The following is a 116,061-nucleotide window of genomic DNA, read 5'->3' as shown; positions in this document are numbered from 1 at the left end:
TCAGAGATGTGGTGCTAGCTGAACCAACACCAACCAACCCAGTGGTGCTGCCTTGCGGGGGAAGTTGGCTCCCGAGCCTGGGGAGGGGCTCTGGAGATGGGGGGACCCGGGACACCCATGGACATTTTCGAGGAGGTGCTGGCAGACCTTCTGGGTTCACCTTTCACCCACACTTGATGGAGAGGGAGCATGGGCTTTATCATAAGTAATGTTTGACTTCTTATTTGAGGCCTTTTTTTTGATAGTAGAGGTTATCCCGGATAAGGGTGCTCCTGTGTACTGTATAGAGCACTTTTGATACTTTACCAGATTTTTTAAAGAATTATTATTTTCCATGAAGTGTAAAAATATCTGTTTAATACCATCCCGTTAACATCTACTCAGTGTCTAATTATAACATTTAGTGTCAACCTGTGAGTCGGTCTTCATTCTAGATGCGAATGAGACAGAGGAGAAGGGGACCTGCCAACTCTTGCCAAATGTCGTGCCAAATAAAGGTCCTCAAAGCTGCCTTAATTCTCAGAGGGGTTCCGGCCCAGGTGGGAGCCAGTCTCTTGCCAAATGATCCCGTTAATGTGAGACCGAACATTCTTACCAAAGATGTCATTTCTTAGTAAGAAGCCCACTGAGCTCATTTCATTTCTTTATTTCCTTTGAAAGCCATGGAAGGGAGAAGAACAGAGAGGGAGTGTGGCGTGGGGGAAACAGTACAGCATTTAGAGTTGCACAGACCTGGGTCTGCGGCTGTCTTACTGGGTCACCTGGGGAGAGGGGCTCCACCTCCATGGGCTTCAGAGTTCTCTGTCTGTAAAAGCAAGGGTTGGATCAGAGATCAAAGGTCCCATCCAGTAAAAAAAATTTCCTGTCTCCGTAACAATGTTATTGTTGTAAATTTACAATGAAGGAAGCACATGGTTTACTGTAGGACTTTCCAGAATGATCTAGTGACCAATAACCTACTACTGAGCAGAGACATATCAGAACTATGATTTTTCAGGACATTCAGTAGTTCCTCTTTCGACAACATTTCTTCAACTGATGTCAGAAACACTTGGTATTTTAAACAATAAATCCAACCCTTTTGTTTTGTGGAATTTGAGGGTAAGTTTTCATGCTCTTATGAGTCCCAAAATCCACAGCTCTGCGATGTGCAGCATGGCTATAGCTGCGATCATAGAAGTCACCAAAATTCTGGTGAATGTGAAGTTGCTTTTGGGGTTCCCGCCCTCATCCCTCTGTTTCTCCACTTCTATGTAAATAAGGACTCTTTCAGTGGCGCCCTGTGTCATGGACTGTTCCAATGTCATGCAGATTTCTATATCTGGTGTGCGTTTATTTTAGAAGCTGTTCTCTTCATGGAAAATTAAGTGTACAGAATAATAAAGGATATTTCCTGTGCCATGTATCTGGTAGTGGAATTCTTTCTGGCGTGAAGGTAAAATGCTACAAATTAAGTCCAATGGGTCTTCTGTGATCAGCCTCCAGCTAGTAAAGTAGAGCTTCTGGTCACAGTGGCCCACCTTTCACCCAAACAACTCGTTTGATAACCCATGGAACGGAAGACTGGGGGGGAGTTAAATCCGTAATCCTAGCTCTGAGATTGACACATTTTTATTTAAGTAGAAAGTGGATACCAAGTTAGTAGTTTTGCTTTTTCGTTTCTAGGGCTGAATTTCAAGGGCATCAGAACTTCCAGTTGGATGGAAATGAATGTGCAATTTAGCACTTGTGTGCAGTTTTCTAGGAAGAGGGATACACTAACACTTAGGGCCTTAGTGCTATATTGTATTGTTTGGGGAAGGTGTGACCTTACATTGTTATTTTTAACGCAAGTATGCAGATAGACAGTGACACCAATATAAGGGAGGTATTGACAAGCAACAATTCAGTCTATGTCTTCAAGTATGTAAAGGCTGTCAGGGAGTGGGTGGTGGGCCCCAGGGCTGAATTGAGGCCAAACAGAGCATGGGATGGTGCCGGAAGTAGTGAGCACCCCAGTGATGTCTCTTAGGGAGGTTGTAGAGGGAACTCAGTGTCAGGTAGGGCTGTGAGAGGGGGTTGCATACCTCTAAGGTCCCTTCCATTTGGAGCTTATGGAATTTTTTTTTTTTTTTTTGGATAGCCATGAACCCAACCTTGCACAGCAGCATTGGGAAAGTCAAATACATTTATGCCAAAGATGTCAGGGTGGGTTTGGCTTGTTGAATTGGAGTTGGGCAGACATCCCAGAGGGGGTATTATCATCTGATCATTTAAATTTTACCTCCAGAATTGGAGTTAGGGTTTATTATAATGAATCAAACAAAAGGCAGCCACATTGCTTCCAGCCCTCCCCTCACGCCTGCAGACATTTAATAAGGGGCCCTGCAGGAGTAGAGGAGGGAGCCTGGGGCAGAGGGGGAAAGGGCAGCTCTTCTGGGGGGCTGTCTGCCACTCTGTCCCCTAGGCTGACAAATGTAGTTGGAGAAGCCTCACAGGTGGGCTTCACTTTAAGAAACTGGTGGGCTTTTGAAATGTCCCAATTTTAATCGCACTCCTGTCCTATGTTTGGAGAGATAGAGGTTCATTTTTATCTCCTTCCAAAAGGCCCTGATATGTGGAGTCTCTCCCTAGGCCTCAATTTGTTCATCTGTGCAATGGGTCAGGGGTTATTAACACTAAGTGTTCATGGATAGGCTTCAGAAATATCAGAACCTTCTGAAATGAATCGCAAATTTTTGTGTGCATGAGTTTGTGTCTACCTTTCTGGGAGAGAGAATTGATACATTCATCAGATTCTCAAATGTTGAAGACTCACAGGTATATATTACCTTTGGGGGCCTCTTTCTTCCGATAGTACATGGCATCTCTCTGTGTCCTCACCCCAAATGAAATTAGTATGACAACAGAGTTCATTTCTAAATCTCCATCGCCCTGCATTATGTTGACTTTTCATTTTAATCCACCCCAGATCCAATATCTCATCTGTTTTCCTGGCAACTGTTATTAAACCTTAGCTTTCCAATCGGTAAAATGAAAAGGTTGAATTAGGTGATTCTGTAAAGTCCCTTCTGTTTTTTGTTTGTTTGTTTGGGGGGTTTTTTGGCCGCACTGCGTGGCATACAGGATCTTATTTCCCTGACTTGGGATGGAACCCCATGCCCCCTGCAGTGGAAGGGTGGAGTCTTAACCACTGGACCACCAGGGAAGTCCCCCCTTCTGTTTTTGACTCTGTGATATACTCTCAGGGAGCGACCACAGATGTGATTGGTGAATTCACACTAAAATGTGAATGACTACCTTTCCAGGCAGCTGCTGATAGACAGGAGTGGGAGTTGCTACTTTTCACCCATTCTACGTTTTTAGTGTAGGTTTCAGCAAACATTTTCTGTAAAGGTCTCTGTCAGAAGTACTCAACTCTCCTGTTGTAGCATAGAAGTAGCTTTATTTACAAGACAGGTGGTGGGCTGGATTTGGCCTGAGGTCTGTGGTTTGCCCTGGATTAGTGAAAAGAACAAAGGTTTTGAGTCAGGTTAGACCTGGGTTTGAATACCAGCTCTACTACTTACTCCTGTGGAATCTTGGACAAGTTATGTAAAATCTGAGTCTCTCTAGCTTCTGAAGAGTGGGAATAAGACTGCCAAGAGGATCGGCAGGATCAAATAAGATGATGAACACTTAAGAGCAACCTCTCTGGGGCCACAGTGCCTGGATCCAAATCCTGGTTCCATCACTCAACTGTGTGAAGACTTGGGCAAGTTACTTAACCTCCCTTTGCCTCAGTTTATCATCGATCCATGGGAATGACAATGACCCCACCACCTCATGGGATCATAGATAGGATTAAATATTAATATTGGATTCAGAATAGTGCTAGCTTACACAGCTCGTTGTTATATGTTTAGTACCTGTCAGTTACATAATGATGATCTATTTCTTCTCCTTCTCACCCATCTTTGCCCATTTCAAAGGCAGCCCAGCTACTGCTGTGTTTTCATGTAGCCGAAACAATGTCTCTGTTCCCTTGTCCCCTCCTTAGGAAACTGCCCCAGAGGTTTGAACTGGGGTCTGAGTAGCCAAATCTGAGTCTCCTTGGGCCTGAGTGCACGTGACCACTGGGCAGGAAGTTCCAGCTTCGGAAATACCAGCCTCCACAGGCCTTGCCAGGCAGCAGCCAACCTCCTGCAGGACCTGGCTGCCTCACAAGCCCTCCGCTGTCAGTCCCCATTAGGCTGCTGGCAAGGGAGATGTTCCCTCAGCTGGGCCATGTCTCAGGGAGGCCCTGACCTCAGCTATGACCCAGAAGAGCTGGAGACAGAAGTGTGGTAACCAGAGGCTCCTGAAAGAGCTGGCAAGTGATTGGCTTCTGATGTCTTTCTTATTAGCTACTGGCTTGTCATCAGGCCTAGGAGGGGCTGAGCTGGGCCCCTAGCAGGGCATGAAGGTAAGGGGTTGGGCTGCAGGAAATCAAGGGAAACCATCTCTGTCCCCAGAGAAGGCCCAGCAGGGGTCGTGGCCAGAACATACCCTTGAGCCACGGTTGATTGTTTCTACAGCAAAGAATATAGAGGGAGCAGCTACCCCACCTACTGCAGCTTCAGGCTCCAGTCCGGAGTCTCAGCCTAGGACCGGAAGATGTGGAGTCAGAAGAGGAGAGGCCTGAAGCAAAAACCCAGCTTCTGGCAACGGTGAGCCTGGGGCAGACGTGAAGGCCATGGTCAGGCCAACAACAGGGCACCTGCCTACTGCCCACCCTGAGTCCATTCCCAGGTTCTTGCTACATTTCTGTTCTTGCACCACAGCGCCCCAGACTTCCCTGGTAGTTGCCATTGACCCCTGACTCCCATCTCCAGTCACTTGATGGTAACAATAACCTATCAATGGAGAGGAGTGAGAGGGCAGGGCCGATAAATGAGGCAAACTCACTTCACAGATAAGGAAGGACATTGCCACTCTGACATTTCAAGTGAGCTGCAGAATCAAATCAGGGAGTGTCAGAGCCAAGACTAGAATTTTTAGGTAAGCAATTGAATGTATAGAGCTCCCCACCGGAGTTTTGGGATTGGAAGGGAACACGGCACAAGCAGGACCTGGCTTTGTTAAAATAGAAAATGGGGCCATCCAGGTCTCACAGGCCATGGTTCCCAGGAGGACTGAGACCTTAGGAGCATCAGGACCTTGGACAAGGCCAATGCACTGGGCTGACATTCAATTAACAAGCACATTAGCCTATCCCGCCGCAGTTACTATTCCCAGTGCTTTACAAATTGCAACTCTCTGAATCCTCTTAATGAGTCGATGAGGTAGTATTATTATCCCCATTTGTAAGTGGGGAAAGTGGAGACACAAAGAGAAGAGACAACTCACTAGCTGGTGGGGCTGGGATTTGAAGCCAGGAAGTCTGGCTGCAGTCTGTGCTTCTAACCACTCAGATGTGCCATATTCCTTGGTCCCCAGCCATCCAGGCATACCATGGTCCAGCTGGTAGGGGCATGGGTCCTCAAATAGTTCCAACACCCTCTTCAATTACAAATAAGTACTAGATATGAAAATAAATATGAAAATAAATTCATATATATACACATTTGTAATTTGTACACATATACATACTTTATATACACGTTATATATGCATATATGCATGCACTTAAATCTATATACATTTATATATAAATATAATTTGCCTACATGATGCTAGGAAGTAAATGACTTGCCCTAGATCACAAAGTAAGAGATTTCATCTTGAACAGAACTTTCCTGTATCTCAAGGAAAATATCTTTGCTGGCTTTCTCCATACACACCCCAATGCCATGCCGTCTGGTTCTTATGTCCATCTGGACTCACTATCAAGAAGCAAAAACGTTATATGCGTTAGGATAAGTGGCTGCATGTAACTGAAATCTAACCATGGTCTCTTAACAATGAGTTTTTCTCATTTTCTTGTAACAAATAGGCAATGAGTCAGAGAGATGATTGTTCTTCAGCAGGAAGAAAAGGGAGAGGTGTCCCCGGTTCTGGAGAAGGACTTTAGTGAGGATCTCCTCCTGGACATGCCCAGAAGCCCAGGATGCCTCTGGTGATGCTTAAGAAAGTCATCAAGGATTTGGACTCCTTCTGGCTTCCTGTTCTACCATCTACAGCATGCGGTTCTCACAGTCATGGAGAAAAATGGTTAATCCACCTGCTGACATCTTGCCCAACTTTCAGGCAGGAAGAAGGGAAATAAAGAGAAAGAGCAAAGGGCAGAGGCCTGCTGAATCTGTGCCTCTTGACTCTGAAGAAGAGTAGATTTCCTAGAAACCTACCTGGATGTTCATCTACATCTCATTGGCCAGATTCATGTAACCTGGCAACTTTAGCTGTAAGAGAGTCTGGGGTGGGAGAAAGACTGTGTAACTGGATACATTGCTTCTCTGGACAGAATCAGGAAGAGGATCTTAGGAAGAGGATGAGGATATTGGGAGGACACTGGTCATTACCTCCCTTTCGTGGCTTCCTCACCTGAATTCCATCATCTGCTGACAATGGCAGGGGCCCTTGTGGAAAGCACCATGGTCTGAGTGGCCATAGATAAAGGGTTTCTCTGTCCTATGGGGTGAGATCAATGACTCCCTTGGCCTCAAGTTATGGGGATTCGGGACGCAGATCTTGCAGGTGAGGACAGACTGACCTGGGTTGGCATTTACAGAGGCACCTCTAACTGGCTGAGCAGGCAGATACGTCTGCTTGTAGCCAAATATAGAGTTAAAATTCTAACAACTGACCTCTTTTAACTCATGTATTAATTCAAATAATGTACACATGCTGCTTCTCTCTGCTAACTATGCTGATAGGCTCTAGCCTGTTTGGCTATTTCTTTTTATCCTGAATCACAGGTGTGTAGGATCAAGCAGTCAGCAGAAACACAGTCAGTCTGGTCTGCCTTGACCAGAGGCAGATCACCATAATGTCCATGAATCACGGAAGTATCAAAAGAAGCGGCTCCAGCCCAGCGAGGTCTCAGTCACATAGTCTTGCGATCCCTACCCTCAAAATTCTCCTTAAATAGACCTGCCCTCTTTCAGAGAGTAGGACGGTAGTTGTCAAGATGTTAGTCTGTTACCCTCCTCATTTGCTGGCACATTAAGAAATTCTTCTTTCCTTTATCCTCAAAACCTTGCCCTCGTTATTCTCATTTGGCATCGGGGACAGGGACCAAATTTTCGGTTACAAATTGGCTGAGCCAGCCAGAGGCACCTCGACTCCCCAGTGGGGTGTTCATCCCCTACCCAAGTCCAATGGAACACTGTCGGAGCGGGGAGGGGAGGGGAGGGGAGGGGAGGGGAGGGGAGGGGAGGGCCCGCCCCGCCCCCGCCCCCGCCCCCCCCAGGTTGCACTTGGAGCCCATGCCGGCAAGAGGGCCCCCTTCCGGGAAGAGAGTGAAGGATTGTCTAAGCAGCTGCCGGAGCCCCATTTAACTCTGGGGGACTCCGGTCTCTCTCCCCAGATAGGACGTGGTCTCCTGCAACCTGAACCTACTTGGAGGAAAAGGAAACAGATTTTGGAAGAGTCGAGACACCTGGGCCATTTGGGTAAGTCCCCTGGTGTGCACACCGAGATCCTTGATTCCGTACTTTTAAGGAAGGTTGTGAAACTTCCAGGCCTTTGTGGGGTGTTTGTGGCACCGTTGGTATGGAGGTCACGGTTGAGTGGGACCAGAGAACCCGGGGAAGTTGTTCCCTTTTGTTCTCTTTTGAGTTTTGAAAGGTTCCTGTTTGTTTAGCTGGCCTTGTTGGGTTTGGTTCCTTTGTTGTTCCTTTGTCGTTTGTCTGCTTTTAAACATGGGAGGTGCCGTTTCAATTCCGTCCGAAAGTCCCTTGGGAAGGTTTATGGCCGAATGACCAGCTTACAGCTATAAGCCTATGTCTAAAAGGAAAATGGGTAATGAGAGCGCTATTCCATCTTGTAGTTGTTCCCTAGGGTGTATTTTACAAAACTGGGTGATTTTTAGTATGCTCCTAGAAAGAGAAGTTTGTTTTTTTTTTAACACTGCATGACCACAATGTTCTTTAGACTGGAGAAAAATTGCCAAGATGAAGTTTTTTTATGCCAAAACTTTCTTTTTGCATATGCAGTTAGAGAAAGCTGGTTTGATACAATACTTTTTTCCAGAATTCTGACCCTGTGGGAACAAAAATATGCCTAGCAGAAAGCTCGAGGTGAACTCTTACATGTCCTTGAAATATAAACGCAGCCCACTTTGCCTGAGACTTCAGCCTTGGGTTAATAAGCAGAACTGTTGCCGAAATCTCGGCTCCTCTGTGCACCGATGCCGAACAGAAAGTCGGAGCCAGAGATTTTGGAGGAAGATAGAGATGGCTTGATTTTTCTGCCAGGCACAAGGGAAGACACAGCAGGCTAGGGCCTCAAGGACTGTGCCCCCCACCTCCTTCGGGAATCGGAGAAGATTTTTTTATGTGGGGCTGCAGTCCGGGGTAGATGATAAGGATCAAAGTAGTGAAGGTCTTGCATTCTTCTTCTTCCCGAATTATTTCAAAACAGTCACAGCTGGCGTCAGGCAGTCGGGTAATTGGGTCCGTTTGTCTCTGGGTTATCCGCCTGCGACCTTTTTTCTGAAATGCAAATGCTACAAGGGGTGATTTACTACAAGGGAGTGCAGGATGTAATTCACATAGTGTTAAAGAGTGATAGGTTAGCTTTGTGAAGTACAAATCTAGTTACAGAAACTACAGATTAGTAACAGTTAAAAAAAACAAAAAACTAGGAGTGATTAACTCTTTCAGGCCAGATTATGTTTCTTCTCTAGCCTGTTCAGTGTTCCCTTGTTCTCAGGAGAGGGAAAACTTCTTCTATTTTTGCTGCAACAATTTCCCCACTGCTAGTTCATTCCCTCCATATCAATGGAGGGAGGGAAACAGGCGACAGGCGTCATTCTTGTCTGGCTGAGGACAAAACTTCAGTTTTGCTCCACTTGAGAAACACCAGCTATCCAGCCCAGGGGCCCATCTATCTCCTATTTTATATCCCCACTGAGAGGTGTGAACCCCAAGAAATCTTCATTGGGAGGATAAGGGACGACGGGGACGATGGTATGTCTTCTGTAGCTTCTTTAGGCTGGCAAGGGGCTCGTAGACCCTACCTAGTTGGGGTCACGGAGCTCTCACCCTGTCTTATTAAGGGCCCCGGGGTGACTTCTGTTGTTGTTTTGGCAGGATCTGTTCTGAGAAATGGCTGGAATCTTTGCATCATCATTATCTTGATGTGAACCTATTGTAATCTGGAAGAGACAGAACTTAACAAGTAGTTAAAAAAAAACAGAGGCCAAAGATTAGTAAAAGAATTATTGTAGCCGGGCGCCCAAGCAGGACTAAGAGGCATGTTACATTTGGTAGTAATTTTGATCCTGGTCTAGATAGAGTCAGCATTTGGGTTACCCTGTCTAAAGGAATGGAGCCATTTGGTGTAGTCATATATATAATTTTATGTCCTCTTCTATTAGCCCAGTGTGATTGATGTAGGTGTAACAGACCCTGTTAGAAGTATTTGGAGGAGTGACAACCTAAACGTTAATAGACAAAATAGATCTCATTTTTTTTAGGAGACTAAGCCTGAAACCCAATCTAGGCCTGGCGCTTTGGGGAGACTTGTAGCTAGGTAGCCGGTTATCTAGTTTCATCAAAGTAGGTTTTAACCTTTGATGTGGTATTAACATATAAATAACAGGAGCTACTGGTCACTACATATGTGTTTTCTCTTTTTGTTAACATATGATCTAAAGCAAGTTTTTCATCTAAAAGTGTAATAGTTACCAGAGGAGACGTTTAAGAAGTCAGGTTGCAGTTACCAGCTGCCAGCAGATGTTCTTTTGAGAATGGCTGGTAACATCCCAAATCTAACACAGCTCAGAAAACTCAAGTTCTTAGCAATTAAAGGACTTGCCTAAAATAACACCTTAGTGTCACTGTTAATCATGTCAGTGTTTCTCTAGGTATGAGAAGATGCAAGAATTTGGGCTCATAAAATCTTCTCCTGAAAGTATTTAACTATCTGAAGGCCTTTCCTGTCTGTTTTTCCCAGAGCAGAGTGTCTCATTTAAGATCTCCACCCTGAACTCCTTGTAGAGGGTGTTGAAGGTCACCAGCTACAGAAGCTCATGATTTAATCCTTGTAGAAGTAGATGGCAAGTGTCAGTTTTCAGTCGGCAGGGCCCCTTTATGGTCATAATTTCAACCATGGTTTGGGGCATTTCATGACCATTTTGTCCCACAGTACTAGGAATGCTCTTTCCCAGGTCTGGCGAAGATTTTGCTGATAGGCCACTCCATGTGCTATTACTGGACTAGGCCTTTACTCGTATCCAGAAGTCTCTGGACCACCTGTCTTCCTAGTCTCTTATGGCCCAGGATATTCCCTCTTGTTGCTTCTTCTCATATCTAGAGTTAGGTTATGGTAATCATTTGATCTCCTATAGAACTATATATCCTCATTTTATCAGAGGCTCAGTCACACATTTGGTAACGTAAGAAACAATAATTTTTTTGAAGTAGGCAAAATACAAATAGCATAGCTGGTAGTAATGAAGTCATAAGTAAGAATTAAGCCAAGAACTTCCATTAGGTGCAGCCCAGTATATCCCAGGTTGTCTTGACTTAGTCTGTTCTATACCAATCCCTATTCTTCAGGGAAATATATTGGCATTGTCCATAAGGTACTCAGCCCAGTTTCCTAGTGTTACTAGAATGATTATCCTTAGTATGATTTAATTGTTCCCAACATAGAGAAGCCTTTAACCTTAAATTACCATAGCCTGGTGTTAATTACATAAATCCATCCCGTAATTGTGGGAGGTTTTATTCCTTGGCTGAAATTTTGCTTGTTGCTCTGATTGAACTTTGAGTAATAGAGGAAAATTCATATTTATGGTCAGGGTCAGAGCAGGTATTATTAATTGGTCAGGTGAGGGGATCTTATCTAGTAATATCAGTAGTGGCCTGAACATGATTATAATTTTCCTTTTAAGATTAATTTCTTAAGAGTCAACCAATTAGAGCCTTGGAGTGGAGAAATCCACTCAGTTGATCCAGAAGTACTAGACATAGGTAATTGGCCACAAACCCAACAACTGGATTGATTTTTAAAGCTAGCATAGGATCGTGCCTGTGATGGAAAAACATTTGATTCATATGCGAAGGTCCAAGAAGTCAAGAGAACATTATAAATGGGCATATGAGTCAGGTCCAGGATCTTGGGTAAGCTGTCTACTTCTGATGTTGTCTTTTTCTCATCCTGGTGTGAGTGTAGTTTCTCCTCTGTTTGAGCATTGTTTTAAGGTGATTTTGAGGTCAGCTGCCCTCTCTATAGGCCAGTCCAGTGCAGGGGCCCTTTGTGAGTGGAAATTAATCCAAGAATTAATTCCCTTTAGTTTTACTGTGTATGAGCTAGTTAAGAGTACCTGATAAGGGTCCTTCCATCCAGTTTGGAGATAGCCTTTTAAATTATGTCTTTTCCAGTATGTATAATCCTCTGGTTGTAGGGAGTGGGGCATCTGATCTTCATCCAAAGATAGATTACTGAGATAAGCTTTAGAAACAAACTTAGAGTGGCCTTTAATAATTCAATTAAACTTTTTAGCAATATAAAATAACAGCAAGGAACTATCTGGGAAGTGAGTCTTGGTAAACACAGACCTCAATTAACAAAACTAGAATTTAATATTCAGTAAAACATAATTTTTTTCCTTCACTGTGAGGGCATTAACCTTGCAGCCAGGGAAGGCTTTATCCCGTCAAATAAAAAATGAGGTTTGTTAGGGAGCCGGAAAAAGCCAATCAGCCGTCTTGGATTTTCCATAGCCCTGACTGTTTGATTGACAGCTATTGTTTACCCATTTTTAATTTCCTGATTTAGGAGTAGACATGTTGTCATGTTTTCAGGACATCAGGATGGCAAAAGTCTGACAATGAGGGGTTAATTTTTGTAGAAGCAGAGTGAGCTTTATCTACGTGTACCATCATAATCTTTACAGATCATTGTGAAATAATACTTATTTACTTTACCAAAGTAACAAAAGATTTTAAAAGCAAATGTAAATCACTTAAAGGCAAAGAAATTTACATAGTCTGTTATTAAAGCAGCATTCCAAGAAAACTTTGTTCTCTTAACAGAGAGAGAGAACCAAATTTTAGTCTGGTATCAATAAACTTGGCCTGATGATTTATATAACTGTAATTGATCATATAGGCTTTTTGCTTGCTGAAACTTTTATAGGAGTCTCAGACTGAACTTTTAAAAGACCTCTCAGGGAAGTCACACCAAGGGCTTGTCACAGATTTCGCTTACCAGATGTAGGTGAATTCCTCCCTTTTCAAGGTCCCGAAAGTACCATGAGATTTCTATACCTGTTAGTGAGGTAGCCTTCCTAATTTATCTTATAAAGCTGCTGGGGACCTAAGAGTTTCCAGTTTCTGGAGGGAGCAGATAGAGAAGATAAATGTTTTAATTTTACCCATAAGTGTAAATCACCAAATTGTTGTAAACCATAAGTAGCTTGAGGAGAAGAGCTTCTTTATATCCAATGTAGCATTATGGTCTGAAAGTCAGAAACTTGTATTTATCCAAAAGTCCTTTTTATAAATCTTCTTGAAGAGGAAGCATTTTTGCAAAGGCATTGGAGTGAAACTGTGTCTGGAGTGAAACTGTGTCTATAAAGACAAAAGACTTAAGGCAAATTTAAAATCTGATTACAATGTAATTAACAAGGTAACTTGGTTACTGTTGTGACATATGACACTTAAGATAATAACTAGAATTATGACTGATAACATTTTACCAGGACGTATCAGAATTTTTTTGAAACTCCATATAATTTCTAGAATATCTATATTAGTAACAATTACCATACAATATAACCTAAGGAGATATATTACACATTTGACAATACTTCCCACATACTTTTAACATACCAAATGAACCTAATTAGTGTAATCTCTCTCTTTGGGATGTTTCAGGAGCCATTTGAAGCACCCCAAAGTTACCTAGAGGTCAAAGAAACTTCATTACATTTGATTTGGGAAGTTTTATCAAAAAAATCAGAAGTGTTTAGAACACTCAGTCAGATAAGATCATATGTCACTGGGAAACAGTAGTTATTCACTTAGCCAAAGTAACGATAAAAGATTTTAAAGGCAAATATCAAACGGATCACTTAAAAGGTAAAGAAGCATGGGACTTACCCGTTGGCACAGTGGTTGGGAGTCCGCCTGCCAATGCAGGGGACACGGGTTCGAGCCCTGGTCCGGGAAGATCCCACATGCCGCGGAGCAGCTAAGCTCGTGCGCCACAACTACTGAAGCCTGCATGCCTGGAGCCCGCGAGCCACAACTACTGAAGCCTGCACGCCTGGAGCCCGTGCTCCGCAACAGGAGAGGTCACTGCAACGAGAAGCCCACGTACTGCAACAAAAAGTGGCCCCCGCTGGCCCCAACTAGAGAGGGCCCGCGCGCAGCAACGGAGACCCAATGCAGCCAAAAATGAATGAATGAATAAATAAATAAGCAAGCAAGCAAGCTTTAAATCTGTCATCCAAGGCAGTTCAACATCTTAAGAAAACTTGTACCATGTATAAAACTCTTTCCTAAGGGTCCGCATTCTGCAAACAATTTTTATCACTTTCTGTATCCATCACTTTATTTTCCCATTCAGAAACAGCCACCTGTAAGTCAGACCTACTTCCTTTTCCCTTAATAAAAAATGCAATTCCATTCCTCATACCTTCCTTACTAAAAACACACATTCTACTTTCCTTAAGCAACCATGAACTGTCCTTTATATTCAGCACTCTGTAGATTGGTAAACATACATCCAAATAATAATTTTTGAAGAATGTGCTTTCTTATAGAAAATATCTCAGTGTGGCACCAAACACATTTTTTAATAGTTCTAAACCTTTTGTTTCTCTGTAAAAGGAAGCCAATGTTCAGTAATTACTGTTCCAGTATCTTATTTGGAAATGGCCTAGTTATTTAATAAACTTCCATCCTTTAACTTAATTTAGCACAACTCTAAATTTTCAAGTTGTCCAATATCTGGAGAGATCATGCTTAAGTAAATATTCCTAAAACATAATTATTCCTAAAACTTCACCCAAAGTTCTTATCTCATTTGCAATTTTTCTCCTTAAAAGTTTCTTCACATCGAGTTATTTTCATTGCTGACAAATTTGTGGCAGATATAATAAGATCTTATTTAGTTTATATTAAACCTAGGCACAATAAAAGTATTATACTTAATGTTGATGGCTCTAAAGACATGTCTAGATTAATTAGATCAACAAACTTAAACATTAATACCAGGTATTAATTTAATATTGAATATTTCCCAGTTCACATGAACCTGAAATTTATTTAACTTTTCTTGTATTTAGAATTGTTTGATTTGTAAGCGCTTACTTTTCTTTAAAGCCAATTAAATAGAGCTCCTTTACAAATTAACCTCAGCAATATTATCCAAAGACAAAAACACATACTGAGACATACACATATATCCAGACAGACAGCGATCTCATAGTTTCCACTTGAGATTTAAAATGTCTCTTTGCCTCCTTTTTTTTTTTTTTTTTTGGCTTGAAGTTCTACTAATTAACCCAAGGCTGAACTCTCAAGCAAAGTGGGCTGTGTTTGTAACTCAAGGACAGGATAAGAGTTAACTTCAAGCTTCCTCCTAGGCATATTTTTGTTCTCTCAGGGTCAGAATTTTGAAGAAAAGTATTTTAACAAGCTAGCCTTTTCTAATTGCACATGCAAAAAGAAATGGCTTTGCAATTTTAAGAAAAGTTTTATTTTAACCAGTTTTCTCCAGAGTCTAAAGAATACTGTGGCCATACTGTCAAAAATGATCTTTCTCTTTTTGTGGTCATGCTTTCACAGCTAAAATTTAAACCAGATAGTGCTCAGATTGGCTCTGATAACCGGGGCAGACTGGCTGATAAAATGTCCCAGCAGGGACTGTCCCTCTGGGGAGGTGGGGTTAGTTTGATCAAAAGAATCTGAGGAAGTAAGGGAACTTGCAGGACTGGGAAGCTTGGTTCCCCACCGGCCCTGAGAGTTGGGAGAAGTTAGAAGAGGATCATTTAGAATGTCAGGGGAGTTTTTTGGGGTTTGTTTTTTTATTGATTCCTCCGGCTTTTGATTATGGAGCCACCTAGAGCAGGATTATAATAAAAGGGGCACAAAGTCCTGAACATAAGGGAACCTCAGTCCATTTTCCCCATCCTGTGGCAAAAAAGATCTAATTGTAGGAGACCCATTTTCAGGCCATTTTTCTTTGTCATTGGATCATAGCTACAGGTCGACCAGTCATTTAAGATTTTCCCTAAAAGTTCCCAGATGCGGGTGGAACCTTAGAGGAAGCGCTTCCCATTTTGGCTAGAGCAGTTGGTAACAGACAGTTAGATGTTAGCGCGCTCAAATCAAAACATAAACCTTCACCTCGTCAGCTGGAAGTCACACATAAACATAAACCATAGAAGGAAACAGCAAAGGGATGCTCAGAAAGAAAAAAGAGAAACATATGGCAGAGACCTGCCCAAACGTGACTTCCGAGTCCCACTCAACCTGGACGGTTGCCCCAAAGCGGCGCCTTACATCAGAATCTCCCTTTGCAGGGAGAATTCCACATCAGGATTTCCCTTTGCAGGAAAATCCCCCAAATTGGAACCGAAGTTCCCCTACGGGGACGGTCAAAGGTCACGGAGTGCACTCCCGAAGACTCACCGTAGGCGCTGACGGGGTGTGTCGCGACCTCCGTATGCCCTCTTTCTGATCCTCCAATATTTAGTGTTTTCTCAGAGTGGAAGTCCAGGCCGGCACGGGCAAGAGAAGAGAAGGTATCCTTGAGGCAAAAGAAGCCTGGCAGCTGCTGGGTCAGCCTCTCCCGCGTTCTCTGCCGCAGCCTCGGAGTTCCGCAGCCGAGTCGGTGGGCCGGGTGTGACGGGGCACAGCCCTGGGGCAGGGAGTCCCTGGCGATCTGGACTCAGGGATATCCTCGAACCCTCCGCTCTCCTGAAGGGCGTGGAGAGAGATCCGCAAGCTTCCGATCAAGCCGAGGGGCACGGCGGAGCCGCCTGCCTGCGAGCAGATCCCGGAGGAGCTCCATTTTGTGGACGAAATCTCGGCTTCTCTGTGCACCGATGCCGAACAGAAATTCGGACACAGATTTTGGAGGAAGAGAGAGATGGCTTGATTTTTCTGCCAGGCACAAGGGAAGACACAGCAGGCTAGCGCCTCAAGGACTGTGCCCCCCACCTCCTTCGGGAATCGGAGAAGATTTTATATGTAGGGCTGCGGTCCGGGGTAGATGATAAGGATCAAAGTAGTGAAGGTCTTGCATTCTTCTTCTTCCCGCATTATTTCAAAACAGTCACAGCTGGCGTCAGGCAGTCGGGTAATTGGGTCCGTTTGTCTCTGGGTTATCCGCCTGCGACCTTTTTTCTGAAATGCAAATGCTACAGGGGTGATTTACTACAAGGGAGTGTAGAATGTAATTCACATAGTGTTAAAGAGTGATAGGTTAGCTTTGTGAAGTACAAATCTAGTTACAGAAACTACAGATGCTAGTAACAGTTGGAACAAAAAACAAAAAACTAGGAGTGACTAACTCTTTCAGGCCAGGTTAGGTTTCTTCTCTAGCCTGTTCACTGTTCCCTTTATTTTCCTTGTTCTTAGGAGAAGGGAAACTTCATTTCTATTTTTGCTGCAACAGAACCTCAAGCCAAGGGGGAAAAAAAGGCAAAGAGGCATTTTTAACCTCAAGCAGAAACTATGAGATCTCTGTGGTCTGTCTGGATATATGTATGTCTCATTATGTGTCTTTGTCTTTGGATAATATTGCTGAGGTTAATTTGTAAATGAGCTCTATTTAATTGGTTTAAAGTAAGCGCTTACAAATCAAACATTTCTAAATACAAGAGAAATTAAGCTAAATAAATTTCAAGTTCATGTGATCTGAGGAATATTCAGTATTAAATTAATATCTAGTATTAAAGTCAGTTTAAGTTCATTGTTTAAGTATGTTAATTAGCAAGGCACATCTTTAGAATCATCAACATTAAGTATAGTACTTTTATTGTACTTGGGCTTACTGAGAGTCAAAAAGTTCATACTATTGGGATGGCCAAAAAGTGCCTTCGGTTTTTAAGTGAAAATAAGACACATTTTTCATTTTCATCAAGAACTTTATTGAACAACGTATTCACCCTTTTGTTCCACTACCTTCTGCCATTTTTCAGGCAACTTCATAATTCCATCTTCCCAAAACTTATTTTTTTGAGCAAAGAACCGTTCCAGGTGCCTTTTACAGTCTTCCAGGGAACTGAAATTTTTTCCGTTAAGAGAATTTTGTAAAGACCGAAATAAATGGAAATCCGATGGTGCAATGTCTGGTGAATACGGCGGATGAATCAGAACTTCCCAGCCAAGCTGTAACAGTTTTTGCCTGGTCATCAAAAAAACATGCAGTCTTGCACTATCCTGATGGAAGATTTTGCGTTTTCTATTGACTAATTCCGGACGCTTTTCGTCGAGTGCTGCTTTCAGTGGGTCTAAATGGGAGCAGTACTTGTTGGAATTAATCGTTTGGTTTTCTGGAAGGAGCTCATAATAGAGGACTTCCCTTCCAGTCCCACCATATATACATCACCTTGTTTGGATGAAGACCGGCCTTTGGTGTGGTTGGTGGTGGTTCATTTCGCTTGCCCCACAGTCTCTTCCGTTCCACATTATTGTACAGTATCTACTTTTTATCACCCGTCACAATTTGTTTTAAAAACGGAACGTTTTCCTTACGTTTAAGTAGAGAATCACGTGCAGAAATACGGTCAAGAAGGTTTTTTTCGCTTAGCTTACGTGGAACCCAAACATCAAAGCAATGAACGCAACCAAGAGGGTGCAAATGATTTCCAAGGCTTGATTTGGATATTTTGAATATGTTGGCTATCTCCCACATGGTATGTTGACTGTTCTCAATTAATGTCTCGATTTGATCGCTGTCAAGTTCAACTGGTCTACCCGACCGTGGCGCATCGTCCAGCGAGAAATCTCCAGCACAAAACTTTGCAAACCACTTCTGACCCGTTCGATCAGTCACAGCACCTTCTCCTTACACTGCACAAATCTGTTTTGCATTTCAGTTGCGTTTTGACCTTTCTTGAAATGATAAACCATAATATGCCAAAAATGTTGCTTTTCTTCTTCCATCTTCAATATTAAAATGGCTACACAAAAATTCACCAATTTTGATGTCTTTTTTTAAATGCACGCTGATATGACAGCTGTCACATACAGTCTAACAAAATTGTTTCCAATGAAGTTAGAGAAAACTAAGTGCTACTAGAGACATCTTATGAAAAAAACTGAACGAACCTTTTGGCCAGCCCAGTATATCTACTGCAAAATCTGTCAGCAAGAAAATTAACTTGGTATGGGATAAAAGCTTTTGAGTGAACACTTTGGGAATAATTATGTTCTAGAAATGTCTACTTAAAAATAGTTTTTCCAGATTCCTGGTAACTTGAAATTTTAGAGTTTTGCTAAATTAAATTAAATGATAACATTAAATGTCGAAATCATTTTTAAGGTAAAATACTGGAACATTGATTGCTGAACAAATCTAAGTTTACCTACTTTTGTCTTCTTACGAGAGGGAAACTAAAGACGTTTGGGTTTATTAGACATGCATCTTGCACCACATGCCAGAGAAATCATACTATGAGGAAACTATGTTTTTGGAGGTTATGAAATAAATTCTTAAGTTTGCTAATCAAGGAATGCTGATATCACAACCAGTTAAATTACTTGTTTCTTGGTTTTGTTAAGGTTTCTAAGAGTTAAAAAATTATTATATATAACTAAAGCTACTAAAATAATAAGGGAAACATTTCAATATGTAAAGATAGTAGGATATATGTTGTCAGTGACAGAAGACATGAAGACTGGAAATATATTCATGGGGAAAAAAAAGGAGAATAATTTTGTCCTAGAGCTGGTTGTTTATAGTTTTAAAAAAGGGGACAAATTAATATGGACACATAAAGTTATGGAAGGTTTACAGAAAAAGAACCTTGAAAAAAGGAGGGTTTTTTAATGATCAGGATTGATTAAGATTAGATTGAATTTAATTAAATAAATGGATTTTGTTATTAACAGTAAGGTGGTACCAAAAAAAAAAAAAAAAGAATTTGTTTTTCTCTCTCTGTTAAAAGAACAAAGGTTTCTTGAAATGCTGCTTTTGAGAACAGATTGTGTGAATCTCTTTGCCTTTAAGTGACTTGTATTTGCTTTTGAAATCTTTTATTACTTTGGTTGAGTGAATAAGTATTGTTTCAAAATGATATGTAATTCTGTTCACCAAGTGTTTTGAAACTTTTTGATATTTTTGACAAACTTCCCAAATGTCAAATTCTAGTTAAGGTTCTTCTGACCTCCAGCTAACTTTGAGGTGCTTCAGAGGGCCCCTGAGGCATCTCAGAAAAAATATTAAACTAACTAGGATTATTTGGTAGATTAAATTAGAGGGGAAGCATTGTCAAATAAAAGGTAACATTAAGCCTTCTTTTTGTTATGTCTATATAAATATATTGTGGGTGTTACAGAAATTATATGAAATTCCTTAAAATCTTATATGACCTGACATAAAATGTTATCCATCATCAAAACTGAGGCTCACACCAAAGGGACTGAACCTGAGTATTAGGGAAATGCCCTAACTGACTTTCATGCAAAGGCAACGACAGAATCTATAAAGATTATAGCACATGTAGATAAAGTCCATTCTGCTTCTACAAAGAAAATTAACTCCTCATTGCCATCCTGATGTCTTTATAACATGGCAACAGTCTGCTCCTAAATCAGAGAAATTAAGATAGGTAAACAATAGCTGTGAGTTAAACAGTCAGGGCTATGGGAAACCCAAGACAGCCACTTGGATCCTCCCAGCTCCCTGGCAAACCCCATTTTTTATTTGATGGGTTAAAGCCTTCCCTGACTGCAAGACTGATGCCCTCACAATGAAAAAAGAAATGGTTAGAAAATGTGTTTTCCACTTGGGATATTCTTTCTACAATCATAATTTGGCTATATTTGGTAAAAATGAGGGTACTTTTAGAGAGAAAAGATTACATTTCAATAGGTGTTAAATTCTAGTTTTGTTAATTGAGGTCAGTATTTACCATCTAAAACTCTCTTCCCAAATAGCTCTTTGTTACTATGTTATGTTATTGTTAAGTTTAACTGAGTTATTAAGAAGATATTGTAAGCTTGTTTCTGAAGCTCATCACTGTAATCTGTCTTTGGATGAAGATCAGGTGCCCCATGATCTATAACCAAGGGGTTATGCATACTGGAAAAAGCATCATTTAAAGGACTGTCTCCAACCTAGATGAAAGGCTTCTTATCAGGTATTCTCAAGTACCTCATGCACAAGGAAACTGAAGGGAATCAACTCTTAAATTCATATTTCCCAATTAAGAAGGGCCTCTGCGTTGAACTGTCTATAGAAAAGACTGCTGACCCCAAATGACAACCACACCAGGTTAAGAAGACAACAGCAGTGGTAGGCAGCTGACCCAAGAATCTGTATCAGCCCTGAAGAACCATCCAACTAATTTAATTGAACTGTTTACCAAATGTTTGTCTTCCTATCAAAATGGAAAGTTATTGTTTTACTTCTGACCATACTTTTAACCCCGATGTTCAGGATGGAAAGAAAATTCTCTAGTGAAGTTGTCTAACTATTCATGACGTGTATCACTGCTTGCTTTGAGTGTACTGCTAAAAGCACATATACAATGTTTGAATGACAATTTGGTATAATTGATTAAATGCATAGCCTATAAAGTGTTTCCCTGTCAGCATACCTCACTGTATTTGTTTGTCCTATCTGATTAGTTTTCCCCCAACGTGGAGAAGTAGGCAAAGGTATAAACGATGAGTAAGCCTAGCACTGAGAGACATGAACGGACCTGGAGCAGGCAACTAAACCACTCCAGCAACAATGGAAAAATGTATTGATTATCAATGCTTTCTATGGAGAGATTTGAAACTAAAAGGGGAAAATTATGGAGGAAATTTTCACATATTGAGGTATGGGAAAGTCATTCTGGCTTATACATTATTTTGAACTTTAGGCTAACCAGAACAGCCTGTTTGTGGCCTATTACATATACTTGTACATCTGCTTTAACCATTAAGAAAAAGTATACATTTAAAAATCAAAGTAGAGTAACTGTGGTTCAGGCATTGAATACAGAGCTGGATGGCTGTTATGGATGTGGTTTCAGACACGTTTCTGTACTACTGAGAACCTGGCGGCCGACTGCAACCTTATGCCCTCCAAGGTGTTAATATAACAAAAGGTGACTTCAGGCCAGAAAGAAAGAAAAAGCCTCTCTGCTTATCTTGCAGGATTTTAGAGCACCTTTTGGGACAAGCGAATCCTTTAAAATGAAAGTCCAGAACTTTCTCTCTTCTAATCCTCCCCAATTTTAACATTGCCCCCTTCAGCAGGAAGTAGCCAGATGACTTTTTAGTCCTCACTCCCATAGATATGGAAGGTTATAACTGACAGTGGGGAATATGTAGCTGAATATAGAGTTAAAAATTTAACAACTGACCTTCTCTTTTAACTCATGCATTAAATCAAATAATGTACACATGCTGTTTCTGTCTGCTAACTATGCTGATAAGTTCTAGCCTGTTTGGCTAGTTCGTCTTAATTTGAGTCACAGGTGTGTAGGATCAAGCAGCAGAAAAACAGAACATCTTGACCAGAGGCAGACCACTGCAATGGCCATGAATCACAGATATATCGAAAGAAACAGCACCAGCCCAGCGAGGTCTCGGTCACATAGTCCTGTGACCCCTACCCTCAAAATTCTCCTTAAATAGACCTGCCCTCTTTCAGAGAGTAGGACAGTAGTTTTCAAGATGTTAGTCTCCTACCCTCCTCATTTGCTGGCAAAATAATATTTCTCATGGGACTTCCCTGGCAGTCCAATGGTTAGGACCCTGTGCTTTTACTGCAGAGGGCACAGGTTCAATCCCTGGTCAGGGAACTAAGATCTCACAAGCCATGTGGGGCAACCAAAAAATAAATAAAAATAAATAAATAAATAAATATCTCAAGGACTCCAAAATGGCCCTGGCCAGCACCAGTGTGCTTGTGGTAGAATGAACTACCAAAAAATGGCTACTGCCGGCAACTGTGTCCCCAGGGTGAGCTCCAATTGCTTCCCGTCTCTCCAGGAGACTCTTCTAGAACAGCAGAGGTGACTCAGGAGGCCCTGGAAGATCTCAGCATCACAAGATGGAGAAGCCAGATACCAAATCACAAGGGAAGGCCAGTTGCAGTTGGCAAAACTCATTTGGACTGTGATATGAGTGAAACACATATGCTTGTTGAATGAAGGAATAATCAAAGAGCTGAAAGACTGGAATGCTTCTAAGTGCCAAGAGCAGAAGAGTACAAGGTTCTCTGTGAAACTCTGGAAAGGATGATGAACTACTTGACAAGAAATTTTTCTTACTCCAAACAATTGGGTTGGATCAACTGGCACTTTGGTGAAGCTATCCTGAGAAGCCACTATTCTTTTCCATTTTCTCCTGCTGCCCCCACATCTAAAGAGCACAAAGTGTTTCTAAGGCTATATATAGCCATGTGGGATGGTATTGTAATTAATACTGAGTTCTGAAGACCCTGGTTTTGCTAGTGAAACGATAGGAGAATGATGTGTGTACATTAAAAGAAGTGTTGTTATATTAAAATTTTTTTTCTCTTTCCTTTATTCTCAAAACCTTGTCCTCATTATCATTTGGCATTGGGAACAGGGACCAAAATTTTGGTTACATGCTGAGCAGAGCATTTCTGCCCACTCCAGGCTCCTGCTTCCCTTCTCTGGCCTGACGGGGCCCCTTGGCAATGGAGGAAGACAGTCAAAATAGAACATGAGCACTGTGGCCACCAGGTGGCACCAGCACACACTCCTGCTGCCAAGCAAAGGCTGAGGGAAGCCCAGAGGACTAGGGGTCTTTGCTCACTGGACCTGTCTCAGAGCCTATCTGAACCCTCAACACCTCCCTGACCAGGAGAGTAAAAAGTGGTTCTTGTTTGGATGAAAAGACCCATTGGGTTTTGTATTGTTATATCTTGGGTGGCATTATTCACTCATTCATTCATTGATCAAAATCATACCCAGCGGGCTTCCCTGGTGGCGCAGTGGTTGAGAATCTGCCTGCCAATGCAGGGGACACGGGTTCGATCCCTGGTCCGGGAGGATCCCACATGCCGCAGAGCAGCTGGGCCCATGAGCCGCAACTACTGAGCCTGCGCGCCTGGAGCCTGTGTTCCGCAACAAGAGAGGCCGTGAAAGTGAGAGGCCCGTGCACCGCGATGAAGTGTGGCCCCTGCTTGCCGCAACTAGAGAAAGCCCTCGCACAGAAACGAAGACCCAACACAACCAAAAATTAATTAATTAATTAATTAATTATTTTTAAAAATTAAAAAAATTTTAAAAAAAGAAGAAGAAAATCATACCCAGCCATCCCAGGAAGGAAATAGAGAATACAAAGAAGGAATAACCCTGTCCTCGGGAACTCTCAGTCTAATGGAGAAGACAGACGGTGTGCTAATAAGGAAACATTTATTGAGCACCTATTGCATGCTTCTTTAAAGCCCTCTAGTGGCTCCCATTGCCTTCAAGGTAAATCCAAACTCCCCCTCCTCAGCCCACCCTACCTCTCTGCTCCAGTCATCCTGCACTACCTGCAGGTGTGTCCCCAAGCACACCCAGCCCCCCGGGCCTCATACCTGTGTATTTCTCTGAAACTGACTAATTCCTATTCGTCCCTCAAGATGTCACCTCTAAAAAAAGCCAGGTTCTAGAGCCAAACTGGCAAGGGTCATATCCCAGCTCTGTCACCAGCTCTGTCATGGGTGTGAGACCTGTGCTGTCACACAGTACCCACTCAGAAGCCTCCAGGCTCCGTGGTAGCTTTAGTACTCTGCTGTTGCTATCTTGAAATTCTTAATAATTTTTAAATTATTGCATGTGCAGTCCAGTTCCTTTAAACTAATCTTCACAAAAGCCTTGCTAGGTAGACATTAATATGCCCATTTTACAGATGAGGTAACTGAGGAAATGGAGGCAGCCAGTATGGACTTTCTAAAGGTGGAACTGGCGTGGCCCTGCCAGGGAGTAAACAGCAGTAAGGGAATAACCTGCCCCTAATTTGGTTCTTACTCTGCTCTTACCCTCAGTTCCAGGCCTCTCACAGTGTCATAGGCCCAGGAAGAAGATAAAACCCAGTGGAGCCTGGGCTGTCAGTGCACTGACAGCCAGAGCACTGGCTCTGGACTCAGGAGATAGAGATAGAATTCAGAGCATGATTTTCCGGTTGACCTTGGGCATGTACATGTCCCTCTCTGAGTCTCAGTTTCCCCATCTATAAAATGGCACAGATGCATTCTGAGGTCCCTTGCTGCACCCTTGTATTAACCAGGTGTTTCATGTTCTGTATTCTGATGCCTTGACATCTGGGGCCTTGCCGATTCTGGAGGGACTGCCCCTCCCAGAGTTCACCAATCCCTAATGATAGGAATGAACTTCCCCTTCAAGCGTGCCAGAGCCTGTACCCCAACTACCTTCTTTATCAGGCCCTCCACATCTGGCCACTATCATCCTGCCCTAATCACTCCAGGCCAAGTACCTGACAACTGTGGGAACTCCCTAAGCCCCAGAGCCCATTGCAATTGGCTAGTTTGCCAATCCCAAACCTGCTTATTCTGCTTCACCTCTACCTTCCCCCCAGCAACCAAGATAAAGGTTCTTGCGCCCCATTCCTCCTTCCTTCCTCTGCCTCCTGATGCACCCGGTGCCTCACCTTGTGGCCCACCATGGTGGTGTCACGCCCCCTCCTCTGGGGAACTGTGAATAACAAACTCTCTTTTCAGTGGCAGTTGGCTCCTGATCCATGGCCTTACCACACCTCAGATTGTCTATAATACACTATATCTTAAAGCAACCCGTTTATTTATGAATTACTTTTTTGCACTGTCTCCATTCCAGACACATTTTAGAAACAGCAACCCATGTCAACCTCACAATAGCCCAATGAGGTAGATACAGTTGTCACCCCCATTTTAGAAATACAAAACCGAGGCACAGAAAAGGGAAGGTTCTTGCCTCAGGACACACAGCTAGTAAGTGCTGAGCTGGGATGCAAACACATGCACTATGGCTCCAGAGTCGGTATTAATATTCTGGTATTAATGTGAGTGTGCCACTCTCCATGATTTGGCCTCATCCATACTAATAATCAAGAGGAAAATAGTAGACACTCTCCAAAGTTCTCAACAGCAAGGCGGGAGGTCAGCTGATTTCCCTCCTGCACATGGCCTGTGCAGCTGTGTCTCATGGTGTTTACCCTCCCCTGTGTCTCCTGCCACCAGATTGGCTGGGCTCAAAGCTCCAAGTCCAGAGGGTGAGCCATTGCTAGGGAACTTTTGCCCTGTATGCATCTCTGGCACCTCGTCCCAGACAAAGATTTCGAAATGTCACCCCGCTATTTGCATTTCAGGAGGACTCATGCCAGGCTGTGGAAGTGGAGAGGGAGGTCAGGACCAGAGCAGAGAGCCACAGTACGGAAGAGCAGCTCCCATGCCTACAGGTCTCTAGGAGTTTGGAGGGGCAGTGCGGTCCCACCTCTCAGCTCTGCCCTCCTCCAGTCCCGCCCTCTCCAGCTCTGGCTGCAAGCTCCTACCCCCCCGAACCCCCTGGCCACCTCTAAGACACACCCTCCCCTCCCCAGAGTTTGCCCTCTTTTATACTGACAGCCAGGACTAAACCCTCCAATTACAGGTAGCCACCTCCAGGTTCAACGATTTGTTTCATAAGTGTTTCTCCCTTCCCGGACTCTAGCCTTAGTGTGCTGTGAGCTACCCAAGGCAGACACCAGCACACAGAGGCCTTTGGACAAGGGGAGGCTGTGGTCTGGGGTCCTCAGAACAACTTGAAAACTTTCAGAGCAACTCCCAGACCCACAGCTGCCCAGCTGGGGAATTAAGGGCAAATCTTTTCATTTCCCTGGGCTTCTATTTCATAGAGTTCCATGCTCTTATTTTGGAAGCATCTTAAATTTCATTCAGTCTCCCATCTGATGCCTAAATTAACTTTACAATATTCCTGCTAAGTGACTCAGCCTCCTGTTGCACATCTGCAGGGTCAGGGAACTCATTCCCTCTCCAGGCAGGGGTCTTTGGACAGAATGTTCTTACAATAAAGGGACTCCATCTCTCCATAGTCTTTGGCTCTATTCTTTCATCCCTCCCTCCATCTTTCCTTCCATTTATTCATTATTTCATTTATTCATTCATTCTCCAAACATTTACCAAATGCCTGGCACTATGCTAAGTGTAATGGATACAAAGATAAATCCAAGACATGTTGCTGTAAACTGGACTGGATCCTGAATTTTTCTAGTTTCCTCAAATATCTGGCTACGACTCTCCAAACTAAAGTTTCAAGTTTTTTCTCACCCTTCTGATTTGGAATCACTAAGCACAAAGACTGTCCTTGAATCTCCTTGGAAGGGAACCCATTATAACAGGTCCTCCTCACTACCCAGATGACAGCCAAATATCAGGGACTTAAACCTTGGGTCCTCATTTCCTTTTTTTTTTTTTTTAATTAATTAATTAATTTATTTATTTTTGGCTACGTTGGGTCTTTGTTGCTGCACGCGGGCTTTCTCTAGTTGCGGCGAGCAGGGGCTACTGTTCGTTGCGGTGCGTGGGCTTCTCATTGCGGTGGCTTCTCTTGTTGCGGAGCACGGGCTCTAGGCACGCGGGCTTCAGTAGTTGTGACACACGGGCTCAGTAGTTGTGGTGCACGGGCTTAGTTGCTCCACGGCATGTGGGATCTTCCCGGACCAGGGCTCGAACCCGTGTCCCCTGCATTGGCAGGCAGATTCTTTTTTTTTAATATATAAATTTATTTGTTTTATTTATTTATTTTTGGCTGCATTGGGTCTTCGTTGCTACGCGTGGGCTTTTCTCTAGTTGCAGAGAGCAGGGGCACCTCTTCGTTGCGGTGCGTGGGCTTCTCATTGCAGGGGCTTCTCTTGCTGTGGAGCACAGGCTCTAGGCACGCGAACTTCAGTAGTTGTGGCACATGGGCTCAGTAGTTGTGGCTTGTAGGCTCTAGAGCGCAGGCTCAGTAGTTGTGGCGCATGGGCTTATTGGCTCCGCGGCATGTGGGATCTTCCCAGACCGAGGATCGAACCCATGTCACCTGCATTGGCAGGCGGATTTTTAAGCACTGCACCACCAGGAAAGTCCTTTGGGTCCTCATTTCTCAACTTAAAAGGATTCCTCTAGACGCTAGGAACTGCACACCTGCTGGAGACCTCAAAATCAAATTGACTAGGAAAAGAAGTAGCCAACATTGAGGTAGACTACTTTCTACCAAGACATTGGATCCAGAAAGTTTCATTCCATTTCTCCTTTGCTATTTGACCATTCTTTTCGTAATTCTTACACCATGAAAATATTTTATGATTCTTTTGTCCACCTTTTGCTTTGCTCTGGCCTGGAAAGATAATGCCATTGCGCAAATACCTCAGGACATTGCAAATAATGGTAATCCAACCTCCAAATGACTGATAGATTTGCCACGATGGTGGTGATTCTGTAGTTTTTCCTGTCACAAACTTACCCTGATTACCAATGCCTGTTTCCCTGGAACAAACTCAGTCCCCTCTGTACTGTGTCAGACAACGTGACCCTGGGGGTCCATTTCCCTGTCTCTGATTCCCTGCCTGTGATCCCAAACTGTGTACAAAAAGACAGACACAAGGCAAGGATAACTGGAATAAATATGCCTGTGTGGTCTGTCAACCCTCAAATTTTATTGACCTCCATGGCTGATGCCTTTCCAGCCCTGAGACACAGACTCAAGTGGGAATTATCGGAAGGCATTCATTATTCAAAATTAGCTTCCTTTGGCAGATTACTCTCCCGGGTAGGAGTAAGTGCAAATGAGGCTATGATCTGAAACCTCTCCTCAACTGTTTAAAAAAAAAAAAAAAAAAGTATTGCAGGATCTTCTGCTAACATAATGGTTGCCCAACAAAAATCCTTAGACTCTCTGGACAGGTTGTTTTTTGTTTGTTTGTTTTGTTTTTTTAACATCTTTATTGGAGTATAATTGTTTTACAATGGTGTGTTAGTTTCTGCTGTATAACAAAGTGAATCAGCTATACGTATACATATATCCCCATATCCCCTCCCTCTTGCATCTCCCTCCCACCCTCCCTATCCACCCCTCTGGGTGGTCACAAAGCACCAAGCTGATCTCCCTGTGCTCTGCGGCTGCTTCCCACTAGCTAACTGTTTTACATTTGGTAGTGTATATATTGGACAGGTTGTTTTTGATAATAAAACTGCCATTGATTATCTTTTAGCTGAACAAGTAGGTGTCTTTGCTGCGGACCACGACACTTGAGGCACCTGGATTAACACTTCTGGGGAAGTTGAACATCAGTTGAGCATGAGATCACTGAGCAAGCCACATGCCTTAAGCAAGTGACTCTTTCAATGGGGTCTTTCCTTGACTTATTTGATTTTGATTGATTTAGGTCTTGGGGACCACAGCTTTAAAGTACACTCTAGACATTGGGAATTATCCTGCTTCTAATAATCATAGTAATCTCCCTGGTGTGTTGTAGCCTCTCAAAATCTTTAAATACATATTCGTAGCTAATCTCCCAAAGACTGGGACATCAGAAAAGGAACAAAGAGAATAACCAACTAAACAAATGTGAATCGAAAATCATGACCTCTGAATACAACAGAGTTTCAGCAAAGAACATCATGACCTGTGAATACCACACAGAGGATCATCAGAAACTTCAGAGTGGTAGCTGGGCGTGGCACTGATGCCTTAAACTTTTATCACGTCTCTCAGTTAAGCTGAGACTCTGACCAAAAGCGGAAAATTGTCAAAAGAGACAACGGTACCAAAATGGAATCACTTGCACTAAGCACACGTCACCAAACAGGTTTAATATCTAACTTAATTATAGTTCAGCTTCTCCCAGGAGTGAAATGTTAAACCAGTCAATCTGGAATTGCCTGGTCAGCACCAGTGAGGTCATTGGCCTGATAGACCCCTGCCATCCCCCCGTTTTTAAATTTTTTTTTATTGTGGTAAAAGTCACATAATATAAAACATACTGTTTTAATCATATTTAACTGTACAGTTCAGTGGCACTAAGTACATTCACATTGCTGTGCAACTCTCACCGTCATCCATCTACTGCATTTTTCACCCTCCTGAACTGAAACTCTGTCCCCATTAAACACTAACTACCATTCCCCCTCCCCATCCCCCCAACTCCCCAGCCCCTGGCATCTACAAATGTACTTTTGTACTCCATGAATTTGACTATTCAAGGTACCTTGTATAAGTGGAACCAAACAGTATTTGTCTGCACCTACTGTATATTGGAATGCATTTTTAAGGTTAACTTAATATATGTCCTACAAACGGATTGTACCTTCTTTTTCTTCCCCCTGTGCTAAACAATAACCTATTGTTTAGTTAACTAGTTCTCACTAGTTATCTATTTTATACATAGTAGGGTATATATGCCAATTCCAATCTCCCAATTTATCCCACCCCCTTTTTGCCCTTGGTGTCCTTTGTTCTCTACGTCTGTGTCTCTATTTCTGCTTTGCGAATAGGTTCATCTGTATTATTTTTCTAGATTGCACATATATGCGTTAATATATGATATTTGTTTTTCTCTTTCTGACTGACTTCACTCTGTATGACAGTCTCTAGATCCATCCACATCTCTGCAAATGGCACAATTTCATTCCTTTTTATGGCTGAGTAATATTCCATTGTGTATATGTACCACATCTTCTTTATCCATTCGTCTACTGATGGGCATTCCATGAACTGGCTATTGTAAATAGTGCTGCAATGAACATTGCGGTGCATGTATCTTTTCAAATTATGGTTTTCTCCGAGTATATGCCCAGGAGTGGGATTGCTGGGTCATATGGTAATTCTATTTTAGTTTTTAAGGAACCTCCATACTGTTCTCCATAGTGGCTGTATTAATTTACATTCCCACCAACAGTGTAAGACGGTTCCCTTTTCTCCACACCCTCTCCAGCATTTATTGTTTGTAGATGTTTTGATGATGGCCATTCTGACGGGTGTGAGGTGGTACCTCATTGTAGTTTTGATTTGCATTTATCTAATAATTAATGATGTTGAGCATCTTTTCATGTGCCTCTTGGCCATCTGTATGTCTTCTTTGGAGAAGTGTCTCTTTAGGTCTTCCACCCTTTTTTTGATTGGGTCATTTATTTTTTTTGGTATTGAGCTTCATGAGCTGTTGTTATATTTTGGAGATTAATCCCTTGTCAGTTGCTTCATTTGCAAATATTTTCTCCCATTCTGAAGGTTGTCTTTTCGTCTTGTTTATGGTTTCCTTTGCTGTGCAAAAGCTTTCAAGTTTAATTAGGTCCCATTTGTTTATTTTTGTTTTTTGTTTTTTAATTTATTTATTATTTTTATTTTTGGCTGTGTTGGGTCTTCGTTTCTGTGCGAGGGCTTTCTCTAGTTGTGGCGAGCAGGGGCCACTCTTCATCGCGATGCGCGGGCTTCTCACTATCGCGGCCTCTCTTGTTGTGGAGCGCAGGCTCCAGATGCGCAGGCTCAGTAGTTGTGGCTCACGGGCCTAGTCGCTCCGCGGCATGTGGGATCTTCCCAGACCAGGGCTCGAACCCGTGTCCCCTGCATTGGCAGGCAGATTCTCAACCACTGCGCCACCAGGGAAGCCCTATTTTTGTTTTTATTTCATTACTCTAGGAGATGGGTCAAAAAAGATCTTGCTGAGATTTATGTCAATCCGGAATTGCCTGGTCAGAACCAGTGAGGTCATTGGCCTGATAGACCCCTGCCACCCCTTAATGTAAGGTGACCATGCCACAAAAAATCCACTCTTAATTTAGTAACTTCCTTGTCCCACCTCCTTCTGCCTATAAGAGTCTTTCATTTTGTATAGCTCTCTGAACATCTTTCTTTTTGCTATTATGGGATACTGCCCGATTCATGAATCATTGAATAGAGCCAATAGGATCTTTAAATTTTACTCAGTTGAATTTTTACTTTTTTAACACCTTTAATTTATGACAATTTATAATCTTCCATTTATGGAAATGGGTAAAATTTTCTTTTTGAACAGCTGCATTAAAACAAAAAGAATTAATTCATTTAAGAAAACTGCTCATAGGAACTTCCCTGGTGGCGCAGTGGTTAAGAATCCGCCTGCCAGTGCAGGGGACATGGGTTCAAGCCCTGGTCCGGGAAGATCCCACATGCTGCGGAGCAACTAAGCCCATGCACCACAACTACTGAACCTGCACTCTAGAGCTCATGAGCCACAACTACTGAGCCCGTGAGCCACAACTACTGAGCCCGTGCGCCACAACTACTGAAGCCCGCACGCCCAGAGCCCATGCTCCACAACAAGAGAAGCCACCGCAGTGAGAAGCCCATGCACCGCAACGAAGAGTAGCCTCCGCTTGCCACAACTAGAGAAAGCCTGCGTGCGGCAACAAAGACCCAACACAGCCAAAAATAAGTAAATTTAAAAAAATAAAAGAAAACTGCTCATAATAGTACAGACAGTATGCTGATATGGCTAAAAATGTGATGTTAGCATGAGAATAACAGATTCCAGAAACACTGTATATGTCTAGGCTGCACTGAAAAATTTCATAGAATTCCGGGTGCATAGAATGTTGATCCAAGGTGGATGGTGCATGAGGGATCACCTCAGCCATCGCCACCCCTGCCTCTCACCACTCCCTTTCCAAAAAGGACATCTGAAGTCACCCTGTGGGTTTCCAGACCTCTGGTCCCCCAGTGCAGCGTTCTCCGCCATGAAGACTCTGCCTGATTAATCCCATGATTAATGGACAGAGTCCAGCTGAATGGTCCAGCAGGACATGGGTTCAGACTTGTCCAGTGATTGTTCTAGTATGTGCTCTCCATGTATCTGTTGAGTGAATTGATGAAGATGGCGGGGGTCTGATTTGGAGCTTAGAGGTGTCTTCTGTCCCAAGACCTGCCCAGCTACTTAGGCATTAAGGCCAGTATAGGATTTTCCTCTTCAGACTAGTTCCATATGGCAGTTTCCCAAGTTAAAAGCTGTAATCTCTATCAAATGCCACTGAAACAAGAGCTGTATCACTTACAGCTGGTGCGACCCAGGGAGCGGGCACAGGTTAAGCAAATTGAGGTCTGGCTTGATGCCACACCCATTTCTGCAGAGTCATCATGAGCCAGGAGTGGGCATGCAGGCTGCAGACACTTCAAGGTCTGGGCATAGCTGCGTGTGTTTGCGGAACTGTGGGTGTCACAAGAGGGCATGCGATGGAACAGTGGGGCTGGGAGAATGATTCATCCTTACCTTTTATATTTTGCTAAGACAGCATCCTACAGTCTTCATAGTCTAAGAGCCAGGTCTGTGTCTCAAGTTGCAAAGGCCAGCTGGCCAGGGCAAAAGGCAGGATGGTTTTGCCTTAACAGCTCTCTGTGTGTGTGTGTGTGTGTGTGTGTGTGTGTGTGTGTGTGTGTTTGTACGCACATAAGTGTGAGTGTATGAGTGCAAAGTGATTAGAAACAGCTTTGTTTTCTACTTAGGAAGACAACCTGGGTTGTCCAGTGTGGATAGAGATAGGGGTGTTCTTTATTAGGGTGTTCTTTAGGACCCATGTTTCTTTCCTGGTAAAAGGGAGGAGCCCAGCCCAGGTCAATCTTTGTAGAAGCAGTCGCCTCTGGGGCCTGACTCTGCTGCTGTCCCAAACCCTCACCCCTCACCGGCCTGCCACAGTGGCTAGAATGGGTACACACGAGCATCACTCTTAGAACTTGGGTCTCCAGAAGCTTCATTTCAGCCACAACCTATGACGTTGGCCAAGAACCCATGAGCTTTTCTAAGATTGTCATGTGCTTTATGGTTGCCCAATTCTTCCTAATGTTAATATTGGCCTGGCCTGGACAAGGTCAGTTTTGACAAATGACAGTTGGAAAACAGTGCAAGCATGGAGAAGGCACAGCTGCCTCTTCAGTCTGCTGCCCTAGAGACAACCCCTTCACATCTGCTCCCTCTCCACGGACAAGAACAAATTTCACATCTCACGACTCCGGTTAACACCATGTTCAGAGTAAGGTCTATAACACTGTGCAGCTTTTGTACAATTCTCAGCTCTTCCTCTTACTTGCTGTGTGACTGTGGGCCATTTCCTTGTCCTCACTGAGCACGGGGAGATCATAGTATCAATTCACAGGTTTATTTTGAGAACTAAGTGAGATCCTACATACAAAACCCTCAGCACGGTCATTCCCACACTGTGAGTGCTCGGTAAATATTTGTCAAATGAATGTCTGAGTGAATAAAAGTGAAAAATACTAATAAAAACACTCGCAATATTATAGCCAGGAAATGGCTGTTGCAACACAAATTAGAGGTATAACCTTCCAAAATTTTTCCTCCCCAAAGAAAGATATTTTTTATATTATATTGGGATATTGTACATGACTAGATTTTTTATTTCTATTTATTTAAAAAAATTTTTTTATAAATTTATTTATTGACTTATTTATTTTTGGCTGTGTTGGGTCTTTGTTGCTGCGCGCAGGCTTTCTCTAGTTGCAGCGAGCGGGGGCTACTCTTGGTTGCGGTGGGCAGGTTTCTCATTGCAGTGGCTTCTCTTGTTGCGGAGCATGGGCTCTAGGCTCACAGGCTTCAGTAGTTGTGGCGTGCAGGCTCAGTAGTTGTGGCTCACGGGCTCTAGAGCGCAGGCTCAGTAGTTGTGGCACACGGGCCCAGTTGCTCTGCGGCATGTGGGATCTTCCCAGACCAGGGCTCGAACCCGTGTCCCCTGCATTGGCAGGCGGACTCCCAACCACTGCACCACCAGGGAAGCCCTAGATTTTTAAAAATATTTATTTATTAAAAGATTATCCACACACCATAAAATTCACCTTTCTAAGGCGTACACTTCAGTGGTTTTCAGTATATTCACAGAGTTGTGCAAGCGTCACCACTATGTAATCCCAGAACATTTTCATCACCTCAAAGAGAAACCTCTACCCATTAGCAGCCGCACATCATTCCCCCACCCCAGGCCTGCAGCAGCCACTAAACTACTTTCTGCCTCTATGGGTTTGCTTAATCTGGACATTTCATACAAATGGAATCATACAGTATATGTCCTTTCATGTCTGGCTTCTTTCATAGTATTTTCAAGGTTCATCCATGTTTAGCACGTACCAGTACTTCATTTCTTTTTATGGCTGAATAATATTCCATTGTATAGATAGATATTATTTTATTTGTCCATTCATCTGTTCCTGGATATTTGGGTTCTTTCCACTTCGGTCCATTGTGACTAATGCAGCTATTTGTGTACAAGTTTTTGTATAGTTATGTTTTCAGCTGTTGTGGGTATATACCTAGGAGTGGAATTGCTGGGAAATCTGGTAACTTTGTGTTTGTTTTTTTTTAATTTTTAAATTTTTTTGGCCTCATCACGTGGCATGCAGGATCCTCAGGGATCGAACCCACACCCCCTGCAGCGGAAGCATGGAGTCTTAATCGCTGGACCACCAGGGAAGTCCCTGTGTTTGATTTTTGAGGAATTGCCAAACTGTTTCCTAAAGCAGCCATAACTATATTATAATCTGGTTTTTTCCCCTTCACAATAGATCATGACTGCCTTTCCTTGTCAATAAATAGAGGTGTGTATGACTTCCCTGGTGGCTCAGTGGTTAAGAATCCGCCTGCCAATGCAAGGGACACGGATTCGAGCCCTGGTCCGAGAAGATCCCACAGGCCACAGAGCAACTAAGCACATGCGCTACAACTACTGAGCCTGCGTGCCACAACTACTGAAGCCCCCGTGCCTAGAGCCCATGCTCTGCAACAAGAAGCCACCCCAGTGAGAAGCTTGCGCACCGCAACAAAGAGCAGCCCCCGCTCGCCACAACTAGAGAAAGCCCACGCACAGCAACGAAGACCCAACGCAGCCAAAAATAAATAAATAAATAAATAGAGGTGTGCATCACTAGTTTGAGTGAAAGCATAGTATTTCCTTAGGCAGCTGTACCAGAATGTATTTAGAGAATGTCCTGTTGTTCAACATTTAATAATTCTATAAAACAGGCTTTGAGCATTTTCCTTGTGTCCCTAGTGGGTAAGTGGCACTTTCACAGGTGTACTCAGAGCACTTTGTATCCCTTTACTTTGGTGCTTTCAGATTGCATTGCAATCTACCTATCACCTCTCCCTGCATCTGTCTTATTTATTACATGGTGAGCTCCTCCAGGAGATGGAACATGTCTTGAATTTATCTTTGTATCCATTGCACTTAGCATAGTGCCAAGTATTTGGTAAATGTTTGGAGGATGAATGAATAAGTGAAATAATGAATAAATGGAAGGAAGAATGGAGGGATGGATGAATGAATAATTAGAGGCAAAGACTGTAGAGAGATGGAGTCCCTTTATTGTAAGAACATTCTGTCCAAAGATCCCTGCCTGGAGAGGGAATGAGTTCCCTGACCCTGCAGGTGTGCAACAGGAGGCTGAGTCACTTAGCAGGAATGTTGTAAAGTTAATTTAGGCATCAGAAGGGAGACTGAATGAAATTTAAGATGTTTCCAGAATAAGAGCGTGGAACTCTATGAAATAGAAGCCCAGGGAAATGAAAAGATTTGCCCTTAATTCCCCAGCTGGGCAGCTGTGGGTCTGGGAGTTGCTCTGAAAGTTTTCAAGTTGTTCTGAGGACCCCAGACCACAGCCTCCCCTTGTCCAAAGGCCTCTGTGTGCTGGTGTCTGCCTTGGGTAGCTCACAGCACACTAAGGCTAGAGTCCAGGAAGGGAAAAACACTTATGAAACAAATCGTTGAACCTGTAGGTGGCTACCTGTAATTGGAGAGTAAAGTCCGGGCTCTTGATTTAAAAGAAGGTAAATTCTGGGTGGGCATGGCTTACAGCCCTAAACAGCAGCCCACAGGGAAGGGTGGGAGAGCTTTTCTGTTATTTCCAGATTAGGCTACTGAGCAACTGGGGCGGGAGCCTGTGCAGAGAGCTGGGGGCGGGAGCTGGGGGCGGGGACTGGAACAGCCCCCTGAGCAGTGCCGAGACCTGCGGGCACAGGAGCTGCTGTCCTTCCACGATGTGGCTCTTCGCTCTGGTCTTGTCCTCCCTCACCACTTTCACGGCTTGGGGTGAGTCCTCCTAAATTCAAATAGCGGGGGACCTTTGGAAATCCTTGTGGGGGACAAGGGGAAGGAGTGACAGGCCAGGTTCTGCAGCAGCGCGCGCTCTGTGGACTTGGACCGTCTAGCCCAGCTGGTCCCCCGCGGCAGGAGACACAGTGGACGATAAACATCCTAGGCTCGGCTGCACGCTGCCACACCAGAGGGGGACCACCAGCTAACCTCCTGCATCCCAGTTGAGGACTTTGGAGAGCTCCATATCTTTTCCTCTTGATTACTAATACGGACGTGGCCAAATCCTGGAGCTTAGCTTACCAGAATATTAATACCGCCTCTGGAGGCAGAGTGTGTGGGTTTGCATGCCAGCTCAGCACTTACTAGCACTGTGAGCTTAGGCAAAGGACTTCCTTTTTCTGTGCCTCAGTTTCCCCCTCTATAAAATGGGGGTGACAGCTGTATCTACATCATTAGGCTGTCGTGAGGTTGAAATGCGCTGTTGTTTCTGAGAGAGTGCCTGGAATGGAGAGAGTGCAAAAAAGGGATAAAGAAGTTGTTTTAAAAGACGGTGTATCGGAACTTCCCTGGCGGTCCAGTGGTTAAAGACTCTGCGCTTCTACTGCAGGGGGCGCAGGTTTGATCCCTGGTCGGGGAACTAAGATCCCGCATGCCTCGCGGGGCAGCCAGAAAAAAAAAGACAGTGTATTAATAGACAATTTGGGGTATTCTAAGCCCACAGATCAGGAGCCAACTGTCATTGAAAAGATGGTTCATGACTCAATTTCCCCAGAGGAAGGAGTATGGAACTGCCATGGTGGGCCTGGAGGTGAAGCCCTGGGTGGGTCATGAGGCACAGGGAAGAAGGAGGAGCTAGGGGTAAGGGGCTTTATCTTGGTTGCTGGGGGGAAGGAAGAGGTGAAGCAGAATAAGCAAAGTAGCCAATTTCAACAGGTTCTGGGGCTTAGGGACTGCACAGTTGTCAGGTACTTGGCCTGGAGTGATTAGGGCAGGATGATAGTGGCCAGATGTGGAGGGCCTGATGGAGGTAGTTGGGGTACAGGCTCTGGCACGCTTGAAGGGGAAGTTCATTCCTATCATTAGGGATTGGCGAACTCTGGGAGGGGCAGTCCCTCCAGAATCAGCAAGGCCCCAGATGTCAAGGCATCAGAATACAGAACATAAAAGACCTGGTTAATACAAGGGTGCCGCAAGGGACCTCAGAATGCATCTGTGCCATTTTATAGATGGGGAAACTGAGACTCAGAGAGGGACATGTACATGCCCAAGGTCAACCGGAAAATCATGCTCTGAATTCTATCTCTATCTCCTGAGTTCACTGACAGCCCAGGCTCCACTGGGTTTTATCTTCCTCCTGGTGCTATGACACTGTGAGAGGCCTGGAACTGAGGGTAAGAGCAGAGTAAGAACCAAATTAGGGGCAGGTTATTCCCTTACTGCTGTTTACCCCCTGGCAGGGCCACGCCAGTTCCACCTTTAGAAAGTCCATACTGGGAACTTCCCTGGTGGCACAGTGGTTAAGAATATGCCTGCCAATGCCGGGGACACGGGTTTGAGCCCTGGTCCAGGAAGATCCCACATGCTGTGGAGCAACTAAGCCCGTGCACCCCAACTGCTGAGCCTGCGCTCTAGAGCCCGCGTGCCACAACTACTGAGCCCACACGCTGCAACTACTGAAGCCACATGCCTTGAGCCTGTGGTCTGCAACAAGAGAAGCCACCGCAATGAGAAGCCCACGCACCGCAACGAAGAGTAGCCCCCACTCGCCGCAACTAGAGAAAGCCCGCGTGCAGAAACCAAGACCCAACACAGACAAAAATAAATAAAATTTAAAAAAAAAGAAAGTCCATACTGGCTGCCTCCATTTCCTCAGTTACTTCATCTGAAAAATGGGCATATTGATGTCTACCTAGCAAGGCTTTTGTGAAGCTTAGTTTAAAGGAACTGGAATGCCCATGTGGCACATAATAAGTGCTCAATATACAAACATTACATGTAACACAAGTGGTAACTGCTGCTGTTACCAGGATTGCCTATACCTCTCAGCCAATCACCCACTTTTTCACCCTTGCCAGTTGGACGTCTCTCCACTTCATCTCTCTTGAAGGTTATCATCGGACTTGTCTGTAAGACCAAATCTGGGTTATTCTTTTCTGTTCTGGCCATATACTTTGAGGGAGAGGTTGACCTTTTGTCTATATCTAAAGGGGAACAATTGGGAGCATGAGAGGCTGGAAATCGTTTCCTGTTAGGATGCTTCAACAAGCTGAAGCTGTTGAGGACGGACAAGAGAAGACTTGAGGGATGGGTATGAGCATGGGTCACTAAGGCTGCCTGTCACATGAAGTTGCAGGATGTCCCAGAGCAGGTAGGACCAGGACTGATGTGGCAGCTTCAGGGAGACGCATTTCAGCTCAGTGAGAAAGAACTGTCTGCCCCGTGAGAAGGGGACAGACGGAATCTGAGCCCCAGTCTCTCTGCCTCTGGATGACCCTGCTCAGAGCCAGCAGAAGGGGCCTCTTCAAGCTGATTGTGTCACTCTCTGTTACTCCAGGACGGTTCACTGCTGCTCATTTACCCACTAAATAAAGCCCGAATCACTGGCCTGGCGTTTGAGACCCTCCCAGACATGAACCTGTCTCATCCAGGATTATGTTCCACCCCCATTACTCTTCCTGACCCAAATGGGCCCATCGCTCTTCCTCAAGCAGGTCTTGCACTTTGCTGTCGCAGAGCCTCACCTCTGCACAACCTCATCTCTGTTTATACCTTTAAACACCCTCTTCCACCTCCCCTTGTCACTCCTTCCACTACTGCAAGTCCCAGCTCCAAGGTCACTGCCTCCATGAAGCCACCAGTCAGAAGGCCTCGCTCCCTCTTCTGTCTCCTATGGCACCCTACTTGGTACCTCTCTCAGGACACGGACCACTTTCCTCCCAGCAGTAGGGTCAGGTATATGTGGCTCATCCCCCACATAAGGTCAGATTTCTGAGGAGAGCAGCCGGCTCTTGTTCATCCTCTCATCCAGCGTGCAGCTCGGCACCAGCATCCGGTGATTGTTCCCACATGCTCCTAAGTGTGGAAACCGAATGCCGTCTTCATTCCCAGTGGCTCTTCTTTTTGCATTTATGTCTTATTTGATGCTGTTATACCTCCAATTGCAATTCGCTCCTTCGGATAGAGCTGTGAGTTAGGAAGGACAGTTAGCTTCATTCTCTCTTACATAAGAAGAAACTGAGGCTTAGAGAGTTGAGGGGACATTCAAGATCACGTGGCAAAAGTAACAAAATTCACCCAGAATCCAGTTCACACCTTCACCACTGACATGTCCTCATTTCCTCTCAATGTCCAGCAGGGCAACCACCCTCTCCGCCTGTTGTGGACACCGCGCAGGGCAGAGTCCTGGGGAAATACGTCAGCTTAGAAGGTTTTGCACAGCCTGTGGCCGTTTTCCTGGGAGTCCCTTTTGCCAAGCCCCCTCTTGGATCCTTGAGGTTTGCTCCGCCGCAGCCTGCAGAACCATGGATCTTCGTGAAGAATACCACCTCTTACCCTCCCATGTAAGTCAGGGTGTGACTTTGGCATCTTCCAGTGGGGATGTTAGCCTCAAAGGGATGCAGGAAGGAGCCAAGGCAATCCTCTGAGTGGTTCATACTTCATCCTGGAATCCTCAAGATATTGTAGATCGTTAAAAACATTCCAGAACTCTCATAGCATTCTAGAGCCCTTTATTCAACTAATATTTATTGAGCAAATTTGCCAGGCATTTTCTAGTTTCCTGGAATCGATTAGTGAACAGAACAAAGATCCCACCTTCATGGAGCTTGCATTCTAGCAGGGGCAGATAGATAGTAAACAATATGCAAACTAATAAATAGACTATACAATATGTTAGAATATGATAAGTGCTGTGGAAAAAAATAGAAAGTTGAGCAGGTGAGGGGTTTCAAAAGTAATGATTCTGTTAACCTAAAACAATAAAACAACCAGATATTTTACCAGCAAAAACAGAAATTTATTTGGGAGCAGCAAAGAATTGCAGTTGGGGACATGCAACTATGGCAAACCACATGCAAGTCTGGTAAAAGGAAAGGAAACTCTTTTATAGAGCCGAAGGGGAAATTAGGAGGCACTGTTATAAACAAAAAGTCCATTGGAGGAAACTGGGAGTTTGTTATGTAGTGGCTTTTAATTGGCTGAGTAATGACAGTCTCTGATTGGCTGAGCTGTTGCCAGGCAAGGAGGAAATCTTTCTTGTAGTAAAGTGTCACTTCTGGTCAGAGGTGCACAGTATGTCTCTTCCTAGGGGTATCTGTATTGAGGTGGAGTGATATCTTCCTGAGATCTCCCCCTCCTGACCTCCAGATTCCATTTTAGTGAGGGTTCTCTTTATTAATTTTCACAGTTCTATTCATTTTCCTTCTTGAACTTTACCATAGTGGGAAGTGAGGTGGGCCAGGAGATGTGTGGGTGGGTAGTGCTTTGGGGTGTTGACTGGGCAAGTTCTCAACTCCCAAGTGTGTCTAGCTACCTAGCCACAAGCAGAACAATGGTTGATGTGTTCTAGTTAGCTGGTCAAGTTGGGCAAGAAGACTCACAACTGTACCCCAAGGCACCTTAGATGTCTACAAGCATTGATTCAGACCTTATTTATCTCAGCAAGAGATTTCTAATAATTTCCAGGGTCCTGCCTCTTGCTGAATTTTCTTCTCTTCTCTCCTTACTCCCTTCCTTCCTTACTTCTTCCATTCTTTTAAAATAATATTCATTCTTTTTATTTCCTGATTGCAATTAATATGTTTTATTTATTTTTATTGCAAGTATACATTTTATTTCCTGATTGTAAGTAATAAGTAATACATACTTATTACATAAAAGTGAGAAAGTATAGATAAGTAGAGGTAAGAAAATGAAAATCATACACAACTCCACCACCTAGCAAGAACTGCTGTTCATATTTTAGATTCTATGTTTCCAGTCTTTTATCTGTTGCATAATTTCTCCCTTAAAATGTAATCACATAATTTTCTGTACCCAATTCTAATGTGTGTGGTTTTTCCCCCGCACCAAAAAGCAGTTCTCACACACCATATGTGTGTCCAACAGTTTAGCTAATTCTGATGCTCTCTTCCCAGAGATAGCATCAGATTCCACAGATTAAGGGCTCAGCTCCACAGTAACACCCTCTGCTTCAGATGCCAGTTCCAAGTCCAAGTTGTCACCTATGCTTCTGACCAACTGGCTATAAATTAGAGGTTCCTGTGACCCCCTCCTTAGGTTCTATTAATTTGCCATTGCAGCTCGCAGAACTCAGGAAATTAGTTTTCTCACTAGATTACCAGTTTATTATGAAGGGTATTAAAGGATACAAGCCAGTAGCCAGATGAAGAGATCCATAAGGTGAGGTCCCTAACAAAGGAGCATCCATCCATCCTTCTGGAGTTTGGGACCCAGCACGGTGGCCCTTAGAAGAGTTCTGGTTCACCAACCAGGACACTCGCTGAACCCTGTCCTTTTGGGTTTTATGGAGCCTTCATTACATGGGCAGGATGATTGAAAGCATTGGTCACTGGTGATTGATTCCTCTCCAGCCCATCTCCCCTTTCCAGAGGTCAGGGGGCTGTGACGCAAAGTTCCAACCCTCTAATCACGTGGTTGTTCCTCTGGCAACCAGTTCCTGCCCTTAGATGAGAACCAAAAGTCACCTCATTAACCCAACAGTATACACCACTCAGGAGATTTCAAGGGTTTTAAGAGCTCTTCAGCAGAAACTGGACAAAGATCAAATACATATTTCTTCTTATATCACAATATCATATTACACGATACAGATACTTTATTTTTTTTAATTTATTTATTTTAATTTATTTATTTTTGGCTGCATTGGGTCTTTGTTGCTGCATACGGGCTTTCTCTAGTTGTGGCCAGCGGGGGCGACTCTTCGTTGTGGTGCTCAGGCTTCTCATGGCAGTGGCTTTTGCTGTTGTGGAGCACAGGCTCTAGGCACACGGGCTTCAGTAGTTGTGGCGCATGGGCTCAGTAGTTGTGGCTCACAGGCTTAGGTGCTCCGCGGCATGTGGGAACTTCCCAGACCAGGGCTCGAACCCATGTCCCCTGCATTGGCAGGCGGATTCTTAACCACTGCGCCACCAGGGAAACCCCAAGACAGATACTTTAGATGCCTGTTTTGCTCATGAAAGTATATCATGAACATCATTCTATGTCATTAAATATCACACCCTGACATTTAATAGCTGCATTACATTGCATATTGAATCATGATTTATTTACCGCATCTCTTATTTGGGATTATTAATTGTTCTTGATGATTTTGATAATATAAGTAGCACTATGATGAATATCCTGTAGCTAGATCTTCATGCATGTTCATAAATATTTTTGGATAAGTTCTAAGAAATAACATTTCCGAGTAAGAGTATTTTAAAAATTTCCCTTCAGAAATATTCCAACTGCATCCCTTTAATTAATATATGAAAACCTCCATTAACTGAATTTTTAGCAATGTTTTGGGTTATTAAAAATGATTTGGGCTATTGAATAGGCAAAATAATGATAATTTTTATTATCATCGTCATTATATATATGATTATTCTCTTTATTCTACATTTATCTGAATACTAGTGACATTGACTTATTTTCTCTTTTTAAACTTTTGATTGTCTTCTTTTATGAATATTATGCCCCTTGCCTTGGTGATCTGGAGAAAGTTCCCCCGGGATGGAAATCAAGAGTTTATCTTTGGGGCTCTGACTCTGCCACTTGACAGCTGTGTCATCCAAGCACCTCAGTGCTTCAGTTACCTCATCAACATACTGGAGGCAGTCATGCGGTTTTGTGGGGACACTGAGATCTGGAAATGTGGCTTATAATGTCCTTGGAAACATAAACACTACATAGTATGGTTCTTTCTGGCTGTGTGACCTTGGGCAGATTCTCTAACCTCTCTGTGCCTCAGTTTCTCAACTGTAAAATGGGGATAATAATAGAACCTAAATCATGGGGCTGATGTGAAGATTAAATGAGTTAATATATAAGCAGTGTTTAAAGCAACAGTTGGTGAGAGAGCACCAGAATCACAACTAACTGCTGAACAATCATTGACAGGAAGACACTGGAACTCACCAAAAAGATACCCCACATCCAAAGACAAAGGAGAAGCCACAATGAGACTGTAGGAGGGGTGCAATCACAATAAAATCAAATCCCATAACCACTGGGTGGGTGACTCACAAACTGGAGAACACTTATACCACAGAAGTCCACCCACTGGAGTGAAGGTTCTGAGCCCCACTTCAGGCTTCCCAACCTGGGGACCCGGCAATGGGAGGAGGAATTCTCAGAAAATCAGACTGTGAAGGCTAGCGGGATTTGATTGCAGGACTTCGACAGGACTGGGGGAAACAGAGACTCCACTCTTGGAGGGCACACACAAAGTAGTGTGCGTATGAGAACCCAGGGGGAAGGAGCAGTGACCCCATAGGAGACTGAACCAGACCTAACTGCTAGTATTGGAGGGTCTCCTGCAGAGGTGGGGGGCGGCTGTGGCTCACTGCAGGGACAAGGACACTGGCAGCAGAAGTTCTGGGAAGTACTCTTTGGTGTGAGCCCTCCAGAGTCCACCATTAGCCCCACCAAATAGCCTGCAGGGTCCAGTGTTGGGTTGCCTCAGGCCAAACAACCAACAGGGAGGGAACTCAGCCCCACCCATCAGCAGACAAGCAGATTAAAGTTGTACTGAGCTCTGCCCACCAGAGCAACACCCAGCTCTACCCACCACCAGTCCCTCCCATCAGGAAGCTTGTACAAGACTCTTAGGTAGCCTCATCCACCAGAGGGCAGACAGCAGAAGCAAAAAGAACTACAATCCTGCAGCCTATGGATCGAAAACCACATTCACAGAAAGACAAAATGAAAAGGCAGAGGAATATGTACCAGATGAAGGAACAAGATAAAACACCAGAAAAACAACTAAATGAAGTGCAGATAGGCAACCTTCCAGGAAAAGAATTCAGAATAATGATAGTGAAGATGATCCAGGACCTAAGAAAAAGAATGGAGGCAAAGATTGAGAAGATGCAAGAAATGTTTAACAAAGACCTAGAAGAATTAAAGAAAAAACAGAGATGAACAATACAATGACTGAAATGAAAAATACACTGGAAGGAATCAATAGCAAAATAACTGAGGCAGAAGAACAGATAAGTGACCCGGAAGACAGAATGGTGGAAATCACTGCCACGGAACAGAATAAAGAAAATAGAATGAAAAGAAACGAAGACAGCCTAAGAGACCTCTGGGACAACATTAAACGCACCAACATTCGCATTATAGGGGTCCCAGAAGGAGAAGAGAGAGAAAAAGGACCCGAGAAAATACTTGAAAAAATTATAGTCGAAAACTTCCCTAACATGGGAGAGGAAATAGCCACCCAAGTCCAGGAAACGCAGAGAGTCCCAGACAGGATAAACCCAAGGAGAAACACGCTGAGACACATAGTAATCAAATTGACAAATATTAAAGACAAAGAAAAACTATTAAAAGCAACAAGGGAAAAATGACAAATAACATACAAGGGAACCCCCATAAGGTTAAGAGCTGATTTCTCAGCAGAAACTCTACAAGCCAGAAGGGAGTGACACAATATATTTACAGTGATGAAAGGGAAGAACTTACAACCAAGATTACTCTACCCGACAAGGATCTCACTCAGATTTGACGGAGAAATCAAAAGCTTTACAGGGAAGCAAAAGCAAAGAGAATTCAGCACCACCAAACCAGCTCTACAACAAATGCTAAAGGAACTTCTCTAAGTGGGAAACACAAGAGAAGGAAAGGACCTACAAAAACAAACCCTAAACAATTAAGAAAATGGTAATAGGAACATACATATCAATAATTACCTTAAATGTGAATGGATTAAATGCTCCAGCCAAAAGACACAGGCTCACTGAATGGATACAAAAACAAGAACTGTATATATGCTGTCTACAGGAGACCCACTTCAGACCTACGGACACATACAGACTGAAAGTGAGGGGATGGAAAAAGATATTCCATGCAAATGGAAATCAAAAGAAAGCTGGAGTAGCAATACTCATATCAGATAAAATAGACTTTAAAATAAAGAATATTACAAGGGAGAAGGAAGGACACTACATAATGATCAAGGGATCAATCCAAGAAGAAGATACAACAATTATAAATATATATGCACCCAACATAGGAAGACCTCAATACGTAAAGCAAATGCTAACAGCTATAAAAGAGGAAATCGACAGTAACACAATAATAGTGGGGGACTTTAACACCTGACTTACACCAATGGACAGATCATCCAGACAGAAAATTAATAAGGAAACAAAAGCTTTAAATGACACAATAAACCAGATAGATTTAATTGATATTTATAGGACATTCCATCCAAAAACGGCAGATTTACACTTTCTTCTCAAGTGCACATGGAACATTCTCTAGGATAGATCACATCTTGGGTCACAAATCCAGCCTCAGTAAACTTAATAAAATTGAAATCATATCAAGCATCTTTTCCAACCACAATGCTATGAGATTAGAAATCAATTACAGGGAAAAAAACATAAAAAACACGTGGAGGATAAACAATACGTTACTAAATAACCAAGAGATCACTGAAGAAATCAAAGAGGAAATCAAAAAACACCTAGAGACAAATGACAACGAAATCATGATGATCCAAAACCCATGGGATGTAGCAAAAGGAGTTCTAAGAGGGAAGCTTGTAGCAATACAATGCTACCTCAAGAAACAAGAAAAATCTCAAATAAACAATCTAAACTTTCACCTAAAGGAACTAGAGAAAGAAGAACAAACAAAACCCAGAGTTAGTAGAAGTAAAGAAACCATAAAGACCAGAGCAGAAGTAAATGAAATAGAAACAAAGAAAACAGTAGCAAAGATCAATAAAACTAAAAGCTGCTTCTTTGAGAAGATAAACAAAATTGATAAACCTTTAGCCAGACTTATCAAGAAAAAGAGGGAAAGGACTCAATAAAATTAGATGAAAAAGGAGAAGTTACAACAGACACCGCAGAAATGCAAAGCATCATAAGAGACTACTACAAGCAACTCTATGCCAATAAAATGGACAACCTGGAAGAAAGGGACAAATTCTTAGAAAGGTATAACCTTCCAAGAGTGAACCAGGAAGAAATAGAAAATATGAACAGACCAATCACAAGTAATGAAATTGAAACTGTAATTAAAAATCTTCCAACAAACAAAAGCCCAGGACCAGATGGCTTCACAGGTGAATTCTATCAAACATTTAGAGAAGAGCTAACACCCATCCTTCTCAAACTCTTCCAAAAAATTGCAGAGGAAGAAACACTCCCAAACTCATTCTACGAGGCCACCATCATGCTGATACCAAAACCAAATAAAGATACTACAAAAAAAGAAAATTACAGACCAATATCACTGATGAATATAGATGCAAAAATCCTCAACAAAATACTAGCAATCAGAATCCAACAACACATTAAAAGGATCATACAGCATGACCAACTGGGATCTATCCCAGAGACGCAAGGATTCTTCAGTATACGCAAATTAATCAATGTGATACACCATATTAACAAACTGAAGGATAAAAACCATATGATCATCTCAATAGATGCAGAAAAAGCTTTTGGCAAAATTCAACACCGATTTATGATAAAAACTCTCCAGAAAGTGGGCATAGAGGGAACCTACCTCAACATAATAAAGGCCATATATGACAAACCCATAGCCAACATCATTCTCAATGGTGAAAAACTGAAAGCATTTCCTCTAAGATCAGGAACAAGACAAGGATGTCCACTCTCACCACTATTATTCCACAAAGTTTTGGAAGTCCTAGCCACAGCAATCAGAGAAGAAAAAGAAATAAAAGGAATACAAATTGGAAAAGAAGAAGTAAAACTGTCACTGTTTGCAGATGACATGATAGTATACAGAGATAATCCTAAAGATGCTACCAGAAAACTACTAGAGCTAATCAATGAATTCGTAAAGTTGCAGGATACAAAATTAATGCACAGAAATCTCTTGCATTCCTATACACTAACAATGAAAGATCAAAAAGAGAAATTAAGGAAAAAATTCCATTCTCCACTGCAACAAAAAGAACAAAATACCTAGAAATAAACCACCTAAGGAGGTAAAAGCCATGTACTCAGAAAACTATAAGACACTGATGAAAGAAATCAAAGATGACACAATCAGATGGAGAGATATACCATGTTCTTGGATTGGAAGAATCAATATTGTGAAAATGACCCTACTATTCAAAGCAATCTCCAGATTCAATGCAATCCCTATCAAATTACCAGTGGCATTTTTTACAGAACTAGAACAAAAAATCTTAAAATGTGTATGGAGACACAAAAGACCCCGAATAGCCAAAGCAATCTTGAGGGGAAAAAAACGGAGCTGGAGGAAGCAGACTCCCTGACTTCAGACTATACTAGAAAGCTACAGTAATCAAGACAATATGGTCCTGGCACAAAAACAGAAATATAGATCAATGGAACAGGATAGAAAGCCCAGAGATAAACCCACGCACATATGGTCACCTTATCTTTGATAAAGGAGGCAAGCATATACAGTGGAGAAAAGACAGTCTCTTCAATAAGTGGTGCTGGGAAAACTGGACAGCTACATGTAAAAGAATGAAATTAGAACACTCCGTAACACCATACACAAAAATAAACTCAAAATGGATTAAAGACCTAAATGTAAGACCGGACACTATAAAACTCTTAGAGGAAAACATAGGAAGAACACTCTTTGACAAAAATCACAGCAAGATCTTTTTTGACCTACCTCCTAGAGTAATGGAAATAAAAACAAAAATCAACAAATGGGACCTAATTAAACTTAAAAGCTTTTGCACAGCAAAGGAAACCATAAACAAGACGAAAAGACAAACCTCATAATGGGAGAAAATATTTGCAAATGAAGCAACTGACAAAGGATTAATCTCCAAAATTTACAAGCAGCTCATGCAGCTCAATATCAAAAAAACAAAAAACCCAATCCAAAAATGGGCAGAAGACCTAAATAGACATTTCTCCAAAGAAGATATACAGATTGCCAACAAACACATGAAAGGATGTTCAACATCACTAATCATTAGAGAAATGCAAATCAAAACTACAATGAGGTATCACCTCACACCAGTAAGAATGGCCATCATCAAAAAATCTAGAAACAATAAATGCTGGAGAGGGTGTGGAGAAAAGGGAACCCTCTTGCACTGTTGGTGGGAATGTAAATTGATACAGCCACTATGGAGAACAGTATGGAGGTTCCTTAAAAGACTAAAAATAGAACTACCATACGACCCAGCAATCCCACTACTGGGCATATACCCTGAGAAAACCATAATTCCAAAAGAGTCATGTACCCCAATGTTCATTGCAGCTCTATTTACAATAGCCAGGACATGGAAGCAACCTAAGTGTCCATCGACAGATGAATGGATAAAGAAGATGTGGCACATATATACAATGGAATATTACTCAGCCATAAAAAGCTACAAAGTTATTTGTAGTGAGGTGGATGGACCTAGAGTCTGTCATACAGAGTGAAGTAAGTCAGAAAGAGAAAAACAAATACCGTATGCTAACACATATATATGGAATCTAAGAAAAAAAAAATGGTCATGAAGAACCTAGGGGCAGGACGGGAATAAAGACGCAGACCTACTAGAGAATGGACTTGAGGACACAGGGAGGGGGAAGGGTGAGCTGGGACAAAGTGAGAGAGTGACATGTACATATATACACTACCAAATGTAAAACAGATAGCTAGTGGGAAGCAGCTGCATAGCACAGGGAGATCAGCTCGGTGCTTTGTGACCACCTAGAGGGGTGGGATAGGGAGGGTGGGAGGGAGGGAGATGCAAGAGGGAAGAGATATGGGGATATATGTATATGTATGGCTGATTCACTTTGTTATATAGCAGAAACTAACACACCATTGTGAAACAATTATACTCCAGTAAAGATGTTAAAAAAATTAATTAATTAAATTAAATAAATAAAAAAACAAACAACCCAATCAAAAAATGGGCAGAAGACCTAAGCAGACATTTCTCCAAAGAAGAATACAGATGGCCAAGAGGCACATGAAAGGATGCTCAACATCACTAATTATTAGAGAAATGCAAATCAAAACTACAATGAGGTATCACCTCACACCAGTTAGAATGGGCATCATCAGAAAATCTGCAAACAACAAATGCTGGAAAGGGTGTGGAGAAAAGGGAACCCTCTTGCACTGTTTGGTGGGAATGTAAATTGATACAGCCACTATGGAGAACAGTATGGAGGTTCCTTAAAAAACTAAAAATAGAATTACCATATGACCCAGCAATCCCACTACTGGGCATATACCCTGAGAAAACCATAATTCAAAAAGACACATGCACCCCAATGTTCATTGCAGCACTATTTACAATAGCCAGCTCATGGAAGCAACCTAAATGCCCATCAACAGACAAATGGATAAAGAAGAAGTGGTACATATATACAATGGAATATTACTCAGCCATAAAAAGGAACGAAATTGGATCATTTGTAGAGACGTGGGTGGACCTAGAGACTGTCATACAGAGTGAAATAAGTCAGAAAGAGAAAAACAAATATCATATATTAACGCATATATGTGGAATCTAGAAAAATGGTACAGATGAACTGGTTTGGAGGGCAGAAATAGAGACAAAGATATAGAGAACAAACATATGGATACCAAGCAGGGAAAGCACAGTGGGGAGTGGTGGTGGTGGTGTGATGAATTGGGAGATTGGGATTGACATATATACACTAATATGTATAAAATAGATAACTAATAAGAACCTGCTGTATAAAAAAATAAATTATTAAATTTAAATGATAAAAAAAAAATTTCCTATTAGGGCAACCAATAGTTCTTGCCTGTGATGGGTTGATGATAGAATTTTAGCATGTCAGTGCTGCAGGACCCTTATGGAAATCACTCCCCTCATTTACACAGAGGAGCAGACTGGGGCCCAGAGCAGGCAAAGAATTCACCCAAGGAAACCCAGCAAATTAGGCTGAGGCAGGACTAGAACGTAGTTCTCCTAAAGCTGCCCCACAAATATTTCACCCCTGCCCTGTTGTAGGCGCTAAATAACTGCCATTTGAGTGATTTCTCCTGGTTTGTGGAAGTCTCCCGTGGACTAGAACATGTTTCCCTGTGGGCAGAATATGGTCACCCTATAGCGGGCATCATACAGCGCCCAGCGGAGAGCTGGTCTGGACCCAGGGCATGCAGGAAATGGTCCTTTCCCAGGCCCATCAGCATATAGGCAGCCTCCTTCCTTGACTCAGGGCCTCCCAAAGGCCCCAGGAAGGGAAGAGGGTCAAGCCTCACCATACCTGGTCCTGGGAGACCTTGGTGAGCCTGAGAAGCTCCTACCTAACCCAGTGGATGCCCCTGGTAGCCTCCTACCAAACCCAGTGTCTTGAGTCTGGTGAGAATACTGCCCTAAACCTGCCAGTGCAAGACCTGGCCTGACCGCAGGAGACATCTCCTTGGTCAGCTCTGATTGAACTTCAAGAATTCTTCTCTCTCCTTGCCCCTCCCAGGTGCTCCCAAGACCCAGTGGCGGGGCAGAGGCTCTCAGAGCTCTTTACCAACAGAAAGGAGAACATTAATCTCAAGTTTTCTGAAGACTGTCTTTACCTAAATATTTACACTCCTGCTGACTTGAGGAAGAGAAGCAGGCTGCCGGTAAGCAGTGGGAACAAATGGGCAAGGCTGGTGTAGACTGGAAGGGGATGAAGGCAGTGTTGGGTTGGGGCGTCTTGGACCAAGGCTGTTCCAGGGGCCCCAGGGCTTTCTTTATCACCACAGCCAAACCTGGCATCGGGGAACACAGGTTTTCCACACCTCAGTTTCCCATAGTGACAGACATAGGGCCTCTGGGGGAGTTTGCTGTACATCTGTAATGCACATTTTAATTTTTCTAAGGTCTCTCATGCTAATAGATGGACAAGAAGGATTACTCTTAATTGTTAGATTAGGAATGTGATACCCAGGGTGGCTAAGACATAATTTCCAATAAAGTCAGAGCTGGAAGGAATCTTAGAGGTAAGCCAACAACCCAACCCTTCCGTTACAGATAGAGAAACTGAAGCCCAGTGAGGGGAAGGCGAGGTCACAGAGTAGGGTTGGCAGGACTAGAGCACGGGTCTCCTGATCTTCAAGTCACGCTCACACACTAGCAAGTGGAGCCTGTGTGTGGCCTTTCCTCAGCACACAAAGACCTTCTCTGACAAACTTTCAGTGTCTCAGTGTCACAGGTAGAGGATGCAGAGCCTGGAGCAACAGAGAAGCACTTTCCTTTGCCTTTGCCAACTATCAAGATTTTATTGTAGATAATTTCACTTCCTAATTGTCTTTGACACAAGCTGATGACCCACTGAGTCAGCATTTCCAGAATAAATGGAAGCCCAGAGATGGGGCAGCCTTCCAGACTCAGGCTGGAGGATGACACTGGTCTGCTGGGAAAGGAGGGGTCAGTGGGGTAGAGACAGGAAGGATGTGAGCACCCAGCCATCTCCCAGGAACACCCCTGGCATGGTGCCCAGATGTGGAAGAGGGCATCTGTGAACTTGTGACTAGAAGGTGGCCCTGCACATGCTTGGCTCAAAGAGGTGGGGACAATTGTTCATTCATTCATTCATGCATTCATTCTTTCCCCTAGTACATACTCAGCGCCCCCATATGCATAGCTAGAATTGGGGGTTAAGAGAAAGGAGGAACATAAAACCATGACCACACAGCCCCTGCCATGGAGGATCTTAGCATCTGGGTTGCACAGAGCTGGACTAGCTTCTTCAGCAAATCACTGCTGACCAGCCCTTGGCTCAGCCTGGACTCAGAGATGACTGCACACTCAGTCCCTCTGCCCAGAGGTAGGCAGGGATCAGAGGTGTAGGAGGAGCAGGGGCTCCAGGAACCTGAAGCTGGAGAACCTCTACTATGGACACAGGCTCTGGAACCGCAGGGTCTGGGTGTAAATCCTGGTTCTGCCTTTTACTAGCTGAGAGACCTGGCTCTGTTTCCTCAAATCAGGGATAATCACACACAAGTGTTCAATGATGAATATCAAGATTTATGTCAGTGTCTGACACAGCACACGAGGCAAGTCTTGCTGATGCATTAGTTAGAGTTGAAGGGAAGAAATTCCTCCTGCCCCAACAGCCAGCCTACTGCACCGTGGCCATTGGTTGCCGTGTGCTGGGCAGCTCAACATGTGGACTCTGGAGCCAGACTGCCTGGGTTCAAGTCCTGCCTCCACCGCCTATTAGCTGTGTGACCTCAGGGTGGTTAAGTGCCTCAGTTTTCCTGTCTGTGAAATGGGACAATGGTAGTCCCTATCTCATGGATGGTTTATTTTTAAATGCTTAGAGCAGTACTTGACACATAGATCATGTGTGAGTTCTTTGATTTTTTTTTAATTAACAAAATCATTTTTTTTAATTTATTTATTTTATTTATTTATTATTTTTGGCTGCGTTGGGTCTTCATTGTTGCGCGCGGGCTTCCTCTAGTTGTGGCGAGCGGGGGGCTACTCTTTGTTGTGGTACACGGGCTTCTCATTGCAGTGGCCTCTCTTGTTACGGAGCACGGGCTCTAGGCGCCTGGGCTTCAGTAGTTGTGGCACACGGGCTTAGTTGCTCCGCGGCATGTGGGATCTTCCCGGACCAGGGCTCGAACCTGTGTCCCCTGCATTGGCAGGCGGATTCTTAACCACTGCACCACGAGGGAAGCCCTAACAAAATCGTTATACTATTATTTTAGCCATTCTCACTTCTTTGCTATGTGAACTCTTTAAATTCAGGGCCGTGCATTATGAATTGTCATGTCCACTCTCAGCCTCAATTCTTAGCACAGTCCCTGGTACCTAGTAGGTTTTCAGATCATATTCATCAAATGATTGAAGACTTCTTAGAGGAGGTGGCTTTTAGGCTGGGCTTTGGAGGATGGGTGAGATCTGGGGAGCAGAGGAGGCAGCGGGAAGGCCTATTAAGAAGAGGTACCACCCGGGGCGTGTGCTTCTTGACATGATCATCATTCATGTGAGAAGTTTATTTCACCACAGAAAAGGTAACTAAGGTGAAGCTGAAATAAGCTTCTAACCAAGGGCCGTTGCATGCAGAGTGTGCTGAGCTGCGTGAGGGGTCCAGGAGTGAGGGCGGTGGGAGTGCTGGGGAGAAGATGACGCTCTTAGCCTTGGCTGTTCCCATGATGATGTTCTCAGCATGAAGAGCCCTGGCAGGAGGTGGCATTGAGGCAGGGGAGACAGGCAGGGGCAGCCAGGGCGCACTGAGTGGGGTGGTGGCCTGGGCCACAGCTGGGAGAACGGGTAGATGACCAAATCAGACTGCCTCTTGAGGTCTTTCCGGGCTCTGCTTCCTGTGACCTGTATGGTTGCTTCCTCCCCGTCCAGGTGATGGTGTGGATCCACGGAGGAGGTCTGATGTTGGGCGGGGCATCAACCTATGATGGGCTGGCCCTCTCTGCCCATGAAAACGTGGTGGTGGTAACCATTCAGTACCGCCTGGGCATCTGGGGATTCTTCAGGTAAGACACTGGCCTCTCCTCATGGCACACTGACCCTCAGTGTGGGAGTGCTAGGACCCCACTCTGGTCATGCAAGCCCTCAAAGGGATCTTTGCTAGGTTCCCTACTAAGACGTGCAAGTCCCCTCATAATTGGGCTCTACCTACCTTCTCCTTCCCCAGCCACCCTGGTCCACTTACTTGCATGTAAAATGCCTAATCTGCCTGACAAACTCCTATTATTCCTGCAAAGCCCAACCCAAATGTTACCTCGTCTGAAATACTCATCTCTTTTTCACCTGTGCTGCCCAGCATGTTGCATGCCTCTAAGATGACAGTTAACATGCAGCGCAGCAGTTAGAGGCTTATACATCTTACCTCATGGGGAAGTAAAGAAGGAGCAGACTCATGTGGGAGCTCCGTAAAGTCTTGTAGGTGGGGGAACGGGTGGCTGGAACTGGGAGGTTGTAACGAGCACCTGACTCCAGTGGACACATCTACTGGGAGGAGCGTAGGGCCCACTCACCCCATTTCCTTCGTGGAGCTTGGCACATGCGTGAGCGAAGGCTCGAGTCGCCTCCATGGAGTCTCCGTGGGGACAGGAACCGGACTTCCTGCAAGCACAGTTACTGAGCCTTTTCTGAATGCACCAGCCCCAGGACCTCTTACCCTCAGATGGCTGGTGGGTGGGCTGGGGGAGGGGTGGTCATCTCACTGGAAAGACCTGTGGGCTGGAGGAGGGTTGTCCCAGGCGAGTCATGTCCCGGGATGTGTCACCTTCACCGAGACTCCTCATCTCCTTCCCCCACGGCCCATGGCTGCTCCCAGTTACAGTATAACTGCATACACTCTCCCCACTTCCTCTCCCCCAGGCTCTCCTCTGCCACGTCAGTCAGGGTTTCAACTCGACCAGACACCAGACTGCTCTGGTCCAGGTCACCAGTGGCCCAGCCTTGGCAGCAACCGCACGTCATCCCTCAAATCTTCTTGAAAAATTTCCTTCTCTTGGCTCCTGGCCACCTCCTCCCTCATGGCTGCTCCTTCTCGGCCCCTCCCGGGCCTCCCCCTCCCCCTCCCCGTCTCAGCCTCTGTGTGCATCTTCTTCTCTGTCCCACTGGTTCCCTGAGTGACCTTGGGGGCACTTCCAAGCTCCCTATTTTTAGCCCATTTCTCCTTTGAAACCCACAGGTACATCATTAACTACCTCCTGCCATCCCCACGGGACATCTGAGGGCACCTCTCCCTTCCACGGGCAAACTTAACCCTTGACTCCCGATGCCCCTCCCCCCAAACACTCCTCCTTTCCCCACAGGGCCTCCTGCTCAGCTGCAGGCAGCTCCACCCTTCCAGTTACTCAGGATAAAAGCCTGTGGGCACTTGGATTCTTTTCTTTTTCTCACACCCCACATCCAGTCACCAGCAAATCCTCTTGGCTCCACCTTTACAATGTATTCAGGATCCAACCACTTCTCACCTCCTCCCTTGTGGTCACCCTGTTCAAAGCACTCTGTGTCTCTCCCCTGGATTGTTGTAATAACACCTACTTTGTTTAAAAATATTTTATTTCTTTATTTGGTCGTGCTGGTTCTTAGTTGTGGCAGGTGTGCTCCTTAGTTGTGGCTCGCAGGCTCCTTAGTTGCTGCATGTGAACTCTTGGTTGCAGCATGCATGTGGGATCTAGTTCCCTGACCAGGGATCGAACCCAGGCCCCCTGCAATGGGCGCGTGAGTCTTAACCACTGTACCACCAGGGAAGTCCCATAACACCTACTTTTATAACCCTGCTATTTTACACCATGTCTGATCCACACAGTAGCCAAAGTGATCATTTAAGACATAAATGGAATCATGTCATCCCTGCAATGGCTTCCTAACTTACTCAAGATGACATTGACATCCTTACCAAGGCCCTCAGGGCCCTCTGTAGCTGTATGTCCTAGACTCACTCTTTTGTTCACTGGACCCCGGGGCCTTTGCCTGTGCTGTTTCTTCTGCCTGGAATTCCCTTTGGAACTGTAGAATAGTAGATGCTCAATAAATAGATGTGGGATGGATGTGTACAGCGCTACAGCAGAACAATGCTGCAGGATGGGAGGCAGGTGAAGACCCCAGTGTCAGTGCTGTGGAAGCCCAGCCTTTTCCAGAAGGCTCACCCAGACCCCCAGCCCCATCTGTGGTCCTGAGGGCCCTGCTGTGACATCTCTGCTCTCAACCCCACCCTGTTCTCTTACTCACAGCACAGGGGATGAACACAGCCGGGGGAACTGGGGTCACTTGGACCAGTTGGCCGCACTGCACTGGGTCCAGGAGAACATTGCCAACTTCGGAGGGGATCCAGGCTCTGTGACCATCTTTGGAGAGTCGGCAGGAGGGGAAAGTGTCTCTATTCTTGTAAGTGTTCCTGGCCTTGATGTGGCTACCGATGGGACCCCTTGCAGACCGGCCAGTCTAGTCATGGGACCTTTACTTATAAGACCTGGATTCAAGGCTGACCCTAGTCTGTGCAGCGTTAGATGGTGGAAAGTTACGGCCAAACTCTCCTTGGCCCTCCAGAGCTCAGCTTAGCATCCTGGGGCCATATCTCCAGCCACGGCTGCAACTGAGACATTCCTCCTGTCCTGTGTTGGTTGAGCTCTTACTCTCCTTCCTAATCATTTTACCATTAGTACTCATCTCACTCCTCTTGGGAAGTAGGGGTGGGTGTAAATTCTGAATAAAAAGAGGCAACCATGAAGTTGGGTGCAATGTCATTATTTGCCTTGAAGCCAGATCTACGGTTCAAGGGGACGCGAGCACTAAGAACAGGTCAGAGGCCTCCTCTGAGGAGGTCTGATGGCTTGTTCATGCTCAGGAAGGAGGGCAGCAGTCTCTGGGACTGAGGATGGAGCTGGGCTGGGGGAGGAGGGGTAGAGAGAGGAAGGAGGATGGAAGGGGGGATGGGACCGGGGATATATGGAACACAGACACAACCTGGGAGCCTGATGTGGGGAATGGGAATAAGGAGACACTGAGGGAAGCAAAGATGGAAAAGCAGACTAGAAGGCGCTGGGAGCTGTTAGAAACCCTCCAGCTGCCTCACAGTTGAGCAGAAGGTCAGTGCTGTTACTGCATTTTTAAAAAGTATGTTGGATTCATAGTTGAATATTCAGAGGAAAATGTTTTTATTTTATAAAATGGAGAAAAAAGAAAAGCATAGATAACTCCCCCAAAATAAAAATTCATCCACAATCCCATTAGCCAGGGATTGTCACCATGGACAGTTTTATTTTTCTAGTCTTTTTTCCATGAATCTATCTATCTATCTATCTATCTATCTATCTATCATCTGTCATCTATCTACCTATCTATCTGTATCTATGAATTTTTAAACAAAAAAACTTCCTTAATATTATAACACAAATATTTCCCTAACCATTAGTTATTCTTTTATATTTTTTGTGTGTATAGTCGAGTATAGTATTTCATTGTAAGAATGAAAAATACCTTATTTACCCAATGTCATATATTAGAACCTTGTGTTATTTCCAATTTTTACTGTTATAAATAACACGAACATTTTAGAGATTTTTGTGTGCCTCCATGATCATTTTCCTTAAAATAAATCCTAAGTAATGGAAATGGGGAATCAGAACTGTGCCTTTAAAGTGTTGCTAGGAATTGCTGAGCTGCCTTTCAGATACTTTGATTGTTATAATCAGTGTGTGCCACACACTTCCTGTTTTGTCCTTCACTCTGCTCCTGGCTCCTTCCAGCTGAGGTTTTCTTGCAGAAGCCGGGCCCCAAGGTCTCCAGGGGAACAGCCCAGGACAGGGCTGTGGATGGGGGTGGCTCTTGAAGACCCCTTCCTGTGAGCATAAACTCCCTTTCTCGCCACCCTCCTCCCAGGTGTTATCTCCCCTGGCCAAGAACCTCTTCCACCGGGCCATCTCTGAGAGTGGTGTGGCCCTCACTTCTATCCTGGTCCAGACGGACATGAAGGCTGCAGCTAAGGTAGGTCTCACACTGGCCTGTCCCCACACCCTTTGCTCTGCTCTCCTGGAGTTGTCAGGGTCTTTCTTGCTGTGGGAGCCGGCTGACATCCTCAAAGAATCACAGAAGTGAGGGTGGCTGAGCAGGGAGGACAAGGGCACACCTCAGCCCACCTCCACCTTCTACCGCTGAGCAAACTGGGGCAGAGAGTGGAAGCACTTGCCAAGGTCAGCGAGTGATCAGGGCAGAGCCGGACTCAAGCTCATGACTCTGGGCTGCCAGCCCCATGCACGGTCCACTGACCATATTTCCTAAAGGAGGGGTGCTGGGCTGGATGTGTCTGGTGGACTGTCATTGTGTCTTGCCTCTCTCAGGATCTGAGGTCTGGTGAACTCATTTGTACCATGTGGGCCTGGAGTGTATTCTCCTTGGGGGCTTGTGACTGGGGTGGGTTCCTGAAGAATTCATTCATTGATTCATTCATTCACTCAACAAATAGTTTTGATATAATCTGACATCTCGCAACCTCATGAAGCTTCTGTTATAATTGAGGAGACAGATTAATAATTATATAATTGCACAACTTACAAAATGTCAACTGTGACTAGAGCAATAGAGGAGAGATACCTGATGTTATAACAGAATCCAAAAGGAGCACTTAGTCCAGTGGATAGGGGGAGGTTTTCAGGAAAGGCTTCATGAAAAAAAGTGATCAATGAGTTGAGATGAGAAAGATGAACAGTAAATTACTTGGTAAGAAAAGAATATCCAGGAAGAGGGAACAACCTGTGCAAATGTCCTGTGGCAGGAGCAGGTATCTCAAGTGAGAGAGAGTGAGAAAGGCTGCTGTGGCCAGAGCAGAAAGAGCATACGGAACCTGGAGTGAAGTGAGGATGGGGCCATCGGCAGGGCCATGCTGCATAGGACCTGGTGAGGACTTTGTCTTTATTTGGAGAGTGTTAGGAAGCCAAGGAAGGGTGAGCCGCAGGGAGGCTCTGCTGAGGAGTGTGCTCTGGAGTCATTGATGTGGAGCGTTTTCGTCGGGCTGTGAGCGCTGGTTAGGTGGCCGGGTGGGGGCAGCAGGCAGACGTAAAGGGACTGCCTGGTGAGCAGGAGGGGAGGAGATAAGACACCAAGAATTTAAACAATTGTTGAGACTGGTTTTCAGAATTCTTTGGCTATTAACAGCAGAAGCCCCTTGATCAGGCTTAAGTCAAGAAGGGGGAGTTTATTTAAAGGAAACAAAGGTGGCAGAAATGGTGCTGGATTTTGCTATCAAACAGGACCAGAAATTGGCAGAATGAAGAATCCAAGACTCTTGTTCTTGCTCTCTCTCTCTCTCTCTCTCTCCCCTCTACTTCTTCATGTGCCTTTTTATTTAATTTTTCACCAAATACATACTGAGCATTGCTTGTATGTCAGACACTGGACCAGGCTCTGGGCAGCCCATGTGTACTCTACACGGTCCCGCCATCATGGAGCCTGACTTCTCTCCTTCTGCATCTTCCCCTCTGGCTGCACTTTGCAAGTGTCTAGCCTGAGGCCAAAAGGCTATTAATTGGGTGAGCCGAGATTTGAAATTAGACAGTGGATTCTGGATTCCATGCTCTTAAGCCCCACTCCATGCTGCCTGTCTTTAGATGTTCAGCTTTGAGATCATTATGGCCACTTGAACAGAGATAAGGCAGCAGAGGCTGAGGAATATAATTGGCACGTCTGGGATCCAGGACATACTCGTCGAGAGTATCTTCTGCTACCGTGTGTTGACTTTAGAAATTGAGGTTGGAGCAGAACACTTCGTTATTGATGGAGGGAAGAGACAGGGCTCTTGAATTCTGCTGTCACCTGTGATCTCTGCAGAAAATTGCTGTCTTTGCTGGGTGTAAAACCACCACCTCAGCTGTCCTTGTTCACTGCCTGCGCCAGAAGACAGAGGACGAGCTCTTGGAGATAACGCTGAAGATGGTAAGTACATCCACTCTCGTGGCCACACAAGCTCCCCGTCCTGTAAACATGGCCCCAGGCTTCATCATTTCAGCTGTCCCCTTGCCCTGGAAAAACTACCTGGGACAGTTTCTCACCTCTCAAGAGCAGTGTCAGAGCTCTGGATCTGAATGGGGAATTTCCTTCTTTCTTTTTTATTATGAAATATCTCAGATGTTAACAAAGACAAAAAATAACATAATGAACAACTGTGTAATAACTCCTCATATCTATCAAAACTTACTTTTTCCAATCTTGTTTTTCTGATAGATTTTTTTATATGTGACTGTTTTCTTTACTGTAAATATATATATATGTCACATACAATTTACCATTTTAATCATTTTAAGTGTACAATTCAATGGCATTAATTATACTCATAGTACCGTGCAACCATCACCACTATTTCCAAAAATTTTCATCATCCCAAACAAAAAATCCCTACCTCTTTAAACAGTAACTCTACATTCTCCCCTTCCCCCCTGTCTCTGGAAACCTCTAATCTACTTTCTGTCTATGAATTTGCCCATCCTAGATTCATTCTCATAAGTGGAATCTGATAGATTTTTAAGAAATTAAACATTACATATTCTCAGAGGTGATTACCATCCTGAATTTGGGGAATGGGATTATTTAGAACAAAGATTTTCAGAAAGGTTGTCACAATTGTCTTGGTTAATTTAGAAACCACCTCAATTATAACCCAGTGATGGCCCGATTTTCTGCATGTCTGCCTCTAGTGATTCTCACATAATCGTATATCTACCCATTCATCCATCCAACCATCCATCCATCTATTCATCCATCCATTCATTCATCATCTTATTATACATCTGTCCATCCACCAATGAATCCAATTCATCAATATCTTTTCATCAATCTAATATCAATTCATCTATAGCATTCATTCATCTGTTATCAATCATTCATATATCTGTATTTCATCATCCATCTCTCTAAAATCAATGATCCATCCATCACCTAATCTGCTAGCTATCGTCCATCTATCCACTTATCCCCCCAGTTCACCCATACTCCAAGTATGTCACAGAGAAGGTGACATTTCAGGATTGGTGGATGGTTATGGTAGTGGGTCATCACAGGAAGCTACAGCACAACAGATACCCAGAGAATACCACATTTAGAGCCAGTGGGAGCTATTGGAGTAGCCCGAGTGCCTGGCCTCTCTGCCTGGACCCTGGACCCCTGTGGATGCTCCTGGACCCCCAGCGGCCAGCCTCCAGCACTGGACTCTGCTCTGTTTCCATGGGTTAAGTCCAACGTAGCCTTGGATCCTGGTTTCTCAGGCTGAAATAAGGTGACCAATGTGTTCAAAGACAAAAACACAACTGTTTCCTGATGCCTGGAAAGAGGTAAATTTATTTCTCCATGTGGCACAAGAGATCCGCTTATAAGGGGAGAGTCGGTGACTTTGGGAGAATCCAGAGAACCTAAGAGCCCATGTTATCCTTCTGAGATCTTCTGAGATCACGTGGAGGTGTTTCCATGATTATCCTCTCTCCCCAATAACACACGCGGGCACGCGTGCGCACACACACACACACACACACACCTGGATTGCGGGGTTACAACCCATAACGGAGGGACCCTTACTGGGACTTCCTGCATACTGGTCAGGCCTGTTAGCTACAGTGTCACAATAAAATCAGCACAATCTTGGTGAACTCACAACAAAGAGAAGCGTGGGGTGGGGTGAATTTCAGTGAGCTTGTATGAGTCAGGATTTTCTAATGCAAGACGAGAAAACTAGAAAGGGGTATGTTGTAACAGAATCTTCAGCTTACTAACTGAAAAGTCCAGGAGTTGATGGCTTCAGGCATGTCCTGATCCAGATGCACATATGATATTATTAAGACTCTGTCTCTATCCCTCAGCTTTTTACCTCTCTGTGTTGGCTTCATTCTCAGGCAGATTTGTCCCCTGGGGAGGTTAGACAACAACAGTATTCTAGACTTACATCCTATCTGCTTAGAAACCCTCTTTCCCAATAATTCCAGCAAAAGTTTTGGGGAAACTCTTGAACTGACATGGGCACATGTCCATCCCTGAAGTAATCCCTGTCTTCAGGGAGATGGTGAACCTCAGGTCTCATATAGATGCCTGGAATCGTGGAGTGAGAGTGGGGAAGAGGAGGTCCCTCAAAGGAAAATTGGGGTGTTTTTGCCTGGAGGAACAAGAAGGGGAGATGGATAGAGGGCAGGGCAGGCACAAGCAACAGTCCTCTCCAGAGCTCCCCTCCCCCGTCCCATACCTCCGCCCTGTGCTCATGCCCAGGGGAGCTGGTGCCCTGCCCACTTCCTTTCAGCCCAGCCAGGGTGGCACCAGGAGGGAGGACTTGATACCTTTGACGCACAGCTCACAAGGATCAGGTTTTCTCCCAGGAAGCCTTCTCACCCACAACCTCTGCCTTTGTCTTCACAGAAATTTTTCACTCTTGATTTACATGGAGACCCCAGAGAGGTAAGATGCTTACAAGAACTGACTACAGATGGAGAGATGCATGTAGATATACATACCCTTCAAATTAAATACACGTTATGTTATATAGTTTATACCAACTTGAGTGAAGATTTGCCCGCATCACCTAAGCACTGCCGGCCCTGGTCAGAGTTCTGCCCTCTGGGGTCCACAGACTTAGCCCCCTTTGTTAGGACCCTGAATATGTGGCCACCGCCCATGGGCACGCAGGTCTGCGATGCCGGCCGTGAGCTCAGGCAGGTGGAGAGGGGGACGCCGGTGTGACCTCGAAGGGGAAGCACAGACACGACGCTGCCCTCTTCCCCAGAGCTTTCCTTTCCTGCCCACCGTGCTTGACGGAGTGCTGCTGCCAAAGACGCCTGAAGAGATTCTGGCTGAAAAGAATTTCTACCCCGTTCCCTACATCGTGGGAATCAACAAGCAGGAGTGTGGCTGGATTCTGCCGATGGTGAGAAAGTGCAGGCCTCTTAGACTCGCCTCTCCTGCCCGTCACATCACCCCTCCCATCTCTGGTCACAGGACCCCTCCTTCTACGCACCCCCCTCTGGGGCCTTCATACACCTTGACGTTTCCGTGGAAACCTTCTCCACGATGGCCCAGCTGTCACCTGGGTGGTGCGGCCCTGGGGACCCACATCCCCACACACTCTCTGCTTGTCCTTGTATCCAAGAATCCTGAAATGTCAGTGCCAGGAGGGCTGGTAGAGATAATCATTGGGCAGATGAGAAACCCAAGGCCTGGAAAGGGGAAGGGGCTTGGGAGTTAAGGAGAGTGAGGCGTGGGACCTGCAGCCTCTCCCCTGGCCTTGGTGCTTTCATAGTTTCTCCATAAATTCCACCCACCCACACCCCACACTCTCAGTCGTCTAACTGGAAAGATTCAAAGGAGCCTGCTTCCTCCTGAGTTAAAATTGACTTCTAAAAGTTAGGAAGAGCTTTCCCTTCTGCCAAAGATAAACAAAGCCAGACACTAGTTGAAGTGGTAATGAGTTTGATTCAGTGACACTCTTGCTATAGGGAAAAGATCAGTGTAAACTGAACCCAAATCTCTGAAACAAAAGGCTGGAGCCTGTTTAAGGCTGTGGGCACGGGGAGGGGGATTTGTCCATGAAACTGGGCCACCTGGATTTGTTAGCTGGCATTTGTCTGGAGAAGAAACAAACTTCTGTCTTTCTGACAGGAGACCATGGTGTAAGTAGAAGCAAGTCTCCCACTGAAGTTAGGCATTATCTTTCCACAGGGACTGAGGGAGAGAGCAAGAATTATCCCCTGAATGTTTGCTTCTCATAAAAGTTTGCTCTCAGGCCCTTGAGAAAACAGGTTTGAGCAGTGGTTTTACATCCCAAAGGGCAGAAAAGGGATTTATAATTACAAGGTTTCTAAAGTAACTGCACTAAGAAAGGGTTCAGGGACATACCTGCCTATCACCAGGTTTTGGCTAGAACAAACAGTAAAATCTCCTGACAGCGCAGAGCTTTTTAAGGGGGCCTGGGGTCATCCTGGGGACATGGCCTTAAGCTGCTTGTAGCCGTGCTAGAGTTTGGTCAAGTCACTTAGTGCAGAGGTTTTTTTTTTTTTAATTTTATTTATTTATTTATTTATTTATTTATGGCTGTGTTGGGTCTTCGTTTCTGTGCGAGGGCTTTCTCTAGTTGCGGCAAGTGGGGGCCACTCTTCATCGCGGTGCGCGGGCCTCTCACTATCGCGGCCTCTCTTGTTGCGGAGCCCAGGCTCCAGACGCGCATGCTCAGTAATTGTGGCTCGCGGGCCCAGTTGCTCCACGGCATGTGGGATCTTCCCAGACCAGGGCTCGAACCCGTGTCCCCTGCATTGGCAGGCAGATTCTCAACCACTGCGCCACCAGGGAAGCCCAGTGCAGAGTTTTGATGGAGTCATTATGTGCAGGGTTCTGCAGTTCTTCGGAATGATTTCAGAGGTTATACCAAAGGACCAAAACCATAATGGCAGAATTTGGGGCTTTCTCTGCTATCTAACACAGGCGGGGTATTTGTGAGGTCTGTGTCATCTGCCCCAGAGCCCTCCACTTCAACACCTGGCTGGCTGAAACCTTCCCTCTCTGTCTTGATGACCACTGTGGAGACTCTAGCTTAAATATATATATATATATGCACGCATACACACACACACACATATATATATACATATACATACATACATACACACACACACACACACACGAAGACTGGGACAGCTTCCCTTAACAATTACTTTATCTTCTTTGCATTCCTTGATTTCTAGATATAGAAGTCCATTTGATTCATTGATCTTGCCCAACTCATCAAAGACCCCTGCCCGGGCTTCCCTGGTGGCGCAGTGGTTGAGAATCTGCCCACCAATGCAGGGGACACGGGTTCGAGCCCTGGTCTGGGAAGATCCCACATGCCGCGGAGCAGCTGGGCCCGTGAGCCACAATTACTGAGCCTGCGCGTCTGGAGCCTGTGCTCCACAACAAGAGAGGCCGCGATAGTGAGAGGCCCGCGCACCGCGATGAAGAGTGGCCCCCGCTTGCCACAACTAGAGAAAGCCCTTGCACAGAAACGAAGACCCAACACAGCCATAAAAATAAATAAATTAAAAAAAAAAAAAAAAAAAAAGACCCCTGCCCTACAGAGTGAAGTAAGTCAGAAAGAGAAAAACAAATACCGTATGCTAACACATATATATGGAATCTAAAAAACAAACAAAAAAATGGTCATGAAGAACCTAGGGGCAAGATGGGAACAAAGACACAGACCTACTAGAGAATGGACTTGAGGATATGGGGAGGGGGAAGGGTAAGCTGGGACGAAGTGAGAGAGTGCCATGGACATATATACACTACCAAATGTAAAATATATAGCTAGTGGGAAGCAGCTGCATAGCACAGGGAGATCAGCTCGGTGCTTTGTGACCACCTAGAGGGGTGGGATAGGGAGGGTGGGAGGGAGACGCAAGCGGGAAGAGATATGGGGGTATATGTATATGTATAACTGATTCACTTTGTTATAAAGCAGAAACTAACACACCATTGTAAAGCAATTATACTCCAATAAAGATGTTAAATAAATAAATAAATAAATAAACAATAAAAGACTCAAAAAAAAAGACCCATGCCCATCAAGATATGACAGTGACCTTCAGCCTGCATTGGTTTGGTTTGTTGGTCACTTCGGTTTTTCTTGCCATTACCGGATGATTCACAATTGCTTAACCTTTGTTTTAACAGTTCATGGGCTACTCATTCTCTGAAGGCAAGCTGGACCAGAAGACGGCCACATCATTTACGTGGAAGTCCTACCCCATCCTTGTAAGAGTCTAGGAATCACAGGAACTGGCTGAGCCCTAAAGAGAGGAAGAAGCTTGTCCCCAATTGCAAAGCAACTAATGGCAGAATGAAGACTGGGGCTGGGGGGTTCTGCCCCACTTTTTCTGCTTTTCTTTTTTTTTTTTTTTTTTCTCTGCTTTTCTTAATCACTACCCAGGGTTGAGGGAGGGGGAAAGTTTGCACTGGGCTCAAAAAGTTCACCATTAACACAAGAAGAGAAACTGTGTCACTCACCAGGGTTGGTGAAGTCAAAAATCCAGAAATAGCAAAATTAAAACCACCAAATGAATGAAGAGTATTTGGTAAGAGTTTATGGTACGTAAAAAATAGTTCACGCCCTGGGGTTCACGCCCTGGGGGCTTCCACCTTCAAAGACTGGTGGGCAGCTCGGGGGCCTGAAGTTACAGGATGGCTTATAAAGTGAAACTGAGGAAGTTGTTAACATTTTCAGTGATTGCTTATTACAATAGATGTTTTCAGGTGGCAAGGGATTGGTTAAAAGTGATTAGCTCATACTATTTTAGGGAGATGACTTAAGTTTATTTTGTGATTGTCAGAGGGATTTACAAAAAATAACCTAAGTTAGGTTTTGCTTATGTGCATGAAATGAGCTAGAGTTAGTTTTGCTTACATGGCTTAAATGGTTTTGTCTGCACAGATAATTCATAAGTCTGGTCTCCACTTTATACTTAACAGTGGTCACTTTCACTCGATCTATTTCAGAGCATCCCTGAGGAACTGACCGCGGTGGCCGCTGACAAGTATTTAGGAGGAACAGATGACCCTGCCAGAAAGAAAGACCTGTTCCTGGACTTGATTGCAGATGCGATGTTTGGTGTCCCATCTGTGAATATGGCCCGTCACCACAGAGGTGAGTCCCAGACATTGGACGGGAGAGGGACACTGACCGCTCCAGCTTCACTGACTGTCCTGCCCAGCCCTCAGCACAAACACATGTGGAAATTGCTGAGGGTCGTACATCCAAGGCTGATTGCATTTGGCCTGGGGTGGGGCACTGTCCTATTTTGGTTTCCACCAGAAGCAGACTCCGAGAAAAGGATCCTAATGCAAAGAGTTTATTTGGGGGGTGATCCCAGAAAACACCAGTAGAAGAGTGGAGAAGTGACATGAATGGAGAGGAAGCCAGTCCACACTGCACTGTCAAGAAAGCATCCACTGTGGACACCTGGACCTGGGGAGCTCTGGGAAACCAGCAGAACACATGTCTCAGGGTTATCCCTAGTGAGTGGCAAGAGAGCTGGGATATTTATCCTCCAACTTTGACGAGTCATTGGTTGAAGGCTGTTCCCAAGGGCAGTTAATTCCCTGGTGCTTTGACCTGTTGCACACATGGGCAGAGTGGTCTCTGGCTGCCAGAGACCTCAGGCAAAGAGCTACGGATGCAGGAGGTGGAACTCAGGCTGGCATGCCCGGAAGCAGGGGATATGGGGAGGCACCAACAGCATCTGCCACAGGGCTCCTCACCTGAATTGCGGTGGTCTGTGGGGCTAGAGGGAAAATCTTGGAAGATAGGTCTTGGAAAGTTTCCAAGGTCAGAGCTACCTGCAAACTAGTTTGTTAACCAGTGGAGGTGGGGGTAGAGTGAGGCCAAGCATAGGATCAGAAGTGTTGTCTGGGACCAAGAAAGCTGAAAGGAGTGAGTATTGGAAGAGTGGGGCCACGTGGTCTAAAGAACGTCAATGTCTGTGGCTGGCTGTTGTTTCTCCCAGTGTGTGCTGTGTCTACCACAGGACCTTCCAACATTGACCCAAGACTGTGTGTAGGGTGTGAGGTCAGGGATGGATGAGCTCACCTGGAGAGGAGGTGTCCCTTTTGGGTACCTTTTGAGTTACTCACAGGGCCCTTCATTTCTTGGAGACCTCATTCACCTAGTCTGCAAGCCAGGAGATGGTTCTGTGGTCCAGACCTCTCTGCCTAACGGTGCTAGAAGGGTTTTAAACTTTGAGACTTTATAAGCATGATAAAACGTAGCTGTGGCTGACTCACTCTGTCCCCAAGCACTCAGTACAGTAATTTGGAGGCGCTAGTTACCATTTCTTCCTCCCTAGGGTCCTGATGACCAGCGAGGGGCTGCCTGGGGTCAAATCTGTTCTTTCATAAATTTGGTCTTGCCTCTTGCTACATGTCTGACTTGTAGTATCCCCTTCAGCATCCATGCTGCTCCCAGCCATACTGGACTTGAGTTTTTTATCTGACATCCCGTGACTTTGAATTCAGTGTCTTATTGCCAGCACTTCCCAGAGTTTATCAATGTCATTTTTTCATTGTTGTATTTCTCTCAATTTCTTTTTGATAGAGTAGTTTTCTGAGTATAAAATTAATCTTACCATTGTAGAAAGTTTTGAAAATATGGGAACATGTTAAAGAAGCAACTATATATTACTCATAATTCCTTCACCTAGAAGTATCAGCTATAAAGTTTTGACATTTTTTTCTATTAGCCTTTCCATGTCTTACACATAGTTTTAAAATTAGTTTTATGTTCATAGACAACTATATTATAGGCATTTCCTCAATGTCAATAAAAATTCATGGAAAATATCAATTATTTCATGGTATGATGGATTAAAACTTACTTTAGTATTCCTGTCCTATTGGGTATTTAGCCTGGCTGCTCATTTTGATGCTACAGAAAACATCATACTCAGCCTTATGTGCGTAAATCTTTAACCAAGTCTCAAGTAATTTTCTTAGAGTTGGTTTTTAGAAGTGAAATTATTAAGCTGAGCTGTAGGAGAATTTTAAAGTTCTTGATACATTTTGTGAAATTGCTTTCTGGTGTATGAGAGTGTGGATTTCTTAGTTCTCTCACTTGGGATAGTCAGATTAAAAGACTAAAAATAATGCTGCCAATTTTATATAAGTCCTTCCTCACCAAAAAAAAGAACATCACACTGTTTTAATTTGCATATTTTTTATTACTAGCTCTCTCCTTCCCTCTGCTTCTCTTGTTGCTCCTAACTGTTATTATTGAAATCTCTGCCCTACTTTCCTTTGAAGACGTGTGTTGTGATTGTAGGAATTTTAAAAAAATATTTATTTATTTGGCTAAGCTGGGTCTTAGTTGTGGCACACAGGATCTTCACTTATGGCATGCGGGATCTTTAGTTATGGCATGTGGGATCTTTAGTTGCGGCATGTGGGATCTAGTTCCCTGATCAGGGATTGAACCCGGGCCCCCTGCACTGGGAGCATGGAGTCTTAACCACCGGACCACCAGAAAAGTCCCCCCATAGGAATTTTTTTATAAATCTCAGTGGTTTAAGGCAAAACACTGAAAAAAAAAAGAAGAGGAATGAAAAGAAGAATATCTTTTGGGCAGCATGCTGCCATAATTAAGTTCTCTCACTCACACTAGGTCTTTCTTTGTATGGTTGGGTTCTGAGTTCCTTTCTAACACTTCTGAGTAGCAGAGGCAAGGGTAAACACCCTCCTTTCAGTGAGTTCTGCTTGACCCTGAAGCAGTTGTTTAGCAAGTGGATTATGGAACCACAGACGGATTGCTTCTTCCAAACAACGCCTCTTGCTAAACCAAGAGTGCAGTGAGCGGGGGGAAGGGAGGCAATTAAATAAATTATTCTACATCCTCCTGTGAGGATGGCATATATTGTTACACTATGTAGTGGACAAACATTTAATGATATGAAGAAATTATTATAGTCATTACAAAACTACACATCCAATAGTATCCTTATTTTATATACATAAGTGGGGTAAGTGCTAAAATATTAACAGAGGTTCCTCTGAGCGGTGGGATTAGATATGATCTTTTTGTTCTTATTCCTTTTTTCTGCATTTTCCAAATGTGATTCTGTCCCCAGGAAGGGAAAAAGTGTGATATTTCCCCGCCAGTCTGACTTGGGGCCTGACCCTTCCCCGGTAGAGTCACTCGCTCTGGGCATAATGATCAATGCAAAGCACAGAGCTCCCCAGGCGGGTGGCCCATGAGTTAGCCCTGAAGGAGCAAGATGGACAACTCTGCTGAAGCATCAGCAGGAAAACTGACATCTTCTTGGGGCTTAGAGAGGGGGTGGTGAGAGCAGGGGCAGGGGAGAGGGGGAAGGAGGAACTTTACCCTTCCTCGGCCCCTTCTTCCTTCTGCCACCACCTTAGCACTCCCTGGGCCAAGCAGGAAGCAAGACCTGTGAGATGACAGAGAACAAGGAAATGCTGAATTGTGGTTTCCTGAGACACAAGGAATAGACTATCCACTTTCTGCATAGGCTTGTATTTAAATATCTGCACTTTCAGACCAGCAACTTGGATTTACTTCACTCTTCTTGGAATACGTGTGAAAAACACCAGAAATGCTCAAAAATGGGCATAATAGAAGGCACCTGTCAGGCTGCAGGTATTCTCCAAGGGAATGAAGACTAACCTGTCAGCAATGAAATGTCGTGGTATTTCTGTGTACATAAACTATGTATCTAGACGTTCTGGTGTGTGAATGCATCAGTAGGCAAAGAGGTTGATATGTATTGACCCAATGCCTCTATAACGATAGTTATTTTGAATCAATTTCCCCAAAGTTTCAACATTCATTCATTCATTCATTCAATAACCGGCTGAAATCCAGTTCCACTTCCACCACCAGTACACCCTTAAGCAAGTCATAGAACTTTTCCCAAGCTGTTTTTCTCTGTTATGCTGATAACCAGGGGCTTCCTGCAGGAACACACAGGGTCTGGCACACAGTTGGTTCTCACAATGGGCAGCTGCTGTTAATATTGTTGTTCACTCAGGACCAGGCATGCCCCCAATTTCCTGATTGCTCACAGCGCCCCTCCCACCCACCTCTGGAGCCCTTGATACCATCCAGGGGTGCGTCTGCTGAAGTGAACTGTGCATGAATCCATGTCTTCCAGATGCCGGAGGCCCCACTTACATGTATGAGTTCCAGTATCGCCCAAGCTTCTCATCAGAGATGAAACCCAAGACGGTGATAGGGGACCACGGGGATGAGCTCTTCTCGGTCTTCGGGGCTCCATTTTTGAAAGGTGATGGCCCTTTGGTGACTACAGACTTGGAGTTAGGAGATCTGGGTTCAAGTCTTGGTTTGGTGGCCTTGGGCAAGTTCCTCCTTCTCTCCAGGTCTTAGTTTCCTGAATTCACCATAACAGAGTTGAAGGACAAAGAGTCCCAACCTTTCTCTTGCTCTAATGTGCATGATGGATAATGTGTATCCTTGTGCCCTCATCCATGGTCACTCTAAGAATCCAGACCTGGGCATCAGTAAGACAGGAGGTGGGTCACCTGCAGGGCCCTGCTCAGGGCTAGAATGCCACCACTCACTTCGCACTCACAAGAGCATATCAGAATGTACGTGAGAGTAAGGTTAGAATTGCTCTTAACCTTGAATCAGGACTAATATGTGTCTGTCTGTCCAACCATCTATCTATCTAAAACTCATATCTTTTAAAATTAAATATGTTTAGGATTATACTATTTTAAAGAATACCTCTCACAGATGTCTCTCATGTCTTAACCCTCAGCAGTTACAGACAACTTGTGTGTGACACAACCCAGGGCTGTTCATGACACCCAGTGCCTCTGGGCATTTTCTGGATGGATGACTATTTGGGGACCTTGCAGCTTGGTTATTTTTCAGATTCTGTGAAAATGTGTGTGGGTGAAGGAGATTGAGAAGAGACCCAAAGGAGAGCATCCTGGGAGGTGGGGTTACTGTAGCAGAAACCCTGGGGTGTGGCCCTGCGACCCTGAGGCTGCAGGGGCAGGAGGGTGGGCACAGAAGACCAAGGCAGCCAGTTTATGGATTGACTACAGCCCTTCACTGAGCCCGACCTAGGTCAGTAACTGTCAAGCTTAAAGTGCACTTGAATTACCCAAGATCTTCTTAAAATGCAGTTTTGACTCAGTAGGTCTGGAGTAAGGGCTCCGTTTCTGAATTTCTAACAAGTTCTCAAGGGCTGCTGCTGCCCCTGAACCACACTTTGAGTAGCAATGGCTTTGTCTCCTCCCCACAGATGGTGCCTCAGAAGAGGAGACCAATCTCAGCAAGATGGTGATGAAATTTTGGGCCAACTTTGCTCGGAACGGGTGAGCTGGTGGCAAAGACGGAGCAGGGTTGGGAAGGGGCAGGGCGTGTCTGCTGGGTGGGAGGAGCTTCCAGTGTGTGATGGTCAAACTCCCCGCCCTGTGACCTCTGACGTGAGAGCTCCCTCAGTGGACAGGCTGCCCAGGAGATGGTCAGCCTCCTGTCTCTGGAGGCATATGAGCCTTTGGCAAAGATGAAGCCGGGGGGTCCCTGACAATCTCTGAGGGTTGTTGGGATCACACAGTAGCTTTGGGGAATTTCTATGTGATTCTGTTCCCAGGAATCCCAACGGGGAGGGGCTTCCCCATTGGCCAGTATATGACCAGAAAGAAGGGTACCTTCAGATTGGCGTCACCACCCAGGCAGCCAAGAAGCTGAAAGACAAGGAAGTGGCTTTCTGGAACGAGCTCCTGCCCAAGGAGGAGACAAAGAAGCCACCTCAGTTAAAACATGCTGAGCTGTGAACGGGAGGCTCAGCTGGCCTTGGGGGCTTGTGGGACCCCAGACACAGGTATTCTGTAGAAGGTGTTTGTGGGCCAAAGAGACATCTTATTGTGCAGGCTGGGAAATTATCTGATGGGAGTAGCAGAGGTCAGGGAGGGGGAATTTCTGTTTCTGTGGCCTCAATTTTGGAAATAAATGTTCTTTTGGAGACCAAGTCAGTGTCTTTGTCTTGGGCTGGAATTAAGTCATCCTCATTAGCGAGAGAAGGATGAGAGAGGGCACCACTGGCAGGAAGGTGACTCGGGCAGCTCTGGCTTGGCCTCTGGACAGGAAGAGTCCAGTAGGCTGGGCCCTGGGAGGGGCTGAGGGGGACACTGCATCTGCTCTATGTCTCTGGCCGTCAACAGCTGCAGTAAGTGGATGTGAGGGAACCAGAGTGCAGTGTCCCTCTCCTCCATGCGGAGCCGCCTGTAGACATGGAGGGGGCACAGACCGAGGATGTACCTGGAGTAGGAAAGAGGGGGACTTGCCATGATGACACTGTGGCACTGTTGTGTGGCCCTTACTGACCCTCCCACAGGTCTACAATTCTTTCTTCAACTTACACAGTATCCTCCCAGGCCCCTCCCTGAGGCCGTCTCTTCCAGCAATTCCTCTGAACCCTTTCTGCAGCCTGGACCACATCAGGTCCAAGCAGTGACCACCTTGAAGTGAGTCCCTGAAGTGTCACCTGAAAACTGACTCTTTCAGAATCCCTGGGGTGACTTCTGGCTCCTGGGATATAGAAAGCTCTAAGGAATGCCAATCCCACCTTAACAGAAAGAAAAAAGTGGATTATCCTCAAAATCATGACTTTTTCTGACTCATTCAAAGAGGTTGCAAGGCAAACAATTACCCTGAAATCTCGGGGAAGACGGGCACTTTGGAGGAAAGATGGGAAGTGAACACTGGCTTACCGTCTGGCCACAGGTAGAAGATGGAATCACCATATGTGTGAGTACAATTACTCTAAAAATTCGAATCAAAGGCTAAAGGCCAAATGTGGGTGAGTATGAGAGTGTGAAATCCTAAAAACCACACACCCACAGGGAATTTACACTTGTTACAGGCCCTTCTCCATGGACCTCTATCAGGGACCCGTGAGAAATACTGGGAACAGGTAGTAAGACGAGAGAAAACTTGCCTCAAGGGTGCATGCTTCAAGCTCTGCTCAGGCACTTCTCCCTTAAAAATAAAATCCCCAAACCACTGAAGAAAGGTCAGCAAACCCACTTCCCTTGGGGCCCAGGGAAAGACCTATTGTGGCTGAGGAAAAGGAAAATTTTAGAACTTTATATATCTATACAAAATTTTGGGCTTCTCTGGTGGCACAGTGGTTAAGAATCCGCCTGCCAGTGCAGGAGACAAGGGTTCGAGCCCTGGTCCAGGAAGATCCCACATGCTGCGGAGCAACTAAGCCCGTGTGCCACAACTACTGAGCCCACAAGCCACAGCTACTGAAGGCCAAGTGCCTAGTGGCCGTGCTCCTCAACTAGAGAAGCCACCACAGTGAGAAGCCCGAGCACCACAACGAAGAGTAGCCCCCGCTTGCCGCAACTAAAGAAAGCCCGCGTGCAGCAACAAAGACCCAATGCAGTCAAAAATAAATAAATAAAACTAAGTAAATTTATTTTAAAAAGGAGAAGAAAATATTAAGTAAAATATTAGTGCAGGTGACAGCAGAAATGGTAGGCATCCTCCTGCAACTTTTTGAAGGACAGGGACAGTCTTGATCCTGGCTTTATATCTCAAGTGCCAACTCCTCTTTTCTGGGAAAGATGATAACCCTCTCTGGGAATTGGCACATGCTCACATGATTGATGAGGACGACACGGGACACACAGCTATTCACAACAGCACTGTCTTATTGGTTTGTAAGTAGGAAAATATCGCCTAAAATATGACTGATAATAATAAAGTAATAGCTAATATTTTGGTTACTTACTGTGTGCCAGGCTTACAACTAATATTGTTGCATCTATTAAATTCTTAAATCCTTTTAACTTCTAACATCCTAATTTGTTGCATGGATAAATTCGTAAATCACCAGGCGCTATTATTTTACATTTTTACACCAGTGGAGAATGACCAGACAGGTTATGTCGCCTGGCAGTAACTGACACATGTGGAACTGGCCCTCCTGCAGGCCGGCTGCAGCCCCCCGCCCAACCGGACAGCATGTCATCCCATGAAAGGTGAGGACACTGAACACCTGGCCCAGAGGCAGCAGTGGGAAAGCACTGAGCAGCTGGCAGTCAGAACCCTCTGCACAGCTCTGTGACCTCTCTGGGCTTCAGCCTCCCACCTCTGCAGCCAGGAGCACAGCTGGACTGTCTCCGAAGACCCTTGCGGCCCTGAAAAAGGAGAGGCCGGATTCAGCCTCCAGTGATGTCATAACCGGCACCATGTGGCCGGGAGGTGAGACAGCTGTAGTGTAGGTTTAGTCCTTTGAGTCTAGGCTGTGTGCCCTTGGGTAAGTTGCTTAACCTCTCTGGAATTGGCACCGTCGCTCCAGACCATGCAGGTTCACTGAGTGTGTCCAAATGCTGTGGCGGTGACTCGTTCCATGGGGCTTGTTGGAGGAGATCCCCACGCCCTCTGGCACTGGATAAGCAAGGTTCCTATCCATCTCTGCCCTCACCATGAGCTTGCTTGCGAACCAGGGAGCCTTTCTCCAGGAGCTTGTTGGGAGCTAAAGGATTCTCTGTGCACAAATGTCAGCGTGGAGGTAGCGATCATAAAGGACACCGTTCGGGAAGCCCGAGCTAGGAGCCGGGCCACTGTCTCGCTTATTCCCCCTCTTGGAAATTAATCTTTTCTATAGAAAGGAGGAAATGAAATCTCAGAGAGTATCAGTGACTTGCCAGGTCAGGAAGTGGCACGGTGGCTGTGAACCCGGGTGCCTGACACCAGCACCCACGCACGCAGCACGGGCCGGCTCCCGAAATGCCCTCTTCACACAGGGCACCCGTGGCCGAGCTTGGTCCTGACTTCTGAGCCTCTTGTCTCCTCTTTCTCTTGGAGTGCCCATCAAATAGGAATTCCCTCCCCAGACCGCCAGGGGGCCCAGCACCTGAAATACATCACCTGTTCCCTCAGCACACACGTCTTGCTAATAAACACCACCAGGCCCTCCGCACTGCAGCACCACCATCGCTCTGCAGAGGAACACGTGAAGTCCTCCTTCTGAAACCAGGTCTCCGGGAAACGGCTGGGAAATGCCCACCAAACAAATCCAAATCACTTTCGGGGTGTCAGGTAGCCACGGGCTGGATTTTGAGGGAAGGCAAGACGTCAGGCTGATCTAGGGAGGCACTGGCGAAGATTCAGGGCCAAGCCCCTGCAGGGAGCTGTCAGGGGTGGCGAGTGTCCTGTCCGTAGCCCTGGGCGAGCCAAGAGTGATGTTGCCTGTGGGGAGGCAGGCGGCAGAGCTGCTCCAGGCGTGTGTGGTCCACACAGCGGGGCATGTGTGAAGTGTTCCCGGGACTCAAGCACACATTCAACGTATGTGCAGCATACGAGAGCCTCTGATTTTCAGAATTGCTCCTCCAACGTGTTAAGGTGATTTTACGTGTTGAAGGGAAAAATGGGTTTCCCATATCGTGTCCTTTTACATTTTTTCTTAGCGATTCTTTTTACTGACCGGGGTGAAAACTGTGGCAGAAAATACAAATAGGTCTTTCCAGGGTGTGTTAGACGCAAGCCCCGTGTGGAAGTCAAACAAGAGGGGTGTGGGATTCCATCCCCTCTGGGTGCTTTTCCAGGCTCTCATCACCGAGGACTGAGTTTGGCAGGGGCCCCCAGAGAAGGAAAATGAGAAACGGACCACTTTCTCTGCAATCCATACTCCTAAGGGGAGTAGAGGGAGTGCGTCCTCTGTGTGTCCGATGCCCTGTGTCTTCTGGGCGAGGCTTTCATTTGGAGCTGAGAAACTGAAGCTCAAATTAACCTAAGCGGCTAAGACGCTCCGTGTGTGTGTGTGTTTTGGGGGGTGGGGGAGGGTACTCTTTGGTCCAGAGCCGAGGTCTCTGCACTTCCAGCCCAGTTCCCCACGCCAGCCCTGATGGGCGCGGAGCCTCTTTGTCCAAGACAGACAAAGGAAGACAGAGCCAGAATGAAGTCAACAACTTTTATTACAACTCACATATTTCATAGAAAAAGGAATGTAGCGTCAGGTCCGGTTGTATGAAAAACGGTAAAATGCAGGTTCGTCCTGGTTGCTCTGTTGCCACCCGGGGCAGGCTCTCCGCGACATCAGGCACAGCAGCTGCACTTGTCCGAGGCCCCTTTGCAGACGCAGCCCTGGGCACACTTGGCGCAGCCCACGGGGCAGCAGGAGCAGCAGCCTGGGGAAGCAAGGGCAGCGTGCGGTCGGACCACGCGTTGTCCGGAGCCACCCTTCCCAGCAGCAGGCCTGGCCCCAGCTGCCCTCAGGCCCAGACCCCGAGTTTAGGATGGTGTCCTCTGTCCTGAGATAATTGCTCTCAGACACTAGGTTCAGGTTGCCTGCCCCATCTGTGCCCAGGACAGGGCACAGAGCCTTGGAGAGACAGTGAGCGGGGCCTCTGGGGACAAGAGAAAGCCAGCGCCCAGCACCATCAGTGATGTGAGCAAAGTCCTCAGGATCAAAGTGGAGGCAAACCCCTGACAGAGCAGCTCCCGCTCGGGATAGGGAAGCTCTGGGCTGCTTCGACAGGAAGGGGCTGCCCCAGGTCCGAGAAACCACACACGGTCACTAGTTCATGTCCCTAAAGTGCTTCAGTCCCTGAGAGGATTCAGAAGCGTGACTCAGGAGGCAGGAGGGCTAGTTCTACTGACAGGTCTGAGGTTGCTTGTTAATGACCCGTCTGGGCCTCAGTCTCCCTGTTCTCTAGTGCGCGCCTGGGTCTCGGTCATCTGGAAGGTGATTCCAGCTCTGACTGTGAATCCCTTCCTGGTGGGGGGTGGGGGGTGGGGTGGGGTTTACCGGGAGGTTTGGTCACTGTCCTGCTCCTGCCTGCTGAGCTCTGGGCTCCCTGCTCGCACTCAGCCCAGACCCCGCATTCCCAGAGAAGGCCCCGCACACTCACGCTTCTTGCAGGAGGTGCATCTGCAGGCTTTGCAGGTGCAGGAGCCAGCGCAGCTGCAGGAGCCGCCTGCCAGGAAGGGAAAGGCCCGCGGTGAGCAGGGAGAGGGAGGCAGGAGCTACAGCAGACGGTCAGCAATGCCTCCCTGAGCCCTCCTCCTCTGTCAGGACCCAGCCCTGGGAGCTCGTGTCCACTCAGGCGGATAGAGAAGCCCCAGCTCCTCTCTTCTGGTCCAAGGAGAGTAGGTCCCCTCCTGATGGACTCCACAGGGAAGGTCCCAGGCTCCAGACCCAGCCCAGGCTGACTGGGGCTGGGGGCCAGGGCCCATGGCCTGAACCCCAAAGAGGCAATGTCCCCTCCTCCCCTCAAGTCCTGGCAGCTCCGAGGCCTCCTCCAAACACTGGGTCCCGGTCTAGCAGTCCCCTGACCAGACCAGCTGGGTGACCTCAGGAAGGACAGCCTGGAGCCTCCGTGCCCTCAGTGGTAACGGAGAGGCAAAGGGAGACTGACAGGCTCTCAGGAGCCTGGCTAGCAAGAAAGCCCTGGACCCGTGACAGGAGTCCTCCTGAGCTCCAACTCAAAACCCTCCCTTCTCGTCCTGTGCCTGGGAAGGGGGGCATCCTAAGGCTCAAAGCCAGGGTTCCCTTACCAGTGGGGCAGGAGCACTTGGGGTCCATCTGGAGGAGGAGTGAGGCCCGAGGTCCAAAGCAAGGGGCGAAGCGGCTTCACTGGTCCGGTGGGGGGCGTGTGGGAGCCAGGAGCCCGTGGGCTCGGTTATAGGCCGAGGAGGCGGCCCGGGCGCAGAGGCCCCGCCCCCGCCTCGCCACCGCCCCGCGGATCCGCGCCCGCGCCCGCGCCGCCCGCGGCGCCCTGGGCCGGGCTGTGAGCAACAGGCGGGGCCGAGCGCACGATTCCACTTCGGTGCCGGCTGGAGCGGAGGAAGCGGGTGCCGTGCGGTAAGCGGTGTCCCAGCCCCCTGGCCGCCCCTTCGCAATGTGCCCGACGGGAGCAGCCCCCCTGTGGCCGGGTTGTGCAGGAATCCAGCTCCCGCGTCCTCCGGTCTTCCCCGCCCCAGGCCGCGCGCCGCCGGCCTCCGGGTCGCCGTTTCCTGCAGCCTGAGAACAGCCCCCGCCTCCCGCTCGTGTCCCTGGCTTGGCCGGAGCCGGGGAGCGGTGTCAGAGACCGCAGGCGCATGTGACCCTCACCGCCGTTTCGCCCACCCCGTGCGTCCCCAGGCGTTGGCAGCCCCGGTCCCCACCACGGTCCTTTGGAAGCACTTTTCCGGTACCGTCTCCTGTAACCGCCCCGCGATGAACATTGCCTTCAGCCGCTAGTCGTCACTTGTGTTTTCCTTTCCTGGAGGGATCATGGCGCATTTCTCCGGGGGCTCCTTTGCCTAAACTTTCCAGGGGCGCTCCTCACCGTAGCCGGTCCACCCCACGCCAGGGTGGAGGTTCCCTAATCATGGGGTGCTCCCCAGGGAGGGCACCATTGTAGGCGATAGGCAGACCTGGCATGAAATAACAAAGCGAGACAAGTGGATAGTTCCCTTCGGGTAGTCCTGACAATTACACACCATGGAGTCCATGCCAAGCCTTGTTAATCACTTTTGCTCTTTGAATTGTCACAGCAACCCGGAAGGGAGATAGTAGTCAGGAGCCCGTTTCCCAAAGGCCAAACTACCTACAGTACGAGGAGGCTACAGTAAAGGCAGGCACACAGTGCTGGGGAGCGGTGCCCTGCTTCTGTGTTCTTGTGGCTTCGCAGCTGAAAGAGAGAGTCAGTGAGAAAGCTCCCCTTTGGCCCAGAGCTGTGTCTTCAGCCCGTCTCTACCGTGTCCAGCTCAATCCTGGGGGGGGACCGAAGTGACAGAATAGGAATGTATTTATGCTTTTGTGGCTTCCTTCTGACTCTCTCCTTCAGTAGTGTTCAAGAGGTTTCTTTTGGTATAACATATTTCAGAAAATCACTGAAAAGAAAATGGTAAGGAAATCCTGATGCAGGTGACAGCAGAGATGGCAGGATCCTTCTGTATCTGTTAGGAGGACACCGACTGTCTTGCTCACGGCTTTCTATCTGTAGTGTCAATGGCTCTTTTGCGTGAAGGGAGGATAACCCCCTCAGGGGAAGTGGTCCCATGCTCACAGGGTTGATGAGGACGACCCAGAACACAGAGCTAAACACACCATCCTTGCTTGCGTGTCTGGAAGGAGAACAATGTCTCCTAGGCTAATGATAACAAATAAATAAATAAGTAGGTGATATGATAGACTACTCACTGAGTGCCCAGTATATTCTGACATTCTTTGCATGTATTCAATTCTTTCATCCCGAGAGCCAGACACTATTTTCTTGCCCTTTAGAGCAGAGGAGACTGAGCCACAGAGAGGTTATGTCCCATGGCTATATGTGGCACAGATGGGACTGGCCCTCCTGCAGGCCGACTGCAGCCCCCCGCCCAACCGGACAGCATGTCATCCCATGAAAGGTGAGGACACTGAACACCTGGCCCAGAGGCAGCAGTGGGAAAGCACTGAGCAGCTGGCAGTCAGAACCCTCTGCACGGCTCTGTGACCTCTCTGGGCTTCAGCCTCCCACCTCTGCAGCCAGGAGCACAGCTGGACTGTCTCCGAAGACCCTTGCGGCCCTGAAAAAGGAGAGGCCGGATTCAGCCTCCAGTGATGTCATAACCGGCACCATGTGGCCGGGAGGTGAGACAGCTGTAGTGTAGGTTTAGTCCTTTGAGTCTAGGCTGTGTGCCCTTGGGTAAGTTGCTTAACCTCTCTGGAATTGGCACCGTCGCTCCAGACCATGCAGGTTCACTGAGTGTGTCCAAATGCTGTGGCGGTGACTCGTTCCATGGGGCTTGTTGGAGGAGATCCCCACGCCCTCTGGCACTGGATAAGCAAGGTTCCTATCCATCTCTGCCCTCACCATGAGCTTGCTTGCGAACCAGGGAGCCTTTCTCCAGGAGCTTGTTGGGAGCTAAAGGATTCTCTGTGCACAAATGTCAGCGTGGAGGTAGCGATCATAAAGGACACCGTTCGGGAAGCCCGAGCTAGGAGCCGGGCCACTGTCTCGCTTATTCCCCCTCTTGGAAATTAATCTTTTCTATAGAAAGGAGGAAATGAAATCTCAGAGAGTATCAGTGACTTGCCAGGTCAGGAAGTGGCACGGTGGCTGTGAACCCGGGTGCCTGACACCAGCACCCACGCACGCAGCACGGGCCGGCTCCCGAAATGCCCTCTTCACACAGGGCACCCGTGGCCGAGCTTGGTCCTGACTTCTGAGCCTCTTGTCTCCTCTTTCTCTTGGAGTGCCCATCAAATAGGAATTCCCTCCCCAGACCGCCAGGGGGCCCAGCACCTGAAATACATCACCTGTTCCCTCAGCACACACGTCTTGCTAATAAACACCACCAGGCCCTCCGCACTGCAGCACCACCATCGCTCTGCAGAGGAACACGTGAAGTCCTCCTTCTGAAACCAGGTCTCCGGGAAACGGCTGGGAAATGCCCACCAAACAAATCCAAATCACTTTCGGGGTGTCAGGTAGCCACGGGCTGGATTTTGAGGGAAGGCAAGACGTCAGGCTGATCTAGGGAGGCACTGGCGAAGATTCAGGGCCAAGCCCCTGCAGGGAGCTGTCAGGGGTGGCGAGTGTCCTGTCCGTAGCCCTGGGCGAGCCAAGAGTGATGTTGCCTGTGGGGAGGCAGGCGGCAGAGCTGCTCCAGGCGTGTGTGGTCCACACAGCGGGGCATGTGTGAAGTGTTCCCGGGACTCAAGCACACATTCAACGTATGTGCAGCATACGAGAGCCTCTGATTTTCAGAATTGCTCCTCCAACGTGTTAAGGTGATTTTACGTGTTGAAGGGAAAAATGGGTTTCCCATATCGTGTCCTTTTACATTTTTTCTTAGCGATTCTTTTTACTGACCGGGGTGAAAACTGTGGCAGAAAATACAAATAGGTCTTTCCAGGGTGTGTTAGACGCAAGCCCCGTGTGGAAGTCAAACAAGAGGGGTGTGGGATTCCATCCCCTCTGGGTGCTTTTCCAGGCTCTCATCACCGAGGACTGAGTTTGGCAGGGGCCCCCAGAGAAGGAAAATGAGAAACGGACCACTTTCTCTGCAATCCATACTCCTAAGGGGAGTAGAGGGAGTGCGTCCTCTGTGTGTCCGATGCCCTGTGTCTTCTGGGCGAGGCTTTCATTTGGAGCTGAGAAACTGAAGCTCAAATTAACCTAAGCGGCTAAGACGCTCCGTGTGTGTGTGTGTTTTGGGGGGTGGGGGAGGGTACTCTTTGGTCCAGAGCCGAGGTCTCTGCACTTCCAGCCCAGTTCCCCACGCCAGCCCTGATGGGCGCGGAGCCTCTTTGTCCAAGACAGACAAAGGAAGACAGAGCCAGAATGAAGTCAACAACTTTTATTACAACTCACATATTTCATAGAAAAAGGAATGTAGCGTCAGGTCCGGTTGTATGAAAAACGGTAAAATGCAGGTTCGTCCTGGTTGCTCTGTTGCCACCCGGGGCAGGCTCTCCGCGACATCAGGCACAGCAGCTGCACTTGTCCGAGGCCCCTTTGCAGACGCAGCCCTGGGCACACTTGGCGCAGCCCACGGGGCAGCAGGAGCAGCAGCCTGGGGAAGCAAGGGCAGCGTGCGGTCGGACCACGCGTTGTCCGGAGCCACCCTTCCCAGCAGCAGGCCTGGCCCCAGCTGCCCTCAGGCCCAGACCCCGAGTTTAGGATGGTGTCCTCTGTCCTGAGATAATTGCTCTCAGACACTAGGTTCAGGTTGCCTGCCCCATCTGTGCCCAGGACAGGGCACAGAGCCTTGGAGAGACAGTGAGCGGGGCCTCTGGGGACAAGAGAAAGCCAGCGCCCAGCACCATCAGTGATGTGAGCAAAGTCCTCAGGATCAAAGTGGAGGCAAACCCCTGACAGAGCAGCTCCCGCTCGGGATAGGGAAGCTCTGGGCTGCTTCGACAGGAAGGGGCTGCCCCAGGTCCGAGAAACCACACACGGTCACTAGTTCATGTCCCTAAAGTGCTTCAGTCCCTGAGAGGATTCAGAAGCGTGACTCAGGAGGCAGGAGGGCTAGTTCTACTGACAGGTCTGAGGTTGCTTGTTAATGACCCGTCTGGGCCTCAGTCTCCCTGTTCTCTAGTGCGCGCCTGGGTCTCGGTCATCTGGAAGGTGATTCCAGCTCTGACTGTGAATCCCTTCCTGGTGGGGGGTGGGGGGTGGGGTGGGGTTTACCGGGAGGTTTGGTCACTGTCCTGCTCCTGCCTGCTGAGCTCTGGGCTCCCTGCTCGCACTCAGCCCAGACCCCGCATTCCCAGAGAAGGCCCCGCACACTCACGCTTCTTGCAGGAGGTGCATCTGCAGGCTTTGCAGGTGCAGGAGCCAGCGCAGCTGCAGGAGCCGCCTGCCAGGAAGGGAAAGGCCCGCGGTGAGCAGGGAGAGGGAGGCAGGAGCTACAGCAGACGGTCAGCAATGCCTCCCTGAGCCCTCCTCCTCTGTCAGGACCCAGCCCTGGGAGCTCGTGTCCACTCAGGCGGATAGAGAAGCCCCAGCTCCTCTCTTCTGGTCCAAGGAGAGTAGGTCCCCTCCTGATGGACTCCACAGGGAAGGTCCCAGGCTCCAGACCCAGCCCAGGCTGACTGGGGCTGGGGGCCAGGGCCCATGGCCTGAACCCCAAAGAGGCAATGTCCCCTCCTCCCCTCAAGTCCTGGCAGCTCCGAGGCCTCCTCCAAACACTGGGTCCCGGTCTAGCAGTCCCCTGACCAGACCAGCTGGGTGACCTTAACAAAGACAGTCTTGAGCCTCTGTAGTCTCCATTCATAAATAGAGGCTGGAAATCTCTGGCTGTCTAGTGGTTAGGGGTCTGCGCTCTCGCTTCCTAGTGTCTGGGTTCAGTCCCTGGTCAGGGAACTAAGCTCCCGCAAGTCGAGTGGTACGGCCAAAAAAAAAAAAAAATAGATTTAAAAAATGCTGTCGCTACCCTGGCTAGGAAGAAAGCACTGGGTGAACCGCGGGCGTCCACTTGTGCTGAAATTCAAATTCTTCCTCATCTAACCCCAGGGACACTCTGTCCTGTGCCTAAGAAGCGGGCATCCAAGCCCCAGAGCCAGGGGTTCCTTACCAGTGGAGCAGGAGCAGTTGGGGTCCATTTGTAGCTAAGGTGAGGCCGGGGGTCGAAAGCAAGTGGCCGAGAGGCACCTGAGCTGGTGGGAGGCGTGTCGAGCCTAGGAGGCTGCTTGCAGTGTTTGTACCCGGAGTAGGCGGCCCGGGCGCAGAGGTCCCACCCCCTCCTTGCACCCGCCCCGCGGATCTGCGCCCGCCCCGCCCGCCGCGCCCAGGGCCGGGCTGTGAGCAACGCTCGGGGCCGAGCGCACGATTCTCCCAGTGCACATGGGTCCGCTCTGCGCACGGAGAGCCGTGTTTGGTGCCTGCTCGCGGGGAGGGACTGTTTGCCAGGAGGTACGCGGTGTCCTAGCCTCCCTGTCCGCCCTTCCCGATTTTCCCGTGGGCGGCAGCCACCTTGTTCCCTGATTTTCCAGCAACCCAGCCTGTGTCCTCGCCGTCTTCCCCACCCCCGCCCCCCGCGCTGTTGTCTTCACGTTCACCCTTTCCGGAGCCCGTGTGCAACCCTAGTGTCACGCTCACGTCCCAGTCATGGCTGGATCCTGGGAGTTGTGTGCAGAGACCGGTGGTGGATGTGAGCTTCACCACCAATCCTCCGACTCCCTCTTCCCCCACCATTTCCTGTCCTGGTCCCCACGATGGTCCTTAGGCAGCGTTTCTCTAACGTTTCTCCGTAAGAGCACCGCGACCAACTCAGGCCTCTGCCTCCCATCCTTCCTTCTGTTCTCCCCTACTGAATGGATGGATGGGCACATTTGTCCCGGTGCTTCTGGCCTAAACTTGCCAGGGGTTTTCCTGATCCTAGCCAGTCCACCCTGCTCCAGGATGGAGGTTCCCAAAGCATGAGATCCCACCCCATGGAAGGGATCATTGTAAGTGATGGGCAGACCTGGCATTAAATAACAAAGCATGAAAAGTGGTTATTTCCCTTTCAGTATTCAGCAGTGGGAAGAGCACTGAGCTGGCAGCCAGATCCCTCTGCATAGCTCTGTGACCTCTCTGGACTTCAGTCTCCCATCTCTCCAGCCAGAAGCACAACTAGACTGTCTCAAAGGAGGCTTCCAGCTCTGAATAATGATAGGCAGGACTCAGCATTCAGTGACCTCATAATCAGCGACCTTTGGCAAGGAGGTGAGACAGCCTTACTATAGGTTCAGACCTCTGAATATGATCTGTGTGCCCTTAGGCGGGTTGCTTAAACTCTGGGTAGCTGGAACAATCATTCCAGCCCCTGCAAGTTCACTCTGTTACTGGTTCAGTGTAGATCAAGTGATATGAAGGGTGGGCATTGATTTTGTGTTTCTCCAAGTGGTGTGGCAGCATCTTATCCTAGGGGGGCTATTGCAGGGCATCCACACTTCCCCTGCCAATGGATCAGTAAATTTGCAATCAAACTTTAACCTCCAGCCTGGAGGTTAAAGCTTGCAAAACCATGAGCCTTTCCCCAAGAGCTTGTTGGAATTCAACAAGATTCTGTCCCAGTAAAGTCACTGTGAACAGAAGCATCATAATAGACACTGTTTATTAAGCCCTAGTGAGGAGCTAGGCCACTCTCAATACCACATAGGGATATAATCTCCTTTTTATAGGAAATGGAGACTTAGAGAGGTTGAGCGACTCATTTAGGATACGCGGCTGGTAAGTGCCACTGTGGTCTGTGAACCAAGACTGCCTGACACCAACACCCATGCACCCAGCACAGGCTGGCTCCTGAAATCCCCTCTTCACACAGGACACCTGTGGGTAAGTGTGGTTCTGACACTTGGGCCACGTGACTCTTCACACAGGACACCTGTGGGTAAGTGTGGTTCTGACACTTGGGCCACGTGACTCGTCTTTCTCTTTGACTTTACATCAAATAGCAAATCCCTCCAAAAGTTGTCAGGAGTACTAGCTATTGCCATTATTTACAAGTCACTCAGCGCCTCACTCCTTCCTAATAAATACCACAACTTTGTAAATGCAGAATCTGACACTACCCTGCACAGGCAGACATGAAGTCCTTCATCTGGAACCAATTTCCAGGTACTCTCCCTCTTGTTGGGAAATGTCTGGGCATTACCTGCAAATTCCTAGTCACTTTGCTGGTTTCAAGTAGCCAAGGGCTGGATTTTGAAGGCAGAGTTCAGCCTGACCTAAAGGAACTTCCAAAGATTCAGAGCCAACTCACCGCAGGGAGCTCTCAGGGGTAGCAGGTGTCCTGTCACTGGCACTGGGCCAGCCAAGACCGATGTTCCCTGTGGGGATGGGGGGGAAGAGCTACTCCAGGTGTGGGTGGTCCACACAGTGGGGCATTTGAAAGTGTTTTCAGTGTTCAACGTACTCCTTTGATGAACACGTGGTTTTTTTTAATAATTGAAGTATAGTTGATTTACAATATTGTGTTAGTTTCAAGTGAACAAACATGTTTTTACTTTTTAAATTTTTCCTGTATTACTCTGTTCTTCATATATTTATTCAAATTTATTGAATCAAAAATTGGGTTTTGTATTTTGTGTCCTTTTAAATTTTTCTTAGTAATTCACTTAATTTTATTTTACCAAAGTTTAGGTTTGTGAAGTTAGAAAATAAAAACCACAGCTAGAAAATTCACACGTCTTTCAGTGCAGGGAGTTTGAGACTTCCAGGTAGGGATTCAGGTAACTGGAGGTGTGATTCCAACTGCTTTAGAGTCTATCAAGCCTAAAATCTATGAGGAAGTGAAGTTAGCCAGGGAAATCAGAGGATGGAAAATGAGGCATTGAGAAGTCACCAACCCTTGCCATGCCACCAACCCTTGACATAAGAATGGAGAGGACCTTGTATCTGCTCAACACCCTTAGAGCATCTGGTCTAATGCTCTTCCATTGCTCTTCCATTTTACGGAAGATGAACCCAGTGAGGGAGTGTGTCTTGTCTTAGGCACTCAGTTTGTTAGGGACTCACATTTTGTTCCAGTACCCAAGTCTCTGCACTTCTCATCCAGTCTCCTACACAAGCCCTGGATGGCACAAAAGCCCTTATTCCCAATGCACAGAAAAGAAAGCCGAGTCGGAATAGTGTCAACAACTTTTATTACCACTTACATATTTCATAGGAAAGGGAATGTAGCAATCAAGTCAGAGTTGTATAAAAACACAGGTCGGCCCGTGTTCCTCCATTGACACCGGGGCAGGCTCTCTGCGACATCAGGCACAGCAGCTGCACTTGTCCGAGGCCCCTTTGCAGACGCAGCCCTGGGCACACTTGGCGCAGCCCACGGGGCAGCAGGAGCAGCAGCCTGGGGAGAGATGGGGGAAAGCAGATGTCAGCGATGACTTTCCCAGGCTCCTCCTTGCCCAACAGCAGCCCTGCCACAAGCCCTCAGATCCAGAGGACCCTGAGTACAGAAAAACATGCTCTGTTCCAAGACAGTTGGGAGGACCTTGGGGTTTGGCTTCCGCTAGGAAATGGCTGCCCTGCCCCATCTAAGCCCAGGACAGGGCAGAAAGTCAGAAGCAGCAGTGACAGGTGCCGAAGGGCAAAGGAAGACCAGCCCCCGCGCCATAGCCATACACTCAGAGCCCGCTCTGGGTTCCCTCCCTCACCCTAGCTGCAGCCCCCAGGTTCCCAGAGAAAGCTCCACACTCACTCTTCTTGCAGGAGGTGCATCTGCAGGCTTTGCAGGTGCAGGAGCCAGCGCAGCTGCAGGAGCCGCCTGCCAGGAAGGGAAAGGCCAGCAGTGAGCAGGGAGGGGGATGCAGGAGGTACAGCAGATGGTCAGCAATCCCTCCCTGCAACCTCTTCCTGGGTGCAGGGCCCAGTGCTAGGAACTCCCGTCCAGCATAGAACAGACAGAAGTCTCACCCCTCCTTCTCTGCCCTTCTATGCAAAGGGCTGTGTACTGCCTTGTATTTACCCCACAGGTATGGTCCCAGGCTCCAGAGCCCATTCAGGATGCCTGAGTCTGGTGGCCAGGACCTTCTGTCTGAGCCCAGAAGAGGCAATGTCCCCTCGCACCCAGCACAGGGAATGCAGAGGCCTGGACAGAGCACTGCGGCCGACCCAGAAGTCCCCTGACACCTGGATGGTGTGGCGCAGAACAGCCTTGAGCCTCAGGCCTCTCGCCTCTGAAATGGAAGCCCCAGTTGGATGGAAACGCTCTAATGGGGCATGAAGGCGCTTGACCAGGGAGAAAGCACGTGCCGGGTTAACTACAGAAGCCCACTTCAGCTCAAGCTCAAAATATTCCTCCCTCCTCCAAACCCAGGGATGCTTCTTGGTATTGGGGAAGGGGCATCCAAAGTTCCAGAGCCAGAAGTCCCTTACCAGTGGAGCAGGAGCAGTTGGGGTCCATTTGGAGGCGAGGTGAGGCGGGAGGTCCAAGGCAAGTGGCGAAGAACAGGGTCTTGGGCCGGTTGGGGGCGTGTTAGAACCTAGGAGCCGGCGGGTTCAGTTTATACCCAGAGGAAGCGGCCCGGGCGCAGAGGCCCCGCCCCCGCCTTGCACGCGGCGCGCGGATCTGCGCCTGTTCAGCCGGCGGCGCCCGTTCCGGCTGTGCGCAGCTGGCCGGGCCGAGCGCAGCGTTCCGTGAGCAAGGATTGGGTCGGTGTGCAGCGCTGCGGCCGCCCCTTTGGCGCTAGAACTCGCGGAGGGACGGTGTGCTGGGCGGCTCTCGGCGTCCCAGCTTCCCTGCCTTCCCCTTCCCAATTTTCCCAAGGTAGGCAGTCACCTTTGTTCCGGGATCTTCCAGGTCCCCAGTTCCCCCTCTCTTTGCCACCCCAGGCCCCATTGCCTTTGGGCTCAAGTTCGTCCTTTCCGGAGCCCGTGTGCCCCCCCCCCGGCCTCCTCCCCCCCTCCCCGGCCTGTGCTCACGTCCCTGGCTTGAAGGGGGCGGTGGAAAGAGCCGAGGGAGTTGTGTGCAGCGTCCCAGCGGCGGATGTGACGTTTGCCTCCCAGTACTTTTCCTTTCCCTGTGCCCAGAGGGACTTAGGCCCTATTTTTCTGTCTCAGTTTCAAGGCGGACGCTGGCCTCTGTCTGCTCCATCCTTCCTCCACTCTCTAAAAGTTTGAAGGGATGTATGGGCAATTTGTCTGGATCCTTTGCACAAAACTCCCCAGAGACTCTCCACAGCCTAGCCAGCCCACCTCACTCCAGGAAAGTTGTTCAGAAAGTGGGATGCCTCCAGGGGAGGGATCATTTTAGGTGATAGGCAGATCTAGCATCTGCATATCAAGAAAAATAATTGTTTCCCTTTCAATATTACTGACAATTAGACAGCATTGTGTGTGTGTCCCACCTGGTTAATCATTGTTTGATCTTTCAACCCTCACAATGACTCAAAAAGAGGAATACTGTTATTTATGAGCCCATTTGGCTGGTGGGAAAGGTAAGTCACAAGGATGTTAAATAACTTGCCCAGGGTCACAGAGCTGGGAAGTAGTGCCACTGGATCTGAATCCAGTCAGCTTCCCAAGGGAAGAGTTCAAAGATAAAGTTTTCCTTTGGCCCAGAGTTTTCCTTTGATGTATCTTCAACATCAGTGTACTGCTTGAAATCTTTTAAACAGAGATAAGCCTCAAGCTTATCAACTCTTCAGGCCCATGTCATGATTTTGTTTTCAAGGACCTAGATTGCCTTTTCCTTCTGCAAGACATCATACTGGTCCAGTACACTGATGATATTATGCTGCTCGGAGCTAGTTGCAAGAAGTAGCAACTACTCTAGGCTTATTGGTTGAGACTCTGCAATGGCTGTAAAAAAGCCTGTGGAATAGAGGAGATCCCTTAGGGCATCTCTTAGTACTACCCTGCCCTGTGATTAAAGTCAGTGAAAAACTACTATAACAAGCCAATCAAGGCAGGACTGATAAAGGCTCAGACCCTTCAGAAATGAAGGTTTGGGTCACCCCAGCATCCTAAGGAACCATGACCAACTGAGGTGCATGCAGGGAGCAAAGGGAATACAGAATAGGTAGTATACGAAGATGTTTATAAATGTCAGCTGTGACCACATGACCAGTTCCAGAAACAGAAATGACAACTGTAAGTGTTAGGAGTACTTCTTCATTATTTTGTTATAAATATGTTTTTATATATACGGCAAATATCTTTGTTTTCTTCCCTCTTTTATCCCCTTCTCATATAACATAGAATGTATTGACTTTACATTGTAGTATTTACGTATTGTTAACATAACAGTACTTGTTACGTGATATCAAGTACAAAAGTGACCATCACCCAAGGAGTTTGCATCCTCCTTTGGGGACAGTGTTATACATTTTCAGTTGTAGGTAGGATAGTTGTGTCATGTTAGGCAGAAGCATGACCTTGTTATTGTCTTTGTTGGGAGATTAAGTACGGTTTACGAAGTTGTGTGGGTGCTAGTTTGATAAGTGGTGGTCTGTAACGGTTAGTTTTATGTACCAACGCGTTTTAGGCTGTCATGCCCAATCCTTGGTCACACACTAGCCTGATGTTGCTGTGAAGGTATTTTTCAGATGTGATTAACATTTAAATCAGTAGACTGAGAAAAGCAGATTACCCTTCATAATGTGGAAGGCCTCATCCAGTCAGTGAAGGCCTTAGAGAAAAACTGAGGTCTCTTGAAGAGGAGGGAATTGGGCCTCCAGACGGCCTTTAGACTCAAGATTGCAACCAACATCAACTCCTACTGGAATTTCCAGGCTGCTGGCTAGCCCTATAAATTTCAGTCGTGCCAGCTTCCACAGTTGCATGAGCCAATTTCTTAAAATAAATCTCTCTCTCCCTCTCTCTTTATCTATCTCTCTACCTACCTACCTACACCCTGCTGGTTCTGTTTCTCTGGAGAATGCTAATACAAATATATTTTAAAACATATAAATCATTAAAGGAAAAATGTTAAGTAAAATACTGGTGCAAGTGGTAGCAAAGGGCACAGACTGTTGTGCTCAGGGTTATAAATCCCCAGTGCTGATCGGTTGAGGACAACACAGGACACACAGCTAGGCACACCACTACTGCTTCTGTGTCTAGAGGTACATAAATACCCCCTATGTTTAATAATAATAATAATAATAAATGGCTAACATTATAGACCACTCACCACGTGCCAAGCACCATACTAAGTTCTTTACATGTACTAGTTCTTTAATCTTCTGAATCATATGCTTTTATTTTGCCCCTTTAAAAGTGGAGGAGACTGAGCCACAGAGAGATTATATCCTGTGGCTGTAAGTGACGCAGGTGAGACTGGCACTCGTGCAGGCTGACTGCAGCATCATGCCCTCACCCACGATCTTACACCAGGACTTCATATGACACGTGAGGATGTTGAAAGCTGACACAGAGGCAGCAATGGGAAGAGCACTGAGCAGGCAGTCTGTATAGTTCTGTGACCTCTCTGGAATTCAGTTTCCCATGTGTCAAGCCAGGAGCACAATCTGTCCATTTCGAAAGGTCCTTCTAACTCTGAATAGTGAGAGGCAGGATTTAGCATTCAGTGACATCATTATCTGCCAGCTGTGGCCAGGGGGTGAGGTCAGCTGTAGTGTAGGTTCAGACCTCTGACCTCTGAGCTGTGTGACCTTGGGCAGGTTGCTTAACCTCTCTGGAATCAGCACAATCACTCCAACCCCTGCACATTCACTCTCTCACTGGTTCCTGTGCAGATCAAACGACATGAAGCATGGGAATGGCTTCTGAGTCTGTCCAAATGCTGTGGCAGCATCTTGTCCTGGGGGTCTCTTTGGAGGTCATCCCTACTCCCTTTGGCACCGGATCAGCAAATTTCCAATCCCATCCTTAACCTCCAACCCAGAATAATGCTTCTAAACCAATGAGCTTTTCCCCAAGAGCTTGTTGGGCGCTAAAAGGATTCTCTCTCCACGAATGTCAGTGTGGACATAATGATCATAATGGCCACTGTTTATTAAGCCAGGACACTATCATTTAATCCCCACATAGAGATATAATCTCTTTTTCACAAATGGGAAAATAGAGACTCAGATGTTGAGTAACATGCCCAGGCCATACCACCTGTGGCGAAACAGGCTGTGAACTGAGACGCCCACGCACTCAGCACAGGCTGGTTTCTGAAATCCCCTCTTCACACAGGGCACCTGTGGGCAAGCATGGTCTTGACTCTTGGGCCACGTGACTTGTCTTTCTCTTTTATTTTACATCAAATAGCCATTCCCTCCACAAATAGCCAGGGGGACTAACTGTTGGCATTAATTACAAGTCACAGGGCGCCTCACTCCTGCCTAATAAACACCACCACACCCTCCAAACTGCAGAATCTGCCATCACCCAGCACGGGTGGACATGAAATAGTCCATCTGGAACCAATTCTCAGGCACACACCCTCTTCATGGGAAATGACTGTGTAATTCCCTCCACATCCCTAGTTATTTTGCTGCTTTCAAGTAGCCAAGGGCTGGATTTTGGAAGGACAGATTGCAACGGTGCTCAATGGACACCTTCGATGAACATGTGTGCGACGTTTTTAAATCTCTGATTTTGTTTGTTTTTTCATATATTGATTGAAATTATGTGTGTGGAATCTAAAAACATGGGCTTTGTATTGTTCTATGGCATTTTTATAATGAAATGTTCCTTCACCACAGGGATTTTTTAGAAGCCCCATTTAGATTCAAGCAGGTGAGGGAGTTTTCCACCCCTTTAGTCACTTTCAAGACTAAAATCCAGCGAGGAACTGAAGTTGAACAGGGAAACCATGGAGGATGAGAATTCTGGAATGAGAAGTTTCTGTGCCACCAACGCTTGACTTGAAAACAGAGGGGACCCTGTATGTGCCCAGTGTCCTTATAGCATCTGGCCTAAGGCTCTTCCATTTTACAGAAGATGAAGCCCAGTGGGGTAATGTGGCTTGAACAAGGCACTGGGTTTGTTAAGGGCTACCATTTTGGTCCAGAAACCAAGTCTCTGTACTTCTAGCCCAGTCCCTCACCCCAGCCCTGGTCAAGTCAAGGAAAACAGAATAAAGCCAACCACTTTTATTATCATTCTTGTATTTTATAGGACAAAAAAAAAAGAGGAATGTAGGTTTGTACACATTGCTCTATTTACACCCGGTGCAGGCTCTCCGCGGCATCAGGCACAGCAGCTGCACTTGTCGGAGGCCCCTTTGCAGACGCAGCCCTGGGCACACTTGGTGCAGCCCGGGGGGCAGCAGGAGCAGCAGCCTGGGCAAGGGAAGGAGGTGGCAGAAATGAGCGCTTGGAACAAAGGATTAATAAGGCTTCCCGTCCTCTCCAGTGGAGGCGCCACCGTCCCTAGGGATGGGGCACCTACTGCCCTATTTAAATTCCCTTCCGTGGTGTAGAGGGCTGGGGGCGTGGGGGGGGGCGTGGCGGGGGGGGGGGTGGGCGCGTTAGGGGTAGATGTAGAGAAAATTCCACTTAACTCTTCTTGCAGGAGGTGCATTTGCACTCTTTGCATTTGCAGGAGCCGGCACACGTGCAGGATCCACCTGCAAAGAGAACGGCCGATATAAAAACGGTTCCCGGAGACTCGAACGCGGGCATGGGTGCTAGGAGCCCGAGTTTGAGTCCCAGTTCCACAACCAACTCGTGGGAACCTGGGCAAGCCACGAACTCTGATCTCCTTATCGGTCAAACGGGATCTCCTAGTTTAACTTAGAATAGAGGCGGGTACACCAAAACGCTTTCGAAAGGGGCAATTTGTTCCGGAAAGTGAGTGATGAGTCAGAAATTGCTTCTCTAGTTCTACAATCGACACCCAACCCCGAACCAGATCTCCTTACCCGCGACGCAGGAGCAGTTGGGATCCATGGTGAGAGGAAGCAGAGGTTGGGGTCCGGAGACGGCGGCACGAAGGATGGCAAGGACGTCGAGGGGGTGTGCTGGAGCGGAGGGCGCCGTGGGCTGCCTTTATAGCGGGAAGGAGCCTGGCGAGTGCAAAAGCCCTCCGGGGCGGGCGCAGCCTGCACACGCCCCGCGCTGAGTCACTGGCGGCCCGCGCGGCGTCCCGAGCTGTGCACACGGGCCACCCGGCACCAGTTCTCAGTAGCCGCCCTACGTGCGCCTCGGCGAGGGAGGGCCGGGTGCAGAGCGCGGACCCCGCGTGCAGGGCTGCCCCGGGCTGTGCGCGGAGCACCCTGACCCCTGCCCTTCGCTGTGTGCGCAGTTCCCGCCACCGCCTTCCCCTCCCCCCAGCACGCCCCACCCCCACTCTCCCCACCGCATCCGGTGCCCTGTGCGTGAACCTGAGTAGTTAAGAGAGTGGGTCTTGCGGATTGATTCTGCTCCGGCGGAAAACCGGTGGGAAGTCAGGACAGATTAAAAAAAAAAACTCTTTGCACCCGTCAAGGCTTAAAAATTGTGTAGCATCACATTAAACCCGTGGGATGGTTATTGATGACATACTGTATATCGAGTGCTTTAGCATGTGATAGGGAAGGTGTAAGCGTGTTATGTGCGAGCTCTCATTTAATCCTCTAACAACCCTGTGAGGTAAGGACTAGTCATCATTCCCATTTTAGAGTATGGAGGCCCAGAGAAGTTAAGTAACTTGCCCAAGGTCACAGAGCTAGTGAGTGGCAGAGCCTGGTTCAAATCAGTGGGCCCAGCAGATGCTGAAGTCCCTCTAAGGGTAGACATCACCAACAAGGGAGAATAAGGATCAAGAAGCCACAAGCCTTGTACTCAGGAAACTCATAGTCATGGGGGCAGCCTCATGGGTGTGTGGGGAAAAGTAATACCAGGGTCATGGCTAGGATAGAGGCAGGGGGAACAGAGGGGAGACCCAGTCCAGCCTGGGAGGAGGTGGGCCAGTCAGGTGGGCCATTGCCTTGGGCCTGAGGGTGAGAAAGTCTTCACCAGGCAGGGGAAGAGGAAGGAGTTGTATTCCAGCCAGTGGAAGAAGCAGCCGGATGGAAAGTTGGCATTCCCATGGAACATTTGGAAGGGAAAACCTCACAAGAACTTTCTTCCCCAGTGGATGCAGAGGGGAAGAGTGGAATTGCGGTCCAAATTCCTTTCTGGGGAGGTACATCTTGCTTCCCTGCTGGTACATGTCTGACTGCTGTGAAATGGATCTTAGATCATTATCCTGGGATTGCCCAGAGTGTGTCATCAGATGAGCAGGTTACCGGAAGGTTCGTGGCAGGTTTAGGGAATGCTGGTTGCTGCAGTGGGGAGTTTAGTGAGGAGGTGGGCAGAGGACAGGCTGTCCTCGCAGCATTTACTGTAAAGTCCTGTGGAAGTGTCTTCACAGCTTGGCTCAGACGTCACTTTCTCCTGGGAGCCCGTCCTGACCCCTGTGCTAGGTCAGGATGCCTGTGGAATGTGCTGGTAAACAGCTTGTCCTTTTCCTTCCTGGCACTTCCCATGTCTGTAATACACAGGAAAGTGTGTGATTCTGGGATCTTTGTCCCTCCACACCAACCTGCCACTGAAAACACCAAGAGCACTCACTGCCCCTGAAATGTGCTTCCAGCCCTCAGCCCAGGGCCAAGTTTACAGTCGGCGCTTAATAAATATTTGTCAAATCAATTAATAGGGGTAAATCCCCAGATGTGTCCTCCCTTCCCAGCCCTGCCCCCCGGCATTAGGGCCGATTACAAAATGAAAGTAAAAAACTTGTTTTTCACCACTCTGGGACCTGTGTGGTCACTCAGAAACTCCAAGCAGGGCAGGAGAGTTGAACTGTCAGAAGGACTAAATTCTGATGGTCACTCTCCCACCCACTTGCTGAGTGACCTTGGGGCTGTTATGGGCCAGGGCTCCCCTGAGCATCAGTTTACTCATTTGTCAAATGATCAGATTGTACTAGAATTTGCGGGTCACATGCAAACATGCTCTGATTTTAGAGCCAAGGTCTCAGAAATCTCGCTGTGTCTGGCAGCCCCGTGGACCGAGAGCATGGAAGGGCTGCTCTTTGGATGGTGGGCAGATTTTGCTGCTGTTGTTGTTACATACGCACTCACGTTATATGCAAAATTCCTGGTTTCTTATAAATCAGATGGTCACTTGTCCACTCAGGGGAAACAATCCAACTCAATGAGGAGACAACAACGCTTGTTTTTGCCCTGTAAAGTATTGAATCAAGCCCTGGGTTTGGGCCATCTGTGTTGGCAGTAAAATTTGTTTTCAGGTCTAAGCTGTCTCCCTTAAGTCATTTTGACTCTGAGAGGAGAGGGATGACCAATCGGCAAAGGGGAAGGGCGGCCCAGGCCCAGTTTTGCTCATCTCTGTACCCCGGTAAGCCTTGTGGGTCAGAGGTGGAGAGGGAGGACTTTCTAATGCCTGCAGTCCTCATGTGGTAGGAAGTGAGGAAAATGAAGCCAAGCAGCATAAGATGAGGAAAAACACCCCTCTGCAAATTTGGTGTGAGTTATCAGTATGAGGCAATGATGTGGGCCTAGTCTGCATTAATAGAAGTATGCCATCCAGAATGAGGGAGGTGATTTTTCATCTCTTTTTAACTGCGAATGTGGATATTTTTGGTTCTGCTGCTGAGTCATCCATTCATCCTTACCCTGTGACAGTACCCTTAGGTTTCCTTTGTAGAATCACTCTTCCCTACTCCTAGCCCACGTGGGCTAAGATGGATGGATGGAGTTGGCCCCATTCGTGGGCTCCCAGGAAATTCCATCTTCCTGGACATAGTGATTGGCTCTGATTGGGTCACCTAGCCATGAACCAGAGAGAATCAATGGAACTCCTCCTGGAAATGCTAGGAGAATGACAGATACTCTTTCCATCTAGACTTCAACCTGAAAGGGTGTGAAGCTGAGTTTCTAGAGCCTTTGTCTCCATGAGAAAGAGCCTGAGAATAAATTTATCATAAAGGAAATGGAGCCTGACAATATCATTGGAGCACCTGGATCCAGCCAAGCCTGAAGCCACCGTGAGTCCAAAATTTCCTCTTTTGTTTAAATCGTTCTGGATAGATTCTTAACTGGCACAGTTGGGCAGACCACCCTGAGGGCTGTGTTCATTATTGGGCTTCAACAGTCCAGAAGACAGTTGATCACAATAGTCCTAAGACTCAAAACCCCATCATGTGAGCAACAACTGAGAGGGGTGGGCAGGTTCAATCTGCAAGAAAACAGTTACCTTCGGATATGTGGACAGTGGTTGCTCCTATAGCCGTGCAAAAAATCACCCAAAAATGCAGTTTAGACAACAACCAGTTTATTGTCGCTCCTGGTTTTGTGGGTCAGGAATTTGAGAAGCGCTCATTTGGGTGATTCTTTTGTTTCATGTATCACTGTCTGAGGTCACTTGGTGGCATTCAGTTGGAGGATGGGCTGGTCTGGAGGATCTAAGACAGCTTCACTCACGTGTCTGGCACCCTAGCAGGCGTGGCTGGAGGGCTGAGCTCAGCTGGAACTAAAGACCAGAGCTCCCTCCTGTGGCCTCTTCAGCATGGTGGCCTCAGGGCAATTAGATTCCTTACATTTGGCTCAGGGCGCCAAGGGTGAGTCCCAAGAGACAGGAGTGGTAGCTGTGAATCTCTTAAGCCCTGGGCCCTGAAACTAGCACAGGTCAGTTTCACCACTTTTGATTGGTCAAGAAGCCACAGAGCCTGCCCAGATTCGAGGGGAAAGGATGAAGACCCCAGGTCTTGATGGAAGGAGTCAACATGTTTGCAATTATCTCTCATCTGCCATAGTAGTCATGGGGCATAATATTGAGCACGTACCATGCATCAGGACATTCTGAGTTTATTTCACTTAGACCTCGGCACAGTCCTACAAGGCAGATGCTGTTAGTATCTCCATTTTACAGATGAGGCACTGAAGAGTTACATGGCCTGTTCAGGGTCACACAGCTGTAAGTGGCAGTGTGGGGATTTGAACCCAGGACTTTCTGATGCCACACCTACATGTTTATGGCATGCTGAAAAGAAGAGAATAGACTTGTGCTCTGTGGTCCCAAGGGCAGTAGCAGGAATAAAGATTCTGCTCTGGGTGGGAAAGGCCTTTCTTGCAATTAGAGCTGGTGACGATTGGAAGGGACCGCCTTGGGAGATAGTTTCCTGTCACCATGGCAATAGGAACAGAGGCTGGTGGATTCTGGCATTAGATGGTGGGATAGAAAGAATAGATATATTTATTGTGAGAAGATCATCAACATCGTGGTGGTGATGAACTAGCCTACCTCTGCAAGATCTCCTTCCAAATCACCAACGCCCTGAGCACCTCTGTCACCACCATCATGCACACGCTCATGAAAGACACCCTTGCCCATATATACACACACATATACACATATATAGTTTAAATTTCCCTTTTAATGTGATTAGCATTATACTATACATATACCTTGGGTTTTTTTCCCCACTGAATGGTAAGATGTGGTGGTCTTTCCATTGCAGATGCGTTTTTATCAGATGTTCATTATGACCATTTTTATACTTCACTCCTGAAGGATATTTAGCTTGTTTTGAGGCTTCTGCTGATACCAACGATGGGACAGTGAACTTCCTGGGTTGAAGGTATGTACGTTTTAATTAGTCTTTTTTTTTTTTTTTTTTAAGATGGGATTTTATTTATTTATTTTTATTCATTTATGGCTGTGTTGGGTCTTCGTTTCTGTGAGAGGGCTTTCTCCAGTTGCGGCAAGTGGGGGCCACTCTTCATCGCGGTGCGCGGGCCTCTCACTACGCGGCCTCTACTGTTGCGCAGCACAGGCTCCAGACGCGCAGGCTCAGCAAGTGTGGCTCACGGGCCTAGTCGCTCTGCGGCATGTGGGATCTTCCCAGACCAGGGCTCGAACCCGTGTCCCCTGCATTGACAGGCAGATTCTCAACCACTGCGCCACCAGGGAAGCCCGGTGTGTACGTTTTAAATTTGAGTAACTACTGTTAAAATACCCTCCAAATTTCTCTTCAAGACCCTGCTTTCACTTCTTTTGGGTATATACCCAGAAGTGGAATTGCTGGATCGTAAGGTAATTCTATTTTTAATTTTTGGAGGAACCACCATTTTACATTTCCTCCAATAGTGCACAAAGATTCCAATTTCTCCACATCCTTGCCAACACTTATTTTCTGTTTTTTTGTTATTTTTGTCTTCCTGATACTGGTCATCTGCTACGGTCTGAATATTTGTGTCCTTTGGGGTCATGAGGGTAGAGCTCTCATGAATGGGATTAGTGCTTTTATAAAAGAAACCCCACAGAGCCCTTAGTCCTTTCCACCATGTGAGGATGCAATGAGAAGTCTTTGACCCAGAAAAGGGGCTTCACCCAACCATGCTGGCACCCTAAACTCAGACTTCTAGTCTCTCAAACTGTGAGAAATAAATTTCTGTTGTCTATAAGCCGCCCAATCTGTGGTATTTTGTTACAGCAGCCCAAAGGGACAGACACTATCCTAATGGGTGTGAGGTAATTTAGCTTTGTTTTGATGCTTTTTGTAACACAAGGCAAGCCAGAAACAAACAGAGAAGACAAGCATGGTTAGGTTTAAGAGCCTAGACTTTAGTCAGACAGCCTGGGTTCATATCCTGGCTCTACCACATTCTAGCTTTGTCACCTGTTAAGCACAAGACAGCAGGCTCAAAATGGAGTTGCTTATGCTAAGCCCCATGTCACCAGGGACTTCGGCTCTCCCTGAAATCTTTAACCAATCAGGAATCACCTGATCAGCACTATTTAGGTAAGCTGCCTGAGAGGCCCCTGCCATCCCCTGAAGGAAAGTAACTGCAATAACCAACCTGCTTTTTTGCCTGTTATGACTTCCTTGTTCCCTTCTAGCTATAAAAGTCTTTCGTTTTGTGCAGCCCCCCTGAGCTCCTTTCTATCTGCTACATTGCATGCTGCACGATTTGAATAGATATTTGCTCAAATCAACTCTTAAAAATTTTAATATGCCTCAGTTTATCTCTCAGTAGACTGCATGCAGATTACCCTAAGCCCTATTGCCCCATCTGTAAAATGGGTTTAATAATCATACCATTCTTCTAGAGTTGTAAGGATCAAGTAAGATAATGTACTTAAGAGAACTTTGTACAAGATAATCTCACATTTATCAATCTTTTTGGTGTCTTAGTTAAAAGAGGTACCTCCACCCCAAAGTAATAAGCATTCTCCTATTTTCCTCTTCCAAATTCTTTTACAGATTTGACTTCGCTCCTGGGTGTTTAAGTCAATTGAAAATTATTTTTTAACTGATATGCAAAGGGGTAGCCCATTGTTTCAGCACTTTTCACTAACTAGTGTATCCTTTCACTGCTGATTTCATGTCTCTTACTTGCAGCTGCACTGGGGTCTATTTCTGAACTATCCTCTCTGTCCAACTGATCTATTCTGAGCCGACACCACTTCCTAGAGCTTTAGAACAAGTACTGGTATGCAGTTAGAACAAGCCTTTTTTGTTGTTCCTTTCCAAAACTGGCTTGGCTTTTCTGGCACTCTGTTTTTTGAAACTCAGCCTGTTAGGTTAAAAAACAAAATCCTGGTGGGCTTTTGAATGGACTGTCCTGATAAAGTAACTTGGAGAAAAACTGACATGTTTGCAGCACTGTGTTGTCTTAACTGGGAAACTTTTCTCTGCCAGAATTCTATTTTTCTTTTCCATTCAACCCAGGTAGATCTGCGTGTTCCCTTTTATCAAGGACTGCACCACAACTACCGTGGATTAAAGCACTCATTACCCTACTTCCCCTTGAAGAAGGAAGGAGCTGGACACAAACTGCCAAATGAGAAGGTTTGAAAAGGAGCTGAACAATCTGTTTCGGGGAGACAGGCTGCTCAGGGCGGTGACCTTGGAAACGCAGCTGATGGTTTGCCAAGGCAGGACCCAGGCCTCCTGGCCTCTCCTCTAATGACCCTGAAAACAGGCAGCTTTGTAGGAGCAGCTAGAAAATTCCAGAAACCGCGGGCCTTTGGGGCTGGGGGCTGGTTTTAACTTCCCCCAACCCCATTGTACAGATGCAGAGAGTGAGGCTGAGAGGCAGGAGAAAGAGACAGACCCATATGGGTCTGGTCTCCCCTCTTTCCCCAGAGTTAAGCTTGACTTGGCAAGAGGATCAAGTGCCATATGAAGGTGCGGGAGGATGTCCTCAGCCCCCCGAAGTTCCATCCGAGTCCCAGAAAGACCAGTGGCTAATCTCAGGATTTTATCTTCCAACTGAGCCATCCCCTCAGATGAGGCTCCTTCTACCCTCCATGTCCTTCCCCTTTAAGAAGAGACCAGTCCTTGGTTTATGCCATTCATAGGATTTATTGTCACTTGCCAGTGGCTAGCAGGGGAAGGGGACACACTGCCGAGCCTCACCACGGGGACAGGTGGCGCTGGGCCACCCAGCACTATTTACACACGTTTCGCACGGGGCACGTCCTCACTGGCAGCAGCTGCACTTCTCCTCAGCTTCGGTGCCCTCTCCGCCTTTACACACACAATCCTTGGCGCATTTCTCACACTCTGCGGGGCAGCAGGAGCAGCAGCCTGCAGATAAAATAGGGGCACCCAGTCTGATGGCCTCTCCTCCCCATCTGTCCCCATCAAGAGGGAGGGGGAAAAGGAGGGATGCCAGAGGTCACTGCCCCCTTCCTGGTCTCACACCTGGGTTGACTCAGCATCTCTGTTGTGTCAGCTACGCTCTGGGCTACCCTGGGAGAGGGGTACCTAGTAACTAGCCCACAGCCCCTTCTGTGAGCACAGGACCCGGGTGGGGGGGGGGATTAGGCCCACGCTGGGGAGTTGTAGGCCTGGAGGAGAAAACATCCAGGGTAAATGGCCTTGAAGGATAAACCTGCAGGAGCAGAGATGGTACAGGTGTAGGGGGTCCAGGAGATTCATGGCCGGGGGGTGGGGTGGGGTGCTCCACGCCTAGTCTAACACGCAAAGAAGAAGGGCGCCTTCCCCCCACCTCCTTCTCCCCCTGCGTGTTCAACTGCTTTGGGGAGATTCAGGGGAGGTAAAATCGAGGGGATCCACAAAGGCCCGAGACGGCCCAAGGGACCCCAACTCCAGAGCTAACCCCCAGCCTCACTAATGGCTCCCCAGGCACTGGAGGTTTTGAGGGGAGGAATTGGACCAGGATAGCAGTTCTCAATCCCAACTGCCCATTAGAATCTTCCGGGAATTTACAAAAACATCTTGCCACGGGCGGGCCTATGGTAACAATCATTGAGGGAGGGGCCCCTGCAACTGAGTCTTAAGGCCTCCCGGGTGGTTCTGTTACAGTAAACGTCAAAGCAATGTAACAGGGGGCCTAGGGATCTCTCTGTATTGCGTGGACAGGCCTTGTGCTCCGGGGAGCACGGCGGGGAGGGGAAGGGCAGAGGGGTCCCCACACTCACTTTTCTTGCAGGAGGTGCATTTGCATCCCTCACACTTGCAGGAGTCAGCGCAGGTGCAGGAGCCGCCTAGAGAGGGAGGTGCCACAGGAAGGGTTAAAGTGATAAAACTCGGGGTGGGGCCAGGCCCCTTGGGGGAAATAAGGCTCCCTTTCCCCAAATGTCCTTGAGCAAAAGCGTAGGGCACGGGGTTCTTTGCAAGTAAAGGGGCGCCCTGTGCCGCAGGATGGGGGCGGGGGCTCACCAGTAGGGCAGGGGCAGGTCTCAGGATCCATGTCGAGAGGAGCTGCCGCCGGAGGAGGTGAGTTGGCTTCTCGGGCAATTGAACGCACTAGCGGCAGCAGGTGGCGAGGCTTTTATAGCCCCAGGCGGGGGCGCGTAGGCACAGCGCTCCAGGCGCGCGCGCCTCCTCTCTCCGTCTGGGAGCACCAGCCGGGGCGGAAGCGCGCACTGCGGCAGCGGTTCCCCTTCCCCCTTCCCCCGCCGTGTGCACGGCCGGGCGCTGCCCCCACCCCCACCCCCCGCTGCCTCGCGCACAGCCGGGTGCGCGCAGCCACCCACTTCCCACCGTGTGCAGGGGGCACTGCCCCGCCCGCCTGCCCGCCCGTGTGTACCGCCGCAGCTGCCTACCCGCAGACAGTGCGCACTTCCCGCCTCTGAAAGCGGAGGGAGGGAAAAAGGCTTTGTTATTCCCCAGCCCTTCCCTGCCTCTTACCCCTTCCACCCCCCTTATCCCTTATTCTAGGATTCCTCATCCAAGTGGGCTGCTGAGCCACCGTGCTGCTTTAGGACTCCGTTCCCTGTGTGTCTCATGGGGAGACAACACCACCGGAAGGGCCCTCGCAAACTGGCTTCGGGAGAGACCTGCTCTGGGAGGCCTAGAGGGCAGGTCTGGGGTGACGGGAGTTTTGGGACGGAGGAAGGGTAGCGGTGCTAGGTGGCCGCATCTCAGCTTCAGAGGGAAGCGGATCTCCTTTTATCTGTTCCTTGTGCTGGGTTTCTGAGTCCCTTGTACTTGTGGTAGGCTGAAAAATGGCCCCTCAAGAGCTATCCATGTCAAATCCTGAAATCTGTGACTATTACCTTATTTGGAAAAGGGGACTTGGCAGATGTAATTAAATTAAGGATTTTTTTTTTAAAGAGATTGGAGTTTATTTATTTATTTATTTATGTTTGGCTGTGTTGGGTCTTCGTTTCTGTGCGAGGGCTTTCTCTAGTTGCGGCAAGCGGGGGGCCACTCTTCATCGCGGTGCACGGGCCTCTCACTATTGCGGCCTCTCTTGTTGCGGAGCACAAGCTCCAGACGCGCAGGCTCAGTAGTTGTGGCTCACGGGTCTAGTTGCTCCGCGGCATGTGGGATCTTCCCAGACCAGGGCTCGAACCCGTGTCCCCTGCATTGGCAGGCAGATTCTCAACCACTGCGCCACCAAGGAAGCCCAAAATTAAGGATCTTAAGGTGAGATCATCCTGGATTATCCAGATAGGCCCTAAATCCAGTGATGAGCATCCTTAGAAGATGCACAGAGAATAGAAGAGGAGGAGGCGACGTGACCACAGAGGCAGAGATTGAAGTGATGTGGCCGGCAGCCACAGAAGCTGGACACAGAGCAGTTCATGTCCTTTGCTAATAAGTCTGTGTCCTCACTCAGCAAATCAAGACACTTAGTCCCTAGGAAACAGAGGAACAAAGGACAGCATTAGACAACTGGTCAAGGGTTAAGGAAGCAGGAGAAAGGATTGCTAATGGCATTTCAGACAGGGCAGTCACATGGCGACCCCGGGGAAGCCTCACTTTTCCTGCTTGTAGTGTAAGCACCTTTCACATGGCTGTATTGGGCTTCACAGGGGCAAGGCTCATCTAGAGACAGTGAAAAAAAACATTTATCCCAGGACTCCTGCAATAAAATATTTGAAAGGTGAAGGTGGGAGAGGTTAGCATCTGGCATTTGGTTGGAACACCTATTGCCTTCCCAAGAATGGAAGTTCCTCCACAAGCCCTCCCAAAGGGATATTATCACCTCTCACACCCAATTTCCACTTTTTTTTTAATATAAATTTATTTATTATTTATTTTTGTCTGAGTTGGGTCTTCGTTGCGCGCAGGCTTTCTGTAGTTGCAGCGAGCGGGGTTTACTCTTCGTTGCGGTGCGTGGGCTTCTCATTGCAGTGGCTTCTCTTGTTGCGGAGCACAGGCTCTAGGAGTGCGGGCTTCAGTAGTTGTGGCGTGTGGGCTTCAGTAGTCGTGGCTCGCGGGCTCTAGAGCGCAGGCTCAGTAGTGGTGCACGGGCTTAGGTGCTCCGTGGCATGTGGGATCTTCCCGGACCAGGGCTCGAACCCGTGTCCCCAGCATTGGCAGGTGGATTCTTAACCACTGCACCACCAGGGAAGTCCCAATTTCCACTTTTTTAAAAGAGATACTGAGATAGGCTGGGACCTGGGACTCTCTACCAGAGTGCTTGCACTTGAACCTGGACAAAACGTCTCTTCATTTACAAAGAAACTATAAGAAGGACTTCCCTGGCTGTCCAGTGGTTAAGACTCTGCGCTTCCAGTGCAGGAGGCACAGGATGGATCCCTGGTCGGGGAACTAAGATCCTACATGCCGCACAGCGTGGCCAAAAAATTTAAAAAAGAAAAGAAAGAAACCGTGAGACGAAAAATAACCACGCATGCGCAGTCGGGGCAATTGGGAACAGCAGGATACTTTAAAAGGGCCACAAACCAACTGCCATTTCTTAAGTGCCGAGAGTAAAATCAGGGTACAGCGCATGATCTCTGCACACAGCACCACCGTGGGAGTGGGCAGACCACCTAAGCCACCCCTCCGGCCCAACCCACCAAACGGCCCCTACCCTCACCCCATTTAAGGAACGAGCCCACCCTCCTTGGAGAGCGAGCAAGGGCACCTGTTTCTCGTTTTCACTCCCTTGTGCTGCAGCATCAGCCCCAGTAAAAGCTTGTCTGAATTTCTCATCTGGCCTCTTATCAATTTCTCTTGATTAAAGAGTCAATACCTGTGTAAGATTTGCAGCCCTCCCTCTTTGGAGGTGGTCCCAAGGCTGCTTCCCAAGGAAGGCGGGTCTGGTGAGTCCCCAGGCTTTGGTTATGCTGAGCGGGGGAGACTGAGACTCACTAGGAGAGAGTGGACCTTTCTCCGAATCTCTCCCATGCAAAGCTGAGCCTCTTCTAAATCTGAGCTGGACAAAGCAGTTTAAAATTTTGGTTGGAAACTCCCCACCCCGAAAATATTAGCTTCCAAGTGGCCTCCAATAAGGGGTTGAGCTAGCTTTCTCCAGGCTTTTGCAAGTTTGCTACGTGTTGCCCCACAAGTCTTAAGTTTCAGTAAAGTTGAAGGAAGGGAAAAAGGGAAGAAAGAAGAGTCCAAAGAGGAGACGATATAATCTTATATCCCAAGGTATTTAACGTGAAGCCCAGGTTGGTTCTCAACAGTGGCTTCATGCAATTTCAGATCGCAGAGCTCACCATCTCTAGCACTGCTGTTTATTTCTTGCTTGTTTGTTTTTGTTTTGCCTGAGGACACTCCAGCCTCAGACTTGTCTGGCCTAGGCTCTAGCCTTGACCCCACTCAAGGCCTCACTATCGCGCACTTTCAGTGCCAGGTGAGATGTGTATCCCAACACACTCGGCCAAAGCTGCCTCCGAGCCATTTCCCCTCGGGCCTCTCAGATTTCCTCGGGATTGAGGCTTGAGCTGGGAGAACAATCTCCTCCCCCCACCCACCGTGATGGGTAATTTTATGTGTCAACCTGACCAGGCTCAGGGATGCCCAGATAGCTGATTAAACATTACTTCTGAGCACGTCTGTGAGGATATTTCCAAAAGAGATTAGCGCTTGAATCAGAAGACTGAGTAAAGAAGATCACCCTTACCATTGTGCGTGGACATCATCCAATCTGCTGAGGGTCCAAGTAGAACAAAAAGGCAGAGGAAGGGTGAATTCGCTCTCTGCCTGAGCTGAGACATCCATCTTCTCCTGCCCTCGGACTCCTGGCTTTCCGGCCTTTGGACTTGGACTGTGATTTACACCATTGGCTCCTCCGTTCCCAGGCTTCCAGACTCGGATTCAATTACACCACCAGCTTTCCTGGGTCTCCAGCTTGCAGGCGACAGATTGTGGGACTTCTCAGCCTCCATAATGATGTAAGTCAATTCCTAACATCTCTCTCTCTCTGTGTATATGTATATCTCCCACTGTTCTGTTTCTCTATATCACCCCACACCCAAGGGTGGCCAGGGTATTGAGAGATCTGAAAACCACAACATCCTTCGGAAACACCCTCCCCCCAATTCTTCACATGGCCAGGCCCCTCATCCTTCAGTTCTCAGCTTCTGTGACCTCGGAAGAGCATTTCATGTAGATGTGTCACTCCAGAGGGCTCCCCATCACCCCCACCCTATTTCCCTCTGACCCCTTGTTAATTCTCACAATGTAGACTTATTCTATGCTCCCTCTGCCAGTGATGAGCTCCTTCCCCAGATATCCACATGGCTCATTCCCTTCTTTCTTTATTCTAAACTGTTGCTCAAATCTTGCTGTCTCCATGAAGCCCACTGTGATCACCCCGTTTAAAATTGCAACACATACCTCAAACCCACAGGACTCCTGATCCCCCATACTTTGCTCTATCTTTTCTTTTTTCATAGCATTTAACACCTTCTAATGAAGTAAATTACTTATTTGTAAAGCTTATGTGCTGTCTCCCCCTGCTAGAATTTAAGCACCGTGATCCGATAAGGAATCATTTCTTTTGTTCACTGACATATGAAGTGCCTGGAACAGTGTCCTGTACAAGGGAGACATTCAGGAGATATTTATTGAATGAATGAATGAATGAATGGCTCTGAAGTCAAGTTGTTGCCTTTTTAAAATTTATTTTATTTTATTTATTTTATTTTTGGCTGCGTTGGGTCTTTGTTGCTACGCACGGGCTTTTCTCTGGTTGTGGCGAGCGGGGGCTACTCTTCGTTGAGGTGCGCGGGCTTCTCTTGTTGAGGAGCACAGGCTCTTGGCGTGTGGGCTTCAGTAGTTGTGGCATGCGGGTTCAGTAGTTGTGGCGCACGGGCTTAGTTGCTCCGCGGCATGTGGGATCTTCCCGGGCCAGGGATCAAACCTGTGTCCCCTGCATTGGCAGGAGGATTCTTAACCACTGCGCCACCAGGGAAGCTCCAAGTTGTTGCCTTTGTTACCGACCAGGATTTTTGGCCTCCTTAATCAATAGAAATTGGTAAGAGGCCAGACAAGAAATTCAGGCAAGGCTTTTATTTTTATATTTATTTTTTAACATTTATTTATTTGGTTGCACCGGGTCTTAGTTGCGGCTCGAGGGCTCCTTAGTTGTGGCATGAGAACTCATAGTTGCGGCATGCATGTGGGATCTAGTTCCTTGATGTGGGATCTAGTTCCCTGACCAGGGATCGAACCTCTGCCCCCTGCATTGGGAGCACGGAGTCTTATCCACTGCGCCACCAGGGAAGTCCCCAGGCAAGGCTTTATTGGGGCTCCTGCTGCAGCAGGAGGGGGGTTCCCTTGCTCGCTCCCTGAAGGGGGGTGAGCTGGTTCCTTATATGGGGTGAGGGTAGGGGTGGGTCCGGGGGTCGGCCCAAGGGGTGGCTTACTTAGGTGGTCTGCCCATCCCTTTGCTGGTGCTGTGTGGGTTTTTGGTCTTTTTGTATCTTGTTCATAATTTGCCCCAACTGTGCATGCATGCAGTTATTTTTAGTCCCCTACAGTTTCTTTGTATTTTGTTGCTCAAGGAGAGGTTTGTTCAGGTGCAAGCACTGCAGCAAAAGGTCCCAGGTCCCAGCCTGTCTCAGGTTCACAGTCTGACTTTGCCACTTACTAGTAATGTGACAAGTTACTAGCAAGTTGCTAACATTTCTGTGTCTTGGAGTGCTCGAGGGTAAAATGGGAACAGGTTTGTCAGGGGCTTAAATCGGATGGCACTTGCAAAGCTCTCAGAGCACGGCCCTAACCATGTTGGCTCTTACCAACCATGCCAAATAAGTCTGAGGCTCAGGAGGTCAGGGGAGGACTCTGCAGGAGCCTGGGATCCCTACAGCTCCTACCTGACACCCAGCTTCAGTGTTGGCCTCAGTTCTGTGCTTCTTGAATTGCAACCGCCTCTGATTAACATGGGTTCCAGGTGTCGGCTTGGACCAGCTGGGTCACAAACATCAATCCTCACCCTGGGCCCTGCACCCAATCCCAGTGCTTCCTGGGAGAAGGAAGCTCATGGAGATGCTTATCTTTTTAATTAGATTGGGGCCAGGAGGCAGGATCAGGTAGGTTGAGGGGTGGAGATCATTCAGGGTCACACCAACTAATGGATGGAAAATCCTCAGGTGATCTCAGAAAAAAGCAAGGAGTCCAGCAAGTCCCACCCCTGGCTGAAACTGGTTCAGTGCAGGATTAAGACTGTTGGCATTGTTCTTAAAAAGACTTTCCCAATTTATTATCCTGGGACTGAAAATTGGGCAGTAGTTTAGAAGCCTGGGTAAACAGTAGTGTACCAAAAGAGTTTGCAAACTTGCTTATCTGCAAATAAAGTCATTTCTTGGAGAGATCTGGAGACTTATTAGTAGAATGATTGTTGAATGAGCAATGTTATTCACAGGAGCAGCTGAAGCAGGGGAAGAGGCACTGGTGTAAGAGCCCCATGGTTTCTAGTTCCAGCTCTTTCAATAACTAGCTTTCTGAACTCACAGAAGTGTCTCTTCAGTTTTCACATAGGTTGACCAGATGACTGCTAGTGGCTAATACGGATAACGTCCACCACTTGCTGGGTGCTTACTATGCATATTGAGGCACTATATTGAGCACCATGTGGAGCTAAACACTCCACATATTATATCACTGACTCTTTCCAATAACTCTATGGTAGGCATTGTTAACCCATTTTGTAGATGAGGAAACTGAGGCTGGGGAGAGTAAGTGATTTGCCCTGGAGGCAGAGCCAGGACTTGAATCTAAGCACAATGCTATTCAGCCTGCCCTGATATCTTTAATTCAATTTACCATGAGTTCCAGTTTTTAAGCGCCTATTATGTGCCAGGCTTCTGCATAGCCAACTACGTGGTTTTTTTTTTGTTTTTTTGGTTTTTTTGCCAACTACGTTTTGATATCCCAAGCAAACTTTGTGGAATTGCAGAATCTTCAGGTCTGCAACAAAGAAAGTCATCCTGCCTCTTTACCCACAAGGCAGGTCTGAGGCCCCTGAAAATGCCCCATATAGGCCCTCCATGATGTGCAGTGCCCTGAGTCAACCCAGCCTGGCCAACGATACAAGTGGTTTTCCACACCTGAGAGCGGCAGGAGGTCATCAAAGCCCTGACTTAGACCTTCCAGTGGAGATGGACTCTCCACTCTAAGCCAACCCTAGCCTGGACCAGGTCCCACCCCTACAATGTCAGGGGCCCAGTTCTCATCTGCAGGGGACCACATCTCTGAGCCTGGGGCAGTCGTGAGCTGCAATAACTAGGTTCTGGGGACCCAATTCTAGCCTTTTGTGACATTAGCTTCCCAATTGCCACCAGATTATTGATGCACCTGGGGTCTTACCTTTGATTTGGCAAAGTGCCCTTCCCCTCCCTGTCTTATCCTTGCCCCACTCCCCTCAGGGTTTGAGCAGTGGTTGAGACTCCTCCCAATAACCCATGCCATGGGTACCATCTGCCTTATTTTAGCAGATGAGGAGACCCAGTGACAGCAAGGGTCTTTTCCAAAGTCACACAGCCAGGATGTAGTGAAGCCAGAACTTGAACCCCATTTCTTGACTCCAAGTCTAATTCCAGTGGTCCAGCGTCCCAAAGTGAGATGAATTTATAAAACAACCTGGACACATATAAACACAAGGTTATTCCCCTTTCAGTTCTCCATCAGTCTTCCTAATTACCTCAAGGAGACGCAATTTAGTGCTAGGATGTCTTCAGTGCTTGTCCCACACTTGCCCTGTTCCTCTTTTTAACAGAGAGAGAGGTTAAGGAGTCAGGGAAGGGATGCGGAGGGAGCCTCAGCCTGCTACAGAACCTGGCTAGAAATGGCGTAACTTTGCTTCATTTCTTCTCTGTCTCCATGGTTGCCCCCTGTTTATGGCACACGATGCAATTTCTCCTCTACAATAGCGATACAAGATTTCCTTTTCAGATAAATTTAAGTATAATAATAGACCAGGTGATATGTGATGCCTAAAATAGTGCAGGTGGTTCTCAAAGGACTGCAGTTGGGGAAATACTGCCCTACACCAGGCTGACCCCCTGAGTGCTCAAAGCCAGCCCGGCTGCTGGTTCTGTCTCCTCTCCCCTCCTGCGTCCTCCCTAGCTGAGCATCGGCACCTTTGTGTGGGGTCTAAACGCCACAAGGAAAGTCTGCGCTTCTCTTTGGTTGTTGATGGGATGGGGGTGTTGGAGGAAGGAGGTGAGGAAGGTCTGTCTCCACGCTTTCAGGTTTCATAAGGTGGCCAGGATGACCCCAGCATATGTGCCAGTATCTTTGTGCTCAGTGTGTACGCCTGGCTCTACGGATTGTAACTCGGAGTGTTCCCTAGAGGCTGAACCTCCTCAGTAGAGTAGGGACAGAGGGGGCCTGCCATCCCCTCTCGGTGGGGGGCCTGGGGGAGTAGTTATTAAACCCTGAGAGAGTGAGAGGCTCAGGCTGAGCTGATTTTGAGGCTTGGTGGGTTGGGATTCAAGGGCCACCCTGTCGCGGAAGTTCTTGTTCGGGGCTGGGGCTGCTCCTCTGTGGCTCAGAGGGAGGGTGCTATGATGGGGGAAGGGTCCTCTTTAGCCGGGGCTCCTGAACTGCAGGGGCCGCTCTTGCGTGTCTGCTGGGCTCCCGCAGCAGAAGCACAAGGGGGTTTCTGCACTGCCCACATAACCCAGACCACCCTGACACCACTTCCCGAATCTTCGAACTGCCGTAAGTGAAGACTGCAGTTCTTAAGAGCGACTGGCTTTGGTGTCAGACAGACCTGAGTTTGAATCTCCCTAGTTCCCCTCAGCTATTCAATGGGGATAATAATACTCCTTACCTCTTGGGTTATGGTGAGCATTAAATGAGATGTTTTAAAACTTTTTATTAAAGTATAGTTGATTTGCAATGTTGTTTTAATTTCTGCTGTACAGCAAAGTGACTCAGTTATACATATATATATTCTTTTTCATATTCTTTTCCATTATGGTTTATCACAGGATACTGAATATTGTTCCCTGTGCTATACAGTAAGACCTTGTGGTTTGTCCATCCTGTATGTAATAGTTTGCCTCTGCTAATCTCAAACTCCCAATCCTTCTCTCCCTTACCCTCCTTCCCCCTTGGCAACCACAAGTCTGTTCTCTATATTTGTGAGTCTGTTTTTGTTTCGTAGATATGTTCATTTGTGTTGTATTTTAGATTCCACATATAAGTGATATGGTATTTGTATTTCTCTTTCTGACTTTGCTTAGTATGATAATCTCTAGGTCCATACATGTTGCTGCAAATGGCATTATTTCATTCTTTTTAATGGCTGAGTAATATCCCATTGTATGTATGTGTGTGTATATATATATATACCACATCTGTTTTATCCATTTATCTGTTGATGGACATTTAGGATGTTTCCATGTCTTGGCTACTGTAAATAGTGCTGCTATGAACATAGGTGTGCATGTATCTTTTTGAATTATGGTTTTGTCTGGGTATATGCCCAGGAGTGGGGTTGCTGGATCATATGGCAACTCTGTTTCTATTTTTTTGAGGAACCTCCATACTGTTTTCCATAGTGGCTGCACCAATTTACATTTCCACCAACGGTGTAAGAGGGTTTCCCGTTCTCCACACCCTCTCCAGCACATTAAGTGAGGTTCTTCAAGCTGATTGCTTAACACGTAATATGTGCTCAATAAACAGTGCTCAGTGAACACTTCTCTGTTCATAAATCTTCTAGGATCTGGAACTTGCAAATGATGGATGCCGGTTCCCCTTAGCCTACTTTTCCAATCTCTTCATTGTCTGGCCCCCACCTCCCCTGGCAACCAAGTGTAATCCATGCTAACCCAGAAATATGCCCCAAGCTCTCCTGCCTCCATGCTTATGCTTATGCTGTTGCCTCTTTTTGGAATTTCCTGCCCACAATTTCTACCTGTTTAAAATCCTTCGAGGCCACCTCCTTCAGGAAGTCTTCACTCTTGCCTACAGCCAGATGTAATTGCCCTCTTTGGAACTTCTATGGGGGTTTGTCTAGACACTTTCTACCCTGTAGGAGAGGGAACAAGTTAGTCTGACAGTCTCCCTAGCCAACTCTGAGGTCCCAGAAGGCCGAGGCTGAAAGAGGCGATTCCTTCCTCTCTTCTTGATTCTGTGCTTAGCAAAGCTCCCTGCACACCTGAAATGTCCTTTGATTGTGTGTTTTTTTTAAATTTATTTTATTTATTTATTTTTGGCTGCTTTGGGTCTTCATTGCTGCGCGCAGCCTTTCTCTAGTTGTGGCGAGCGGGGACTCCTCTTCGTTGCAGTGTGCAGGCTTCTCATTGCGGTGGCTTCTCTTGTTGTGGAGCACGGGGTCTAAGCCCGCGGGCTTCAGTAGTTGTGGCACGTGGGCTCTAGAGCTCAAGCTCAGTTGTGGCGCACGGGCTTAGTTGCTCCACGGCATATGGGATCTTCCCAGACGAGGGCTCGAACCCGTGTCCCCTGCATTGGCAGGCCAATTCTTAACCACTATGCCACCAGGGAAGCCCTGTCCTTTGATTGTTGAGTGAATGAATCAATGTGAGAACCAAGAGAGCCCGACTTTGGGCTCAGTTTTTGTGGGACACTGTTGAAGGCTGGGTCAGGAAAAGACTCAGGTGGAATTAAATATGTATTCATGAAGTTATCCTATGGTCTCCAGCATCCTGCTTTGCCTAGTGAGTCATGTGGTGGTGAATTCTTTCATTTCATACCACAAATATTTATTGAGCTCTGCCTTAATGCAGGCATTGTGCTAGGAACAGCAGACACAAAGGTTAGTAGGACAGTGTCCGTCTTCTCCAAGAACCCACCGTGTGGGTAAGGAGCCGTTTAATAAAAAGTCAACACACAGTTAGATGAGCACTGTGTAGAGTAGTAGCACCTATGCCTTTTTACATAAACCAACCTCCCCCTCTTCCTTCCTTATTGGACCCCCTCCCGCCCTAGTTTGGGGACAAGTGGCATCGCCTAATCCAAGGAATGACCCTGGGGACATTCTATTTCACATATCATCTTACTTCAGTGTTTCTCAGCTGTGGACGATTTTGCCTCCCAGGGGACATTTGGCAATGTCCAGAAACATTTTTGGTGGTCACAACCTATTGGGTGGGGAGAGGCAGCTATTCCACTGGCATCTAATGGGTAGAGGCCAGGGATGCTGCTAAAGATCCTACAATGCATAGGCTAACCTCCCAAAACAAAGGATTGCCTGGCTCCAAATGTCAGTAGTGCTGAGGTGGAGAAACCCTGCTTTACGTTGTTTACCCTATAAAACTGTGAGATGAGTTTTAGCAGCTCAAACATGTAGGGAAGGGAGCCAGGGGAATCAGAAAGCCTGCTTTCCAACCCCCGCCTTATCACAAACTTGCATTGGACCTCTGGTTCATCCTCCATCAAATGTGGAAAGTCAGGGCTAGCCCTGCCTCCCTGATGAAGATATTTGGGGGCTGAAACATGCGAAAGCAATTGAGAGCACCTGCCAGGGAAGGTGGCCGATGAGGCTGGGCTTGGAGGGGGTGGGAGGCCTCCATCTAGCTAATGTCTATTGCAGTCACTTGGCCCAAATTTTCTAAGACAGTTTCAATTTCAAATACACTGCCCTTCCCCTGTCTTCAAAAATAAATTGTACAAATCAGGCCATCTGTGCCTCAGAATAAAAGACACCTGGATCTAGCTCCCCTTCCCTTCTTTTCCCTTTTTTGTTTATTGTAGAAATTTTTCAAAAATTAAAAAAATACATATGTAATCCTTTCAAATATAAAAATAGAAGCCTAAAGTAAACACTGCTTTATAAATGACTTTTCCCTTGCTTATCTGTAGATTATGAACATCGGTCCATGAAAGTAGTTTTTCTACAATTTTATTTTAGTAGATTCATTCCACAATCTATTTAACCAATCCCCAAGTTTGAAACATTTTTGTTGTTTCCAAATCTTCACTATTATGCTCTGTGCTGTGATAAACATCTTGGTATCTTTTGTGTGTGTCCATTCATAATTTTTTCATTAGGACACAACATGCCTTGAAGTAGAATTTCTGGCTCAAAGTACACGTATTTTTTTCTTTTTCAAACAGTATTTATTTATTTTTAAAAATGCTGCTTCAGTAAATTTTGGAAAATTCAGAAAAATAGAAAGAAGGAAAAGTAAAGAATTATCTTTATCTACCATCTGAACACAACCACTGTTGACATTTTAGTATATTTCATTTCCATATTTTGTATGGCTTCTTTTTTCCAAAAAAATTCCTGCGTAATGCATTTGTAGCCTAATATTTATTTAAGATTGTTACCATAATCATTTCCTGTGTTTTTGCATTTTTTCATGGTTGTATCATATCCTGTTGTGTGCACAGACCATGGCTTACTTGAACAGCTTTGTGGACTTAAAGTTACTTCCAGTTGTTCACAATTGTAAATAGTGAAAATGAACCTTTTTGTGAGTGAGTGAGGCTTTTTTTTTTTTTTCCCTGAATTTGTGGTGAACTCCTTAGAATAGATTTCCAGAAGTGAAACTACTGGGACAAATGGGAACGATTTTAGTCTTTGACGTACATTGCCAAATTATTTTAAAAGCCTTATGCCCTGTGAATCTGGGTGGTTTGCACCTTGTTAAGGCCTTTTCCACCTAAGGCCTAATCGGCCCTTGGAGAACTTGTCCCGATTTATCCTCCGGTGGCAGTGTCTGAGAGTTCTAGTACCTTTCTGGGATCTTTTGGGCTCCAAACCCAGCCAGACTGAGGTGGGAACAGATCCTCAAACACGCCTCCCCGCTCCCACCCCCAGCTACAATTCCCTGGGACTCAGGGATTACCCAGGCCGCACTTGCCCCTGGGTCTGGAGCGCACCCTGTAGTCCACGTGAGGAACTTCCCTCCCTGCCCTGGGACCTGGGCTCCGTTCCTTTCCCACCAAACCCTCTTCTGGTCTCCATCCAAGTTGGAGTGTGGCCTGAGCAGGTGCAGCGTCTGTCACAGCCTCTCTGAGGTCTCCATTGTCCCTTAGGCAACACAGGAGCCCAATCCATGATGTGTCAGCCTGCTGACACAGTGCTTTCCTCCTCCACGTGGCTCTGCCATGAGAAAGCTCTTCTTTTTCTTGACCTAAAATCGCTTTCCTTGGTGGGTTCCTTGCACTGCTCAAGTGTTACCCATTCAGGCCCACGTGTAACCAGTCTGCTCCCTTTTCACTTCGGCCTTTTCCCCAGCTGATTTTCCCTTATGGTCTTCAAGCTTCCCTCTCAGCTGGTCCTGCCTGAGTGAGGGAAAATGTCCTTAACTTCTCTGAGTCTAGTTTCTTCACCTGTAGAATGAAGATAATAATCCCTATCCTGCAGGGTTGTTGCAGACATTCAAATAATACCAATAAAAAGCCGAGCCCAGAAGTTTGGTTCAAGATAGAAGGCTGAGCATGTGCGTTTACCTCTCCTTCCTCCTGAAAATCCATGGAAAGAAACTAAAGAAAGACAGATAGAGAGAAAAACTCAGAACAGCAGAGAATTGGTGTGGGGGAGGATGACTTGGATCAATGAATCAGAGTTTAACATTTTTCTGGAATACCGGCAGGGGTCGAATCACATTTAATGGGTAAATGGGAGCAGAGGAAGCCACAGCTCAGATCAAGAAGTAGAGAAGTCTACGGGGTAGGGGTGGGTATTTTGTTCTGTTTTAGCTGGGGAGTCAAACTGGGAGAGAAGAAGAGGAAGGAGGTGCAGAAACCAGGGTGGTGACTGATGGGAGAAGAAGCTGTAGTACTGCCACATGGCTTCCTTCACTTCTACTTGTTTGGGTCCACCATTTTCCCCCAGGCTGAGACTGTGAGATATTCTCCAAAGAAATGAAGTAACCAGTCTAACAGGGGCCAAGCTCCCAGGTGAGGGACAGAAGAGGGCCCTTCTTGTTTTGACACTGAGGCACAGGCCAGAACTTCCTGCCAGCTGCCTACCTGGGCATGCTAGAACCAAGTCTGCCAGCCAACAAGTCTCACGCGCACCCACAGAGCCTGCTTTCAGCTCAAAGAAGCAGAAATAGCTCAAGAAACTATCAGAAAACTTAATAATAAAAGTAAAAACCCTT

At 46.8% G+C, this 116,061-nt stretch overlaps 5 protein-coding genes and 2 long non-coding RNA genes across 12 annotated transcripts; 2 read left to right on the top strand and 5 right to left on the bottom strand.

Moving 5' to 3' along the window:
* The first annotated feature begins 7,385 nt into the window (after positions 1 to 7,385).
* On the top strand, positions 7,386 to 72,489 carry CES1 (carboxylesterase 1). Of its 4 annotated transcripts, none has more exons than XM_068529040.1 (14): positions 7,386 to 7,550; positions 39,698 to 39,905; positions 51,000 to 51,144; positions 53,870 to 54,003; positions 56,218 to 56,371; positions 57,866 to 57,970; positions 59,810 to 59,914; positions 62,375 to 62,413; positions 62,739 to 62,879; positions 65,657 to 65,737; positions 66,479 to 66,626; positions 70,642 to 70,773; positions 71,761 to 71,833; positions 72,112 to 72,489. In XM_068529040.1, coding segments are annotated over exons 2-14 (1,443 nt in total). In that variant the 5' UTR covers positions 7,386 to 7,550; positions 39,698 to 39,903; the 3' UTR covers positions 72,296 to 72,489. The 4 variants fall into 4 exon arrangements, with proteins under 4 accessions (XP_068385141.1, XP_068385140.1, XP_068385138.1 ...); XM_068529037.1 differs by lacking the exon at positions 7,386 to 7,550 and adding an exon at positions 36,226 to 36,339; XM_068529038.1 differs by lacking the exon at positions 7,386 to 7,550 and adding an exon at positions 36,229 to 36,339 and having other exon boundaries at positions 39,701 to 39,905.
* On the bottom strand, positions 7,544 to 16,308 carry LOC137753735 (uncharacterized). The gene is made up of 3 exons (XR_011071562.1): positions 15,750 to 16,308; positions 13,212 to 13,409; positions 7,544 to 12,680 (listed from the first exon to the last, which is right to left on the bottom strand). It is a non-coding gene; the product is annotated as an uncharacterized lncRNA (long non-coding RNA).
* A 3,940-nt stretch (positions 72,490 to 76,429) lies between the features above and the next one.
* On the bottom strand, positions 76,430 to 78,192 carry LOC137752780 (metallothionein-1E-like). Its single transcript, XM_068527590.1, has 3 exons — positions 78,030 to 78,192; positions 77,384 to 77,449; positions 76,430 to 76,660 (listed from the first exon to the last, which is right to left on the bottom strand). The coding sequence occupies exons 1-3, from the start codon at positions 78,055 to 78,057 to the stop codon at positions 76,569 to 76,571; spliced, it is 186 nt and encodes a 61-aa protein (XP_068383691.1). The 5' UTR covers positions 78,058 to 78,192; the 3' UTR covers positions 76,430 to 76,568.
* A 41-nt stretch (positions 78,193 to 78,233) lies between these two features.
* On the top strand, positions 78,234 to 102,905 carry LOC137753917 (uncharacterized). 2 transcript variants are annotated; one of them, XR_011071635.1, is made up of 5 exons: positions 78,234 to 78,336; positions 96,220 to 96,361; positions 97,835 to 97,954; positions 100,049 to 100,168; positions 102,509 to 102,905. It is a non-coding gene; the product is annotated as an uncharacterized lncRNA (long non-coding RNA). The 2 variants fall into 2 exon arrangements; XR_011071633.1 differs by lacking the exon at positions 78,234 to 78,336 and adding an exon at positions 88,048 to 88,205.
* On the bottom strand, positions 81,789 to 83,645 carry LOC137752770 (metallothionein-1E-like). Its single transcript, XM_068527577.1, has 3 exons — positions 83,526 to 83,645; positions 82,743 to 82,808; positions 81,789 to 82,019 (listed from the first exon to the last, which is right to left on the bottom strand). Exons 1-3 carry the CDS (start codon positions 83,551 to 83,553, stop codon positions 81,928 to 81,930), a joined length of 186 nt encoding a protein of 61 aa, XP_068383678.1. The 5' UTR covers positions 83,554 to 83,645; the 3' UTR covers positions 81,789 to 81,927.
* On the bottom strand, positions 86,564 to 88,307 carry LOC137753916 (metallothionein-1E-like). Of its 2 annotated transcripts, XM_068529366.1 has the most exons (4): positions 88,218 to 88,307; positions 87,815 to 87,921; positions 87,138 to 87,203; positions 86,564 to 86,786 (listed from the first exon to the last, which is right to left on the bottom strand). In XM_068529366.1, the coding sequence occupies exons 2-4, from the start codon at positions 87,840 to 87,842 to the stop codon at positions 86,695 to 86,697; spliced, it is 186 nt and encodes a 61-aa protein (XP_068385467.1). In that variant the 5' UTR covers positions 87,843 to 87,921; positions 88,218 to 88,307; the 3' UTR covers positions 86,564 to 86,694. The 2 variants fall into 2 exon arrangements, with proteins under 2 accessions (XP_068385467.1, XP_068385466.1); XM_068529365.1 differs by lacking the exon at positions 88,218 to 88,307 and having other exon boundaries at positions 87,815 to 88,046.
* Positions 92,470 to 93,442, bottom strand: LOC137753915 (metallothionein). Its single transcript, XM_068529364.1, has 3 exons — positions 93,255 to 93,442; positions 92,895 to 92,960; positions 92,470 to 92,673 (listed from the first exon to the last, which is right to left on the bottom strand). The coding sequence occupies exons 1-3, from the start codon at positions 93,280 to 93,282 to the stop codon at positions 92,582 to 92,584; spliced, it is 186 nt and encodes a 61-aa protein (XP_068385465.1). The 5' UTR covers positions 93,283 to 93,442; the 3' UTR covers positions 92,470 to 92,581.
* Positions 102,906 to 116,061: the final 13,156 nt, after the last annotated feature.

This window comes from Eschrichtius robustus, chromosome 19, assembly GCF_028021215.1.
Source record: "Eschrichtius robustus isolate mEscRob2 chromosome 19, mEscRob2.pri, whole genome shotgun sequence".
Taxonomy (NCBI): Eukaryota; Metazoa; Chordata; class Mammalia; order Artiodactyla; family Eschrichtiidae; genus Eschrichtius; species Eschrichtius robustus.
Note: the sequence above shows the minus strand (reverse complement) of the source record. Positions and strands in the feature narration are given on the sequence as shown.

Coding starts and splice junctions, on each gene's coding strand:
- CES1 (XM_068529037.1), top strand. CDS start 36,288: ATGTGGCTCTTCGCTCTGGTCTTGTCCTCCCTCACCACTTTCACGGCT. Junction 54,004..56,217: donor GGCATCTGGGGATTCTTCAG/GTAAGACACTGG, acceptor TCTTACTCACAG/CACAGGGGATGAACACAGCC. Junction 56,372..57,865: donor GGGAAAGTGTCTCTATTCTT/GTAAGTGTTCCT, acceptor CCCTCCTCCCAG/GTGTTATCTCCCCTGGCCAA.
- LOC137752780 (XM_068527590.1), bottom strand. CDS start 78,057: ATGGACCCCAAGTGCTCCTGCCCCACTG. Junction 77,450..78,029: donor CAAGTGCTCCTGCCCCACTG/GTAAGGGAACCC, acceptor CCTTCCTGGCAG/GCGGCTCCTGCAGCTGCGCT. Junction 76,661..77,383: donor ATGCACCTCCTGCAAGAAGC/GTGAGTGTGCGG, acceptor TTGCTTCCCCAG/GCTGCTGCTCCTGCTGCCCC.
- LOC137752770 (XM_068527577.1), bottom strand. CDS start 83,553: ATGGACCCCAACTGCTCCTGCTCCACTG. Junction 82,809..83,525: donor CAACTGCTCCTGCTCCACTG/GTAAGGAACCCC, acceptor CCTTCCTGGCAG/GCGGCTCCTGCAGCTGCGCT. Junction 82,020..82,742: donor ATGCACCTCCTGCAAGAAGC/GTGAGTGTGCGG, acceptor TTGCTTCCCCAG/GCTGCTGCTCCTGCTGCCCC.
- LOC137753916 (XM_068529366.1), bottom strand. CDS start 87,842: ATGGACCCCAACTGCTCCTGCTCCACTG. Junction 87,204..87,814: donor CAACTGCTCCTGCTCCACTG/GTAAGGGACTTC, acceptor CCTTCCTGGCAG/GCGGCTCCTGCAGCTGCGCT. Junction 86,787..87,137: donor ATGCACCTCCTGCAAGAAGA/GTGAGTGTGGAG, acceptor ATCTCTCCCCAG/GCTGCTGCTCCTGCTGCCCC.
- LOC137753915 (XM_068529364.1), bottom strand. CDS start 93,282: ATGGATCCCAACTGCTCCTGCGTCGCGG. Junction 92,961..93,254: donor CAACTGCTCCTGCGTCGCGG/GTAAGGAGATCT, acceptor TTCTCTTTGCAG/GTGGATCCTGCACGTGTGCC. Junction 92,674..92,894: donor ATGCACCTCCTGCAAGAAGA/GTTAAGTGGAAT, acceptor TCCCTTGCCCAG/GCTGCTGCTCCTGCTGCCCC.